The sequence below is a fragment of the Pocillopora damicornis genome, chromosome 5 (assembly GCF_964200805.1).
Source record: "Pocillopora damicornis chromosome 5, jaPocDami1.2, whole genome shotgun sequence".
In the NCBI taxonomy this organism is placed as follows: Eukaryota; Metazoa; Cnidaria; class Anthozoa; order Scleractinia; family Pocilloporidae; genus Pocillopora; species Pocillopora damicornis.
The window spans coordinates 23,346,612-23,487,967 of NC_142674.1; the positions used below are offsets into that span (position 1 = coordinate 23,346,612).

The window sequence follows — 141,356 nt, forward strand, 5'->3', positions numbered from 1 at the left end:
GCATGCGTCCCGCGCGTGTAAAGTACTTCCACCTTCCGCGCGCGTATTTTGGGTCAGTTTGGAGAATTTTGCGTAAAATCACAGAATATCCTGAAGTTAATATTTTTCTTTGGTTTCGTCACCACCCTGTTTGACATTTTATTAATTTCACAGGGAGAAATAACTTATCGGTCACTTTAAGGAGTGGAGGGTTATCTATTTTTTTTTCAATGTTATAAAAAAGTAGTCTTTCCATGAAATCTCAAGTGTAGACAAACTTTGGGGTCCTTGTGCCTTCAAAGATGAACACTCGTTGCCCTGACTTGTTATTTTTAAGAAGGAGAGGGTTCTTAAGTTTTATTTGTTAAAAAACTGTAGTCTCTCCTTGAAATCTCAAAGTGTGGACAGGTTTTGATGTCCCTGTGCCCTCATAGAAGTACACTCGAGTTATGCCCTTCCGCTGACCAAAACAAAAAAGTCTCAGTAGGCTCCGTCTGTAGCGTCTTCTGCAGGCGACGTAGATAAAGGGATTTGCCAAAGTGTTTAAGAACATCAAGGCCATTGTTAGGGTGTGTTCCAAGCCGAGGTCTTCATGAGAAGTCTGTTTAAATAAGTCTACTGCTATTCGTATCTGTGGGAGAAAAGAACGTTCACATCAGTTCCTTATAAGTGTGCCCTTTAAATTATTTAAAGTGAAATTAAATGGCTGTGTAGAATTTGGGAAATCGATGTTGCGATAGTATTGATAAATTTCTGCATGGTCGACCGACGCTCGAAATATTGTCGGCGACTTCTTGATGTGTGATAAGCATCGGATCACTATCGGTCGATTGTCGGTCGACCATTGGCTACCAAATTAATCGGCAATTTCTCCGTCGATGTTTGATAAATCTGGACGTAAGCATCGTACCACTGTCGGTCGATTGTCGGTCGACCATCGACTAACAAATTCATCGGCTATTGTCCGATATCGACTAAGGATACCTACAGAGTGCATTGTGCAGATTTTTTTGATACTTTACTTACCAAAAGGGGGATATTACACAGACAGAACACGAAGGCCACAGCTTTTGTCAATGACACGAAAGTGGCTGTTGTGTCCTCCATTGCGCGCCTAGTGCTCCCATGAAATGGCGTCCTCCTTGTTTTTAACGATTCTACAACGTGTATATTGAAAACAAGGACCGCAGACACGCAAGTAACACCCTGCGTGACGAGTATTCCAAGAAAAATCGTGTCTGATTTTCCAGTTGGTGTCAAACTCAAGCTGCAAAATTGGCCTGTGTCGTAATAGACAAACGCACCTACGCCAAAAAATGGCGGCGTGAAGAAAAAGCAAAGCATAAAGAAAATAAAGACCACAGCAGTTTTAATTTTCTTCATCGTGAAATTGCGTTGATGTTGGAATGGAAATGCAGTCGCAAAAAATCTCTGAAAGCTTAAAAGTGATACGATCCAGGCTGACCATAGAATGAAAATGGCGTTGACGTAACCAAATATGCCGCAAGTAATACGACCTCCCCACCAGCCACAGTTTATGAACGAAGCTACAGGCATCACACATTGCAAACCCAGTGATGCAGTGTCCGAAACAGCGAGACAACAGATGAGCAGGTGAATTTGCTTGGCTGAGGTTGGCGTTGAAATTCTTGGTTTTGCCTTGAACACAGCGATGAGGGCGAGGAAATTGACCACGAAAGCAAACACGAACAAGGGGAAAATGTCCACCTTGAAACACACTTTTTCTTCTTCGAACTGTACAGGTGTTGTGTTGTTCATGTTGTCCACAGAATATTCGTCCATACAATGTTGTGCACGGCAGACTTTTAGGCTTCTGACTTTGTTTCAGAGGAACATCGTCGAACGATTGCAGCCTCAACGAGTTAATTTTGATGCGCGCATGTTTCTTCACATTAATCTGCTTTAGAAGTGGTTTTTTTTTTCACCCGATCTTTTCGATCGTGACATTTGCCGCATTACTAAAAAGCATTCCAGGTACTTTACAGCTCTCGCCCGTGAAGTTTTTAAATTTTCATGATCTGTTCGCTTGCCGCGATAACAAAAAAAAAAATATATTTCGTTTAAAACTGATTTCAATAGAAATCTAAATAACAGATATGAATGGCATTTAACATCAGGATATCAAAAGAAGCCACCTGGATAGACGTCAAAATCAAGCCAAATAGTCCTTTTGTTCAACGTTTCCCATTATCGTTGTGATAATTCACACTATCTCGAGCCTATCTATAGTAATATTTAGTTCTGGAGTCCATTAATCGACGCGATCACTGGCCTTACTGTAGATGTGTAATCTTAGCTATTGTTCGGCCTGTGAGCCAGAGTTTTATTGCTCCTAAAGCGAGCGATAGTTCGCGTATTTGAAAGCAAAACAGTTCAATAAAGCGTTATGATTTCTCTATTAGAGGGACAAACTTTTCTGCTACCCGCCGCCATAAAATGAATTTTGTGACCTTTGAAAGAAGGGCCCTTGTTTCGAAAAAAAAACCCTTTAGAACCACCTTCAATTTAGAACGTGTTTCATGGTTACTAACGATTCATTTTTATGAAAGGAGTCAAGCCGGCTTACAGCTAACAATAAAAAAAACTTTCACGTACTCAACCAGATGTCTCCTGTGAAGAATTCAATTTCCATTTTTTGTCAAAGCTGAGCCCTAAAGTAGACTTCCTACTGAAAGTACTTGGAATAATCCCTTGGGACATATAATGGACGAGAAAAAACCAAAAATTAAGAAATAGATATATGGCCCAGATTTTTTTCATATGGATCAATAAGAATTTTAGGTTTTTTCATTTAATTGTGTCGCTAAAAATCGCAGGAAACCTATCTTCCTCTCGTTACCCTGGACTTTCAGTGAAAATACAAGTTGCTAAAGTAAAATAAAAAATCGAATTGAGAGAAAATGTTTAGGTCGTTAAGTTCAGTAACTTCTGTAGATTTTACCGGATTTACGTGCATTTACAAGACTAATTGGCTTCCAACATTTCCACGTAGCTTTTCTTGTTGCTAATGACATTTTTTAGTCGTTTGAAGGCACTTTTCAGGCCAAAAGTTGACAGAAATGACGCACTCATCTTTAAAATGCATTTCCACGATAATGCACGCGGTAAATAGATTAAACCCTCGGTCAATGGGTTTCTCTCGCTCACACACTATAAAAGGCGACAAAAAAACATGATAGACAAGCTAAGACATTTTTCCTTACTCGGCTTTCAAAAAACTGAGCTGTGTAAATATATGTACTCATGATTCCGCTTAAGTGTATTTCAGAAGGTAATGAATATCTTCAGTGAAAAATGGAAAGGGGAAATGACAAAATTATACTTGTGACGTCAACTGGGTAAAAAAAGAAAATTCCAGAAGATTGAAATGGTTGATTTCGAAGGTCATTTAATGCTTAGAACAAATTATCGATGGAGATAACGAAACAGATAGGATTCTATTCAACTGGGTGCAACGGTAACAACAGAGGGTTAAAAATGGGTCATTTTCGAAAATCAATAATTCTGTGCCTTGTTCGCGTTCTGGAATACAATTGAACAAATAATAGATCAAGAAGATGAAACAGATATGACTGAATTCAGTAAGGCGCTCAGAAATCGCTTATGCCTTGTGAACGATTAGGATCTGTTTTGTGAAAATAGACCCCTTTGAAAACAGTTGAGTATATACTGCGATGATCTTCATTTGCTTAAAATGTATTTTCCGCAGTACAAATATATGACTTTCATGTATTCTTATCACACCTTCTCCATCTACGGGTATATAACGAACTCACAATTGACCAGCTCCCAGTTGGCTTGATAGCTCAGTTGGTTAGAGCGCTGCACCGGTATCGCAGAGGTCATGGGTTCGATTCCCGTTCAGGCCTGAATTTTTTTCAGGCCTTATTTCTCAACTGCTTAAGTTGAGTATATACTGCGATGATCTTCATTTGCTTAAAATGTATTTTCCGCAGTACAAATATATGACTTTCATGTATTCTTATCACACCTTCTCCATCTACGGGTATATAACGAACTCACAATTGACCAGCTCCCAGTTGGCTTGATAGCTCAGTTGGTTAGAGCGCTGCACCGGTATCGCAGAGGTCATGGGTTCGATTCCCGTTCAGGCCTGAATTTTTTTCAGGCCTTATTTCTCAACTGCTTAAGTTGAGTATATACTGCGATGATCTTCATTTGCTTAAAGTGTTTCTAAAACTGCTTACATTCCATTTTCGTGTTGGCGTCCGCCATTTTGAATTTTTATGAGAATTACCGCTGTACTTTCGGCGTTCCGGTTTCCCATTCCATGTCCTTCGTTCTTGGTCTAAGTATATAATTTTTTAGTAGTAGATGACCCACATTGCAAAAAATGAACATTTCATATTAATGCATCTTATCCGTCAGACTTCTACGAATAAGGTGAGGGAGGCAGACTCTTACATGAGGAGGGAGTATGATATACTGCTACTCATGCCACCAACACGGTACTATCATTTTTCTTTCCGAAATTAGAAAAAAAAAACCAGATTTTCTCGGCTGTCATATAACTTTGCAAGATGTTTAAATATAGAGTTTCCTTCCTACTTAAACCGTTAAATTATGCTAAGAAATTAAGAAGAAAAAAAAGACTTAACAGGAGTGGGATTCGAACCCACGCGGACAATTCGTCCATTGGATCTTAAGTCCAACGCCTTAACCACTCGGCCATGATATAAAACGGCACTTTGAAGATACGAATTTTAAGAAATATTATTTTGGAGAACGAGTGCTACCAAGGAGATACCGCGGTGTTAAATTAGTATAAAAAAGGTGAAAAACAAAATAATGAAAAAGGAGGAGTTTTACTACAGCCCGGTGTTGTCCAAGATGCGACTATATCTGTGAAATTACTCAGTTATCACTCACCTTCAGCAACCCATTCATGTAATTACAATTTCTAAAATTGCCTAAAACTACGCGTGTGAAATCAATCCACTGAATAATTTACATGCATTTTGTGCATTTGTTCTCTCCAAGGAGTTCTCCCTCTAAGCGATGGTTAATGTTTTGACACACGCTCACTCGAACTTAACAAGGCTCTCCGATGCAAGCCGACTCGTAGTGGATTACGCAAAGGCAGTTAGGGCTCTTCAAACTCTAAGATCGACAAGCATCTAATTCCTCCTCACCCCCCTGAATCAGGCAAAGTCACATTAAGGTTATCGGACGGAAATTATCGCTAACTCTAGAAGCTCTTGATTGTCAGACAAATTCTCTCTGTCAACACCTCAGGAAATGTATAGTATGGCACTAGTGTCAGAGTTTGAACACAAGTGTTCAATTTTAGACATTATGTCCAATTTTGGACACTAATGTTCGACTTTAAACACTACTGTCCGATTTCAGATTTTAAACACTAAAACCCGATTTCAGACACTAGTGTCCGATTTCAGACATCAGTGTCCGATTTCAGACACTAGTGTCCGATTTCAGATATCAGTGTCCGATTTCAGACACTAGTGTCCGATTTTTTTAGAAGGTAATGTCCCATTTTAGAAAGTAATGTCCGATTTTAAACACTGGTGTCTGATTTTAGACACTGGTGTCCAATTATAGATTATAGGACAGTAGTGTCCATTTGTTCAAATGCGTAAAGAAAAGAACATTATTTGGCACTGCAGCTGACACCCAACCCCCAAGGGTGACAAGCATCTAATTTCTCGCAACAGTATTAGCCTTTAATATAACACTGGGGTCATGAGAATACTGCAAATGATCGTGAAGTCAGGAAGCTCTTGATTGTTAGACAAATTCTCCTTGCAAGTACTTTAGGATATGTGCTCAGAACAGTGTGGAGAATATGCCCTCATATGTTGGGGTGTAATGGGAGAATAACTTTGTGATCACTCTAAGCTGCTGCCCCATTTAAACTGCTAATAATGCGTCGAACTTCTCAGAAATTGTAAGGAATGGAGGCTTCTTGATTTGCCGACTTTTACACTCGAGATCTTACTCAGCGTGTTTAGGTTTACTGTTGCGTGAGTATCTCCAAATATCGCAATTGCAAAAGACCCCATGATGCGGTGTGAAAGGTATTCTAATGAAGAAATGTAAAATGGTTTCCGTGTTTACATAGCCTGATGTAACCATACGGGAGGTTGGGAAAACACGAGATAAGCGTAGGAAATCACGACGCGAAGCCAACTTGATGCACGTGACAGGTTCCACGCTTCTGATTGGTTGGGGAAATGGCGCGAGCGTTTCTGAACCAATTACAACATTTTTCCGACACTTCACTGGAAATTACTCTGGCTAAAACAGACTCAGGCGCATACACATAGTCGTCTTCCATACGTTTATTTAAATTAAGTTCACACTTGATACATAAAAACTCCACCTTTAGAATATTTTTCCTTTAGCTTTACAACTAGATCTCTATAAATACGGCATTTGAAACTAAAATGCCAAAAAATAGATAAAATAATCAAATTACAAATATATATTTGAAAATGTATCAACACGCTACAAACACGCTACCAAACCAAGTTCGTATTATAGGGATGAATTCCCCTTTTCGAACTCATTGTTTTTGAATTGGTTACCGGGTGCTTTTCAGCAAGAATTTGTGTCTGCTTGAAAAACATGACAGTAATCGAATTAAACTCCTTTTAAATAGCTCTAAAGATTTTATTGAGGTCAAGTTGGAAATTCTTAGGTTCCTTGTAACGCCTGCGCTATTATAATAAAATGTTTGAAGAACAAGGCAAGATGAACAGTTAGATACTGCTCGATAACAGTACGCCTTCGGGCAAAATTTCAAACGAGTGTCAAGAAACTAAAACCGAAGTAATCCCAGGGACCAATCAGAACAAAGGATTATGTTATCATTAGCCAATGAGAAATCAAACTGGAAACAAGCAAACAGCTTGAAGCGCGCGAAAACGCACATGACCAAGTCGCGATTGTTTTTTAGTTTTGCATCTAATTGATTGAGAGGAAGGCAAGAAATTTCTGGACCAATCAGAGAGCAAAGTTAAAAATTCAAAGCAATCTGGGGTTACTTCTGACACCCAAATGAAAATTGCTCTAAAATCATGAAATACGAACGTAAGTTAACAATAACTGCCATATTAAATCTACCCTTACTCAACTATAAATGATAATTCCATGAATATAACATCTTAACGTAATCACTAATTCACACGCAAGTCCTAATTGACTCTTAATTACATGACTGCATATTTCACTTATTCCTTAAGATATTTCATCTGCATATTACTGTGAAAACTCTTGGGATTATTTAGGCAATACCAAAGCTTGTTGAATGAAGGTTCATGCGATTTTCGACTTTCGACTTTTTCGACTGCGCTGTATAGTTGGCTTTGAGAATCGGTCTCGACAAAAAACGCCCTAAGTATGTATCAGTTCTGGTCAAAGAGAAACTTGAAATTTCTTTTCTTTGAGAACAACCGCTTTGAATATAATCAACACTCGGGGAAGAGTTGTTTTTCTTTCTCCGTGCAGTGGACTTTAAAAATCTTTCAACTAAAAGGGTACCAAACGAGGCGTTTACTTGCTCTAAGGTTTTCAGGGTTTTTAAACGCAAACACTAGAAAAAATATTCTTAATTAAGCTTACCAACACAACAAACTACACAAAGCTTCTTATGCGAAGGAAATCACGCTAGTGCAAACAGATGATAAACTCGTTCCATAAGTAGCAGTATAGCTGATGTCACGGTTGTCACGTATGTCATTCTCGTCACGCACGTCCGATATATATCAAAAACATTTTTCAAGTTTCATCTTCAGCTATCCGAATTAAGTATCTCCTACCTAAACCCACCGAATCGCTTGTGTTTCTGATTTAAAATCGTTTTTTTTCGTGCTGTGTAAGAAACCTGCCTTCGTTGACAAAGTCTCCTTGGTTTTCTCCCGAACCGTAGTAACAACGACATGACTTCTTTGATATCAGTACACTATTCCGCTGGTCTTATTGTTTTTCAAAACTTATTTGGCAGTCCAACAATCTGCATTACCTAGACCTAACATACTTTTTTAATACAGTTTTTTGACATCAAACCTGACATGACTGATCCTGAAAATTTTCGTGAGGATTTAAAGATCAAATTGAAAAAAAAAGGAAGGAATGTTTTTGAATAAGTTTCAAATTCTGTTTAATTTTCTCGTTCATGTTGCTCAGCGTGCGAAAATTCTACAAAAACAGCTTATTCTTTACTTCTAAAAAGTCTCTACGACTATCTGGACATTTATGCACATTAGTGAAATGCGATTTCGTATTAAATTTTTGCTGTAATCCCGTAGCAATCGAAAAATACATCCGCGTGGAATACTGAAATCGTAGTCAAAGTCTCCTTTCTTTTGATACGTATCAAACACATTGGGTTTAAACAGTTCAAATCTGAAGACTTTCTTCATATTTAACAACAATTTCCATTGATCAAAAGACCTAATTTCAGCGTAAGGCGCCATATTTTATGAACATAACTACGCAATGAAGAAATAAATGTAATATAAAAGATTCGTAAGAACAACCTCGAAGCTCAAAGTTACCGGCGAAATTATGATGGCGCCAATAAGCTGTAAAAAGGTCTGCGAGTTCGGAATTAAATTTACTCAAAGCAACTCACCACATATTGTTAATCAAACTGTGTAAATAGGGATGTATGGACATTTAAATTAGACACTCAAATATAATCTTGCCATTATTCAATTTCGCCTTTGATTTAATTCATTACAATTTAGATCAATTGTTTTCGCTTCATATGACAAACCCGGAAGGTTAGCCTTTTTCTGTCCGGATCAAACCTACACTTGTTGTCATATATCAAATAAAACTTATTAATTCAATTTCTCCTTGAATATTATCAACCCCAAAATAAAAGCGAAATAGTATCAACGATATTAACAATCTCTGGATCAATATCAGTACCTGGGTAACTGCCCACCTACCCCTCCCCTAACTCAACAACAGTCAATTGATTACAAGTTAGGGTTAATGTTGGGTTAGGGAAGGGGTAGGTGGGCAGTTGCCCAGATACTGATATTGATCCCAATCTCTCTTGCGTATGTAACATCTTACTGACAATGGTGAGACTTTTATGGATAAATGGTAATCAAATAAAAGATAGGAATGTTTCATTGGTCTATGGCTGTTCATAGAGGACAAATTCGAACGCAGTATTCTGTTCATAGAGGACAAATTCGAACGCAGTATTCTTAAATCAAGACTCCCATATATGACGATTTTCCTTGCAACTCGTGAATGTAATTTCATGTTTCCTTCCCTATACTTTTAAAGATTATGAGTCTTTTTTTTTGTAAATTTGGGTTCAAACACATTGTTCTTACAAAGACGCCGCATTTCCTGATTTAGTCGGGCTTCGTAAACAGCCAGGATACATTAACTCAGCGATATTTCGATCGATTTTTTAACATTTGAACACCCGATAAAATAAGATTAGTGGACTGGACTGAAAGATTCATTTGAAACTAACAGATTACTCACAAATTACTTATTATGAGTTTTGAGGAGCGCTTCATATTTTCCTCTCGCTTTAACAAATCGTCAATTTTCTTGGTCTGTTCGTTGTTCCGGCAGATAGCAACAAACCTGGATCCATTTAGGGGTGCTCGACCGCGTATCTCCCGGAGGGCTTGGACCGGGCTTGACGGATCCATATGGAACACCCACTGGGGCTCGGGGAGGTCCAGTCCCTCCTCGGCTAAGCTTGTAGTGACGACAATCTGAAATTTTCCCTCGCGTGTTTGTGCGACTGGGTCTATTTCCAAGGGATAAGTCAGTCCTGTACGACAAAACAAGATATACAGTCAAAACATTTTTAAAAAAATTCTAAACAAACTTAACCTCTCATCTTGAAATAGAAATGACACAGACTAGGAAGTTCATGGTGTTTTAAAAGCGTTTAAATTTTTTTCGATAAAGCTCTAAATTCAACGGGATACTCGTAATCAAACAAGCGATAGCAGATGTTTCTAATGTTTCCCTTTGAATTTTTGCGCGTGAAATTGGCGCCAAAGTTGATCTACTTGCACATACCCGACGTTTGACCGCGGAGATCGAAAAAATATGAGAACAAGCCCTCACCTTTATCCACTGATCTGCCAGCATTTATGAATGTGGTCCTTACACCGCGAGAAATAAGCTCGCCTTGATTTGAAAGATACTCCGACAAACATCGTGCAGTGTGTTGTCGTTTGACGAGTACCAGGGCAAGACAACTGCTTCGACCGATAACTCCGGTCCAGTTTATTCTCACTAACTGTTCCATGAGCCGCTCTGCTCCTGAGTTTCTACATTCAATGATCGATGGAAAACCTGCGGAAGACATACATAAAATTAATATTGCATTCCGAATATTTAGATCATTTTGTGTGCATTGAAATATCTAGAACAGGCTATAAAATTTCCTGACTTTTCACGACTCTACTGGGGCCCTTTTAAACGTTTTCCATTACTTGCGATGGAGAACTAACAACCATTATAGCATTATATTTCTTTTCTAGTTGTTATAAATAAAATAATAACATTTCTGTTCATTTTCCAAGACTGATTCCACGCCTCTATGGGAGTGGAGAATGACGCGTCTTTTGTTCATATGTAATAAAAATGAGTCTTAGGCTCACGGTTCATGTCTATATTATAACCAGTACCATTACTATCATAATGCGATTCCTTTTTTCAAGTTTCCATAACGCTTACTGACCCTATTGCAATAGAGAATTTTCAATCGAGTGTCGACCGTAATCAGGATTGCTTTGTTTTTTCCAGGAAACTCGCGCCACTTTCCCAACCAATCAGAATCAAGTTCTCATTCAAGTTCTCATTGGTAATATTTTCCTTCCTATGATTGGCTGTTGTGATTGCTTTGATTTTGGTTTTACGATACTCAATCATAAGGCACTCTAATGGTAACAAAGGCTAGGCTAAGTAAGGCGATAAATAGTGATACCTAGAGTTAACGTTAGCACACTTCACCTTGTCTGAGATAATGCTCCAAATATGCCCTGACTTCGCCGCAGGGAAGACCCATACTTTCTGCCCAATGGAAGCCGTGAGGACACGCCTCTTGTGCAAGCTCTGTCATTTGATACAACGCTATTTGTTCACCACACTCCTGCAAAGTGCATACAGCCTCACAGAGCAGCTGGAAGTGAAGCAAGGCGTTCAACGCGTTGGACTCAGGTTGCGAGAGTAAGATATTGTCAATGACACCAAGAACTGGGTAGATGTCATCGAAGCTGAACGGACCACCAGAGGAAGGTTGAAAAATGTCTTTGAAGTCCTTCATGTCGCTCAAACGAACGGTCAGGTTGAACGCTTTAGTGACATATTTCACGAGAATTTCCAAGAGATTACTCTCTTGAGTGGTGTACGAAGCAGAGATGCAGTCAGGAGTTGCCCTGTTGGTCTTCTCTTCCAGTTCTAGCCCATTCCTCGTCACGACTAACAGCTCCGCCTCTCCGAGGTTTCCCAGTAGCCTTTGTAATCTTCTGGTGGTTTTTTCCAAAGACGTCTCCCCAGCTGGAGATGCTGTCAGTCCAAGGATCTTGGGTCGATGCCCCAGATGGACATCTTCCTGGAGATAAAAGTCCCGAATAATGACGTTGTAGGGATGATCCTTGTTGCAATGGTGTGCTTCATCCAACACAATCAAAGACACGTCGTCAAAGCGAAGGGTGCCATTATTCAGATGATTCCGATAGCAGTCGGCTGTGATGATCAGCACGTCCTGCTCGTAAATGCGTGCGTTTCCCTCCAGTTTCCTCATTTCCCCGCAGACCGCTCCAATGCGGATAGACCTGGTGCTCTCAAAAGACCCTCGCTCGTCTGCTACTCGAATATGTCCCATTTCCTTTCTAAGGTAGTCGCTTTGTTGGAGAACAAGGAGAACTCGATCCACCAAGAACACCACTTGTCGAGATGGGTTTAACTTCAGCATGTGGGCAATGACCTGAGCAGCAACAAGTGTTTTCCCCGTTCCAGTTGGTAAAAAGCAAACTCCATTGGTCAACATAGCTTTGCTATACAACTCTAACTGGTAGTTAAACGGCTGGGTGCTTGTGAACTGCTCCATGAAAAATTCCTTGGGGGCTTTGATCAGTGGCAGATGTTGCTGTGGGGGTGCTTTTTGCGACTTGGCCACAGTCTGTTCGTGTCTAGCGCTGTTGAAGTGCTCGTTGGCTTGCGACTCGGAATTCAGGTTAACGTTGCAGAACTCGCAGTACTTCTTGTAGGAAGTCGGACTAAACTTGGCCACTTTGTTTTGATGCTTCGTAGTGCGAAGGTGCTCCTCATATTGTGATTCCGAGGCAAACGAAAATTTGCACAATCTGCAGTAAGTCCAAAAATTCTTTTCAACTGGTGTTGGACTGTGTCCATTAGAACGCAGCCATACCTTCTGGCCATCGATGGCACGTGGGGCTTTCCTTGGTCTATTATCGTATCCAAGAACAGAAAAATTCCTCCTTGGTAGCCCGTAGAGTTCTTCAAAAGAACCTCGTCCAAAAAACTTCTTGTTTCTTTCGCCACCGATGACCCCTGGACTCGCTCGCCAATCACAGGTAGGTTGCGAAATCAAGGCCCATACTGTCGTCCCATTGGTTTGGAAAGCTTTGACACGTTCCTTGGTATGGAGTGCACAAAGCGCCTGGTGAATCTCGTCCCGTGTCCCACGGCCCAAAGCTTCGACAATCTGCAAGGGTGCCAGCGGTTCATGCATTTGCAACAGTTGAAGAATACTTTCTTGAAGGTCTCCAAGTTTTGGCTGGGATCCCAAAGATCCTTCTGGGACATTTTTGCGTAGAATTTGCTGACGTCCGTTCAGGTTGGAGCCTGATGAAACGACTTCGCTTTCGGAATGACTCCTGACGGACGCCCTTTGAAGGTAGCCTGGAGCTTTGCCATGCAAAGGTGGAGATTTCGAGGAATACCTTTCAAGACTTACATCGGACCATCTTCGAGGAATTGGGTCTGCGATACCCTCCTTGCCACCAAGTCTGAAGGCGAATGATGAATTGAGACCCGAGAGCACTTGCGAGTTGATAACGTCGGCTGTGCCCTGTCTCTCGCTGATCACACCATGTCTTGGAGTTTCAATTTGCTTCAGTTTGTCGCTTGTCTGCAAGAAACACACAAAATCTTAACGTTTGCGGAAGTGTTCTCTGTAATCGTCCAATCTCAGAGGACAAGTACGTCAACAAAAATAAATCGATACTATTCGCACCTATGAACTGTTTGACGAAATTGGGATCAAACGTATATCTATTGTTAGTACAATCTACGCTGCAATCTGATGAGCCAACTACTCACTATCCATTCCACGATGGATAGATGTCAAGTGAAATGAATAACCTAACAGTGTGACGCATTTGTATCATTATTCAATTAAAACACGAGCCTCTCTTATGCTTATGTTTTGAAAGACTAATAGATTAATACGAAGATCATGATAATTGGATTATTCGCTTTTGATTTCTATGCGTGATAGAGGATTTAGGTCTCACCGTCTTCGACTATCACGCAATAGAGAGCTCGACTGAATTCATGATTATCGAGTCAAACATTTGGGACAAGTAGAATTTACATGAGCAGACACAAACATAATCTTGGTCACTTGAACCCTTTAACTCCCATGATTTCATCAGAAATTCTCTTTAATGTCTGCCATGATAGTTCTTGTGATGTTATTTTGGAGAATTTGGTATTGGATCAACTAAGAATCCCCTAATTGATATTTGTTTTTATTCTCATCACTTGTCTACTTGATAGTGTATTGATATTGTAAGGAGAAATTCTATCTTGGTCACTCACTGGAGTTAAACGGTTAAGACATGTTCAGTTTTCATATCTGTACGAGGATGGTTGAATAATCCCGCCTGCAGCACCTTAGGGTCACTTTGAGATAGATTGTAGAGGTTACGTGTTGTGAAGGCCTTTTTAACCTGGAAGGGTGTGGGGTGCGAGGAGGCAAAGAGAACCCACATTTAGGGTTGAACCACAATAGAAATCGTATAGAACAAGTTATGTTTCAAACTGTGGCCAGACAGAGAACTAAGCAAAGAGAGAGAGAGATGTAATGCACACAGCGAGGGCAATAAAGAGAGAACAAAAGAACCGCGCAAATTAAGCTTTAAAAAAAGCATCACAATGGAGATTCCGTGTATCTACCTCTGGAGTAAACGGGAATAAGCCGTAACTCAAATTCTCGCCATTTTCAAAATCTGAGCCGCTTCGCTTCTGTTGCCTCGGCGAAGACTTTGGTCTCCCGTGACCGACCGTCAATTCTGGGCTTGGTTCACGCTTCTCTGTTCCATGAATACCATTGCGAGATATCACTTGGTAATCAACATAACCATTGCTTATGGCTGTTACATCATGGGTCTTTCCGAGGCCATTTGACAGCCCAAAGCTAGGAATCCCATTTGTCGAGGCAAATATACCATTAGTGAAGAGCTCTGAATTGCTTGTTGGAGCAGAACGAGCTGTAGAAGGAGAAAAAAAAGTTGTACACTCATGTTGATCATAGATGTGTTCTCTGACTAAAATACACTCGACGCAATTTAGCTTGAGCCTAAACATTAGATCTTTGTTACCAACATTTTCGACCACTCTAGTCTCGCCATAGAAAGATAGTTCACCTTGGGAAGATTGCGACAATCTTGATTCTTCGTAATCAAGTCGCCTCCAGACTAACGGAGCGCTTTCACTTTCTGGTTCAAGTTCCGGGTTTCAGGAGCTAGAACTTTAAGATGAGATATCTAAACTTGGAACTACTGCAAACACAATGACTCTTTGTATCTTGCTAAGGGAAGATAATTCGCGATGGAGAATTCTGGTTTTGAGAACTGAACTACACAAACCTCCGCAGTTCATGAGCGATAACATTGTCCTCTGACCTCACCATCCCTCCATTACATTTTTGATAATAAATTGTGCCTAGAACTTCCTATCACGTCTCAAAGCTCTTATTCCGAAGAATCACACTTCCTGTTAAGCTGGCTCTTTGCTTACAGATTTCGAAACATAAAAATAGCCTTTTTTAGGCGCGAAATTTCGCTCTTATATTCGTGCGCGGAACTGATCTGTTCTGAGAAGCGAATAGTAAACCACGAGGAATTGATCCATGCCTCCAAAACAATATAAGCGCATAATTCCGCTCCACAGGAAAATTGGTATGTTTACTTTCCATTAGATCATTCATGCAGAGCGCGAGAAGAAGCTTTCGCAAACAGCTTACCGTCAAATATGTTCACAGAGAAAGATGTTGACCCAACGAAATGCTCTGGTGGCGCATTTTGAATAAACGAATAAGCCGCCTCTTCTGTTACAACAACAAAACGCTCTTCCATCTTATATCAACATTAAATCGAATAATTTCATGGTATTAGACGAAAGGCTCAAAAAATCGGGGAATTTAACATAGCTTTTAGAACAATTCCGCCCAAACAGAAGCATTTCATTGATTATGAAAATGAATAGCTCTCTTCAGCAAAGGCGGAAGTTTTACTTTCACTTTAAGTTCTTGTTTTTCCATTCATGAACGATTATCATTTAAAACTCGACTGGATCTCGAACTACTTTCCACGTAATTTAGCAGTAAAAGAGCCAAGCCACGCCAAGCGGCAGTAAACAGGATTGTTTCAATGAATTGAAGTGTTCATGGCTTCATCGAACACGAGGCATCTATTAACTAAAGCGAGCCATATAAAAATACATCTTCATTCATGGCTTGCGAGAAAACAGTAGCAGATAGGATTGTTTCACGCCGGTATATCGAATACTGCTCGAGGGTTTCTCTGAAAGTATGAAAGAAAAGGTACTTCAGAGATCTTCCAATTACCCTCTGGCGAGATCGGTAAATTTTGATGCAAAGAAGCTCATCAAGGGTCTTGGTAGCGAGTGTGAAATTCACGCGACCATGCGATTTCTAATTTTTCTACAAAAGCCCTTAGTTCAAGGAATCCGACGAAACACGTTCATATCTTCATCGCTTCCATCCTATAAAAGATCTACAAAGGAACACGTACGTCGACTGATTTGACTAGCGGTTACAATCTCACACGACAACAACGTTTTCCCACCCGTAGCTTAAAAAGGAAAATAACGAGGACCCTTGAAGAAGTCATCCATGGCAAACCGAGTTACATATATACTTACTAAAAGATTGTTGCTCATCTCTTGAAGAGCAAAAGGAGAGGGTAAACCTTTCCAAGTCCATGCTACCGATGTTTAACCCGGCCGATCGATCTGATTACGAATGTAGTGTTTGCGGAATTACACTCAGACGTTTCTTAGAAGACGCGGTTTCTGGGAAATATTATTCTGTATATTGTTACCAAACAAACATAAAAATTCAGAGAACTATTCAGGTGTGTAAGATTTATATTTCGCTGATTTTGATAACAATCCTTTACAGTAGCAGGAGCTGAGTTAAAAGATCCTAAAGCCGCGAGAGCTTTCCACTGCTAAACCAGTCGCTCACTCACAAATAAATCTTCTGATACAAACAGTACACACGCACCCACCCCCACTGAAGTACAACGATGTTTGTTGGGGAGGGGAGGGCGTATAACATATGGAACATCTAACAGCTTCATCCGAGAACATTTACAAACGTAGGATCAGAGCGAATCGTGCACCACAGCCATCTCTGGGGCCGATTTTTAAAAGACGATCAGGAATAATAAGGCAATTTAAATCTATTTTTGTCGGAGTGGATCAAATTTTCAGCTTGGAAAGATAACCTGTATTGGTAATAAGAGCATCGAAATTTACTCAACGATTTGTTGTCAGTTGTACATGGCTCATTATCATCAGTTCGCTCACCAGAATAAATTTTCAGCTGTTTAGAAGATTTGCGTAGGCCCCATTTCTGCAAGTTTCATGGTTTCAAAGATTTCCTTTTCCTATTGGTCGAGCAACGCAGCCAAACTCAAATGAAAGGAGTGAGATCATTTTCTTAAGAAGAGGAGCAATTTATCATTAGGTGCTAAGAGTGGAATAAGCGAAAGCGCACGGATAATAAAACAGTTTGTTAACTGTTCCATAACGTGATTATCAATTTGCAAGGTACTTGGGCAATAGACGTCAAAGGCACAAAGAGCTAAATGTAAATTCACTACCGATATGATTCAAAAACATACTGATTAGTTCGAAAACTGCGCCTCATAAAAGCTTTTAAACGTCTCCTTAATCCTGTTTGTCTCATTCTATTGTTTCTACATCCGTATGACGCTTTCTTGGTATTTTGTTTTTCCTGTTAGATCAAAAAGATCTGGAACAGGCAAGGGGCGATCCATGAAGCCAAATCTGGCATTTCCAAATGCATTCTTGGCTTGATTCCATTCGCAAAGTATGTACTCGTAGGAAGAGCAACTCAGGAAGGAAAAGCACTTGGAGGCCGGCATGGCTGAGAAGAGTTGAGCATGCGTAAATAACGTGATTCTGTCGCAGGGCCGACCTCTTCTGTCAATCAAATGGCCAAATAAGGAAAAACGTCACGTGAAGAGAAACCAATGAGGGCTGCTGCCCCACCCAGAACACAAAACAGCTTTGGGCGTTTTTATTCATGAAATTTTGCGTTTAAAATTCATGCTAAATTTCTGCCTAGTGAATACCTGGACTGATCCGCATTTGGTTTAATGATAGCATACTTTGGCTCTTGGTAAACATGTAAAAGCTTTGCAGACCGAACAAACGTTGACAATTCAAAGAAAAGAAAAGTGACGCAAATTTGCAGGGAGTCACAGAGAAACTATTAGACATGTTTCACAGCTGAAACTCATAATTAGCATTTTCGTGTTAACTTTAATGAAGTGCATGCTAAGAATTGCCGAAGGCGATGCATTTTGGGAAGGATTAAAGATGGCGTTTGCTCCGAGAATTCATTTAACAAACAAGGCAAAAATTAAAACTATCCTAGATCCTTCTACAGAGTGTACTTGACGCGAAATAAACTGAAACATTTCATTTCACGTGGTAAGAAGGATAATTAATGCTGATTTAATTTTGCATGAGAGAAATTTTCGTATAGGCTCAAAACCGGAATAACTATACGAATATTTACGAAAGCAATCTGCTTTACTTATCGTGCATGACGCACCTTTAGTCTCCAATCGCAATAATCATGAAACTTCCATCTGTGCTACCCGTAACACCTTCAAATCTTTTCTCCAACATTTCTCCCAAATCTTTGATCACCTTTGCAACGTTTTTTCCAAGGAAATTATGCCGGACGATAAACAATAAACTTCTGCACTGTCATTTTGTGCAATACTCTCTTTCAATCCGAGCAAATATCACAAATAACAAGCTGATTACGGTATTGTTAACGCCGTCTTAATTCATATTCGTACAAAAAGTGTTGTTTCCCAATCTCTGATCATTTTATAGAGCACAAACTATCTATGGCCTTATTCTACAACTTCAAATGATAAATCAGAGCTTAAATGAGATTTTAAGATGCGACAGACGGTTTTCGATAATGTTAATCTGTAATCGATAGAATAACTACGTTAACGTCATAACAAACATGAAGGGTTTGAAGTAATATGCAGGGAACTTTTCTGTTCGTGCGCAGCGATCTTATTATGTAAGACAATAGAAATCTTGACACCAATTTCAGTCAGAGAATGTTTTAGATAATTGTTACGTAGCGAACGCATCTTCTGCAGTGGAGGTAACACCGAAAATATCCACAACGTAAACAACACGGGATTTTTCGAGATAAAAACTTCATGAGTGAGCTGAAGTCCTTAAATTCCTTGTCATAATTCAGAGAGAGGAAAAAATTACAAGCTGCCAGGTTCCTCAAAATTATTGGTCGAAAGGTTACTAAACCTAGTTTATGAGCTTATTATGCTGCATCTAAGGAGACCCAGGGACTGTGAGTTGATTTCAAGGCAAGGAGGGAGAGCTCTGAGATTGAGATTATCATTATAATTAATATTGTCTTCGGTAGTACTATCACAAATTTCCATTATTATTAAAATCATTTTCAATATGATGATGTATCCCCATTACTTTTGTTTCAATACGGCTTCATCTCCCTCTGAACTGAAGAAGTCGAGGTACAAAAAGTCTTAGCATGAACTTCTAGAGTTCAGAGCAAATTTGAATTTTCGATACGAAGTTTTGAGACCAGAAACGTTTTGTACGCTTAGGAAAAAAAACCAGCAACTTTGATTCTTATTATAGGCAGACTTTTCATAACGAAGAGATACAAGTTTATAAAAAGATATACTGAAGAAATTGAAATTGAAACTAAAAACAAGATGTGTAAACTTGAAGGTCAAAGACAAAATGCTGATGGTTGCATACGGGATTCCTCGGTTCGTGACTACCCCGTGACAAGCTCAGAGGGCAACCAACAAAGAACTTTGGTATTTTCACGTGAAACACTGATGACAAGTAGCTGGTAATAATGCTGATGCGTCCCAAGTTGTACGTGATGTCGTGATGGCTGTGCTATTTTGGCGGGAAAAAAAAAACTTTGTTTTGGTTTAGCTGGGTTTGTTTCGCCAAGAGGTCACGTGCCCAACCACGGGACTGAGTCATTAAAGGTCATCATTTTTAACATCAATTTTTGCGGAAAAAAAGAGGAAAAAAAGTCTTAATATCAGAATGAATTTGCAATTGCACCCAGAGAATCGAAATTTGTTCTTGTTTCGAACCAAATGCTACATCGTTCACTTTGACAGAACGGCAATATTTGTAAAGGAAGTGGAGATCAGTCTGTCGAGGGGATAACTTGAATAAGCGCTCCAAGTAAATACAAATACGTTTTATCGTTAGAATGACATATAAGAGTATAAAATTGACTCTCTAACAATAACATGGACATTGAAACCATGAGATCTGTCTTTATGGACTAGGGAGAGGTTGCATGCATGCAATATCCTGGAATTTACAAGAGCAACTTGAAAGTATTGCACGCGTAATTCTCGAGGAAATTATTGCCAGTTAAGTCCTAATCACGAGAAGAACTCGAGTCGCTTTTAAACTATTGTTGAGTTTTTCCTGTTCTCAGTGTTTGATTCTTCATTTGATATTTAAAGTTTCTCAAAAACCAACGTAACCCGCTTGCGTGGGGCGATTCTTGAAAACAAACAACTGCAGGGCACATGATCGAAATCGAATGTTTTGAAGCGTACTCGGTGTTCCAAATAGTTTCTATACCCTTAACACTTGCTGAATGAAAACGCTCCGAACTCACTCCAGGCGGAATATATAAGAAAAGAAAACTGAGCATTAACATTTCCGTTTCGAAAGACCTCACAATTATAATAGTTATTTCAAAAATCGATCTTCATTAGATTTTTTTGAGAACTCCTACAGCTTTGCGCCTGTTCTACGCCTCTACAAGTCAGAAGTCAAACATTGAAGCTATTTTCAACTAAAGCTAGTAGCTTTAGAATGAGAACCGATGTTGTCAACGGGTTATTGAATAATCGAAGCCGATGTTGGGAAGGAATGTTTGCATATGATTGTTGTTGGTTTTTTTTTTTAACCAAACAGTCGCAGTGCCTCTGTACTTAATACAAAGTTTCTTCAGAGGTTCTGCCGTAGCCAATTGAAGTCAAACGAAAACGACGTCACAGACTGCTCAAACTAGATGAAACCGGCTTCGAAACAAGATAAATTGCGGTTCAAAATTAAACCAGTTCCAAATTAATTGAAAGGACCGCGATCGACAGAGAGATGTGGCGTTCTCGCAGCCACTGAATAGCACAGACACTTCTGCGCTGAATTTTTAAAGCTTTCACAAATGTTGATTCGATTTAGAACTCTTTGAAATCCTAGTCCGTCAAGGAAAGTTTTCAACTTAAAGCGGCGAACGAATACCGCGCGTCAACTCTGCGAGAACACGGAAGTGGAACTAATTTACCTCGCAAATTAATCTTAGGACGATACGGCACGCAAGCGGTTTAACTTAAACTCTTCGTAACATCAACCGGAGCAGCTCACCTTCTAAAATGTTCGCTCTATCGTCAAATCCAAACGGTTGAGGAAAGCCATTGAAAAACTTCGCCGTTTGTTGACCACAGCTCTTGTCAAAGAACGATGTACTCTCCATAAAATTCAACATCTTCAACTGAGAATTCGTGTTTACATCAAACAGTTGTGGAGAGTAATGCAGCGCCATGACTCTGTATTGAGAAAATAAAAGTGTGAAAACAGTTTCCCGTCCGCGCTGAGAACCGTTACAAAGCTGCTTATCGATTGCGCCGATTAACAAAACCTTCCTACACGAGACAGATTTTCCGCATTAATGTTCAAATTATTGATATCGATCAATTTTAAATTGCAAAACATGTCTGTGACTTGAAATTAGCTGTGTAATCATTGTAGCAGCATTTTGGACTAGCGGTTCTGTGATTCTAAAGTAAATTCTAGTTCGTTGTACGATCATTTAACTAATAGAACCGCACTAATTTAAATGCGAAATTTTGTGCCAAAAAGCTGTGTTCCTAAACATATGCCAAGTCAATTTTGCCTTCTAGTGTAATTATAAACATTGACTGTGAATTCTGCTACGCGGTTGTCACGAATAGTCGGCAAAATATTATTTAAAACCATGGCAATAATTCAGCGATTTTAGAAATTACTCACACAAAATGGCAGACCTTAAACCAACGTGAAAATCTCCTCGATCAAGTTGTTGTGCGTTGGTTTCGTTCTTTAAGAGAAAGGTACATCACATGAAGTACGCGTAGCATTTATAGACAGTCGAAGGGCAACAGAGATCGTCACTTACTAGCGTTACGCTTTCCAAGAATCGAACTCAACTTCCGTTTTTCTCAGAATTTGGATGAAGCAAGCCATGCGTAATGAATTATACCTATTTCACACAATACAATATCAGGCTGTCGAGTACAAAACAAAACCTTCAGAAAGACAGGATGTCTAAATACGTGACTGGAAATTCGTTTTTTTATCGGTAAATTTTACAAAAGTAGCGTTTTGCTCGAATGGTGGCGTTCAAGGGTACGCTAAAGTGACGCAATTCATTTTCATTTCTCAGAATCTTGCCGCTCTTTCAGTGGCAGTCATATTCGAATCACGAGAGTGAAATCGAAAGTCACACGACTCTTAACTGAAATTTTGCGAGGCTAGAAATTTGCCATTTTGTAGCCTTAAAGCAGTGAAAAAAACGTCCTAACCTTTACCGAACGTTGTGCTCTCCTCTGGTTTTGCGAATCTCCCATGTCAACATTGTTTATATCAGCTCCTCTGGTTTCACTTTCACTTCTGTTGCGTTACTCTGGGCATTTCACCCAGATGTCAAAGGAAGGCGTGACAAATATTATGAAGAGCACGAGTGCATGTGATTAGTCGATTTCACACGTGCTTGCGTAGACTTCAATTTACTTTTGAAGATTAAAAAAATTTAAGCACGATCGCATGAAAGCATCATGCCTGATTTTTCTCAGAAAAGCCAAACTGTCTCATTACGTCAATAAAGTTGTTCGGTAACCAGGGAGATCCCCCCCTTACCATAACTTTGCTCAAATGGAAATAATAAGAAAACAAACTAAGCGTTGGAAATTTAATGTCCACTTGATGTCACATTTAACCAGGATAGAAGTAAAAAGAGTTGAACTTCAAAAACTTTAAGAAAAAATTTTTCATATAAAGACACTAGACCTGGCTTTATAATCGTTCAACAGTCGGAATAGGGCAACGAGGGTTTGTAAAACATTAAACATAGGGCTATTAACCAAAAGATTCGTTGGAAATTTTGTTTCGATTTATCGGAGTTTCAAGTAAGTTTTTATAAGAATTTGTACAAATGCAGCCATAAGTATACTTTTGTCTTGCCACCTCTAACGGACGAAAATAACTTGTTTTCATATTTTTAATCTCCGTGACTTTGCGTAAGATTTTGTTGTGCCCAATTTGGGTTTTTCCTCACGCCCTAGCTAATTATCTCTATGTCTCTGGGGAGGATTTTTCGTCTTCAATCAGTGTGGCACTGAAAAATTTATCTCAGCTATTTTCAGCGGAATAAATATATATATATATGTATACACCAACACTGAGGAGCTAGATTACACCTTGTATTACGAACTCACATATATGTATCCTTCGTAGAAAAACAGCTATGAACAAAGAGTCTGAAAATATAGCTTTCGTGCAGACAGTCGTAAATATCCCAGATGATTGGGAAAGAACAGACAGAGCTGTTCAGTTTGAACTTATGTACCCAACATGGGGTGTGAATTGTGGCTCACCTATGAAAAGCCCCTCTCTCTATTCTTGATTTTTGAGGGAGGGCAAAAAAAGATCTTCACAACTTATATGAAAACAATTGATGACTGAAAGAATTTAACTCTTTCTCGGTTAAGGTTAACAGGAGAATCTTCTTTATTTTTGTCGAAAAAACACATGATATTTTATTTTTAGTCGGCTGTGGTGTTTACAAAAATTGATGACACGCGATGACTTCGAATTGAAAACTGAAAAGTTGTGGCAGATTGCTTTTCATATCCACAGATGTGCAAAATGTTGCTTAATTCAAATAACATGGAAGAAAAGAAGAAACCTTTTCTTCTACGCAACAGGTACCTACTTAATATTAGTATATCGAAAGTAAAGCACTGTAGCTGACTTTGGAACCTTTTCGAGGAAATCGAAGGCCAAGTTCCGATTTCGATTTGTGACTTCCGCTAGTGTCCAGGCCCTCATACTAGTATCGCGCCTTCTGACTTTGCCTCTTCGCGCCACAAAGAAATGGCTAGAAAGTTTAAACTTCACGCGTCGTAATTCGAGTCCATTCGCAAGAGTGACGAGAAGTTCTTGGATAGCACCGAAAGCAGTCGCTTAAGTTTCACTTTTCATACGCTGGTCGCAAGAATGATTTAATTCTATTTTCTGTTGTTTCAGGGAAAAAAAAAATTGGCTAAATTGACTGATGCGACAACACGGCAATATAAAAGTTACAATTTGCCATGTGACCGCTGCACACAAGTCTTGGTGTCGGTCCCTGACACCAACAGTCCCACCTTGAGGCAATGTAGTGTTTTAATAAGGTAGAATAATCTCTAAAGGCAGTTTCCTACCCTGATGGCTGTAAAATTAGTTCATGTAATTCACTGAACTTGTTAGAAAGAATATTTTGTCAGTGTATGACAAACTGGGGAGAAGAACATTACTTTCAATCCTTGGTCGTGTACTCAAGACTCACTAAAAATGCAGATAGCTGAAATAATATCTTTGCACGGCCGGTGACAATGTTCAACTATGTCTTTTAAAAACCACCTCATGATTTTCCAATCCCTTAGAATCAAGGGAACTGATAAGTAAAAGTCCACGCAAATTTATGGCCGGCATTGAACTAAAATATGCAATACTTCAGATTTAACTAAGACGTGCGACATAATCACACAGATTACACTGTAGCTTGTGATACGCAAAGATCTGTAAGGAATCACTTACTACTACCACTACCTCTTCCCTTTAACCTTTGACCCCTAGGAGTGACTAACATCTATTTTCTCCCCACAATATCAGCCCTGAGTCACACATTAAGGTCACGAGAATAAAGGAAATGATCACCAACAAAAGAAGCACATGGTTACTAAACAAATTCTCCAGGACAGCACCTAGGGAAATGTCTAGAGAACAGTATGGAGAATATGCATACTGATGTTAGTATGTTAGGGGTTAAGTACAGGTTTTTTTTTCCTCTCAGAAGCTGCCTTTTTTCCACCTTCTCCCTAATTTCTCAGGCATTTCGTTTTTCTTTCCCTTCCATCCGGTTTGCGCTCTGTGTTTGACAACCAGTCTCTCCTCCCATTGCTTTCCATTGAATGTTCTCTAGCTACAAGAGGAATCTTTCTTTTGCAGATCCTACAGGTACAAGAAGAAATCAAATAACGCGTCAACGCAATTCTCTTACCGCCCGGAATTTACACAGCTCTCCAAAGCCTTGCGTTATCTTATCTGAATCAGACTACGCCATCTTATATCGACTCTTTAATCCCGAAGTGACTGGAATCTAATCTCTCCTTACAGTATCATTGCTAAATCAGTCATGATAGTATGAGAATAAAAGAGATGATTACCCACTAAGGAAGCTCTGGTTTGCTTAGCAATTTCTCCAAGTCAGTACCACAAGACATAATGAGAACAGCGATACTATGCTGAAGTCGAGAATCACCTTGTTACGGCGGAATTTTTAAGCCTTCAAGCTAAGAAAAGAATCCAGTGAAGGATCCTGCTCTCGCTGGATACTTAATTGCAAGACATTTAAAATAAAGCATGAACTTTATAAACTTTCTCCGCTAAAACATGTGCAGTCAACAATACAGTTATCGTGTCACGTCAATAGTCACGCAAGCGTGACACATGACGTTACAAGTGAATTTATTACATCCCTGCATCTTGTCAAGTCCTTACACCAGCTGAGGTTTTCCTATTTAAATTTCCTTCTGGAATTCGAATCAACTTTCAAAACTTCCTTTCCGTATTTTTTTTCAATCTCTACACGGTATTTTAACGTTCTGGTAACGTCGAAAAAGAAAACTTGTCCGCGCACCGTCTCTCAAATTTGGTTATTTGATGGTGGTTTTAAGGAGAAAATTGCAGTTCCTCATCGCATCTATCACGGAAGCAACTCGTCAAGTTATTATCATAGTTCGCCAGAACCCGTGTATTCTCCACCCAGGAGAATACACGGTAGGCACTCTAAAGGCAAAGAACCTTACCCCCCCCTCCCCCCACCCCTTACCCGAAAAAAAAAAACCACCATGACCGGGAAATGGTCGAACCCAGACCTCTTGATCCCGAGACTTGCAAGGTGGTCGTAACCTGCGCCATTATTCGCGACACTGAACTCGCCTCTTCAGCCATGACCAGCGTTATGAGAAGAAAAAATTATTTACGACGAAGAATGCTACAATACGGTACAATTATTGAAAGGGGTTTAAAAAAAACCTAAAGAAATACTTTAATGTGGAAGTTAGCAGTTGTAAGCCTGGACATGACTAAACTTTCTCTCCAACTTTCTATCACAAAGGCTGGTCTTCGAATGTTCGGAAAAGAAAAATAAAAGACGATCGAGAATTTCACTCCTTCGCGATCGCTTCAAATTTTGCAAACCGTAATAGAACTTGAAATCGTTACCATTTCTGATAGTTGGAAATGGTAAAAAAAATTGGGTTAATTTGATTTAATTTCTTCGTGTCCAAGACTTTAGCCATGTTCGAATTCAGCATTGCCTCTACATTAAAACAAGAAAACCCTAGAAATGGTTGTTTTTCAGGCCGATAACCCAAAAATCAAACCCGTAAAAACAAATTTAAAGGACCGAGAAAAAAAAAACGGTGACATAAGCGTAGTGTGGATTGCGAAGAACGAAAGTAAAAAACTTAGCGACATTTCTTTCAAGTTGGATACGCAGTAAACCATCCCTAGGAAAGGATTGAGTTACACAAGTGTTACACACTTGGAGATCAGAGAACTTCTACGACGGGTTTTTAAAATTTCTGGTGTTCTCTTCTAATTATAAATATATTGATTTTTCCAATAACTTATGTAACAAAATGCTCACGAGGCAATTTTGCCTTATTCAGGTCCCTTATATCACACCCTCATGATCTGCGCGCGTTTATTTTAGCCGTGTGAACTTCAACTTCCTAGCATTGAACCACATTTCACAAGTCCACGTGTAACAATGAACAACCTTGACCCTGTCAACTACTGCGTCACGAAACACGTGTGACTCCAGCAGCGAATCCTCTGGCTGCGCGTGCGAACAAGATAAGTGTACTATGCCCCTCTCCAGAAGGTCCCCATCTTTCCCGCCAAAAATAAAAAAATCTGATGCAATGTTTTGACGAATACTAGTCCATCAGTCAGTGCTGCTTGAGATGTAAACACGCGAGAATTATAAAGAAGTTTATCGTTCTCCAACACGTGTCAAGCCTCGGATATGTTTAAAATTCCCAATTTATTATATAACTCAGAATGCATGAGAGACAGGCCTATTAACCCATGATTTTCGCGCGCTGATAATAGTGACGTAAGCCGTGAGCATAGCTTAGTAAGGAGCGTGACTTGAAACGTGCGATGGATAAATCACAGCGCGAGAGGTGATCCCTACGTCACGCACATGTGAAATATGTACCGGTATTACTATTCTGGGGAGCACACGCAAATCACGAGACACGTCTTAGCTTCACTTGCGCCTCATTTTTGGCGATCTTCAAAACATGAGGATTTGACCCACGGAGTCTACAATGTTGAAAACGTACTTTAGACTGCCTATGATATCTTCGTCCTTGCAACCCCTACGAACTAAGTTAAAACCTGTGCCCTTAAAAATGTTTGCATTTGGATTTTTTAGATTGAAATTAGGTTTCATCGTTTCAATTACGACTAGGGTTTTCCCAAGTAAGACCTTTAATATGCCCTCCATCAGAGAAGGGAAAGATGCAGGAAGAGAGCCTGCTCAATGCTCATCGTACTGAAAAAATGGTCAAATAGCCGAGGAACCATTATTTATTAAAAATTTAATTTTTAATTCTTGTAACGCCAAATCGAGGTTAAGAAAGTCAGAGATTGTTATTGAGCATATCAATAATAAATAATTCAAAGTATTTACCAAGCCACACGATTCTTTGAAAATTCTATCGCTTCAGTTAAATTATTTCTGTTTATGTTTCTCGTCCCATAAGGTAATGCTACTTTTTCTGTATCTCGAAGACGTCACTCGTATGTTTTTGCATTTCAGTTTCTTGAGGGTCGATAACGTAGCTTGTTAAACGTTTAACCTTGGCATTAACCACTTGCCCGTAGGCACTCTTAAATGAGTTTGGAACTTTCAAAACTTTCTGCTATCTACTTTCCATTTAGGGAGATCGTGCACAAGTTCAACTTAAACTTAAAGTGTCCAAGAAAATTCCAAATTCAGTCCAAATTCAAACAACTGACCAGCAATCAAAATGGATAACATTTTAAGACAGTTGATCCAAATGTGTAAAGGAAACCTCTCATGTAACGACGATACTTGTAAATATGCACTCTTCCAGAAATTTTCAGACTCTATTCAGTAAAGGCAAAGTTTAAGCTTTTTAACAAACAAAGTAATTTACACAAAAGTTCTCCTAAACATCGATTCATTGCTAAAAACGCTAGAGTCGTAGTTTATCAGCAGGGGGCGTTACTTTGGCACTGAAATTCAATTCTCTTAACTAAGTAGGGAATGGATATTAGGCTGTAAACACCACAACTTACCTTGAGTATTTCATCTGGAAATTCTTCTTTGTTCTTCTGAACACACGAAATACAGAATCGCTCAGTGTAGAAAATACTGCATGTCTGATAAGAAATAGAAACAGTTTTCAGTTTTTAAAAATTGTCAGCTTGCAAGCAATTACAAGATACTCCTAAACAGTATTTGGTTACATAAACTCTGAGGGAACCAAACTTGAGTATAAATTCCCAGCGTCTCTTTAAGCAGAGCACAACAAGCCAAGAGCGCTAAAACATGAAGACTGCAAATAAATATAGAGTCCATCTCCTAACTACATGAAACATTCACTGAACTGTGAATCATCAGAGTTCAAAGTCCACCTTCTACAGCAATGCACCAATGTGCATTGCTCTTAACAGCATGCTTATATTGCTTCACTCCATCAATAAGTAAAAAGAATAGTTAGTTAGCTAAGTACAAAAATGCATTCCCTTCAAAGGGATTGAAATTCCCTGCAGGACAAAAGAGAGTGCAGAATAAGCTTATACACAAAGTGGCAGATGCTGCTTAGCATGCTCATTCTACTAATAAATTGTTATCCAGCAGATAAGAATTAACAAAAATTTCTACTCTACCCTTAGGCATTAGCACCTAGGACTGAATCTTTTCCCCTGTATCCCCCCCCCCCCTTACACCCCCTCTCGACTGGGGAACAGGGATACAGGGCTTGAGCTTAAAACTCTCAAGTAAGAGGCCAATATAATGTCCAGCTTACCAGTCGGGGAGGGGGGGGGGGTGTGTTATGGCTAAATCTCCCACTTACCATGACTCCACAACCTTCTACAGTTGACCTTCAATCAACTTTTTCTCATTAGAGAAGGCTGAACTAAAACAATATTGATACAATTTACATTAATGCAAGTTCAAAGAATGGTAGAATTGTACATGTGGAGTAGCTTGAAGCAAACTGCATTTGTAAATACTTTGGCAAATAATTGTTAAAAGTGATGCACAGTTATTTGAGACTGTCCTCTAATATTCACACAAAATTCATCAAATTATACATATTCAGTTTTATTTTGGCTCATTAATAATCATATTTTTTATCAGCCCAGTCCCCACAGTTCCATTTAATTGAGGTTCAACTGTGATCGGGGATGACAATGCAGGGGCCTGGACATAGCTCTATAAATTATGCCCTTCTGAAGCTCTCCACCCTACAAAGCTTTCTTTTATTAACACTTAACCCTTTCACCCCATGATCTCAATAGTAATTCCCATTACTGTCTGCAATACAATTCTTATAATGTTAGTTTGGAGAATTTGGTCTTGGATCAACTAATAATCCCCTGATTGATATTAAACTTTCTTCTCATCACTACTGTGCTTGATTTTGTACTGATGTTGTTAGGAGAAATTCTGTCCTGGTCACTCATGGGAGTGAAAGAGGATGAAGCCCTCCCCCCTTCCCTCCACGTCTGAGGGGATAGGGAAACAGGGACTTGGGACAGGAAAGCCTGCATAGAGAAAAGATGGGAAGGAAAAAAAGGTTGAAATTATGCAGAGTCAAACAATATCATTGAAACATGCGCATATACCTGTGAAATGCAAATGTGTCTTGTACACAAGCAGCACCGTCCACCTAATGTTAAATGCCCAGCATTTGGTGAGAAAGGATCTCGAATAACAAATGCATCTTCAAGAAGTCTATCATAAAACAGAGGTGAAGAAAGTTATTGTTATCAAAGGAAAAGAATGCCACTTTCTATCTGTAGCCTTAATCACTATGTCGGCTGATAGTCATTCAACATGCTGATAGTCAGGAAAATCAGCTTGAAAGCTCTTGGGGTTTCCCTGAGGGGTTTTTGAAGCTTCGAATTGATTGGCGCGTAAGGGAGCGCGCAAATTGCGTCGTGACACGCGGAAATAACGTTCGGCAACAAAAAAATAAAAAACCACGGACCAAAAAATAATATACGTACACCACTGATTTGGAGAAAGGCGGCTTTTTCCCAAAATATTCATAATTACATTCAAAACCACATGATGCGCACGTAAACGTTAGTTTTTCAGCAGTACTTTCACTCGTGTCGGCCGCCATGTTGATGTTCCATTCTGCTCTAAAGTTAAGCCCGCACCTCTTAGAGCCAGCTGCAAAATTGGTTCCTATTGATACTATATGAAAAATACATGAAATGTCTAGTTGGTTCAAAACGTAAAATGGCGGACGATCATCAAAAAGTAACCCAATTTAGACCGTGTATCGATCTACACGATGGAAAAGTTAAACAGGTTTGTTTCCAGGAACAGTGCATTTTGATTTAACTAGAAATAAATTTCTCACCATTCTTGGGTTCTAGTCAGATTGTCGGCGGCACTTTGACAGACAACGAGGGGCATCTCCAAACGAATTTTATTGCCAGGTAAATGTTGTAGAAATCTGAGATAGATAAAATTTTGATTTCAATCCAATTCACGTCTTCTGTCACCTGAAATCTATTAAAATCAAGATCGGGATCATATTTTGGTGAGAATGAGATCTGGTGACCAAGATCCAGTATCTCCCAACCATTTCAAACATGAATACATTAACCTTTCACTTCCAAAAGTGATTAACATGTTACATCTCCTTATTATATCCATACATTACTCAGCAAACAGGTGATGAGAATGTACAAACTTATCTGGTAGAAGTTGTTACCTTGATCTAACACCAAATTATCATAATTTATTTACAAGGAAATGTGTAGTGGCCAAAGAGGAGGTTTAACAGTCAGATCTTGTAATTTTATACACTTCCCAATGCCAGTCTCTTGTTACTTTAAGTAAATTACAATTAAGATTTGGATAAAATCTCAGCAGGGATGAAATCTTTTGACCAAAATCTAGAATCTCCTGCCCAGAGCTAGCCCAACTGTTAGGTAGGGCATTAAGGAGAGTTTATATGTAGGTATATTGCCTTCAATGTGTGGAAAGGCAGACTGTTCTGATGTGGCTGAAAAACCCTTGACATAAGATTTTCATAAGAGACAGTTTGTCAGTAGATTTTTTTAGCTTAGACATTTGCATCTGATATTCTACAGTTATAGGCCAGGTTACTTTGCCTCACTGTACCAAAAAGACAACCTTACTGGAGGTCATGTGATCAAACTGGGTCCTGGTAATGATGCTGCTGCAGAGGAAGCCTTGGCAGCCTGGCCTGATGGTCTTCAGATTGGAGGGGGAATAACCATTGATAATGCAATATCATGGCTTGATAAAGGAGCTTCCAAGGTAATGGAAGATTATAGTGAAATAGACAGGTATTCCTTGTGGTGAGAAGACTCACATGAAATCCAGTGGTAGATCTAGGGGAGGGGCCTGGGCCCCCCCTTATTTTGGGTAAATAAAAGAAAAGAATCGCAGAAGAAGAAAAGCCAGCAGGGCAAGCGACAAAAAACAGGGTCCCCCCCCTTAGCTCTAGGTCTGGATCTGCCACCGAAACCAGCTCAGTGGTGGAACAGTACTACTAATATCACAGTGTGTAAGGAAAGCTACTGTTATCCCTGCTACCACAGTAAACTGTTAGTCATATCAGTAAATAATTACTAAATGACTTTTATGTTAAAATTCCAGGTCATTGTCACATCATGGCTGTTTCCTTCTGGTGAATTTTCTATGGAAAGACTCCATCAGTTAAGCAGTTTAATTGGCAAAGAACAACTGGTCATTGATCTAAGTTGTCGTCGTCAAAAGAATTCTTGGTTTGTTGCCATGAACAATTGGCAAACAGTTACCAGTTTAGAAATATCCAAAGGTGAGCTGGGTATTCTCAGTGTACAGTGAGATCAAGTTCATAACTTGTCTGCACCCTTGTTTCCCAAAGGGTCAAAGTTAACAAACAGACTTTCCAACAGTGAATCAAAAGATGCCATTTCTGATATGTCCATAAACTGATATGCATTGCTCGTACATACTAAGATCCTCTTTATGTTTCAATTGATTATCATTTTTAGAAATATTACACAAGATGTCTCAGTTTGCATCAGAGTTTCTTGTACATGCTGCTGATGTAGAGGTAAGAGTTATGTTTGACAATTTTAGCTATCAGTGATTTACATAAAGAATAAAGGAAAGGTTAACAAAAAACTGCCCCCGTTGACCCCTATGAGTGATTAGTATCTTATTTCTCCTTATTTCTCCTACCAACTTAAGAAGCTCTTGATTCTTAAACAAATCCTCCTTGTCAGCACCTCAGGAAATGTAAAGAGAACAGAATGGAGAACTTAAATTTTAATTTTAGGGTGTAGAGGGTTGATAAATAAATATTAAAAATCAGCCATCATTAGCAATGACACAAGAAGCTAATTTTACTTAAAAGTGGAATTTTTACAATTTAATTCCTTATCTCTCTTGAAGGGCCTTTGTAAAGGAATTGATGAAGATCTTGTAAAAGGTACAAATTTTTTTTTGTGTGTAAAAGATGGGGAACTCAAAGTTCATGAATTGCTTAAAAACCTTTAACTTTTCTGCAGTCTGTCATTCTTGCTCATTTCCTTTACTTTTTTTTCTTACAGCTCTTGGTCAGTGGTCTCCAATACCTTGCACTTATGCTGGAGGTGGGAAAGGTTAGAAATTTGAACCTTTTTGAAGGGATTCTTATTGGCAAGGTAGATGCTTAAAAAAGACCGGGCTGAAAGTTTGCAGCAAGCCTTGATCTTTTAGCCACTGAAAAAAAAGCGTTATCCTGAAAGAAATAAAGGTGTATGGAAAAAGGATGGGAGGGAATACCTTCTTCCTATGACTCCCATGATTGGTTGTAGTCTTAAATTTTTATAGTAAAATTTATTGAAATAAAGAGAAGGTTTTGCTATTTGCCTACAGATATTGAAGATCATTTGCATTGGAATTTGTGCACTTGCAACAAAAATTCAAGAATGATTATTCTGTATTGTCCACCTTAAAACCTCTTTAATTGATTTTACCCGTCTATAGACATCAGTGATTTGGAATTGGTGAACAGGCTATCAGGTGGAAAGGTGGACTTAACTTTTGGAAGGTAAATAAGTCATTTATTTTTGCCTCTTAATGAGACCCAATAGCGTCACAATATGCCCAGATTAGGGAAATAATCTGCGATTCAGCTTTCCCTATGAGATTGAATTGAAAGTTGGCTTGTCTGATACCGAGAGGAGAAAATGTTCATTCACTGCATGGAAAATACTTTCCTTGAAGGAGAAGATAGGATTTTAACATTCAGAACAAGATTCATGTTCTCATTGGACTTTAGCTCTTTAACCCTTAATGGAATAAAGGAGTTAATTGCCAAATGAAGCTCTCCTCAGCATAAAGAGAGTGAAATGATTATTCAATGGGTTTCTTTTTCAAAGTACATAGCTGCTTGATGTTGAATCACTCTGTATTTTTTCCTTAACAGTGCTCTGGATTTGTTTGGTGGAAATGGAGTCAGATATGCAGACTGTGTAGAGTGGAATAGGATGTAATTCAAGATAATATGCACATAATATTAGTGATATACACAGTCACATAAAGAAAAGGCTCATAAATAACATTTTCTGCTGTACTGTTAGCTATTCAATAGCACCAAGAGATATCAGCCATTGTATTTTGATCAGTCAGAGGCTGTAGAAAGATGGGCAAGAGTGATCTCTGTAATAAGGGTTCCACCTATTTCATAACAAGTGATTAACCGATTATCAGGGTTTACCATTAAGATGACGAACAAGTGTTATGCCTTGATGGCAGTCATTGCAGCAACAACCAAATACATATTGCCCCAAAATAAGTTATCTATTTAGTGTTTGAATAAAGAGGGTGAGTTTCTAAAGAAGCTGTGGGTATTTCAAACTAATTAGGTTTTATCAACTGAGTTGATAATGTAAACTGGCCACCATGTTAGCCCTTCATCAGAGCAAAATTATTTATTTATGGTGTTTGGCAATCATAAAAGGAACACCAATAATTGCCTTTGAATTCTAAAATGAGAAATAAAACTTGAACTGATTTTCAGTTTTTGATTATGCCAGTTCAAATTGTCATTGGTAACTTAGACATGAATGTACAGTTTGTTAAACACATTGATGATGGCAGTTGACTGTGTTATCAACCATCTCAAAACCGAATTCAACCATGGCTTTCTTCCTCAAAGTTGTAAGCCAGATAACACACCTGTACTTGTTTAAAAATTATTTGCAACTATAAAGGAAGAGAAGTAATGTGTGTTAAAGTCTGTGCATTATAATTTATCTCAACTCTGTCTTCTTATCTCTTCATCAAATTATGTTCCTTCAGGCCTCATGCAATATTTTTGTTTCAAAATTCAGTATCTTCAACCAATTTGAATTTGAATTTAAAAGATAAAGAAGCCAGGCCATTTTTTATTCTTTACAAGTTGAGCTTCCTAACCATACAAGGTGTTTTAATTGAAGAGTTTCAGACTGGACCTATGTAGTTCCCAAGGAAATCTAAGATATCTATCTGGGATTGATAAGAGACACACACACTTGAGCCAACTGCAAAAAAATTTTTCCAAATTATGACAGAACTCTGAAATAAGTGTTTGTAATATTTCTCATTATAATACTGATCATGGTTAGAAACTTTCACTGTATGACTCTGCACCATCATGTCTTGATTCTCCATCGTTACTTGCACCTTCATCTCCCTAAAAACAAAGACAAAGCACTGTGAGAGTATTTAGAACAAAACACAATAACTTGTCTAAGTCTCCAATCTGGAAATCCTTGACCTGGAGTCCAGTCCAGTCCAGCACACTGAGTACTAGGCCACCATGTCATCTCTAATCAGAACTCCACAAAATTCCATAAATATTTTTGGTGTTTTTGGTTTCCTGAGTGTGACAGTAATTGAATCATGAAAGTGAACTTACATTGTCTTTGTCAGCATCATCATTGTCATCATCATCCTCTTCCATTTCTTCACCTTCCTCCTCATCCTCCTCCTCTTCTGTGGGTTCTTCTCCCACAGACTGCTGCGACATGATCTCTTGCCCATGTATGTCTCTGTTCTTGAGCGTCCCGACCCAGAAAGCCTCATGGCATTTGTTTAGTGTAAGCATTGCCTGCAATCCAAGAAAAACAATGCAGAAGCTAGAGTCAGTCATTCATAGAACTGTGAGTATTTGACTTTATACATTCACCTCTTTACACAATGTTCAACATTCTGTAAATCTCAGACCTAGAGCCCCATTACAGGCAGATTTATAACCCTAATTCTTCCAGAAAAAGCCACGAGTGTTATGCTACAACTCTTGGTAGGAATGCTGCCTTATGCAGGCTACCTCCTGGCATTTCGTTGGGTTTCCCTGACAGATTGCTGGCACCCATTTATACTCCTGGGTGGAGAGACACACTGTGAGAGATAAGTTTCTTACTACAGGAACACATGATCCACTTAGGGTTCAAATGCAGAATGTATTGACTGAAAAAAGGATGCTGAAAATGACTGCCAGAAATGGAAGGTTCCCACCTAATGTTGAAGAGTTAGAACTTTGTAGTTTTAAATCTTAACAAACTTAAATATATGCACCTTGACTCTAAAGACAAATGTCTCCAGACACTTCTTGACTGCTGGGACATGATTCGTGAGGGAGAGATCTTTTGTTACCTGAAATAAAAAGAAACAGTATCATCAGATAAGGTGTCAGAAACTGTATACAATAATTTTGTTGTTATTGCATGACACGAAGAGACTGGAAACACATGAATAAGGTACCAGAAACCTGTGATTATGATCTTTGCTTTATTAGTGAAAACAATGGTCTTACATGCTCAGCTCATTAGTTGACCTGCAGACATAAATGCTGAATTTCTAGATTATTAAGAAGGTGATTTCAAGGGAAACGTGTGGGTCCGTTCTTGACAATGCTGTATCTTGCTCTCCTTTTGAAGACCTCACCAGTTAAATTTATCACCTGTAGTACCTCTTATTACTGCCTAAACTCGCTTGGAAATGTTGAAAATTCAACAGGTAAAAAAAATTGCACTACAGGTTTGAAAAGTTATTTTACTTGTCTGGCTTAAAATATGGGAGAACGCTCCATAAAGCACATGTTTAGGATAAACTGACCTTGCTGTGTCCACAAATGTGTTGAAGAGATCTTGTGCTCTGTTGCAAGTTTTTCAACATTCCATTAATATCATCCTTTTGGGAAGAAATATTTAAGGTAAGAAACTTAAAAGAAATGTCATTTTTGTCACAAAAAACTTAGCAGTAACTTCTCACTATTTTCCAGAAATTTCTTAGCACCTATTGTACTAGGATCTATTCACACTGCTTTTAATTACTGTTTTCTTTCCAGTTTTAATCAAACTTTTGAGGGCACACAACAAAATAAAGTAAATGTTTAAATTGATTTCAGATTAAGACTGTGTTCCACTACTACTTAGTAATACATAAAATGAAAGGGCAGGGTTTTGAGAGGGGGTTCAATTTGTTGATACACACTAACCTTGTGTGTCCTGAACATTAAATCCAGTACTGGCATTCCTAACTTAAGGAATGTATCCAAAAATAAACGTCCAAACTACAAAAGAAGTGAAATGAAGATCAAACTTTTAAGTTATTTTGGATGATGTAGTCCTCAGGTAGTTCGTGCATTGGACTCCAGTTATAAACGTTTGAGCTCAAGCCCTGATCATGTGACTGTGTTGTGTTTTTTTAACACCACACCCTACCCCCACAAAGTAATTTGGTTTTAACAACTGAGTTGATAATATTCTAGTTTAAAAAAACCAAATTGTCTTGTTATACTCACCCACTCATGCAGCACCACCATTTTTTTAAAAGAAACTGATCTCCTCTACCTACACAAAGCCTACCTGCCTACTGTGGCAACCTTTCAAGGAAATGTGATGACTCACTGACTGCTTCCCCCCCCCCCCCCCCCCATGGACAACTGTGCTGTTAAAGTGGAGAGGAAATACTCATACATGTCATGTAGTTGTTCCATGCTCATGTAACAAGTACATGTATGTGCTGTAACAAAAGAGGGCCAAAAAGCCAACGAGGAATTACCTTGAACAGCACATATCTAGTTAGCACCTATCTAGTTAAAGTACAGCAAGTAGAACTCTACATTACAGGTAGCTATATATTTCATAGTGCATAATGATGAGTCCTAAATACTAAACTTCATTTACCCTTTTGAAAGAAGAGGGTGTAAAAACAGTGCAACAAGCTGAGATGTTTAACAAAAATTATTAAAATAACTTCAGGAAAAATTTTAAAACATTGTACCTTCAAAGATGCTCCAATCATAGACCTTTGATCAAAAGCCTGACAAACATCAGGAAAAAAAATTACATCATAACTCAGAATTGCATTCATGGCATCAGAAAGTGTTTCACTAATGTGTTTTAACCCTTTAACTCCCAAAATCTGATTGTTAACTAGGAGAATTAGATGTTAGATCACGATATTACTTTCTACTTGATAAGTTTGATGATTTTTGAGCTCACTACATGTATTTGCTGAATAATGTATGGATATCAAAGGGAGAAGTAACAAGTTTATCACTTCTGGGAGTTTAAGAGTTAAAAGAGTTATTTAAAGCAGCTTTTTGTCGGAAGTGTTTGCCACACTGAGATACTAAGAAGGGATCAATATCAGTATCTGGGCAACTACCCACCTACCCCTCCCCTAACTCAACAGCAGTCAATTGATAACAAGTTAGGGTTAATGTTGGGTTAGGGGAGGGGTAGGCAGGCAGTTGCCCAGATACTGATATTAATCCCTAAGAAGATATTAGGCTCATTTTGGGGGTAGTTGGTTGCTTTTCAACAACTGTAAATTATCCACAGACAGAATCTTGTGGTTTCCAATTCATGTATTTAAATGGCTCTCCTGGTTTTGATTTTCACCTGGTACTGAGAATGTTCCAGTATCTATTTATTTAACTTTCTTACAGCAGCAAAATAATCTGTAATCAATATCTGTAGCTCACCTTCACCAGATTTATAAGAATGTGAAAAAGTCGAACAGAAATGTTCAGTTTCACCAGCCTCTCATTGTGACACTACAGGGACAAAACAGACAAATGTTCCTTTTAAGGCCCACTCATTATTGACAATTAGAGGATGCAGGGCATAACAAATTATCAAAATAATAAAACATGTACCTTAAATGTTACAACCAATAAGATTTAGCCCAATACCTTTTACAAAATAATTTTTACTACAGTAGTCATCCAACCACCTCCATGGACAAACACAGCCTACTTTAGATACACCGGAATCTAGCTCAAAGGCAAAATTAAGAGGTTAAAAAGAGGAAATAAGCAAGCCTCTTCAATTCCACTTTGAATAATTTGTTTGTCACTTGCTTTTTGTAATTAAAGGGGTATTCTGATAAAAAGAGCAGTGAATTGCTCAAATAAAACATGAGAGGAAAAAACAACAACTACAACAACAAAACAATACAACACAAAACAAATGTAGCTGAACACTCACAAATTAACCTTCAAATTTAGAAGAAATTACAGTTACTATATATAGTATATACCTCTGGAGAGTCTGTTTTTTTGAGTGGCACTGAATGAGTTTGCTTGAGGTTTCCTATTAACTCTTCCATCATTGCACGGTAGTAACAAGGCAATGATGATCTGGCCAAGTATAATGGATAGAAAAAAAAGTATGAGCAAGTGAGATCTAGAGTACTCAGTCATTTACAGGTACACATTTCAACTGAGAAGTTCCAAAAACTTTGAACACTGGTAATAAACATACATTTGGAATGCTATCATGTAAAGAAGAACAGACCAATCTGGTACAATCTTAAATGAATGCAACAACATTTACTAGCTTGGGGTTCTGTAGTTTGATTGTATATCCTTATTGCAAAATAGCATTGGTTGTAGCGCAAGTAATATTCTGAACCTACCTCAGGTGTTAATGGTTTTTCCTGAATTTCAAAGTAATAAAAGCTGAGTTTTTTGTTTGTCTCACGATGTAGTCACGTGTGATGTAGATCGCTATGTTTTCAACTGCATACTGCTAGTCTTCTTCAGGCAAGAAAGTAATACTAAGATCAAGTTGCAGAGGAAGTTACAATTTGGACATACTGGTAACCTCTCTGAATATCATATCTGACCAACTGCACACCTACCCCTCCCCTAACCCAAGAACTGTTATCTGAAAACAAGTCAGGGTTAAAGTTGGGTGGAGGGAGGGGGGGGGGATAGGTGTGCAGTTGGTCAGATATTGGTGTTGTGGTTCAATTTTATCCTTAGTTCAAATTCTATAATTATCTTTTGTTTTTGCCTATCATAATGTATGATAATGAATTTGAAACAAAGGATAATAAAATTTGAACCAAGGATAAAATTGAACCACAACATTGACATTGATCCAAGCCTTCAAGCCATTGTTTAGGTTAATCACCTTGTAAGAGTTTGATATGTGGCGGAGGCTGCATTTTTGTCGTCACTCTCAATGAGTTCTGTTACTGCTCCACCTGCAATTTCCTCTAATGTGGCAAGGGTGTCCTCAGCGCAAGATAGATGAAACCTAAAGAGCATTTAACAGTGTTCACCTTTTCAGGCTGTGACCAGTAAAATTTACCACCTGTACTACCCTATATTACTGCCTAAATTCACATGGAATTCTGGAAACAGAGGTGAAAAGGATTGCTCTACTAGCTTGAAATTGTCTTTCAACCTGTCATGTTTAAATAAGGTAGAACATTGCCTTTTATTATACACTGAAAAATTTGTGATCTCATGCAGTTTTAAAATAGTTGGGTCATTACATTGTGTTCTTGGGCAAAACACCATACTTTCACAGCTCCTCCCTTCACCCAGGAATTTAAATGGGTACTGGAAAATTGTCAGTAAGAGCTGACATAATGTTGGGGGGGGGGGAAGAGAAAGAGAAAAATCTGTGATGGGGGGGGGGAGATTAATAATATTCTTCATGCTGCAGAAACTGGCTGGATGGGCCACTTGGCTTGAGTGCAGACCTTACCTACCTACCCTTACATAATATACTTTCTCATAGATATCTCCCTCCCCCCCAGGATATCCTCCCCTTACCTTAGTAAGAACTGCAGGGCCTCATTATATTTTGCACCACTCTCCCTTTCCCCATCAGGTCTAAACCACTCACGCTTGAGGAAATTACCGGTTAATTCAGCTACAGAAGAGAAAAACATGTACTTCAATGTTCACAAGATATTATGGAAATACTGTTGGAACTGAGTTAATTTGTAATTTTTGGCTGTATTAACTAACGCAAAAGGAAAATTGTTATCACGTAGCCAATCAAAAAGAGCTAGGTACTGAGTCTTTGAGAAAGAGAAAAATGAACTGCATCCATCTCTAAGAAATAAACATGTCATGCTTTAACCCTTCAACTTTAACTTTAATTCCAATCAGTGACCAAAACAGAATTTCTCCTTACAATATCAATACAATATCAAGCAGATAAGTGATGGGAATAATGTTTCAATAAGGGGATAACCAGTTGATCCAATACCAAATTCTCCACACTAATATCATAAGAATTGTATGACCAACAGTAAGGAGAATTACTGATCTTGAGAGTGAGAGGGTTAACCTTTTGACCTCTAAGAATGACCAGCATCTAATTTCTCCTTACAATATCACCCCTGAATCAAACATTAAGGTCACAAGAAGAAAGAGAATGATCACCACCTTAACCCTTTCACTCCCAAGATCTAATTAGTAATTCTCCTTACTATCTGCCATACAATTCTTATGATGTTAGTTCAGAGAATTTGGTATTGGATCAACTAATAATCCCATGATTGATATTCTTCTCTATTCTCATCACCTTGATATTGTATTGATATTGTAAGGAGAAATTCTGTCTTGGTCACTTGTGGGAGTGAAAGGGTTAAAAACACTTGATTGTTTAACAAATGACAATAAGTTTACTAAAAAACCTCCAAAAAATTGAATTTGTTTACAATGTACACTTCTCTGCCATTCAAATGTCTCAAAATAAAAGTTTCATTACCTAGAGAAATGCTCATGCCATTGTCACCATCTCTTCCCTTCTCACACAAAACTACTAACAGTTTGGTAAGGCTAACAGCTGTTGCAATGTTTGGAATACTGCTTTGGAACTGCTCAAGATAGTGGAAGCTTTGTCTGCAAGTAAAAATGAAGTAATATGACGCAAACAGAAACAAGAACCAACAAACTTTTCAACTGAAAACCAAAACATGTATTTACAAAGGAGCTTACTCAAGAAGTGCATGAAATCCTGGCTGTGTCTTGCTGGAGAGCTTAGTTCTTGAGGAGAGCACAAAGAGAGCTTTTTTGAAAAGGTTTTGCTGTTCGCTCGTCACAAAACCGCTCCTGAAAAGTATGTTAAAAAACTTTCGAAATTATTTTTTCAGTCTTTACTCTAGTTCTACAGCTGTATACAATGATATTAAAGCCCTAGGACTTGTTTATTCCCAGGCAGACATTGCATTAGTATTAAATAAATAGACTTTATAGACATGTCAACATTGAAGTTCCCAACATTTGTGGACACATAATCCATTAATTATAACATTTAAGTTTTCTAGAGTTAGCAAGACAATCTCATTTTTTTTGTGATACAAACCATGCAAAGAGAGTCTGCAGACAGTTGAAAAGCAAGTGATAACATGAAGCCATCACTTGTGCCTCAGCAGTGTTGTGACCTGGACCATCCACCAGGCCATCATTTTGGGCAACTAAAGCCTGTAATTGAAAGTAACAACAACAAAAAATTAAACAACAAAATAGGGATCTAATGAACATTTGGACCATGAGCTAGATATTTTGTTTCTAGGAATGACAGGCAAATTTTAGACAGAGGTATCAAAAAAACTTTTCTAAACAGCAGAATGCAGGAAATTACATTTCCAAGCTTCTAGATTTCAAATTTTTTTTTTCTGAAGATGGAAAGTTATGAGGTTCAATTCCTTGTGGGGGACACAAATGTTTTCTTTGTTCCACATCCATCCCCAGCATGCTAAAGACAGCTAGTCAGAATGTCAAAACAATTACCTGAAAGAAGCCACTGGTGGCTTCTAAATGCTCGCATAAGACTGGCAGCAGCTCTACAACGTATTTGGCCACTTCTTTTGCAGGATATCTGGACAAGTTAGAGAAACCCACCAGTTTATCTTGACGAACCTTTAAGATATAACAAGATGTCGTTCACCACAGATTAAGGAATGGCTTAAAGCAGATCTCAATTAAGTTAAATTAATGCTTACAGTTCTTCCCTTTTTAAGAATCCCACACAGGTTTTTAAAGAGCACAGTTTACCATATTTACAAAGACTTAAGGCCTGGTTATCATTTACATTGAGAGTAACAGTGAGGGTTAACTTTTTTATCATGGTCAAGGTAGGCTCTCTTTCAAGGCTGGTTTTCATATGTTGCAAAAATCCCAGACAACCAGCTATTTCACTATTTCACAACTGTTCCAGATTTGCCAATTTACCTGAAGTACTAGTCCACCCAATGTTTTTCTTGGTGAATTAGAGACACCATTCTATTTGGGACTTGGAGGTACTGGAACCAAGCAATTAGAGGAATGATTACCACTAAGCAGACTCTTTTATCTCTTACCTTGAGAAAGCTCCTCCTTGAAGAAGCAGAAGCTGAAAGTGAATACTGAAGTTTTCTGGAAAGGTCCTCCAACAGAAACTCAAGCTGGGGAGCCTGAAGTTGCACTATAGTAGTCTCCTGTGCACAAACAACATGTTTTTGACTCAGGTGAATTATACAGATTTAAAAGAACATTTACCAATTGAAAGTGCCTCAAAATATTGTGACAAAAGTACCTAAGCAATAGTTGATTCTGTGCCAATAGACAAAAGACTAACTCTTTGTTTGTCTATCATTTTGGCCTTGTGCAAGGGAAGAAAACTTGTTTAAGGTTTTTACTTAACAAACTCAAAAAATTCCACAACTTAGCATGCCCTTTTCAAGAGTTTTTGATATTTTCCATCATCCATCATTAACCTGTTCATTTCAAAACCATCTGACCCAAAATAATCATTACATCATAGTATTTCTTGCTTTGTTGCTCACAGAAAAAAATCAATTGAAGAGATTTCCGTGACTTTCCATGAAGCACAATTGAAGTGCATGGGTTTCTGGGTCTGGAAAATAATTTTGCTAAATTCCATGTTTTTCTGGATTTCCATGACCAACTAGAACTCTGTTATCAATCAATAAAGATCAGTTTTCAAACATGACTCCAAAGTGACTTTTCAACTTCTTATGACTTGCAATTTACAGCTATCTACAAACCTCTGTATTCATTTCAGAATCCAAAACTGCACGAGAGACCAGTCCACATTTCAAAATACTAAATGTCTTGAGATCTAACTCTCTATGAAAAATAATTTAAAAAAATTAAAGGAGAGATGAGAACCATGGACAAAATCTACTGGTAATGAAAAGTATAATTATTTAGTTACTAAGCTACATCTTGCAAATTGTGCATAGTTTTATTACACTGTGCCACAGTTTTACATAGCCACTTTTCATATGCCCAAGCACTGTAACCAAAAAATGTTTCAGTCATTCATTGAACTAGGAAATGAAAACATAAAAAATGGGTTGGTTCTTTATCATGCTGAGATCTGTTGGTAAAATTAAAGCCTTTAGTCTGCATTCAGCCAATAGATTAAAGTATAAAATACCAGATTTTACCTGAGAAATGCTTGATACTGTGACATAGATATGGTCGCTGGCTTTTCCTTTTCCTTGTCCTTTTCTTTTGCATCTTTGGAGCTTTCTTTTTGTGTTTCACTTTCTTTGTCATTGACATTTTCTTTTTCAAGATCTTTTATCTGCAACCAAAGTCAACCAACATAATATCATGTAAAACTCTAAAAGACCTATAGCAGTTGTATGTTGAACATAAACACAGAAAGACAGAGTATTTTGGAAGATTTTCCAAGGATTTCCTTTACTTTGGAATCAATAAAAATGCTTACAAGGGCGCTTTTCAAGTGAGTGTCAAAACACCAAAACCGACATGCTCACAATGTCCAGTCACAAGAAAGCAAAATACTTAAACAAGCCAATGAGAATCTAAACTAACTAAGTATAGGAAAAATGCTGGTGATCAAGTTGCGATTGGTTTTAGTTTTGCATCTGATTGGTTAACAGAATGGACCAATCACAGAGTGAAGTAAAGCAAAACCAAAGCAATCTCAGATTACAATCAACACTCAATTCAAAATTTCTTTAACCCTTTAACTCCCAGATCAAATTTGTAATTCTCCTTACTGTCAACCATACAATTCTTATAATGTTAGTTCAGAGAATTTAGTTTTGGATCAACTAATTATCCTCAAATTGATATTTTTCTTTATTCTCATCACTTATCTGGTTGATATTGTATTAATATTGTAAGGAGAAATTCTGTCTTGGTCACTTATGGGATTTAAAGGGTTAAGAGATATATTCAAATGCATACATGGGCATTGCTGCTACCATTGATTCCATATGAAATTCTTTACCTTTTCTATAGAATCATCTGGTTTTTCAGTGCTTGATCTGGAAACAAGAAAAAAAACAAATAAACGTGCTAGTTAGCCATGCATGTCATTTATGTTTTGATCCTGTCAATCCATCGGAAAGTATAAATAACAATCATAATAATAACAATTCATTCACTCCTTATCATAGTTGCTGACAGAGAAATAACTGTGAGTTCATGTGCATTTAAAAAGAAAAACTAAATTTTCTGTGGGGAATTAATGTGGATGTCTAGCCTAGCAGCAGAGGAAAGTTTCAATTTTGTTAGCATTAAGGACCTAAAGAAAAATTATGGAATTCAAGAAAGGCAATGACATTATACATGTACAACCTAGCTACTGAACTAAACTGAATCCCAGCCAAACTCTAATGCTGAATTTTCCTGGTTCTTGTAAAAAGGCTGCAATGTCTGGATGCAAAACAAAAAGTAAAGTAGGGTGGTATTGCTTACCTTTTACTAGTCTTCTTCCCTTTCTTAGCCTTGGACTTGTTCCCATTTGAACGAGGACTTGTCACCAATGAGTCTTCAAAGTCAAACGTAGCCAGTGGAGGCTTGAAGGAAGGTGTGGCTGAAAAATTAATTCAACAGATATAAAATCAATAACTTATTCAACCTTTGAGCATAACAAATGACAAGAGAAATTTCAATCAAACCTGCAAGACACTTTTCTAAAACAGCACACAATGCTGTTATGCCTTGAATCCTTGCAATGCTTTTTCCTCTCAATTCAGGGCTTTCCTGAGATGCAAATGCATTCACAACCTACAATGTGAAAGGTTTCAGTGATTATTCATTACCAATCAAATGGCTGTTACAATGACACAAGACTACAACTCATGCTTTAAAAAATGCAGCTAATACAGTACTCTACTCAAAAAAGACTCTTATTGGTCAATCACATCAACCAGATATGAAAGGAAGAAAGAACCTTTGTTATTCAAGTTAAGCAGCAAGTTTCCTTGGGAAAGATTGTGAAAATTACCATTTTAACCTTACTGGAGAAGCAAATAAGTTCTCAGCCATTAGGATATCATACTAAGTAGAGCAATATTGAGGTGCAAAATTATACATTAAGTACCCCACCAGGAAGAGCACTTATTTGAGTAAAAACAGTAATTGTTTAATGGTGAAGATAATAATAATACAATAGGGTTTCTGGAGTACACTTCTCCTTGAACTGACCTAAAAAAAAACCTTTAAAATGACCAGCATCTAATTTCTCCTTACAGTTTTACTACTGTATCATTCATTAAATTCATGAGAATTTAGGAAATAACTACCCACCTTGGAAGCTTTGATTGTTAAACAAATTCTCCTTGTCAGTACCAAAGGAAATGTATAAAGAAGAATGTTGAGAATTTGGATACTGATGTCATGTGGTAAAGGACTACATAGCTATACAAGGTACCACTGGTCAGTCTTTATATGATAGCCAGCTGACAAATGCAGCAACACAACAGTATTAACCCTTTACACCATAACATCAGTATACATATTCTCCATACTGCTCTCTATAAATGTTGCAAGGAGCTGACAAGGAGAATTTGTTCAACAATCAAGAACTTCTTTAGTTGGTGATCATTTCCTTTATTCTCATGACTTAATGTGTGATTCAGGGGTGATATTGTAAGGAGAAATTAGATGCTGATCACTCTGGGAGGTAAAGGCTTAACTCAACTCCCAAGATCTGATTGATACTTCTCCCTTCTAGCTGTTTGACATTTCCTTTCAAATTGGTTAGGAGAATTTGGAGTTACATCAAGATAGCAACTTTTACCTGTCTGATAAGTTTGAGTATTCTCATTACTTGTTTGGTGGATAATGTAAGGATATTATAGAGAGAAGTTACTTGTTAATCACTTTGGGGAGTTGGAGGGTTAAACACATTTTCTGTAGTAAAAGGGTCATTCTTTTATCAAAAACATGCATACCTCTCTGAACCAGTTTACAGTGTGGAACAAAGTTCCACAAATGACTTCTCGATCTGCTTGGTCCAAAGAGGTTATTTCTTTGATCATCTCTTCTTTAAAACTAACAAGTGGACACCCTAAAAATAAAAAAGAGATCAAGCAAACATATTCTAAAACATTTGCCAATTCAATTTTAGCCATCCCCTGATTAAAGAATGCAGCTACACATTTAAACTACTGTCAGTCATAACAACTTTGGCTGATGTTGGTTTTGACTGAATTTTTGTTCTAAGAAGGTAATTGCATCAGATCTTTGAACTCTACTGGAAAAACCATTTCAAACAAGATTCTTGGAACAACTTTCTGAGGATTTTTCCCCAAGTCTTAAGCAAAATTAAAGAAATAATGAATTATTAAGGATTGTTTTAAGATTCTGCCATAGCTGTGAAGATCAAATGAAAAAAATGCATTTGGTTCTGAGTTGTGTGATGTGTTACATTCCAAAATCACACATATTGTAGTTTACCTAAAAGAGCATCAATTCCTTCAAGATCTCCCTTGTGTTGACTTTCTTCACAGACCCGCAGAAGGCGGAAATGGGGTGCAAGGCATATGAGTGAGGCTGGTCCACTATTTAAAAGAGAAAATGTTCAACCTCAACATCAAAAGTGCAAACATCCAAGTTGTTATTAGTTGAAGGTCTTGGTACCTCAGTTAACAAAGTTAATAACAAATTTTGGCATAAATAGAATCCAAGAGATGGTAAGTTTTGAGCTCAGTTTAAAGAAATGGGGAAAGATGTTTTTTGTTTGTTGCGATTGTGTGTGGAACAAAGAAAAAATAATTTGGAGACTCAGAATTTTTCTTTATCCAATGCTCATAATAGATGAAAAACATCTTTATTTCTTTACCGAGCTCAAAACTTACCATTTCTCTTATTCAATTTACAAACATGATGCTATGGACATTGCTGATTCCAGCAGTTTGCAGGACATGTGTCATATGAACTTTGTAATAGACCTTGCTCACCACAGTGTCTCTGTGGTTGAGTGGTAGAGCATCAGAGCACAGAATCCAAAGATATGAGGTTTGATTCCTCTTAGGGACTCAGAATTTTTTCTATGTTCCACACTTGTGACAGACAAAAACATCTTTCTCTAAACTTTAACATACATGTAAGTTCCTTTTCTCTCACCTTCTCCATGATATTTTACAAGTAGTCCTGAGGAAATGGCTGCCCCAAGATAGGGGCTAATAAAATTGGGGAAAGCACCCTACTAAAAACTTAATGACCTAACCAATCCTTTCAATTGTAATCGTATATTTTCTTTCTTTCTTTCCCTCACCTGTCAATTTTGTCCTTGCTTTTTGCACCATTTCTGGAAGCTAAAAGTAATGGCAGCATATTGACAGCAATGCTGCCTTCCTCTGCCTCATCCAAGGCATATGATAATTCCATGGGAACACCAAGACTATAAAAACACACATGAAAAAAAATCTATGTTAATAGTTATAGCTTCATTTATCTAAAGGGGAGGGGGGGGGGTCAGTTTCTAAAGAAGCTGAGGTGGTGCACCATTGGGGGGGGGGGGGGGTGAAGGGGAATTACAAGATAATAAGGTTTATCAACTGAGTTGACAAATACATGACCCCTGTGAATAGTTTAAAAAATGTTTTGAGTACCACCGCTTCATCAAAAGGATGCTCTGATGCAATGCAAACACTAAAAATGTAAGCTTAAGAAAACCTTTTTAATACATCACTGGCAGTGCTCACGGGGAATATGAAGCAAATCCTGTGTTCTGATTGGCTACCTCATTTTGCTTGCTTGAGATTGCCCACTTTGTTCCCGTGCATGAAAAATGTTGCATGGAGCAGACTCACAATGGTTGTAACTTTTGGACAATGTTGGCAATGGAGTTGCAAAAAGCAGCAGAAGACAATCAAAACAAAAACATAAACAACTCGATCTCCTGGTTTTATAGTGTTACAAACACAATTGCCTTTCTTTCGTGGTTCTCCAATTAAACAAGTCATTCTTGATTCTTGATAAAGAGAAATCTTTTTGCTATAAAATTTATCTTTTATTGACCAAGCTTGTTTAGTCATGATTGCTGGATATCAGCCTCATTCTTTTTTGTGTGTTTTTAAAAACCTCAACTTTGTCTCAGTCCATAAAAAGTCACAAAAAAGAATTTGGCCAATATCCAGGCATCTTGACCTCACCTTTGGTTAATAATGCATATCTACCATGGCCAATTAACATTATCAACTGATAAGAAAACCAAATTATCTTTATTTATTTATTTTTTTAGTATTTTCCATAAATCGATGCAGAAACAAATGGTGTGTTACCTTTCTGTGGGTGGTTCTCTATCCACAAGGAAGTCATCTTGAAAATCAGCCACAACTGTTTCACTTATCCAGGCCTGCAATGAAATAACTACACTTTTTAATAACTTGAACAAAATTGAGTTCCAAAAACCCTAATATCTTTTATCAGAAAAAAGAGCAAAACCTTTGTTTTGAAAATGAGTTTTATTTGCAATACTTAAGCTAATGTTTGAATATAACAGGTGTATCTCTTAGATTAATTTTTAAAACAGAGACTTTGGGCATTATGAAAATAGCCCATTTTATTTTTGAACAAACTACTATTAGCTGCAATAATTCTTTTTTTCTTGTTATTGCTTAATGTACTGTAGCATTATACAAAATTCTTGTTCACTCTTTTAACAATCCCTGACAAGTAACAACACCTCAATTTTTGGATCAATGCCTCCAACTTGAATAATTCTTGCCAGCTCGTCATAAAACAATGCTGCTGCTTCTGGATTCTGATTGGTGCTGTTACGTATCATTTCTAGCATGCTACAAATCTGCAGAGAAATTATCACAGCAAAAGTTTAACATCACTCAAAAGAACTTGCCGTCCTGTTTAAAGCTGAATTGGCGACAAGTCACATGAAGCATGGGTCAGTTTCTAAGAAGAACCAGTGTTTGGGAATGACCTGTCACCACTATCTGTTTAGGCTGTAAGCAGGCTTCAGTGTTTGGGTTTTGTCCTATCATTAGCAACCACGAATAGAAAAAGTTGTTGAAACCTCTGAGAGGAAGTGACTGAAATTACAACCACACAAGTAGAGGTCATCAACAGAGTCACAGTACTCTAGTAATGAATTACAATCAGGTGTTCAAACCATCATTCTCCATCTCAGATAAGTCTCATGAACACCATCCCATCCTTCACCTCTCTGGTTAAACTTACCTGTTTGTAAACTTCATTAGAGAGAGTGGTTCTTGGTTGTGACTGAGTGTCCACTGTTTCTTCAGAACCCTCATCCTCAGATCTGTTTTATAAACAAAAGACAAAAGATCACATTCACAGCATTCTTTTTCATCAACTCTCAACATAATTTTCACTGACAAGCATAACTTTCCCGATCATCAAAGCCAAAAAATTCTACCAATAAATCAAATCTTTGACAAAATTTGAGAAAAATTTGAGACGTCAGTAATACATTTTCAAATTATCAGTTAACTCTGCAAAATGCCTGACCACAGCCAGCGCACATGACATGTACTACAGGTACTACAGTAGTACTACTACTGTCCTATTACACTGTCCAATTACAAGCTTGATACATACACTGTCCCATAAGTGCTCAAATCAGGCTGGTGATAACCAATCACATCCCAAAATTTTAGTATAGTTGCGATTAGAACAGTAACAGGACTTTGTGTCATCTGATTCATAATGGTAAGTTTATAATCATAATTGTGATTAAAAAATCAAACTCCCACTTTTATGATCACTCAATTAATTTGAGATGGAGTCAGACTCCACTGGGTCCTAGGTCCAGCTTGGCTTTCCAAGATAGCATAAGCAGAAAAAGTGACCTCCATATGCAACACAATAAATGAAACCGAAGAGATAAAACACAATAAACTAAGTGGAGACCTCTTCTTTGCCATGCTGCGTACAACCATTATAGCTCCAATGATACCAATTCTCTTGTATCTGAAAGAAAACGAAGAACAATTTTGTGAAAAGGAGTGTAACTGTTGTCCAAGTTAGTTATCAATGGTGGAAGTGACATTTCAGTCATACTGAACACCAGTAACTTTTGCTCTTCGTCCATGAGAAAGGTGTGAAGGTTAATTTGCAAAGGTTATTGGATCAGCAAAGTTTACTGGTTTATTCTTTAAACAAAGTGTACAAATCACAAAAATTAAGACATTCTATCTTACTTGGCAGAATTACTTGACAGCTGTTTCCTGATCACAATATGCATGTCATCCTTGAAAAAAAATCAGTAGATATTAATAATTCTACACTCTGAGAAAGTATGTGCACAAACTAATCAGTCAAATATAAGGTACAAAACAGATCAGAGTTAATTAGTTTGCAGAATTTAGTATCACGTCGAATAGTCAAATAACTTTCTTCTTTAGATAAAGATTACTTGTGTAGTAAGTACCTGAATAAGTCCTCCATCTTGTTGGTTGGCAAAAGCCAGGGTACTTAGCATACTGAATAGCTTTCTAATCTGTGTTACAGTGAGATTGTCCAAGTAATCCAACAGACCCTTAAATAAAACATAATTATGTAAATATTGTTATAAAATTCACTAGTGTAGCAAAATCTTTTAGGGTTGAAAACTGGTTTTAATCACTCAAACATAAAGGGAGCACTTACAAGTTGAAACCGCAAAACTAACAACCCCAAAGGAAACAAAAGCCACCAACATATGCACATGCACATGAACTTATCACAATGAACACACTCTGAACAATCTAACAATAATATAGGTTGCATAGTTCCAACAGTATTTAATTACCAAAGAAGGCATAAAACCTTTTCTTCTTTCCAAAGTCAAACCCTTGTTTTCATGCAAACAATTTCCAGTTTTCTGTTAATTTTTTCAATTTAGTCAACATGTTGCTAAGAAAAAGTGTATGTCATCTGCACATATATTTTCTACAGATTTGGAGGAATGAGCTCACTGCTCTCCCAAGTTCATTGAAGTAAAAAAAAAAAAAAGGTTCAGTGTTGTATCAATCACCTCAAAACTGATTACAAGTAAAAGTCCTAAAAGCCTATTGCACTTACCTTAATAAATATAGCAAATGGGGCCATTATATCTGCATGGGATTCAACAAGATCTGAAAGAACATCTAATGATGCATCTGCTTCTGCTGCAAATCCACTGCCTATGTGGGTCACTAATGTCCCTACCACTTCCTACAAGAGGAAACAGAAAGGGAACTATACTGTCAGTAGCAGAAGTATTCTATTCACCAACATTCATAATATATAGATTTAGCCAAGCCTAAAAGCGGAGCTCACATTTTTTTTTCTGTGCATGTCTCAAGGGCAAAACGCATTGCCCTGGCCAGGACTAGAACCCAGGTCATCCAACTCAGAGCCCAGTGCACTGACAACTGGACAAAGCCGTGGCATTGGCATGCCCGCAATACAGTTGACCACGCATGTTAAAAGTAGCACCTTGTACAGTCGTATGGTCGTACAGTTGTACGGTCATACGGTCGTACAACCAAATTTTTTCGGCTTGATGGGTTACTACTATTTTTCATAATTATGGGGCTACGCTCTGCAAGTTCCACTATTAATGCTCAGTTGTAATAGGGTATGGGAAAAATGATTGATCAGCAGGCTAAGCCAAGCTGGGATAGCTTGGCTTAGGAAGTGTTCAAGATACAACCCATGCGATTTTTGGGTGGGAGTGTGGGCAAATTGCAAAAAGAATTTAATTCAGTACCTGCTGACAGTAAAGGTCGAATGAAACAAATGATAATTTGTACATAGAACAGGCATAAGAACAGACAGATGGATCAGGAGACCTCAGTAGAATTTCTGCCAAGGACAACAAGTCAGGGAAATATTCCCTCAGAATCTGAAAAACAAAAAGCAGTCAGAAAAGAGAGTTATTAATTATAGTAATATATCTGAATCATGGTGTAACAAAAGTGCACATACAAAGCCTGGGTTTAGGGAAACTTCTGTTTTCATTGCAAGTTGCCCAATGGGTGAGCAGCTATCTAAGAGGGTATAGGTACCAATCCTCCTCTCAGATTGTACTCTTTGTCTCAGATAAAAAAAAAGGACTCTAACATGCATGATCCCCTATATAAAACATGTGCAAATAACTGCACTTAGCTCACTCTTGGTACAAACAACAATTGCACATCCTCACCTGTGAGTGTGAACTAAATGCTGCACTTAACATTTCTTCAGTAAAATGACCATTCTTAATTTTATTTCTTATCAAGCTTTCCATGGCCTTCTTTCGATTTGCGGTGGAGTGGAGAATAAGCAACACAAACAAGTCCACAACCTGTAAAACAAGAGCGACTAAAACTTATAAATACACAGCTGCACCAGTGCCTGCTAGGGAGGTGTTTGGAAGATACAAAACTGCTGATGATGTAATTAATTGTAGTGGAATCGTGGTTAAACTGAGTGGAGTAGAATATAAAACTCTCTGCAAAATTATACATTTTCATCCATTCAAACGGCTTGCCTGTCTGTTAGAAATTTTTACCCATACGTTCAAATGGCTAAGCAAACTGTTCAAATGGCTAATCAAACCGTTCGAATCATTTATTCACCCATTTGAATGGTTTGCCCATCCGTTCGAAATTTTTACTCATCCATTTGAATGGCTGACCAAACCATTCAAATAATTTATTCATCTGTTCGAACGGTTAGGCAAACCATTCAAACACTTCAAGGACCGTTTGTTAACCGTTCATTAACCCTTCATCATCCGTGTGTTTTTGCCATTTGAATGGTTTTCCATTATTGTCCGTCTAAATTTCTGGAAGGGCTTTTTTTTTCCTTCCTTCCCTTCCTCTTTCTTATCAATGTTATTTCTGATGTTTGCTTCCTTTACAAGCAAATCTTGTTGAGTGAAGAAATGTGGGAACTACAAACTTATCTATGAAGTTGGTGTAGACACTTGCTTTAAATGTGCAAAAGAGACAGATTTTCTGTTCATCTCAACAAGTTTTTCCTGTAATTAGAAATACACAATGTATAATGGGCCACAATTTCTACCCCCATTACTGTTTTTTTTAGTTTAAGCATCAATGGGTACCTAGCTGTATGTAAAGTGCAACTTGGTTTTCTACATTACTAACCTTGTGTTTCACAGGAGAGTTAACAGATTCAATGGCCTGCAATTCAAAACAAGAGGAAAATAATGTAATTACTTATTTCATTGCTACAAAATTACAAAACTAAGTTTCTCATCATGCCACATAAAGATAATTCAAATTTAGTCATCAGCGGTAAATAGTAAAATACACTTGCCTTAATCCAACCCTCTGCAACTGATCTCTGGAAGCGAATTCCTGATCGAATTGCTTCAAGTGTAAAAAGCTCCCCATCACTTGCTGACCTAATTGACAGATATCATTGTTATATATAGTGTAGAAATAAAACATAGGAGCACATAGATATGGAATTTATTTCTCTTTGAGTGTTAAACTCAATATCTCACAAGTGAGCATGGTAAAAAAATAAAATCATTCATCAGTACTGTTTACAGATGTGGTATTCATTGACAAAATACAAATTGTACCCACCCTCCACTTGAAGATAGTCGTTGCTCAGCAGGAGTGGAGCAGGCTGCAGGTTGCAGAGAAGTAGATGTGAAATCCAGGCTTGCACGTAATTCACTAATCACCTATGTGTACAAGACAAAGGCATTGTGGGGACAATCAATGTAAATCATCCAAAGTGGAAAAAGATGAAAAAAAAAAAAAAAAAGAAAGAAAAGGAATCAAGCAAAACTAGAATCTGAGAAAGAACTAAAGGTAGCAACATTTTTTACAGTATTTTTTTAATGCCTCTTTTTTCCCTGTGAGGATTCCTTTAAGCAAAGCATAAAAGTACAAAAACTGCAAAATTTTCAGTCACACTGCAAAATTTTCCCAGTAAATTTACTGCACAACTGTTAGTATACCATACCTCAAACGCATCATTGTCACCAACAGACTGAAGTATAAATTTGACCACAACTGGCAAGTCACTGATTTCTGCAGAGGGTAACATCTGTATCACTGATGCACGCACCTGAAACATCAAGATTATATTACCATAAAAAACAATCAATATGTGAATACCAATAAAAGACTGTTGCATATTTTATGACCAAGCTCAAAGTTCACCACCTTCCTTAGTCATTTATTCACATAGTGCTTTAACAGTGAAATACATGTACACTGTGCAATTTTCTCCAGAAATACAGATGTAAATATATACCTCAGCCAGGAGATCAGAGCGCAGGTTGAGGTTAGACAAAGCATCAAGGATTGGAACTGTAAGTCCTGTGTTCTGACGTAGAAGTTCGCTAAACAAAATAAATACCATACAGTTTACATTTATGTAAAAAATCAAACATTACAAAACAGCTGGTGCACAGTCAATGACAAATAAACAAAACATAAATCAAACCTGATACATTAAACACAGTTTACTGAGATCAAATTTCCATACCAGTTTTGTCATAAACTCTGATTTTGGTAAGTAAAGTTTATTGTTGAGAATTTAATGCTGAATAAGTTCTGTTTTTTTCTAAATAATTTATGAGTGTGAAGTGTTAATCTCTTTGCAAGGCTTCTAGGTGGAGGCTTATTCAGTCTGCGAAACAGGTGTTAATTTCTTATTTATCCATTTTTTTTTTTTTGATTTTCAGGCAAGGAGAGCAAGCACAGCACCAGTGTGAGGTCCATGCAAATGAGAGGTGCAGCCCTATGGCCACCTTGCTCTTGCTTCCAATCACCTGAAATTTATGCCCCCCCCCCCTCTCTACCACAAAAAAGAAAATGAAAAAAAATCATCACCTAAGTTCCCTTGCTACTTCAGTGTGTTCTGCATCATCCAGTACTTCAGGAATACATGTTATAATTTCACGCTGAATTTCCACTGATGTTATTCCTACAATCTCCAGCATCTTCTCAGTCAACTCCTAAATTTCCAACAAAATACATGGAACAGTTAAATTATACCTCAAACTTATGTGGATGTCTGTAACAGGCATATTAACATATTAATTTTGCAAGCACACCAGACTCAAGTGAATTATTTTTAGATCACAGTATAATCAGAGGTACAAGGGACACCTGATGAACAAACAGAAAACAGGGGGGGGGGGGGTTGGGGTGGGGCTGACTAGTGAGGGTGTTACCTTTAATTCAGGCATTCCTTCTAGAGAGAGCGGCAACACTCTTAGAGGCTTTATGTTGAGAAAATCAGGATAATCTCTGACAGAGTGGGCCACTGTGCTAAAAAACCTCATGACTTTTTTGTTTACTGGTAAAGTAAGGAGATCAGTTCCCTAGAATTAACAGTTTTGTACTCTCACCTTACTCTGGATGACACAGTCAAGCCATCTGAACTGGTTAAGTACCAGACGAGGGATGTTGAAATCATCTGTACCATTGCTGTATGAAAAAAAACAAGTGATTAATTAAGGGAGTTCTTGAAAAATAGGTGCAGTGATCTTAACTCCTGAAACTTTTAACCCCTAAACATCTGAGGGTATGCTATGATCTCATTTCTCACTGAGGTATCACCATTGAACCAAACATAAGGCTCACTGATGAGAATTAAAGAAATGATCACAAACTTTAAAGGCCCTCGATCTTTAGTACAATTCTCCTTTTCACTGTCATAGGAAATGTATGAAGAACAGTTTAGGAGAAAATTCATGCTGATATTAGGGTGTAAAGGGTTTATCATATGATTGTTAATCATTAATCATAAAACATTTGATACACAAAAGTTGTGTGTAGCACTGAGAAAATGGTGTTTCATACTTGCAATCATCTTCTGTAAACTCTGGAAGCTTTTCCAGAAGCATACTGGCAATCTTTGGCTACACACAGAAAGAGATGAAAATAACACCGTTTAATGATTGTTAATCACTAGTGCTTTCTCTAAATTTGGCTTACATATTTATAGATAAATTCAGAGCAGTCAGAGAATAAAAATTGTAGTAATTCATACCATTATTTGAATAAGTTCTACCTGCACTGAGGATTACCTGAAGTATATCGATACCCAAGAGCATTCTGATCAAACTCTCCTGGCCCCCAACATGGCTAAAAAAAAGAGAAAAATTGTTTTTTTTGGACTTTTTTCAGTATTCTAGTAGAGGTATTTAAATGATTTTGAGTGTAATTTGGTGTTAATAAGCACAAGTAAATTTTCCAAAGACAACAAAATTGCGCAAGCCCATAGGAAGAGAGCAATTTGTAGTCTTTGAAAAATTTAGAAGTTAGAGCTAATTAGCACCAAACTACACAAGGTATCATGTTGTTACTTGTTAATAATTTACATGAAAAACGCATCACAAAAAGTCACATCAGATGAAATCTAAATGGCAGCAGGTGCATGCTATTTGTAATTTGCACTCAGATTACAACTTTGTATTTGTGTTACAACTTTGCACTTGTGTTACATGAAAAATCCACTCCTTTTTAGCCAGTCACAAGCACATAACTTTTTCATGTATATCACTAATGTTTCATTATTTAGATAACAGCTTGTGGTATACAGTACCACTTAAAATTAAGTTGACAGTCCCTTAAAACTTGATCAGCAAAAGCTTCAAGGATTGAGGATTGAGTTTTGAGTCAACTTACTTTTGAGCTGTACTCCATATTGTGGCATATAAGAATTTCTTGGTTTCAATAAGCAATTTTTTAGCATATCATACCGACCCTTCAACATCCTCTGCCAAAGAAACTGGAAGCAAACTGAGGCGAAATCTGTTAACAAAAAAATAAACAAACAAAGAGGGGGCAATTAAGAATTTTGTGAACAATTGAATAAATTAATATAAAATCTCATCTCCTTGACGATCTAGTACAATTTAAGTACAGTCTTTACCTGTCAGCATCATCCAACCTATTTTGCAATCCTTCAAGGAAGTCATCTATGACCTGAAGGTGCAAGATCAAAAGAGCAAATTGAAGCAACACAATAAAGCATCATATAGAATAGGGAAGGTTATTTTCTATTTCAAAAATAAATTACCTCTGGATAACTTTCATGAGTTTTAAGCACATTTCTGACTTTTTTCTGGAAGATAGCACGATCAACCTCTGAAAGGCAATAAAAGCATAAGTCAAACTGGCGAGTAATGATGTTTTGTCACCACTTCTTAATAGATGGGAGAATTAACAATCAGACTTGAGAGTTTAAGAGTTAATATATAGATTCTTATACCTAAAACATCTTGCACCAGGCCTGAGTTCACTTGAAGACCAGCTTTTTGCACTACTGTATCAAAAAGTGTTTCCTCCACCTTAGCCTTCTTGTTTGTTCGGGGAGTGTCAGCAACATGTCTGGATCGTTTAGCTGGTGACAAAAAAAATTAGAAACAGAACAACAGTAAAGAACAAGGACTTAATTTTTACTCAAGAAAAATTTGGTTCCTATTGTATAATTGAAGAAAAAAAAAAAAAAAAAGATGTGAGCTCTTTGAGTTAGATTATACCCCGGGAATCTCCCCACAATTGTAAAGATCTTTTAACCCTTTGAACACTTTAGAATGACTCGCATCTAATTTCTCCTTACAATATCACCCCCTAATCACACATTAAGGTCATGAGAATAAAGAAGATGACCACCAACTAGAAGCTCTGGATTATGAAACAAATTCTCCTCATCAGCATCTTAGGGAATGTATAGGGAATAGTATTGAGAATATGCATACTGATGTTAGGGTGGAAAGGGTTAAAGTCACGAGGATAAAGGAAATGGTCACAAACTGAACAAGCTCTTCTCATGAGAATTATCAAGTGTAGATACAATTTCCACAGGTATGATTATTGGTGCAGCTGATACAAACATGAAGCATGAGACTTCTAATAAATAGGAATTTCATATCTTCATGTTATTATCAACCGTACATGTTCATGACAATTTATTGGAAAGTGCAATACCATGATATTTTCTTTATTACACATGCAACCTTCAATTTAGAAAAGTAATCTTATAACACTGAAGAGCCTGAAGAATTTTTTCAAGGTATAGAACATTCATGATGTAAGTTTTGCCTCAGTCAACAGGAAACAACCTTCTAGGCTCCAATAAACTTTCTAGCACCTTATCAACTAGGGAAAACTTTCCATTTCACCCTCTCACTCCCAGATTTAATCTGTAATTCTCCTTACTGTCTTGCACACAATTCATCTTATGTCAGTTTGGAGAATTTGGTAATGGATCAACAAACCATCCCTTAATTGATATTTTTCTTTATTCTCATTACTTGTCAGCTTGATGTTGCATTGATATTGTCAGGAGAAATTCTGTCTTAATCATTCATTGGAGTAAAGGGTTATTGATGTTACTTTTAAGAAAATAAACAAATATTTTCCTTTTAAGACAAATTAAGTGCACTTACAGTTTCCACAGGTGTAATTGCTGTCATGGCTAATGCCAACATAAAGCATTAAACTCCCAATAAATAGAAATTTAATGTGTTTATGTTATCATCAACCACACATGTTCAAGTGGTTTACAATTTATTAGAAAGAGCAATACCATGACATATTTTTTTAATTACACATGCAGCCTTTCTTTAAGAAGACTTATTTTATCAATACTGAAGACCCTGAAGAATTGTTTCATCAACCACACATGTCCACATGGTTTACAATTTATTGGAAAATGTAATACCATGACATTTCTTTTTTTTTTTTTGCATTCCCATCCCTCATGATGCACCAACTACTTTCTGTGTTCCCTTTGGGTGTTTCTTAAAGTCAGGATGGAGGATGCTCCTGGAGGATCAATTCTGTCCCTCCACCATCAACCCCTAGGGTACTTCGCAGAGAACTCTCTTCTCTCTGAAATTCAAAACCCCCTTACATCAATCCCTTGAAATCCCGAGATGCAAAAGGTGCCATCTCCCTACAAGCTACACATACGTTCGATCTGTGCTTTGAGAGGGAAAAAAGATTAAAGAAGATATTCCCGTTAAAAATAGGCCGACAACACTAAAGAAGAGTATTTTCTTCGTTATATATGCGTGCAACGTCAAGAAGAGCCTGACAGCAACAAAGTGGGTGATTCCAACCGCACCCCAGCCGGAAGCGAAAAATACTAGCATTCCGCCCGCTGGGAATTCCACCTGCCCCTTCGCCTTCCTTTTGTGTTCGGAAGTATACATTCCTCGCCTTAATCTATAACTCACACAATTCAAACTCAAAAAGAGACAATCAATACAATGCCCAAAATGAGCAAAACAGAGTGCAACTTGATTGTGCGCACCTGAAGGTTCCTCGCCAACTTGCTTTGAAGTCTTACGCTTCGATCGCGCCATTACCAAGACAACATGAATGGTGTTTCACTCTTTCGTGACATACATATCTATTAAATGGAAGAATCAGCTGTTTTCTGGACGAAATCTACGTGAAAATCAGCAAAATATTCGCGCCACGATTCGCGCTCCCAGGACCATCTCGATTCCCGCGTTTCAATCGTGTGAAACGCATGCGCTAAATTTCCGCTGAAACAATGCAGGCGCACGGTCAAAATGGCGTTTGTTTTCTTCTTATCAATGCGAACAATGATTTTTCGTTGGTGATTCTGGAAAGAAAAAGTAAGTTTGGCTTTTAGTTTTACTCTTGTCACATGCTAACTCTTTATTTTCAAAGATTTTGTAAGCGATTCGCCGATCGGTAAGGTTTTAGAGACAGTTTCCATGTTGTTCTCAAGCTTATAATTTTGGCGAGCAAGACCAGACAAAGACTGGTCATAATCGAATTAATGATGCTTTCGATCAGATCGCTTCTTCGTAAGATCCTTCAGAAACTGAGAAAAGCGAAATCTGATTTATTTCCTTGACCCGTGTTAAGAAATAGAGAAAGTAAGCAACAAGGTATCGTTTTCCTGGTATCGTGAGTGCCCATCATCGATTTGCCCTCAGTTGATCGAATTTGTTTGAGTAATCGACTAGTAAATAATTTTCTATCCATTGGGTAGCACAACACCTTTTATTAACGTTTATCCGATGGACAGCGATTTATTCGTTAAATAGCGTTATGCGCTGGATAGCGTTATGCGCTCCTTTAACAACTGGGCTCAGATCTTTAGTAAGTTTCTGCATATGAAGAACTTACTTTTTTAAGGGCTGAAAAAGTAAACAAGTCTCATTGATCTCAGGGAATTAGACTGAAATCGTGTTTTATATCTACGTGTGTCATTTGCAGAAAAAATGCCGCCTTGCTTGTTACTGTGTCCTGCAAAACGATCTGTAGTTCATTTGGAAAGCCAATTTTGTCTTTGTGGCTGGTGATGCCACTCATTGGCAAAGCTCAGTTTTGTAACGTCAGCAATTAATTTTACCAATAGTCTAAGGCCATCCTTGAATTTCAGCACTAAAAACCTTTTTGTGTGCTTTACTGAATTGCTCAAACATGGTGCAAAATCGAAACATTATCCCCTATTCCTAGTATCTTCTTTATACGTGTCCTTGATAGTGTATTGATCTTGTTGCAATAATTTAATGCATGATCACTCCTGGAAGGGAAATGATTACTAGAGTTTGACTTAAATCTATTTTAGGTGGTTGATGAATATAATTATCCATAATGACTTCAAAAACTGATCCTAATAATGCTGAATCAGATGCCCAGAAGGCAGAAGAAAAGGCTAGTAAAGAAGAGTTAGTGGAAGCCAAGATGAGAATAATCCGAAAGAAAAATGAAGATCTCATGAGAAGACAAAAGGAGATCGAAGAAGACCGTAAAAATGCCGATGTGTACAGCAAGTTAGTAGAAATAAAGAAGCAACATGGGAGTGGTACATCAGGAGTGAACAAGGATTCATCACAGCCAGGAGGGGTGGCTGGAAGAGGGAGAGGTAGAGGCAGGGGGCTAATGTTGCAGGAAATGCGGAAAGAAACACTGAAAGCCAAGCAGTGGGAGGCCAAACGGAAAGAAAATGTTGTAAAGGAAGAGGAGGAGAGGAAACAAGGAAGTAGGAATCCCAACTCTGCAAGTAGGTTTCTGATGGATGACAAGCGAGTAGACATGTCCAGAATGACAGGGCGGAATGAGCACTCTTGGGGTGGAGCTAATTTCAACAAAGTTGCCAGTCAAATGCAAAGGGAGAAGGAAGGGTTTCGACCAGGCAGAAATAGAGATAATATGGAAATGACTATGTCAGGGAAAGAGCGGCAACAGTATCGTGAGTGGAAGGATGAGAGAAAGAAGATTGATGAAGAAAGGAAAGCTCGTCAGAAGAAGGCTGGAAACTGGAGTCGTACATGGGATCAGAAAAAGGTCTGGGATGCAAGACAGAAGATGTGGGTATTTGAAGAATCTGGGGACAATGGGAGGAATATGAGACATCATGATGGTCATGGTCGTGCAGAAGACTGGGGCATTGATAGTAGGGGGAACAATTACCTCAGAGAAAACAGAGGTCAAAACAGGGGTCATTATAAAGGAGGAGGATTTAGACAGTATGACAACCATGAAACCCGAGCTTCTGAAATGCAACGAGGTAGCAGTCAAAGTGAAGTTTTGGAAAAAAAGAGTACCACATCAAAAACTGAAACAGAAACTAGAGCAAGACACAACCAGGATGGCACAGCTAATGGTGAGGGCACTGGGGAAGAGAATTGGGATGAAGAACCAACTGTACCTCTGCATCAAAAGAAAGAAGAAGAGAGTTTAGATGCTGTTATGGAAACATCAACTGACAATTCACAAAGAATTGATAAACCCAAACCTCAAAAAGAACGAAAGGAACAAAGACGTAGTGATAAGCATGGTATTAGTGAAGATAGTCAGAAAAATCAGCAATCTGCAGCAGAAGTGACAAGTGACAAACCACATAGTGGAACTTCTCAGCAAGAACTTCAGGAAAGCTTACAAGATGATTTTGCTGTTAATGAAGATTCTCAAGTGCAGCCTGAATCCACAACTACCAAAGATTCATCCCTGTCAGTCATATCAGCTCTGCATGAATTTCCAGGAGATAAGAAGGAGGCAGCAGTTGAATGCAAGGATCAAATCAAAAACTTGCATGAGGAAAGTGAAGGGGCACAAGTCAATCTAGAAGATGTAGAAACTGGTGAAAGAGCTAATGACATAGTTACAACAGACAGTGATAAAGATAAACAAGAATGCTCACCACAAAATCCAGCACATGAAAAACAAGATATTTCTATCGATCATTCAGTACAGCAAGAACACAGAGATGACAGTGCAAACTCTGTTCATAACGATACAATGCTGGCAGAAACGGCAAATTTGCCTAAACTTAAGACAGACAAAAAAGTTTCTGACACCAAAGAAAACAATCAGGAAATGAAATCAGATACAGAAGTTGCCAGTGTGATACAAGCATCTGCATCAGATGCTGACACTCCACCTACACCTGATTTTCTGAAACTGGAGCAGGACCTTGACTGGGGTGAAATTGAGATTGATGAGGAAAAAATTGTTGAGAGATGGTAGCTTTTAAAATCGAACAATTTAAGTCACAGGTAGTGTTTTGCTCTGGACAACCCAGCAATAGGCATACCCTTTGCTCAAATTTCCTAGAATTTCCTTCACATTGTTTAAGGGCACAATCAAATCTCCATTTTTGTAGTGTATCTGGTTTATTTGTAACCATGGGTAAACAAGTATTTGTAATCAGAAAAAGTCTTACAATCTGTTATTACACCAAGTGTAATCCTAACAACAGTTTGTGAGATAATCATGGCAATAAATATTTTGCCAAGTCAGTTTTACATTGCCCTCTCCTGGGTAATTTTTTTTTTATTTTTGTGAGGCTACAGTTCCCTTGTCCTCCCCTCTTCAGGCTCTGAAAATATTCCAGCTTCGATGCCTGTATACCCTTCCAACAAAAATGAGTTTGGATATGAAATTAGAACAGTTTTTAGCCCTGGGGAATGAAGTGGCCACAGCCTTTCTATAAATCATGGTGTGTACATGTATTGAGATGTATATTTCTTATTAGACAATTTGGTTTGCAGTATAGCTGAGTATTTTTACGAGTTCTGCCATATTTTGACAAGCCCTTGTAATGAGTGAAAATGTAATGCACCAAACATCTAATAAGTTATTTATTATTCAATTGCCTTATTTTTGTGCGTTTCGTCAAAGGTGGTAAAAAACAAAGCAGATCGAGAAGCTTTGCACATGCAGTTGACCATCAAATAGGTTTTTTTACAGTTACAAAATAACCAACTGTTCAAATATTGTGTGATATTTTTACTAGATGGGTGCATTATTTCTACTCTACTCAGTGCAGTTGGATAATAGTGCTGGTTAAATAATAATGAGATTTTTATTTCACTTTTAATCACAGTATGTCTTTTCAACACGCGTAAAATATTTGTTACCATTTTAATTAAGAGATGAAAAGTAGTTTGCTAGTCTGCAACAGATCCCAATAGAATTGTCAAAATTGTAAAGTACTTTTCAGCTTAATTTTACACCAATATGATATAAAATAAATTATAGAAATGTCTGGTGAAAAACTTTTGCTCTTCACTGAATTGGGTAGCTTTTAAATACAATATGGCTCAACTTTTGCTCTGTGGATGGGTTAATGCCCAGTCATGAAATAGTGTCTACTTGTGAACCTTTTCCACCTTAACATCAATATGCATATTCTCCATACTGTTCTCTAAACATTTCCCAAGGTGCTGACAAGGAGAATTTGTTTAACAATCAAGAGCTTTTTTATAGGTGATCAGTTCCTTTATACTCCTGACCTTAATGTTTGACTCAGGAGTGATGAGGTAAGGAGAAATTAGATGCCAGTCACTTTTACACCCAAACATCAACAAGCATATTCTCCTTACTACTCCCAGCTCATTTCCTATGGTTTTGATGGGGAGAATTTCTTTAACAATGACAGAAGCTTCTTTAAGAAGCATTAATTTCCCTAATGTTTGCAATTTTTTTGATTCAGCTGTGATAATCTAACAAGAAAATAGATGCTGGTCACTCTTTACTTTAAGAGAAAAGAATGCCATTAGTGGTACAGTTAAAATGCCCTGGAATTTCTGCATGGCAGGCTAAATTGAGACTGAAAATTGAGGCTCCTGAGCTTAGTGTGTACCCTTGACACCCTAACATCAGTATAGATAATCTCTATACTATTCTATAAAGATTTCATAAGGTGCTGACAAGGAGAATTTGTACAAAAATCAAGAGCTTCTGTATTTGGTGATCATTTCCCATATTCTCGTGACCTTAATGTCTGATTCAGGCAGGATATTGTAAGGAGAAATTTAATGCTGGTCACTCTTGGAGGTCAAAGAGCTGATTAAAGAAAATTATTGGTTTGGAATTGCTGCATTTTACTGGGTGCACTAAGAGTTCAATGTGCACATATGATCTTTAATGTTGATCCATAATGTAAAATATCGTTAAATAGACTTGGAGCAATTATGGTCAGTAGCGTTTTGTTCGTGCCTTGGCCAACTGTTAGCTATCATGCAGCATTTGTTACATTCTGTAGCGTTTTGCAGCAGTGCTGTGGTCATTGGAGCCCTAAGGCTGTCCTTGCCAGCGGTATACCTTACCAGTGCATGTGTTGTTGTATTTGTTATTTATGTTTTCCTCCATTCAACCACCTGGCTCTAGTGTGATAGGTGCTCATAGGGGGCATGGCACGGGAAACTCGTGGCTGGATTATGGGTTGGGCAGGTGGACAGGCCAGTCAGATGTTCAAGTGCCTTGGGGTGCAACTGCGGTTGTGGTCCCTGGGCCCCTTGGGCACCTAGCCTCCATATGCAATGTGGCACAATGTTATCCAGTTTATAACACAACCATTTTTAAAACTAACCAAAAATAAACTCCTGATGCAGTTCACTGAGGATGTTAGAAAACATTTTGATCATCAGGTGATAACCCAAAATGCAACATTGTTTTGACCACCAAGCCATAGGTTTCAGAGAATGTATCATTACTTTTCACCTTTTCTTATCATTTCACATTTGATTTGAAACTCAATTCTAACCTTTAAGGAAATTTATGTACCCCTTAAACCCAGAAGTGATTAACATGTGACTTCTCCCTATTAAATTATCCAGCCAACAGGTTATGAGAATATTCAAACTGATCAGGTATAAGTTTTCATCTTAATCTGACACCAAAATCTGTAGCAGCTAGAGGAGAAAGTTAACAATCAGATCTTAAGGGTTAAGGGGCCATTCTAAAACAAGAAATCATTTTGAACAATGTTTAACACAAACAGATAAAGACTACATAAAAATATGGGACTTGATGTGTCCCAAAAGTTGCTCTCAATGGCTACAGATAGAAAGTGAAAATCAAACATAAAATAAAGTTGCAAAGAAATTTTTGTTGCAAATTCTTTATTACTGACTTGAATCTGCACATAATCAGGCTGTTACAACACATCAAAAAGACTTGTGACTGGTGAAACTTCTACTAGTAGTACTGTTTCTTGAAAATAAACAACATTCTACGCAACTGTTACATTCCGTTGAAACATCATTTGTTTACAACTGAATTTGATTATTACAAAGCTCCTGCCTTCTCTAACTTTGGCTTCAGTTCTCCTCTGTTTTGAAGCATCTGAACATCGTCTCCTCCACCAACAAAAGTACCTCCAATGAACACTCGTGGAACCTGAAAAATACAGAAAAAGTTATGAAGTAGGGCCAGAGAAAATCTTGCTTCACTCAAAGCTTTTTTTTTTCAAAATAAACAAAAATAAGAAAGCCTCCTGATCTTCACACGTCTTACTAAAATGAGATCTTCGCCCTTCATAGAATACAAGACTTGTGACCGCTAAGAATTGTAAAACGTCAGTACTAAAAATACCATTCCTGAAGAGAACACACAAACATCTTACAGAGTTTGAAAGACCGAAAAAGAAATACCCAACCTTTTTTAAAGACGTTTTGGTGATCAATTTACCTTACTGACGGAATAAGTATATTTCAGAGGCTTTCGCGCGTTTAATTATGCATAATTCATTCGACGATCGACTAGACGATTAGTTTGCAATTTCGGTCGATGCATCAAACAGTCTTTAATTCTGAAGAGAGGTGATTCCTATCAGATTTTCACTATGTATTTCTTAAGCTCGTAAAAACGCAATGAAACGAATGTTTTGAAGCTTACCGATCTGCCTTTAGTAATTTTTAGAAGGGCGTCTTGAAATTCATCCCCGTCATCGCGTTCGTCCAACTCAACCAGGAGGTAGTCTTTCAATCCAGCAGCCTTCAGCGCGTCTTTCGCCTTTTTACAAAAAGGGCAGTAGGTCTTGGAGTAAACAACGACCTTGTTATCCTTCACTTGCGCCTTAATGAACTCTACTTTATCCGACATGATGTACTTCAATAAAGCAACGAGTTGCTTTTCTTCTTGACACCAGATAAGTTGATGGGATGGAACCTAGGCGGCTTGAATAGAAGTAGCCCAGAGCCCGCGTTACCTTTGTACAGATGACCGCAAATAAGAAAACTGATGTGTCATGTTTGCTTGTCATTTGTGATTATGCATGCAAGTCACGCAACCTCTTAGTGTTTTGAGTGGGTTTTCATCTCAAAATTGCGGACGTCATGATTAGAAGGGAAAATCTACATGTGATAAACACGGCTATTATCCTGTGAGTTTCAATGAGCAAAACAGCAAGAGGCCTCAATCTTTAGAAGTCGATCAAGTAAAAATATGTTATTTCAGAGACATGGTAGAGTAAAGTATCTTAGTCCCAATCACTTAGTGGTTAAACTTAAAAAGTGAAGATCATTAAATTGAACTCACATCAAAAGGTACGACCTATCTTACCATGACAACAAGAAACAAGAATTTTTTTTTAAAGAAAATTCTAGCAAAAAGGTGGTTGATGAAATATTTGAACACGGGAAAACGTTAAGCTTTGCGGTCACCTGCACGCAAATCCCGTGCAACCAGACTTGTTGCTAGGGCTTTCCCTTGTAAATAGGGAAAAGCCCTGAGAGTGAGATTGCCGTGAAACTTGAGCTTAATTTTCGAAAGGTCCATGATGATGAGCTTTCGAATTTTTGTAAAAGAAAAAGAACATGGGAAGTTAAGTGATAATCCTTGGACTGATCTAGGGGAACAAAGTTTATTCTTATAAAGGAAAGAGTGAGATGGATCCTATTTTTTAACGACAAATATTAACTACAAAACTAAGAGGAGTGTAGCTCAAGGAGTGGTCTTGCGGATAATTACAAATGAGCTTATTTTGAAATTAGGAGCATGATTATGCCAGAATTCCACTGGCAAGTACCTAAGGGATATATAGAGAACAGTATGAAGAACACGTATACTAATTGCGTTCGACGAAGGAAGAACGCTTCCTAATCTCCTGGGCTACCTGTGATCGCGTAGGTATCCTGTGCACGCAAGCGAAAGCTGACCCGTGTTTTTTCGTTCGATCGGCCGGCTGTTCATCTTTTCAGCGCCATTTTGAATGACGTCATAATTTCGTTGCGCAAAGGATGCTGCCTCGTGCATCGCAACCATACGATATAACTAGCCTTTAAAACCTTTTCGTACACAGAGTAAATACAGGTTTCACAATACGCCATAACCCTTTATTTGACAACATACCATAGGCATATTCATCTATCCCAATAACCAAAAAACAATATTTCCCCTTTGAAATGCCGAACGCACTTCCCTAATCTCCGATTACTACTAGTATTAAGGTTTAAAGAGTACGTTAAGACCAATTACAATAATTCAGGTAAGTATTATCAGCAAAGTTATGTTAAAAATTTTGGTATCAAAAGCAGTACTAAGGTCCAAAAGTACGAGAAGTGTCACTGCTTTATTATCCATGCTCATTAAGATGTCGTTTTGAACCTTTACTAGAGCAGTTTCTGTCGAGTGATACCGTTACGGAAGCCGGACTGGAATTTAGGGAGAGGGGCATTTTTATCCCAGTGGAGAAGTTGTTAAAGTGTAGCCTTTTCCACTACCTTGGAAATGAATGGAAGATTACAGACTGATTAATAATTATAATAATAATAGTAATAATAATAAACATAATGATCTTAATTAATTTATAGGATAAAAATATATCTTATTTACAAAACTTTAAATTTAGACCTAAATTACATTGTACGCGCCAATTACAAAGCTAATCATTTTTTAAATACTTACAAAATACCAGTCATAAAGCTAGGTCATGGGACGTACTGTAATCAGCATCAGTAAACTGCTAAATCGGAATCATCCTCTATTATGAAAGCTGGGCGCTTTGAGTGGCCAACAATGAAAGGAACTTGAAAGTTGATAAACGTGTGTATCATGGCCTGTTCTTGAGACCTCGCCAAGGTTGCTTTGGGTGGACACTTCAAACCCTAATGTGAAGGCGGGAATTGGTTTTCCTTCGACGCTACCATCGATAAGCGGTCACAATGAGAAGCAGACTGCAGTCCGTGCAGACTGTACAAACCGCGCTTTGTTCGCTTGAGAATTTCGACTGTTTCAGCTCGCGAGACACTGACAAATTCATTCATAACCTATCACGCAATCAACTTCGATAGGTACCAATTTCACCAATATTATACGGTTTTTTTTCAGCCTGAGAAAAAAATAAGTTTTCTTGCTTATGAAATTTTACTTTAACGCCTAGGTGGACGTTCAATGGAAGTAAAAAATCTCTTCTGGGAACTGGTTTTTGACTGAGTGATAAGCAGTGATAAACAACAAACGATTGCCTTTTTGAATGCCGCAACGTTTTTGGTGCGTGATACATAGCATGCATTCTTTAAACGTTTCTCCAGAACTGCGATTCAACTAGAACAACTCAATTCTGAGCCAGATCAATGCACTTTTTTTTTTCGAATCCGAACTTTAAATACTGTAGACAACCTTAAAATAGAAACAACATTTTACCTCGTTTCTTGATTAAATAATACACTTACAAACTAAAGAGAAACCAAAGAGGGATGCACTTAAAATATTTATCGTTAATTTTTTATCTGATGGGAATTTATCGTAGCCGACGTCCACCTTTCAACTGTAACAAATTATTCCGTCAGACCGTCTAAGCTCTAAACAGCTATAAACGCAAACCAAAAGTGACACATTTTGTTCTGTGTTTTCGATTTTTTGTAAAATAAAAAACTACTGATGAAACCTCGAGTCCCGTCTGCTGGTCACTTGGAAATTGTCCTATTAATTTTAATTTCAGTCACACTGAAATTAAATTAATAAAATTTCGTGGTGTCCAAAAGAGTAATTGTAAGTAAAATCATAGTTTAAAAAAAGCAACAACAAAAAAATTACACAGTCTGCACGGTCTGCGCGGTCTACAGTCTGTAATCTTCTTTTTATCATGATCACAATTCAACCCACCTTCCCCTCCCCTTGACTTATACGATGATGAAGATGTTTAAGAAGATCTGGAACAAAATGCACACTGTGTAAGGTTCCCACTGTGACATTAATTTTCAGTTATAATATCGCAAAACGTTAAGTTTTCAATGCAAGGCTTGTGTTTTAACATTAGTTTATTGTTCTTGCACACTAAAGACTCTGGTTATAAAGACAGTCCATTACTAAACACACTAATTATCCATGGTATGATTGGAACTTTTACAGCTATGCTAACCAAGCGAGAGGGAAAATTACATTTTTAAACTATCAATTTCGTTTTGTCTTTCATCGTGTCGGTTTCCGACTCCATCATAATGCAAATAACAATGAAATATTTTAAGCTGCCAAAACGGTGGGATTTTTTATTTTTGTTTTGGCCTATGTTTAATGATTCATTAAGTTTGCCTACCTTTTTAATCAATTAGGAGAAGTACTAAGTACATAAATCATCTCAATGTTGAGACGAAATAATTACAAAAACAACTGCGATCTCCATTAATCCCACTAATCTGATGAACAACGATCAATCACAGGTCGACAAGCATTGGTTGATGCAAGTGACCTGTGACGTCATAAGCTTCATCTTTTTTCATTCCTATCGCTTGGCCACAGAGTGGTACCAGAGCTATGTACAATCATTGACGACCTAGATACCTAAATTGTTGATATGTTTGGATTTGCCGATCGCTGACACTGTTACCGCATATTCTGCTGCATAATGGGCGAAAACTTGCTTCGATCTCACGTAGAAATGATCTAAGAAACAATGATCTTACAACTACAACCATTGGCAACCAAAAATGGAATCCACACACGCCCTCTCCAATCTAAGGTACTTCGACTTTAAATTTAATGAAATCCGAAAAAAAACGACACCTCTTAAAAAACACCGGGAGATACTAACTCATTAGAGCACTTTTCGATTGAGTGTCGTAGAAAACCAAAACAACTGAATATTTATAAAAGCTATTCAGAAGGTGTAAAAATACCCTGAAGAGTCAATGAACTAAGAGTAAAAACAAGCAACCAACCTAAAGTGCGACTAAGTCGTGATTAATGTAAATTATGCATCTGATTGGTTGAGGGAGTGGCACAGCATTCTGGACCAATCACAGAGCAGAGTAAAGCAAAACAATGCATTCTCGGATTATTTTCGACACTCAGTAGAAAATTTCTCTAAAAACTTAGCAGTTCACAACACTCGGACCGCCTTGGGAAGTGTTTTCAGTAACATTCATATCTTATGTTTTGCCTCAAGCTGTAGACAGGCCTTCGTGTAGAACTGAACAAGATGTGTCGAGTACTCCAATCGTAATTAATCGATAACCAGCGGATCTTCCATGATTTCCATTGATAGAAGACACCGGCTTCCAGTTCAAGGAGCCGTAAGTCAACTGAAACATCCACGCAGGCATCCCTGTTGGAAGGACGATTTTCATCATACGACACGCTGATTGGGAGACTTCCGCGTATTAAGCCTTCGTCCCCGTACACACCAGCCCTTATAGGCCATACGGATACAGATCCTTGCAAAGAAGTTGTTACTGATGCAGAGGGTGTGACCTGAAATGACAATTAATAAACTTGAAAGAGCTAATTTTTTTCTATTTCTTTGATCTATTTGCATTATTTCATGAACTCTTTCATCCTTAACTCGTCTCGTTCATCATCGAGGTCATTGCTGGTAGAGACAGCGGTTTATTATTCCACCAGTGGGCCAACTTACCTAGTGACTTGTTAGGATAATAAAAGACAGATAATTAACTGGAACTAACGTTTTAAGGGTGTCCATGTAACAGAGACAAAGAAAAACTGCTTTCTCATATTTGCTTAAAAGTCATTTTGATAAATAGAAAAAGCTGGATACATTCAAATACGCTGACCACAAAATTAAGGCTAAAAAAACAAAATCGTTCGATATTCGAACGGTAAATTTCTTATTCGATGGTTAAACACACAATACACCTTGATATTTCAATCATTGCTTAAATTACATGTGTCACTAAAGACGAGGACAGTGCTAGAGACAGTGACAGTCAGTGACACTCACCGGGACATTCAGAATAAAGTGAAAAGTAATACTGACAATGACAGTGAAAATGGCAGTCAGTGACAAAGTCCAGTGACAGTTGCGGACGAGCGAGTTCAACAGTGATAGAAACAGAGACAGATGGTTGCAATGAAGTGACAGTAACAGAGACAGTAGAAGGGACAGAATGAGATATATCTACTCACCGTTACGCTTAACCGAGATGGTGATGGTGTGCCTGTGTTCACCGCGATACTAGCTTGTATCCTTAGAAGAAATTCCAGATCTAGGTTGACCACCCAAAATATCGGAATACTATAGCCCTGTAGAAAAGGAAACAAAACAGTAAATTAAGTTAAATTAATTTTCACAAACGATGAGATTTCCTGAAAATGAAGACAAATCTTTAACCTATGGATTGGTATACTTAACAGATAGATTCCATATGTTGTGCGTCTGTTTTGTAATAGATTAGAGATGACGTCAAAATGTGGTTAGGACCTAAAAGTGGCGCAGCCGAGTATTTCACCGATGATCTTACCACATTTTGACGGCCCCTGTGGTCTGTTACCGGGCGTGAGTACCCAAAGCAACATGGAATGTGTGTTGTTTTACATTATAAGGAAGTGACTTATTGTTATTCGGTGATTGCGTCTGTCCTACAAAGATCATAAGAAAGAACGAATCAAAACTCAGTTATACGTCAGCTTATAATGGATTTTGGTTGGTCTGTTATTTATGATCTTTCAGATGACAGACGCATAAATGCTGTCATTGATGACAATATTTTGCCGCAATCTTATATGAGGCAAAAGGGTTTTTTTGGTCGTAGACTTCATTAAAAGTCATCGTTAGAGCCTACAATGAAATAAGTTAAACTTATGAATCAACTAACTAACCACACAATTGGGTGGGATAAATCTAAAATTATCACCATTAATCGACGTTACCACCAACGCCTTTGTCTGGAAGCAAAGCAGATCAACTCTGCCCATGCTCCCCGGCTTAAATCATGATGCTGGCGGCTTGCCTCCTGACGCCTATTTAAACCTCGTCAGAAAAAAAGGGCAGCTAATTAGTAAGCATATAAAAGGACCTCTTGTTGCAGCGATTAGATCACCTCTGATGAGGCACTAGACAGGAGTGTCGAAACGTTGGGTCTATGAATTGTAACTTCTCGGTTACATTCATTAAATCTTTAAACCAGAGTAGAAACAAACCATGTCTGATTGTTCACCTGGTTACCTAGTGAACTTTAAAATATCCTAAACTTATTTATAAAACACGTTAAAAAGGCACACGAGCCACTGGTACAATTTACTTTCTTCCATACTAGTGGTTTTATCGACCTTGTTTTTCGCAAACCGTGAGTTAGCTCCCTAAAAAAATTTGCCGAAATGGAGGCCCGAACTAATCTCAATATGTTTAATTCAAGCACTTACATCTTTGATGTTCATTTCGTATATCATCTTTGTTTCCATCTTAGTGGTATCAATGGAGTATCGGAAAAGTTTCATTTTTGAACTGGATCCCAACTGCAGAGTTAACTCCAACACAATCTCGTCAAGCTTCACAATGTGGAACTTTTCAATTGAAGCGATGTGAATTGTAGTTTCCACCTTCATGATTGTACCAAAAACTTTTTTCTCAAAAACTTTAAACTTTATCTCTCGAGGAGCCTTGAGAATTTGTGGAAAAGAGCTTTGTCTGTGAATTCGGTGTCTTGAGGCGTGCAATGCTGTTGCCAAGTTTGTCTCTCGCTCATCTTCGCAAGCAGAAGTGGTATTCAATAAGTTTGAATCAAAGGAAGGCTCGTTCAGAACCTCCCTTTCAGAGATTTTTTCCGTAAATATTTGGTCCGATTTTTGCGTAAAGAGTTTTGCGAAATCGCGAACATCAACATCTGCTAGTTCCTCGTCTTCAAGATAGCTTCTCCGAGATTTCTCATCAATAAGAAGAGTAACCTTACTTGTGAAAGAAGCGCTCATCATGTTGGCTGTGGATCCTTTCTTAAACCGAACTGGCTCTCTGAAATCTAATTGTAGAGTTAAGTGGACCTCACCTTTTGTTACCACGCCGTTGCTCTTATTAAGAACGGAATAATCAGCATATGAGATGTCCAAGTCAATGTCAGATGTCATATTGGTGACATCCGACCGATTGAATTTGTTTATAATAAATATTTCATCATTTTCCAATGTGTTTGCTTCTCTGTGCATCTTCACTATTCCGGGAAATAAGGAAGATTTTTCAGGTTTTGGCTCAGAATTTGGGTCTGGTTTCTCTCCGTCTACACGTTCGTAAAGGTTGCGCTCAACAGTTGGGAGAAGCTGGGTAAGTATGGCACGAGCATAACGAGCTGACTCTGCGTCGGACTGTTGGTTTCCGTATAATTCAAAGAACTCGTCTGCATTGGTGTATTTTGACGTTTTCTTTACCTCAGACCTGTTGAAAAACAGACAGACCCAGGGAAAACTTTCCAATAAGCAATTAGCATTATACCGTGTTCAAGAAATTCCATTTCAGGTTCCTAATCGATTTTCGGAAGAGTTAAAACGATCAAATATAAATATGACAAACAAAAATAGTAAAAGGAAGGGATGGGAATTGGGGAACTCTATGTTTTAAAAGAATATAGCTACTTATCCTGCTAACTCCAGAGGACTCAAAAGCCAACTGTTGATAGAAATTAGAAACAAAGACCGCAGCATTGTTCTCTAATTGAACAAAAAATTACCTGAGATCTCGTGCGTGAAAATTAATAACTGATATCCGAATATAAAAAGATGTGGTTTACGATGTAGAAAAGGTTTAAAAAAAAGGAATTAGAAAAAGAATGATTATTTTAGACAAAGCCTTTGATATTGCTAAGTAGTTATAAAAAACGGGTTCTGGCGCATTTCGTGAAACTTTTGATGAAGTTCTACTCCTTCGGGGCCTGACCGAAGGCTTGCCTCTATGTCAGCAAAATAGAATGTTAGACAGTCTCAATGACTGCGCAGATTGCTGCGCAGTCATTGAGACTGCTGCTAACTAATTGCTGCTAACTTAGTTGCATTCATTGTGAATCGGCGGAATATTTTTAAGAAGTCATAGGTTCCTTGATAACCTTCTATGCAACCCATCCAATTTTAGTAGCCAGTCCGGTCAATGTAGCTGAATCGGTCAATGTTACAGTATCACATGCTTATTATCAGACATTTTATTTTGACAAACAAAAACATCAATCCATTGGCTTTACTCTCACACTCATCTCAGCTGATTAATTCAAAGGTTAAAATTGGTTTATTTTTTTTGGCCATAATTAAACCACTTGGTCTAAAAGTTGGCTAATTGTTTGGTTTTGATTTTGTTTTTTACACAACGAAAGATTGCTGCTCCGCGGCCGATCCCTTTGGGGCTTGCCATTCTCAGAGAAACTTACGATGAGATTTCAATCAGTCTGTGAAAAAATTTAAGACTCAATCGAAGTCATTGAATCACACATGGGAGAGCGAAAAGGCTTTCAAATTGACATGAATCAAGCAATATATAACCATTAGAGTATGGATATCAGTCAGACGGCGAGAGAGTGGGATAATTTATTATGAAGAGTACAATAAAATTTGAGAATGGAGAGAAACCGAAGGAGATTAGAAATGGAGATAAGGAGAAGTGATGAAACTAGGAATTTGAAAGAAGAATTAAAGAAGAAGCGTCAACAAAGGAGGACAGCAAGCAACCCTTATTCAAAGAAGGAAGAAAATAAAGAAACTGAACAGTAACGGCTCGCGCAAGGAGATATGACATTCTGAATACGATTGATTATGCAGGTTAACGAAAAATAGGCGAAGTTAGCCTCAGATGAATCTTGTAAAATCTAAAACGTATGACATGTTATGCGAGAAAACAAATTTTAAAATCACCTGCTGACGTCTTCACATGGGCTTTTGTATAAAAAATAGTGCTATCAAAAATAAGCGTGCGCCTGTGAATAATCCGTTAACTTCAATAATTGTGACACATTTTTTCCTGAAATTTCTTTCCGCCTTTTTTAAACTTGCCGCCGTCGGTCAGAATGTGAAGTTGATTCCTTTCTAAGACAATTGTGGTAAATGTTTTTACAAATGTAAATTCTTCATCTGATGACAAATCATGTTTCTCTCTATAGGATTGTCTTCTTTTTATTTTATGTTCTCCAGGGTCACCAAGCTTACCTGCCCCGAGCAAGTCAAGTGATTTAGCCCAAGAACAGTTGCATATGACAAAGAGAAACCAAATTAAATGAAAGTGAAAGTCGACTATGATATTTATGCAAAGAACACTATCAGGCGGACTGATCATGCCTAATCACTCTCTGGTGATCCCCACGAGACGTGTAAGATACAAATCGAGTCAAGGTCAAGTTTTCAGGACTATGGTTTTACTTACCTTGAGGTGCGCTCAACCCTGACCAGAAAATATGACGAACTTCCTCGGGTCACGTTACCGATCTTTTCCAAGTTTTCTCCTTCAGCATTAATGCTGACGATCTTAAAAACGAACCAGTACTCGTCCGAAGTCTTGTTTTTTACTTGAAGTGCCACGATGGCACCTAGTGTTCCTAAAAAAAAGATTAAATTTGTTATTATAAAACCTGGAAATAAACCACACTAAATTTAATTGTACAAAAAGTTCCCCACAAAACTATCTTCGTTAGGCAAACAACCGCATGAAAAAGGCGGATTTAAAACTGTCAATGTTAAAGTTTTGATAGTGAGTGCTTTTGCTTGCACTTTTTGAAGTGCATCTAAGAATCCAGTAACTATTTAAATTATTGCCGGAGGATTTTTGGAGGGCTGGAGGATTGGGGGGTGGATCAGTCGTCAACAGAGTAGAAAAAGGGAGGGGGGCTATAAAAAATTGACTACCAATTATCTGTCAACAAGGGAGGGAATCGTAAAAATATTAGTTAGAGAGCCTGTGGGGGGCAGGGAGGGGAGAGGGGTTCAGGTAAAAGTTATCTTCGCACGACTTAAAAATTACTAAAATCCCCCTGAAATTTCAAGATAAGCAGCAAAATGCCGCTCTGAATTCAGATCTAGACCACTTTTAAAGGTATACTGGGTGTGGCGTTCTAACGATTAATTGAATTTTAAAAAATCACGAACTCCAAACATTTGAATGATGTAAGCGCCTAAACACCGATATATTCACTGAACTATTCATATGCAAATCAGGACTGAAAATATCTCAAGCTAATTCTAATGGCATGATTAACCGCGCCATAACAAAGACAAAACAAATCATGCGTAAGAAAGGTTGTAACAGAAGGCCTGGGGCGATCGCGTTCAATTTTTGCATGGCCTGATATGTTGATGTTTGCATGTGTAGTTTCCAATTCTATTCTTTCCCTGGGATTTAAGGTATGATTTGATTCATTTTCGTGTAGCTTTGATATTTGTCAAATGATGTCCATTTCAATCGCCTGCCTACTATGTTTCTAGCTGAAAACTTTCCACCGTTCTCATCTTGTAAATTTTAAATTTTGTGTGGAACCGAACAAAATGCATTCTTACTCTGAATGTATGAAAATTATCTATTCTTTTGAGGCCCTATTTTCACTACTGTTTAACCAGTGTTCGTTACTGCCTACATCGCTTTCATCATAGTTATTTTTTAAAATGCAGGTAAAATTTCCGCACAGACCCATACTACATTATGTATTCAGTTCTTGCATAGAGAAAACAATGACAAAAACAATACATTGCCATCCGGAAAACAAAATTGTTTTACAACAGTATGGGGCTGTGCGAAAATTTTACCGGTAATTTTTAAGCAGTAAATCGTCAGCATGTACTAAGCACCCGAAACAGCGAAACGAAACGACCGAAACTAAAAACAACCGAAACGACTCAAACAAGTGAAACGAAATCATTGCAACGCGCGACCAAAACGAAGCGATCGAGACGAAACAACCGAAACGACCAAAACGAAATGATCGAAACGAAACGAAACGAAACGACCGTAATGACCAAAACAAACCACCACAACAACCGAGAAGAGAGGACGATGACATGCCGATGAAAATGTAGATTTCATTTCAGATATTCTCTCGCATTTAAGGCCTTTTAATATTAAGGCCGTATCACGAATCTGAATTTTTTTTCGCTCGCCACGCGAGCAGCTGGAATTATAATTTGACACTAACATATAGTTTACAGGACGGAGCGCCTTATCGAATACCAAAGCATGTGCGAAAAGGAGAGGAAGAAACAGAGAGTGGGATAATTAATTATGAAAAGTACAATAAAATTTGAGAATGGAGAGAAACCGAAGGAGATTGGAAATGGAGATAAGGAGAAGTGATGAAATTAGGAATTTGAAAGAAGAATTAAAGAAGCGTCAACAAAGGAAGACAGCAAGCAACCCTTATTCAAAGAAGGAAGAAAATAAAGAAACTGAACAGTAACGGCTCGCGCAAGGAGATAGGACATTCTGAATACGATTGATTATGCAGGTTAACGAAAAATAGGCGAAATTAGCCTCAGATGAATCTTGTAAAATCTAAAACGTATGATATGTTATACGAGAAAATAAATATTAAAATCATCTGCTGACGTCTTCATTGACAAGTCCGTGACTTTCTTATCGATAATCTTTGATAATCTATAGCTATTTCATTAATTTGCTGAAGCTCAAGAACAAAGTACTTAATAGTATGTATATGGTCAACGTGAACGCACATAACGTAGGTACGATGACGTCGCTTTGTTTCGCTGTTTCGAGTTTTGGGTTTTAGTACCTGTCATCGTCCGTCGGCAGGTATTAAAACCCGAAACTCGAAACAGCGAAACGAAATGACCATAACGAAACAAGTGAAACGACCGAAACGAAACCACCGTAACGATCAAAACGAAACGATCAAAACGAAACCACCGTAACGACCAAAACGAAACGATCGAAACGAAACAACCAAAACGACCAAAACGAAACGATCGAAACTAAACCACCGTCACGACCAAAACGAAACAACCCAAACGAAACGATCGAAACGCTCAAGAACAAAGTACTTAATAGTATGTATATGGTCAACGTGAACGCACATAACGTAGGTACGATGACGTCGCTTCGTTTCGCTGTTTCGAGTTTTGGGTTTTAGTCCCTGTCATCGTCCGTCGGCAGGTATTAAAACCCGAAACTCGAAACAGCGAAACGAAATGACCATAACGAAACAAGTGAAACGACCGAAACGAAACCACCGTAACGATCAAAACGAAACGATCGAAACGAAACCACCGTAACGACCAAAACGAAATGATCGAAACGAAACAACCAAAACGACCAAAACGAAACGATCGAAACTAAACCACCGTCACGACCAAAACGAAACAACCCAAACGAAACGATCGAAACGATCGAAACGATCGAAACGAAACCACAGTAACGACCAAAACAAACTACTATAACAATTAAGTAGAGTGGGCGATGAAATGCCAAGGAAGATGTAGATTTCACTTCAGATATTCTCTCGCAGTTAAGGCCTTTAAATATTAAGACCGTCTCACGAAATTTTTTTTCGCCCAGCTGAAATTATTAGTTTCCAGGACGACGCGCCATAGAAAAAGATAGGATATTTATTGAAAGTCCGTGACTTTTTAACTGATTTCTTTAATCAAGGTTTCCTCTACGCCTTATGATCAGTCGTTTCGTTTCGTTTTGGTCGTTACGGTGGTTTCGTTTCGGTCGTTACGGTGGTTTCGTTTCGGTCGTTACGGTGGTTTCGTTTCGGTCGTTTCGTTTAGTACATCTCGTATAGTTTCGATTACTTAGCAATGGAGCGCCATTCTAAAAGCGCAAATCATGTTTAATTAGTAACAAGATCAAATACCTCTTTGAAGCTCTCCACTCCTTACTTCAAGGACTTGCTCAGCTTGATACAACAGAGCTTCACCTGGTTCTAAGTTGACTTTCACCAAGCGCTCAGTTAGTCGCTCTTTCCATGTGAGCGACGCTGTAAACACGAGTAATGTTACAGCACAACCAAAGAGGATGGTGGTCTGCATAATGGTTCGTTTTCTTGCAGCAGGCTTTTGTTGAAGGCCAAAATGTATCAACTTTCTCAAATGTAATCAAGTCCTAAATGTAATCAAGTCCTAAATGTAATAGAATTTAGTCCGAGGTATGAAAAGCATGGTTATTCGGTTAGTTTCTAGTCATAGCGTGCAAAATGAGTGCGCATGCTTAAAACGCGCGAAAAGGAATGGGAATGACAGTACTTCCAAAACAACACTACAGCGGCGATATGACTGCATTTTAAAACTCATATTGATTGCTTTTCTTTCGCTAAGCCTTAGCTTTAACAGATAAGGTTTCTATTTTCAAAAAAGTTTCTTTCAAACTTGCTATGCAAAAAAAATATTTTGGCCATAGGTGTGAATTATAATAAATAAGCTAAGTTTTTCGTTTGTCTCACGATGTAGTCACGTGTGATGTAGATCGCGACGTTTCGACTGCATACTGCTAGTCTTCTTCAGGCGATGGATCGACTGGTCATGCGTGATCTTATAAAGCATGATGCTCTGCTGTGATTGGTTGTTTTTCAACAGCTCTGATTGGTGCATTTCGATCCTCGCTGCTCCCTCGGTGGTCCGCTGTCGCACGGCTCTCCTGTTGTTGTGTTTCTTGATCGTGGGCATCCACGCTTCTGGAATTTCTATTCCTCTATCCCTGTTGATGTTGTTAGGGTGAAGTCTTATATGAATAGCCTCTTTGACCCTGCGCGCGTAGTAATAAGGGTCACGATCAATAAACTTTACTTCGTTCCAGAGTGGCTTGAGTCAGGTGTTGTGGGCATATTCTGAAACGGCGGAGGTCTCCGTACGGGCGAGTCGAATGTCATGATCGTGCTCCTTTCACCACGATGAATAACCACAACCTTTTCCACGTGTGAATTATAGTATTGAAGTGGAGCGTTCATAGCGGAGCTCGTAGCGCGCGCAGCGTAGCCCCATAATTATTCAAAATAGTAGTAACCCATCAAGCCGAAAAAATTTGGACTTATGACTGTACGGGCGGTCGTATAAGGTGCTACTATTACCATGCGTGGCCAAATGTACCATGGACACTATCTTAGCCATTACGTAATGGAAGGGCGAAGGAAAAGGTGATGCACAGGCGCAATTGCTTGCGTAATTTGGATACCCCATTCGTGTGCGCCAGGAGACACCAGCAGATAACAATGAAGTGCGCATACTCGAGTGCCGAGCTTTAGTGCAGCGTACCGCGGGCACACTGTTAGATCTTACACGAGGGCTTCACGTGGGCTAGTAGATGTGAAGCCGCGTGAGCAAATAATTTGCCACCCCTGTTTTGAGCGTGAAATCAAACTGGTCAGGATGTAGTTGAGCAGTAATTCTCAGCATTTTACAATTTCTAAACAACTCGTAAGGCAACAATACCGGCAGAGTTTAAGCTTTGTCAACCGGAGAAAATTGTTATAATTCAAGCTCGTGATGAGAGGGTTTTAAGTGAAAATAGGCTGGATATAAAGAGACAGAGCGACCAAAGAAAGCAACAAGTAAACAGCGTAAAGCGGGTCCAGAAAATCGCGCAAGAAAGTTAGAAAGAACGACAAAATAGGCAGAATACGGCGAGAGGAACGCGAAAGAGAACAATAAAGGGCATATGTAAAAAGGCGAATATCTAGCGAAGAGCAACGCGAGAAGGGAATACAAAGTCGCTCTTGAAAACAGACTGAAAAGAGGTCATCAACAAAGAGAAGCGAACAACAAAGGATCGCGAAAGAAGAGGAAGTAAGTCGTATCTTATCTGGGTTTTCTCTTGCGCTAAGGCCCAGAAAAAATTTAAACTGTTTTTTTTTTTTTTACCAATTATCGTTTTATACTAGCTTCAGTTCTTAATTCAACTGATCACGTCTCGGTAAACATTGACTCTGGCATTCATCGCTCGAATAATATTTCATAGTGTTCGCATTCTTCAAGTCATTTCTCGTCCTATCGTTTGGAATGTTTAATACAGTCGTGGTGTTATGGGAAAAGAAGTTATCTCGAGGTGTTATGATGCACATGCTTGCGATACGATAATTTTTTTCCTTATGCTGGAAACTGAAGAATTAATCTCTGAAATTGGTAGTCATCACATTTTACAAGAAGCGTCCGAGCTGTGATCGTGCAATTATAAAGGGGTTTTGGCAGTTTGACCTCACAAGCACGCTGGTAAGCACGTGGTTAGCGTAAATAATTGTTGTTTACAGTTTTTTAATTCGAGAGCCGTTGTTGCGAGTCCGTTTCAGTAATCTTCTGGGATATTTTCTGTTAAATTCATTGAAATTTCATAAGTGATTATGAACGATAAATTCGTATCGGCACCATAACTTAGGAAGGTTTTGTTGACGTATCAGTTCACAATTCGTGAACCATCTCTGTAACCTACTTGGATATTTTCTTTTGAATTAATTGAGTTACACTCTCGGAATTTCATCAGTTATTGAGAACGATAAATCCGTATATGTAACACAAGGGAAGAACATTTTAAACTTTTCATACGATCGTCGGAAACTACATTTAATTGACTCTCGATTAATTGTCTCGCCATATCGCGTTGATTAATTTATTATTTTGTAGCCCCAAAAACCCGGCTTAAGACTCTGGAGGTATTGAACTTGATATATTTGATACACAAGGCACCCTTCAAGGAGGAAGATTAGAATAAAATGATTGCTTTTATGATCGTATATTGCACCCGATTTACATAATTATGTAGACAATTGCTTAAAAATACCTATTATAGTTTTCTTCAGAAGCAAAGACACGTAAGTAAAATGCTTCTGCTTTATTTTCATTGTGGGGGGTTTTTTTTTATGTAACATGTAACATGTAACTTTAAATTTCCTCCTTAACCTATCAGCAAATAATTAAATTTTATGTTTTAATTCAAGATAAAACAGAAGTCTTGCAGAGTTCTCAATCCAGATTGAATTCAGGTGAGAACATCAGTAAACAAGTTAAAATCATATGCTCCTCCTGAATCTTTAATTTTAGTGCCCTGATTTTTTTTCACAAACCCTATTTTATATCTCTGTTTGACTGCTAATGATTAAAACCCCTGTGAATAGGTATGCCATATTAAAGTAGTTTTTTAAATTCCATCTTTTTGTTTTTGGCATTTACTATTTTAAAATTCCTAACTGGCACTCTCTTTTAATCCTTGTAAAGAGATATTCCTCATTTCTTTAACTAAAATATGAATTATGGAGTCAACTTAATTTCAATGAGTTTGGAACTTCATTTTACATAAGAACACTTTACTGGGGTATAATATTATATTTATTTGCTGTCTTTCTGGTACACATGATTACCATAAGTGTCTCAACCCTTTAACTCCTAAAATTTCATGTGTATAATCCTCCTTACTGTCTGCCATACAATTTATTTGATGTTAGTTTGGAGAATTTGGAATTGAATCAACCAATAATCCTCTAATTTATAATTGTCTTAATTCTCATTACTTGTCTGCTTTATATCATACTAATAAATTCTCCTTACTATCTCCCACACAGTTCTTATGATGTTAGTTTGGAGGATTTAGTATTAGATCATCTTCTAATCCCCCAACTGATATTTTTCTTCATTCTCATAACTTGTCTGCTTGATATTTTTTTGATATTGTAAGGAGAAATTCTGTCTTGGTCACTCATGGGAGTTAAGGGGTTAAAGGGTCAAAATGGGGGGATTCATCATATTGTAATGATTAAAATATTCTCATGCTTTCAAATGTAACAAAAAAATGTGATGAGAATCCGATGTTATGAAACACTTGCGATGGAAAAACCTGTTGCTGGTAGCTTATGTCTTTTAATGCTTAAATTTTCATGGGAAATGCTTTTCTTTGAAAGTGGGGATACAGAAGTTCTTAAAGCTGATAGAAATAAGCTGTTTGCAAGTAATAAAAGGCAAATTGATAATCATACCTTAATGCTTGACATGCTTCACACATACATGTAGTTGTGTGTACCAACCATTGTAGAGGTGTTTAAAAAGATTTTTTTTACACAAGGCAACCGCCAGGGTGGAAGAGTAGAAGACCATAGAATGATGGTTACTTGGTACTTGTACTTACTGCAATCATATATTCAAGCAGTACTCTACATACATGATGTCTTTAACCCTTTACATCCTAATATCAGAATGCATACTCTCCATTCTGTTCTCTATACATTTCCTAATGTGCTGGCAAGGAGAATTTGTTTAACAATCAAGAGGATCTTTAGTTGATTATCATTTCCTTTATTTTCATGACCTTAATGTGTGACTCAGGGGTGATATTGAATGGAGAAATTAGATGCTAGTTATACTCTCAGGGATTAAGTGTTATTAATTGTACTCATTTTCATGTATAATTGCTCCTCGTATTTGTTGGCAACAAGAGCTAAGATTGTTACAAAAGCAAACAAACAAGTGAATAGAAGACAGTGAAATGAGGGAAACCGTAAACTTTACCATTTGATAGAAAAAACATCACAGAATACTTAAGAAGGGAAACTTGAATTGTGCCAGCTAATTTCCTCTATTGCCATTCATGTTTTTGATCAAATAAAATTTCATCAGTTTTAGGGTTTGCCTGCAATGCGTCAAATTGCCAGTGTGGACTTCATTCTTCTCAGATGTCAGCTAGTTAACAAATAGATTCCAAGTTGCTGTGCGTCTGTTCAGTAGTAGATCACAGATGACGTCAAAATGTGGTAAGAACAAAAAAGTGGCACACGATCAAGGTAAAGCAGTGTGTGTCACTGATGTTCTTACCACATTTTGATGTCCTCTGTGATCTATTACTAAACAGAGCACAGCAACTTGGAATCTATTTGTTTTATATAATAAAGAATTAAAATATGCGGAAGAAAGTTTTAATGATGATGTCATCTATATGTCTATATTTGCTGAGGTAATTGAAATGTTAGTCCCCATGCAGGAACCTTCCATGTGACATGTACAGTCATGTGCTATGAGATAACTTTAGAAAAATGCATTTGTGTCAGTAGAACTATTGTAAATACAGTACCACCTAGTGACAAAAATAAATGATTTCCTGTAAGCTTGAACATTTGGGAGATGTTATGGTGGTAATTAATTGACCCTTTTTTTGCTAGGATGCATAGGGTCTGTCATGATTGTAATGTATATCTTTAAGCTTTCAAACTTTCAACTTCGTATTAATTGTAACTGTTTACCATATCTATTCTCTGTACCTTAAGCCCTCAAAAGTCGAAGCGGGTGAGTCAATAACCTGACTTACTTTGTTTGGAATTGTGTAATTATATAATTTTGCTGTGTAAGTTACCATACTGTAACATGTAATACTATTATTTAGATTGCTTTAAATACACTAGCTCAAGCTTTTATTAATGCATGGTGTTTCTTACCATTTGGTCCTACCCAAACTAAACATTAAAATGAGGAATTGGTCACAACATATGTGAGTTTAAAAGAGTGGGAATCTGGAAAAACATGGATCCTCCTTTAATTAGGAATGAAATCAATGGGGGCCCTCTTATTTTAATTCATGTTTTTAATTTGACCTGCCTCCTCCCCTGTAATGTTTAAGGCACATAGATGAAGAGAATATTTTTTTGTATTTTAATTGATGCATGAAAGTTAAGTTACCAGTAATTGGCATCCACATAACGCACAAAGCAAGAATATAAAGCTTTAGCTTAATAGGTTAAAAAGTTAAAATAAGAGAGTTTTGCAGACTGTGTCTGACTTTTTATCCTGGTTCTGGATATTTATTCAAATAACATAGTCACTATCAGTCTCATTCACTCTCACTTTCCACTGAGCTTGTGGAAAGATGATAACTTCATTATTAGTTTCCTTTGCCCTGACAGCCCAACCTCATCAAAACATTGCAAACAGGAGTGATTAGCAAATTATTGATACAGACAATTAAGAGAGCCTATTCCCACATACATCCTCCTTAATCCTTTTAGTTTTCTATGGACATGGCATTTCAAACATGGTGTATATGCCACAAGTTTTCCATTTCCCTGACTTATTAAGACTAACTAAGAACATTCAAAAGATTGTAATTTTTTTTTGAAAAATTAGAATTCAGCATAGGCCAAATAAACGAGATTCTTAGAAAAAGAAATGGGTATTAATGAAAAAAGCTAAGCAACCTTTTTCACTGGTTTTATGTGTTGAAAACACACACACACATGCAGATTTCTTATAAACCTGTAGTTCAAGCCTGCCATGACTTAAAAATTTTTAATTTGATGCACACCTCAAAAGGAGAAGAAATAAATTTCAAGTTTCTATTTATACAGTTTAGGTTTGTCAGGTAAAATTGAGTCAAACAAAGAAATTTTCACAACTAATTTGATAGGTTAGCCTACCTAGAACAATCAACTTCATGTACAAATAAGACTAGGTATGTACCAATGATGTACAAAAGAACTCTCTGTGGTAAGAGGGCAGGCTTTCCTTTTTCATTTAAAAAAATACTGAGGTTATCATCTTTCCACAAGCTCAGTGGAAAGTGAGAGTGACAGAGACTGATAGTGACTATGTTATTTGAGTAAATATTCAGAGGAGGATAAAAGGCAAGATATGGTCAGCAAAACTTTCTTATTTCAATTTTATAACCTATTGAGCTAAGTCATTTATATTCTTGCTTTGTGCATTATGCAGATGTCAATTAATTTAACTTTCATGCAGGTCAAAGTAAAAACATGAATTAAAATAGCAGAGCCCACTTTAATTTCAGTCCTAATTGAAGGGGAATCTTTGTTTTTCCAGTTTCCCACCCTTTAAAACTCACATATCTTGTGATCAATTCCTTATATCAGTGTTAAGTTTGGGTATGAGTATTGGTAAGAAATGCCATGCATTAATGAAAACTTGAGCGAGAGTAATTAACACAATTCAAATAAATATTTAACATGTTACAATGTGGCAACTTACACAGCAAAATTATATAATCTCACAATTCCAAACTAAGAAAGTCAGATAACCTGCTTCAACTTTTGAGGGCTTGAGGTAGAAATAAATAAATATGGTAAACAGTTACAATTAATACAAAGTTGAAAGTTTAAAAGCTAAGAGATATACATTGCAATCATCAAATCCTATGCATTTTAACAAAAAAGGGTCAGTTACCACTATAACTGTTTCGTTCTAGCACGAAATTAATGCGTGACATTTTCTATGCAACATTATGTAGCAATGCCTTATGTAATTAATTGATAAGATCGTTGAAGCCAATACTACTAGTCGCAGATTTGAGAGATACCAATGGGTATGTAAATATTGTTCCATGTTGATGTATATTACTCCTGGCCTTTGTCAACTATAATTCTAATCCGTTAATAGATTTTGAATACTTTCCTGTAAAAAGATGACTGAATAAACTGTGAAATATTTGGAACCTTGGCAATTGTTGCAACTAGCAGTACAATAACCTCTCCCAAACATTCATACTTACAGGAAATTATTAATTTTTGTTGCTAGGTGGTACTGTACGTACAATAGTTCCACTGACTCAAATGCATTTTTCTAAAGTTATCTCATAGCTTATGACTGTATAGATCATGTGGGTGGTTCCTGCTTGGGGACTGACATTTAAATTACCTAAGCAAACTGTAATCATCAGAATTGCTAGCCAAGGTGTATTTATCAAGTGCTTAAGTTTCAAAAGTAGTGACCTATTTGTTACAGTCAAGTTCACTCCTTTTTGAGGCCATCTTCAGCTTGATCATCCTGTTACATGTGAAAACATCACATGTAATCATATTCAAATACTTGCTTGAATCAAAATTATAATTTTTTTAATAACCTGCTTCCTTTAACACTTTAATTCCTGATAGTGACTAGCATCTAATTTCCCCTTTCAATATCACCCCTGAGTCAAACATTAATTTATGAGAATAAATGCAATAATAATGAACTAAAGAAGCTCTTGATTGTTAAACAAATTCTCCCTGCCAGCACATAATGAAATGTATTGAGAACAGAATGGAAAATATGTATACTGATGTTAGGGTGTAAAGGGTTAATAATGCTCCAAAAACAATAAATAGTGCAGAGATTCCAACCCTCCCGATTTGATCAGGAGTCTCCCGATTTGATGTCTTGCCTCCCGCTCTCCCGATTTTTACCAAATTCTCCCGATTTATCATAAAATTCTGAAAACTAGGGGAAAATTGCTAATCTTTAGAATTTTTGGCGATCTGTCACTGTGAAACACTCATATTATACTTACTTTCTTTGCGAAGAGCATTATGGTATGTTATAACTCAGGCCGGAATGATGTCAAAATTCAGGAAATGGCACTTGAGAGAACCTCAGTTTGCAAAATTTCCCGGGGGCATGCCCCCTGACCCCCCTAGAAGCTCGTGCCTTTGGCACTAATAATTACTCCCTATTTTCCATCACATGGGGTTGGAATCTCTGATAGTGTTGGAGAGAACAAAAGAAAGTTCTTGAAACATTCTACATGTTAAATGAAACTTTGTTATGAATGTTAGTTGCAACAGTACTGAAAACATCTGTGAAGCTACAATAACAATTACCTTTCCATGTAAACAAACCATGATGAAGCATGATATGGATAAATTTAATCTCACACAGTTTGAATGTAGAATCTGAAATCTAATAAACTTACTAGTAAATAGGAAAAAGCTCAAAATGTTTTTCCTGCTTCTGTCATTCTAAATATCACAAATAAATCATGCCACCACTTTAGTGTGATTTTTTTTAAGATGTATACTTTTTCTTATGGCCATCTATTTTTAGTATCCATCTTTTACCAGTTGACATCTGAGAAGAATCAAGTCCACACCAGAGAGTGACTATAAGTATCTAATTTTTGCTTTCAATATCATCCCTAAATCAAGCATTAGGGTCATGAGAATAAAGGAAAAGATAATAAACTGAAGAACCTCTTGATTGTTAAACAAATTTTCCTTCCCAGCACATCAGGAAATGTATAGAGAACAGTATGGAGAATATGCATACTGATGTTTGGGTGTAAAGGGTTAAAGACATTATGTAATCAGTTTTATATTTGTAGAGTGTTGCTTGAACATATAATTGTGGTGAGTGTAACTGCCTGGTAAAGGATGAGTGGATAATCAAACAAATAAATATGGCGTTTTCTGTTAAGGAGGTTGCCTACGTCTTGATGGCATGTTTTTAAACATCCCAAGTATCTGAGTGATTATTATCTTTCTACCCTAGTTGAGATATATCATCATCCTTTTATTTCTTTGACAGGTGGTCCTACGGCATCATCCTGTATGAAATCTTCACTGTCGGTACTTAACTTATTTGTTACTTTACATTCAGGAAAATAGACCTGCCAAGATTTCACGCACAATTACTAATTGATGGGTGATACCGAGCAAACAAAAGAGCATTGTGCGATAGAGAAGTTGAAGCAATACTCAATGTCGCTGATAAATAGCCACGCCAAAAAAATTTTTTCATGAAAGACACCTCTACAATCATTATGGCAGGTACACACAACTGACATGTTTGAGTGAAGCATGTCAAGCATTAAGGTATAATTGTCAGTTTGCTTTTCATTTCTTGCAAACAGCTTATTTCTACCGGCTTTGAAAAACTTCTGTATCCTTGCTTTCAAAGAAAAGCATTTCCCATGAACATTTAAACATTAAAGACATAAGCTACCAGCAACAGGTTTTCTATTGTTTCATAACATCAGATTCTCATCACATTTTTTTTGTTACATTTGAAAGCATAAGAAAATTGTAATCATCACAATGTAATGAAATCCCACAATTTAACTGTTTTATATAGTCCCACTGGTGACCTAGACAGAATTTCTCCTTACACTATCAGTACAATCTGTACAACATCAAGCAGACAAGTGATGAGAATAAAGAAAAATATCAATTGGAGGATAATTGGTTGATCCAATTCCAAATTCTCCAACCTAACATCACATAAATTGTATGGCAGACAGTAAAGAGAATTAATAATGAAATCAAAGTTAAAGGGTTATGTAATCACATGTACCAGAAAGACAGCAAATAAATGTAACATACTCCAGTAAAGTGTTCTTATGTACAATGAAGTTTCAAACCCACTGAAGTTAAGTTGACTTCATGATTCAGATTTTAGTTTAAGAAATGTGTAATATCTCTCTACATGGATGAAAAGAGAATACCATTTATAAATTTTAAAGTAGTAAATGCAAAAAAACCTTAAAGATGGAATTTAAAAAGACTGATAAAATAAGGCATTTCATTGAGTGAAAAAAACCAGGGCAATAAAATTAAAGATTCAGGAGGAGCATATGACATCCACTAGTTTACTGATGTTCTCACCTGAATTCAGCCTGTAAAGAGAACTCTGCAACACTTCTGTTTTATCTTATCACTATTGAATTAAACCATAAAACTTAATTATTTGCGGGCAGGTTAAGGAGGATATTAAAGGAATGGATATATGTTACATAAAAAGAAACCCCTTACAATCAAAATAAAGCAGAAGCATATTACCTACGTGTCTTTGCTTCTGACGAAAGCTATGATACGTATTTTTTAAAGCAATTATCGACACAATTATGTAAACTGGGTGCAATATACAGTCGTAAAAGCAATCATTTTATTCTAACCTTCCTCCTTCAAGGGTGCCTTGTTTATCAAATATATCAAATTTAATACCTCCAGAGTCATAAGCCGGGCTTTTGGGGCTACAAAATAATAAAATAATCAACGCGTTATGGCAGGTCAATTTATTGAGGGTCGATTATTATAGTTTCCTAAAATCGTATGGAAAGTTTAAAGTGTGCTTCATTTGTGCTACATATACGGATTTATCGTTGTAAATTACTCATGAAATTCCGAGTGTGTGACTAATTTTCAAAAGAAAATATCCAAGTAGGTTACAGAAATGGTTCACGAATTGTAAACTGAATTGTAGCGCCGATACGAATTTATCGTTCATAATAACTTATGAAATTCCGAGATTGTACCTCAATGAATTCAACAGAAAAGATCCAAGGTTACAGAAACGGACTCTCAATAACGGCTCTCGAATTAAAAAACTGTAAACAACTATTATTTACGCTAACCATGTGCTTACCAGTGTGGTTATAAGCTCAAATCGCCAAGACCCCGTTTAATTACACGATTACACCTCAGACGCTTCTTCCATTATTGATTATGCATGCAAGTCACGCAACCTCTTAGTGTTTTCATTGGGTTTTCACCTCAAAATTGCGGACGTCATGATTAGAAAGGAAAATCTACATCTGGTAAACGCGGCTGTTATCTTGTGAGCTTCATCCTGAACAAAACAGCGAGAGGCCTCAATCTTTAGAAGTAGATCAAGTAAAAATATGTTATTTCAGAAACATGGTAGAGGAAAGTATCTTAGTGACCTAACTCCTAATCACTCAGTGGTTAAGCTTAGAAAGTGAAGATCTTTAAATTAAACTCACATCAAAAGGAACGACCCATTTTACCATGACAACAAGAAGCAAGAGTTTTTTAAAGAAAATTCTAGCAAAAAGGTGGTTGATGAAATATTTGAACACGGAATAACATTAAGCTTTGCGGTCACCTGCACGCAAATCACGTGCAACCAGACTCGTTGCCGTGCCGTGAAACTTGAGCTAAATTTTTGAAAGGTCTATGGCGATGAGCTTTCGTATTTTTGTGCGAAGATTCGTGGTTAAAAAAGTTGTTATCTTATTACTTATTATTAACCCTTTAACTCCCAGAAGTGATTATCCATGCATTATCTAGCAAACAGGTAATCAGAATACTCAAACTCATCAGGTACAAGAATTTATCTTGATTGAACACCAAATTCTTGTAACCAATTTACAAGGAAATGTGTAGCAGCCATAAGGGAGAATTAACAATCAGATCTTGGGAGTTAAAGGGTTAAAAGTTACTCAGATGTGATCTATGATTGGCCAAAGAATAGACAATAAAGGGGTCGGAGCTCCGGGAGGCCAGAGGCTAGAGGCCCATACCCGGCGAAAATTTACCCAAGTATCCCCCCTCCCTCCCTGGGTTGCCACTCAGATCAGAAACTGGAAGAAGAGATCACGCTTTTGCGGAGGGACTGGAAGACCTCAATACAATAAGTTGACCTCTCAGATGGATCTGAGCAGGCGCACATCGCGCAGATTGAGGCTCTCGCAGTCATGGTCTGGGGAACTGGCTTTTGACTGAACGAAAAGCAGTAATAAACAACAAACGAATGTCTTTTTGAATGCCGCTACATTTTTAGTGATGCATTTTTTAGTGATGTCTTACACGTTTCTCCAGAACTGTGATTCAACTCAATTCTGAGCCAGATTAAAGCACTTCATTTCGCTTCTACAGTATAAAACAAAACTAAACCCTTCCATTGCGGATCGAAATAAACGAAAAAATACTGATGAAACCTCGAGTCCCGTCTGCTGGTCACTTGGAAATTTTCATTTCACACACACTGTGCATCAGGCATTGCGATTGAATAGGAGATTAGGTTGCTCCAAATAACCTCGTAAAATTTCGTCATGTGGTGTCCAAAAATTTTGAACAGTTCCAACGTTACCAAAAGAGTAATCACATGTAAAATCACGGTTTAGAAATAAGAAAACAAAAAATTGCACGGTCTGCGGGGTCTGCGGGGTCTGCACGGTCTGCATGGTCTGTAGTGTCTGCAGTCTTCGTTTTATCATGACAGCAATTAAACCTACTTCCCCCTCCCCCCTCTTCCCAATTGTACCATGATGGAGATGATCAAGAAGATCTCGAACAAAATGCACACTGTGTAAGGTTCCCACTGTGACATTAATTTTCAGTTACAACATCGAAAAACATTAAGTTTGCGTTTTAACAGTAGTTTATTATTCTTGCACACTAAATACTCTGGTTATATAGACAGTCCATGACAAATACGCACTAGATTTACATGGTATGATGAAAAATTTTATAGCTATCCTAACCAAGCGAGAGGGAACATTACATTTCTAAACTGACAGTTTCGTTTTGTCGTTCATCGTGTCGGTTTCCAACTCCATCATAACGCAAATGACGATGAAAAATTTTAAGCTGCCAAACGGTGGGATTTTTCTTTTCTTGCCCAAGTTTAATGATTTATCTAGTTTGCCCAACTTTTTAATCAATTTGGAGAAGTACTGACTTCATAAATCATCTCAGTGCTGAGACGAATAGATACGAGAACAAATGGAATCTCCGTTAATCTAGCTAAGCTGATAAAGAGCCATCAATCACCGGTCGACAAGCATTGCTTGATGCAAGTGACTTGTGACGTCATAAGCTTCATCTTCTCCGTTTCTGCCGCTTGGCAACAGAATGGTACCAGAACTTTGTACAGTCATTGACGACCTAGATACCCTAATTAACGAATATGTGTTCGCTCACACTATTACTGCATACTCTGCTGTATAACTAAAATCTTGGACTGAAAACCATAAATAAAATCCACACATGCCCTCGCCAATCTAAGACACTTTGACTTTAAGTTTAATCAAATCCGAAAAATCGACACCTCCAAAAACACATCGGGAAATACAATTTCTTATTAGAGCACTTTTCGACTGAGTGTTGTAAAAACAAAAACAACTGCATAATTAGAAAAGCCAATGAGAAGAAATGAAAACACCCTGAAGAGCCAATGAAACTCGTAGTAAATTAATCAAGCAACCCGCCTAAAGCGCGGGAAAACGCGGGTGACCGAGTCGTGATAGGTGTCAGTTATGCATAAGATCGCCAGTGAGGGAGTGGCGGACTTCTTTAGACTAATCATAAAGCAAAGTAAAGCAAACCAATGCATTCTCGGATTATTTTCGACACTCAATTGAAAGTTCTCTGAAAACTAAATAGTTCACAACACTAAGATCGCCCTGCAAAGTATTATCAGAAACACTCACTAATCATATTTTGCCTCAAACTGTAGGCAGACCATCGGCCAAAACTGTGCAAGGTGCGTCGCGTACCCCAAGCGCATTTAAGCCGCCACCAGCGCCACCAACATGATCTCCTTTGGTAGAAGACACCGGCTTCCAGTTCAAGGAGCCTTAAGTCAGCTGAAACATCCACGCAGGTATCCCTGTAGGAAGGACGGTTTTCATCATACGACACGCTGATTGGGAGACTTCCGCTTATCAAGTGTCCGTCGCCGTACACACCAGCCCTTATAAGCCATACGGATACAGATCCTTGCAAAGTGGCTGTTACTGATGCAGAGGGCGTCACCTGAAATGACAATTTATAAACTTGTAAGAGCTTATATTTTATTAATTCATTTATCTATTTGTATGCTTTCGTGAATTCTTTTATTCTTTACTCGTCTCTTACATCATCGAAGTTATTGCTTACAGAGAGAGCGGTTTTTTGATTTATCTAGTAAGCAATTTTACCTTATTAGGACAACGGAACGGGAGAATTATGCCACATTATTACACATGTAGGACATGTCAAAAAATAGGATGGACAGCAGAGCAAAAATCATAGCCGCAATGAACGATCCACACTTTGATTTTTCCGTTGTTTTTAGGTTTGACTTTTTAAGCATTGATCTTTAAGCGCGTAGATTTTTTTATTGGTCATGAGTCCTTTGTTTCATGGGTTAACACATAATATGAAAGAATATTTTGCTCATCACTCGTAGTACTCCTCACTTCAGCGGCGCTCAGAAATTATCCGTGCAATTCGCAAAATATCCGCACGTATTATATTTTGAAACCTTCGCCTAAGGTGTATTTATTGAAATAAGGTGTGGAGAAGTTAAAAACACCAACACTTTCGCTCTCAGCAAATGCGCGTCATACATTTTGGCGTCCTGGTTTGAACGACAAAATTAAGGCTAAAACAAAAAAATCGTTGCATAGTGGATTAAAAAATTAAATTTATTCGATGGTTAAACACAACACTCCCAGATATTTCAATTATAGTTTACATCACATGTTAACCATCGATTGAAATATATCTACTCACCGTTACGCTTAACTGGGATGTTGAGAGTGAGCCTGGGTCCACTGAGATACTCATAGGTGTTCTAAGAAGAAAATCTACATCGAGAGTGACGACCCACAAGATCGGAATACTGTAGCTCTGTAGCAAAAGAAAAAAAAAAGCAAAATAGCATTACATGCACATAAACTTTTTCAAACAGTAAGGTCATTACTTAGGCTTCCTGCCGGCCCAAAAAGCCTAAGTGGATAATTCGGTCGCGGTCGTAGTCTACCTCACTAAAAGGCAATTTTTTACCGCTAAATTATGAGGCAAAAGGTTTTCATATTGTCCAGTTATCGTAGAATTGTTTAAAAACAGTCAACCTATAATGAAATGAATAAAATTCAAAACCTTATACATGTTAATGAAGGCACATGAGCCACTGGTGCAATTTACTTTCCTCCTTTCTAGTGGTTTTATCGACCTTGTTTTTCGCACTCCTTGAGTTAGCTCCGCAAAAAAAACTTGCCGAAATGGAAGCCCGATCTAACATCGACATTTTAAATTTAAGCCCTTACAACTCCGACGTTCAGTCCATTTATCCTCTTTGTTTCCTTCTTGGTGGTGTCAATGGATTCTCGGAAAAGTGACGCTGTTATACTGTTTCCCAACTCCAGAGTTATATACAACTTGGTCCTCTCAAGCTTCAGGTTGACTAACTTTTTAATTGATTCAATTCGAACAGTGGTTTTCACTTTCATATCTATGCCTATAATTTTTTTCTTGAAGAGTGTGAACGTTATCTGTCGAGGAGCATCAAGAGATTTTTGAACAAAGTTTTGTCTGTGACTTCGCCGGTGTCTTGAATCGTGGGCTGCTGTTGTCAAGTTTGCCTCTTGTTCATCTTCGTCAGCGGACTTGCTGTTCATTTCATTTGAATCAGCCGAAGGCCCGTTCAGAGCCTCTCTCTCAGAGGTTTTCACCCTGAATGTTTGGTCAGATTTTGGTGCAATGAGTTTGACGAAATCACGAACATCAACATCTGCTAGTTCCTTGTCTTTAAGATAGCTTTTCAGGTACTTCTCATCATCGAGAAGAGTAACCTTACTCGTAAAAGAAACGTTCATCATGTTGACTGTGGATCCTTTCTTAAACTGAACTGGCTCTCCGAAATTTAGTTGTTCAGTTAAGTGGACCTCACCTTTTGTTACCACGCCATTGCTCTTATTAAGAACCGACAAATCAGCATATGACATGTCCAAGTCAATGTCAGATGTCATATTGATGATATCCGACCGATTGAATTTGTTCTTAACAAAAAGTTCGTCGTTTTCTGATGTGTTTGCTTCTCTGTGCATCTTCACAATACCGGGAAACATGGAAGATTTTTCAAGTTTTGGCTCGGAATTTGGATCTGGTTTCTCTCCGTCTACACGTTCGTAAAGGTTGCGCTCAACAGTTGGGAGAAGCTGTGTAAGTATGGCTCGGGCATAACGAGTTAACTCTACGTCGTACTCTTGGTTTCCGAATAATTCAAAGGACTCGTCTGCTTTGGTGAATTTCGACGTTTTCTTTTCCTCAGACCTGTTGAAAAAACAGCCATGCAGACCCAGTGAAAACATCTTAATTGGCAACAAGCATGATACCGTGTTCAAGAAGTGACATTTCAGGCTTCTAATCAATCTTCAGACGAGTTAAAACTATGGGATATAAATATGACCAACGAAAAAGTAAAATGAAGGGATGGGGAATGGGGAACTTCATGTTATATAAAGTTATAGCTACTTATCCTGCTAGCTCCAGAGGACTCAAAAGCCAACTGTTGATAGAAACTAAAAACAAAGTTTGCAGCATTGGAAGGGGTTCTTGAGAAAATGTCGTCCACTGTTCTCTAATTGAGTTGAAACTTACCTGAGATCCGAAAGTGAAAATTAAGAACTAATATTCGAATCTTAAATGATGTTGATTACGACGTATAGAAGGCTTTAAAAAAGGGAATCAGAAAAAGAATATTTAGTTTAGTGAAGGCGTTTGATATTGCAATTCGACCCTCCGTCGGTCAGAATGTGAAGTTGATTCCTTTCTAAAATAATTGTGGTGAATGTTTTTATGAACACAGGTTCTTCATCTGAAGACATATCATGTTGCTCTCAATATGATTGTCTTCTTTTTATTTTATGCTCTCCAGGGTCACCCAGCTTACTTGCCCAGAGCAAGTCAAGTGATTTAGCCCAATAACAGTTGCATATGACAAAGAGAAACGAAGTTAAACAAAAGTGAAAGTCGACTATGATATTTATGCAAAAGACACTATCAGGCGGACTTATCATGCCCAATTACTCTTTGGTAATCTCGACGTGACGTAGAAGATAAATTGTGCCAAGTCAAGGTCAAGTTTTCAGGACTTTGTTATTACTTACCTTGAGGTGCGCTCAACCCTAACCAGAAAATGTAACGATCTTCCTCGGGTCACGTTACCGATTTTTTCCAAGTTTTCTCCTTCAGCATTGATGCTGATGATCTTAAAGACGAACCAATACTCTTTTGAAGTCTTGTTTATTACTTGAAGTGCAACGATGGTACTTAGTGTCCCTGAAAAATGATTAAATGTGCCATTATAAAATCTTGAAATAAACCAGACTAAATTGAAGTGCAAAAAAATTGGCCAGAAAACAATCTTCGTCAAGTTTAATTCGAAAATGATTGACTGCTTGCCTAGCATATTGAAGGAGATAAGATAATGAATGATTAAGCTTGATGAATATATAACAACTTCACTATTATAACAATCGATCTTCTAATTCTTTGAAGAATTTCGATCTCAGGTAAAAGTTATCATCACACAACCAAAATCCCCCTAAAATTTGAAGATGAGCTGCAAAACGCCTCTATGAATTCAGATCCAGGCTGACTGTTTAAGGTATACCGAGTGTAGCGTTCTAAGGATGAATTGAATTTTAAAAAATTCATTAATTCCAAACATTTGAATGATGGAAGCGCCTATACAACGATTCCTATGCATTTAAATGAAAATATATCAAGCAAATTCTAATGACGTGATTGACCGCGCAATGCCAAATTCGCTGCTTCAACGATAAAATAAACCAGTCATAACAAAGAGATTGTAGCGGAAGACCTGAAGTGATCGCGGTCTATTTTTGCACGGCTTGATATGATGATATTTGCATGTGCAGTGTCGAATTCCATTCTTTCCCTCGGATTTGATTTATCTACGACTCGGTTTCATTCATTTTCGTGAAGCTTCGACATTTTTCAAATGATTTCCAATTTAATCGCCTGCCAGTAATGTGTCTTAACTGAAAAATTTCCATTTTTCCTATCTCGTAAAATTTAAAATTTGTCTGGAACCGAACAAAATGCATTCCATGACTCTCATGATACATAACAATCATCTATCATCAATCATCAGGACCTATTTTCAGTACTGTTTAACTAGTGTTCGTTACTGCGAAGATCGCTCATTCTGGCCTTATGTATTCTTAAACAGATAATTTTTACTCGAAAAAAATGGCCCTCAAGACCAAACAGGTAAATTTAAAGTAGCATGTTGTCTCGTTCACTTAGCAATGAAGCGGGCCATCATAAGAGCGCACCTTATGTTTAATTAGTAGCGAGATCAAAGACATCAAATACCTCTCTGAAGCTCTCCGCTCCGTACTTCAAGGACTTGCTCGACTTGATACAACAGAGTTTCACCTGGTTCCAAGTCGACTTCCACTAAGCGCTCAGTAAATTGCTTTTTCCGAGTCAACAACGTTGCTGTGAGTATAGCTCCACAAACCATGAGTGACATAACCGCAAAGATAGCGGTGGTCCACATGATCGTTCGTTTTCGTGAAGCAGGTTTCCCTCCTTCAGAATCATCTTTAACATAATCGTTCACTAGAGTTATCTTGTCCTTGTGGGGTTCCTTTTTCTCTGGAAAACCATCCATGATGGAGATTGAAGCTGTACGACCACTCCGTCCGTTCTGAAGGTTCAGTGTATTGCATGACCCTTTTTGAAGTATTCTTGTTCATCCGCTATGGCTCAATCTTTGGTTTTCCGCCGTGACTGACGGTACGATATTTTTAGGTTTAGTTTTGCTCCAAAATAAAGCTCAAGCAAAGAGAGCAAACACAACGTTGAACAGCGAGCGCGGAAGCAAATGCACATGAACGGTTACATACCGGGATAAATTAGTCTGTAGTGAACAGGATATCGTTCGCAAGCTTTTATAACAAGTAGATTTCTTTTTCAAATACAACAAGAGAATCGTGGAGCTTTTCCTTTACGATTGTCATCGCAGAAAATTGTAAGGTAGTCTTACAATTAATCAGTTTATCACCCTAAATCAAAGTTAAAAGCGCTTGAAGTGCGGTAAATTGGCGGCATGTAGATCAGTGAGCAAGGATTCAAGGCAAATGTACTTGATCACAGAGTTGCAACTGAAATTAAGTTTTGATGTCAAATTTAGTCTACGCGACTTCGTGTTCAAGATTGTCTTTCTGGCTTCAGCAAAGTGTGGTGTTTACTCTCACCCGTAAACTGCTGAAAGTTGCTGAGGAGGGTTTGCGGAGTGTTGGAGGAACTCGTAGAATGTTCCCGTATTCTGTCGAACTGTCTGAAGTCACGTAACCTGTCCGGCTAAACTTTCTGGTACGTTTGACGGTCATGCTAAAACGTAGATTGAAGACCGTGCAGACCACGCTTGTTTGTGAGAGAATTTTGACCGTTTCAGCTCGCGAGACAAATTCATTCATGACCTATCACGCAATCGACTTCGATAGGTATCCAATTTCAGTACTATGCGGTTTTTTTCATCCTGACAAAAAAGTTACGTTTTTTCTCTTATAAAATTTTGTTCCACGCCTCAATGGACGTTAAACGAAAGTCAAAACTGTTTTGCGGGGAACTGGTTTTTGAGTGAATAATAAGCAGTAACAACCAACAAACGAATACCTTTGTGATTTTTGCTCCCGCTTCCCGCCCTAGAATGGATCCCACTTCTCGCCCTCTCCAGCCCCATTTCTCCTGGCTTCCCGCCTGCCTGTACTGTACCCTCTAGAGAGTAATAATTAAATATCATCAAGAAGCATCAATTGGAAATCATTTTCGGGGAACCTAATAAGAAATTATATTGCCACAAATTATTTGTTTGTTTTTCGGTCGATACAAAGAATGAAACGGGTCATTTGATGACGATGACGTTTCTTTCTGGGTTCTAACAAACGGAAGTAACGTACATAAAGATCATGAAGTATTGAGTGGCTCCGCTTACCAGTTCGTTTTTTGTTCTTAGCGTGCTTCCCTTCCTGTGCAAGACTCGAACACTACAAAACTAACTCATTCAAGTTCTATGCCTGAGATTCCTGCTCTTGCTAATAATGACAATACATTGTTGTCTCTACCAGACTCTTCATGTGAAGTTCAGCCTACTCCCACTTATACTGGGAAACGGTTATTCTATGAGTACAACTCGTTGTCCTCCTAGCTGCTGGAAAGATTATGATCTAAATTGATTCGGACACTGAGCTACTTTTGATATTTAGACACTGTTAGTTGCCATCAGAGATCTCCTCTTTAAAAAGGGGAGATGTTGTACAATGAGGTTTGGTTAAGTCATTGAATTGATACGCGCATGTACAATTAGAGGGCGGAAATAAACCAAGTTGTATTTCGCTGTTCGTGCATTTGTCATCATCACTCAGACGCATCAATGTTCAGTGTACATGATAAATGTACCCGTACATGGATTTTTGTTGCCTTGTTTGCTTGTAGGCAATACATATATCGAGATAAATCAGTAAAAATCATTTCCTTGACAGGTAATCCTTCAACCCATTCGGATTGAAAACTACCATATTTCGTCTTATAGTATCACCCCTGAAACAAGTGTAAAGGGACATGACTGTCAACTAACGAAGCTCTTGATGGTTGAAAAAATTCTTCTGATCAGTAACAGCGGAAAGTACAGATGAAAATGTGGAGAATTTTCATACTGATGTAAAGGTAAAAACAGCGGCCTGTATCAATAGGAATTTACATAATGACTCGTAAAGTGCCTATGACACGAATTTCTTTTTTGCATTATCTGGTTGATAGCTGTAGAAATAATCGACCTTAGCGCCTAACGAGTTCTCCTTAATCATTTTTTGTGTATTGAAAAGTACGATTTAGGGGCCAAAAGATGTCCCCATTTAGCGCGCGGTTAAAACGATCACGTTACACCGTTGTGAGGTAGAAAACTGTGAAGACACGTCGGCAACGATGTCGGAGAAAGCAAGCATTCGAGAAGAAAGGACGAACGTATTGCGTGGCCAGAGCGCCAAATGATGTTAGCCACAATAATAATACATTTATACCGGGTGTTTCTATACACTTCTTCCCAAAGGATGTAGCTGTATGGTCAAAATGAACGCGTTTCGACATCGAGGAGATTTTACTCATCAATGTCGTCGGCGTTATGCTCCGCGCCGGCTTCGAAAACGGCTGTTACGAACACATACCATAAGACAAATCAGGGGAAGATAACCAATTAATTCTGCTGAAAAGAATGCTGAGTAAGGAGTCTGTTCCCACACGGTAAACGATTGTTCGACATTCTTTTCGATTGACATGTCGCAAGCGAAGGATGGTGAGCTCCTTAATGTTGTTTATTTTACGCACTTGAGATGTATACATACTCCTCGTATTTCCACGTGACTACATTTGCGCTTTTCTTATCGTATGAAAATCATACCAGTTGTAGTTTCCATCGTATTTTGTTACCAGAAATACATGATTTGTAATAAAGCCCCTCCCTGAACTTATGCCAGTACCTCTGGGTACGAGCGTAAACACAAGCTCGAAGGGGCCGTGTAGTCTTCTAACCTAATTTCTTAAAATCCATCCTGAGAGCCATCAATTCCCTCCTGCCATCAAGAAACTAAAAGAAGCAACAGTAGAAATTTCAATGCGATGACAGCACTGGAACGAGATAAATAACGAAACTAAAATTTTATTGAATTAGATGGTAGCGAATCCAAGTGCTATGTGAAAGTGGATGCATATGAAATATTAATTTACACTACTGACGTCAGTTATTTGCCATTGAGCGAAATGAGTCATATGGCAATGCTGCACTTAAACTAAAGAAGCTTTTCTCGATGACAATCCCTATTTAAGATTATTTAATTTATTTAACTTGAATCAGATGACTATAAACTCACTCGTTTTCCGTTCGACCGGCTCGACGACGATAGCCTCTGTCCTCAGTGTACTCTCTGAGGAAAGGAGCAACTTGCAGTAAAACTGCCCGATGACTTCCCGGCGAAAAATCATCATGATTCAGCTGACTCTTTCGTCAAACGTTAGCATTTAGTTTGCTAAGTGAATTACTCTACGGCAGCGAAACTCTGGAGCACTGACCAAGGGGAATCTTCACCGAACTTAGTGCGAAGGAATAAAATGTTATGTCGACAGAAACGAACACAGCGATCCATTCTTCAATAACATATATTTCGCCATAGAAAACAAAACACAATCACAACAAACTAAACATTCGGTAACGGGAATTTTTTGTTCTAATCTTGACCTGAACACCGCAGGCGAGAAACCGTCTTAGTCAGTCCATGTTGAAATCTTCGTTTGAAGCTCGCGGTTCTCCTTCGTAGGGGGCTGAATCGTACCCGCAACTTCCATTTCCTCTTTACTACTTGAGTACGATGTATCAAAACTCTCGGTAGAGCTTGCTGAAGGTAGGTATACATCGCTATCGGACATTATTTCAAGAGTATTTCAACGCTGACTGATAAAAAATTACAAGAGATGTGAGGGCTTTGTATTTGTCAACGGAGGACTTACGCAGTTTTCTACGTCATCACCAGCTAATTCGTTACCAGTCCACGGGACACTTTTAAGACAAAGTAAGAGCACTTTTGGGCCCGAAAAAACCGAGTTTAAAGTTTTTTGAAATTTTTTTACTATCGGAATTGGTTTGCACATGTGATAAGCTAAGTATTTACGCAAAAACAAATACTTCGTGTCAGAAGCACTTCAAAGCAAAGTTTATCACAAATAAGATGATCAAGACTTCCCAAGAAAAAAATAAAAAACAAAATATTTATTCACAGGACTCTATTAAAACATAAATAACAATACTCTCATGACTCAGACAGTCCTTTAATAAATAAACAATTTTGTTACCACCACAAAAGCAATTTTATGATCACCTTAATTTTTGATGCCTGTACACTGCCAAATTCTATCCCCTTTTGATATGATATAAAAATCTTTGAGCCAATGGAAGAGGTAAAAAAATATATCAAATAAGAGTACCTATTGCAGTCAACAGCATTATATCAAAATATTTGCAAAAGACATTGTTGTAGGTTTAAGTATGTTTCTTAAAATAAATCTACCTCAATAGTTCATCAGAGACTTCCATGAAAAAATTGGGTCACGCGAAAAATAGGCACGAAAACTCAGAGTCGTCACTACAGTAAAGGGGGTGTGGCTGGATGGGGTCGCATTTTCACGACTAGATGGACTATTATGGGGTTGGATTTTCGATATTTACAAGAATGGGGTCGCACATTTAGGATATTTTGGAGGTGAGAAAATTCTGGCGAGTGGAGATTTAAAATGGGAAGGTTCGTGGTTAAAAGAGTTATCTTATTATTAAAAGTTACTCAGATGGGGGTCTATGATTGGCCAAAGAATAGATTATAAAGAGGTCGGGGTTCTAGGAGGCCAGTGGCCCATACCCGGCAAAAATTTACTTAAGTATCTCCCCTACCTCCCTGGGTTGTCAGTCAGATCAGAAACTGAAACAAGAGATCAAGCTTTTGCAGAGGGATTGGAAGACCTCAATACAATAAGTTGACCTCTCAGATGGATTATACGTTGCCTAGCACGTGACTAAAATCTACCCAGGCGGAGATCCAAAATGACGGTGGCAGTCTTGGCTTAGTTATATCACTCAAAACTCGTTCTCGTTTGTCTCATTTGATAAAGAGGGAATCGTTAATGTTTTCATCAAGAAGTTATTGCCTGATTTTCTAATTTTTACAACGATAGACAGTAAATTTCACTTTTCACCCACATTTACTTTCAACCTTTTCTTTTGAACCAGAAACAAAAATGATATACGTTTAAAACACATGACATCATCTACCCTTGTCAAATGTAATAGCATGATCATTTCAATTTCAATTACTTTGTTTCTTTGCTACATTAGCGAACACTGAACTACTGCTTGTACTCTAGATACGACAATCAACCAAAAAATTCCCTAAACCAGTTAACATTAAACATAATCCAAAATATCATGTGTCAATTCACGAGTTTGCTTATAGAGCACTTTGATTTACAGCAGTTTGCATCCTCAAAGAGATTGAAGATCAGTTCCATAATTTTTTTGACCCCGGAAAAGTTCATTTACTAACCTAAACTTCAAGGTAAAGTTGTAAAACAAACCTTAATTAAAACTTGTCATTTCAACTGTCTACTAAACCTAAAAATATCGCGCTGTCAGTCACGGCGAAAAAACAAAAGATTAAGCCATCGCGAATGAACAAAAATACTTCAAATCAAAGTGCTCTGTGAGCAAATTCGTGAATTGACACATGATTTTTTGGACTATGTTTAATGTTATCTGGTTTAGGGAATTTTGTGGCTGATTGTCATATCTAGAGTACGAGCAGTAGTTCAGTGTTCGCTAATGTAGCAAAGAAACAAAGTAACGTTGGGATAAGAAGGCATTACAATTGAAATGATCATGCTAGTACATTTGACAAGGTGGATGATGTCATGTGTTTTAAACGTCTATCATTTTTGTTTCTGGTTCAAAAGAAAAGGTTGGAAGTAAATGTGGGTGAAAAGTGAAATTTACTGTTTTTTTAATTGTTCTTTAAAAATTCAAATTGAAAATCGGTAGCTAAAATTGTTTGTTTAGGTGTTATTTGATTTTCGTGTTAACTTGTTATTTCGTCAGTCGCCAGCACTTTTGTTGCTTCACACAGGAAAAACACACGCGACGAAACGTAATGATCAATTTTGTCCTCAATCTCACGCCATAACAGAAAAAGCTTTTGAACATCTGTAAACTCCGAGCGCTTCGCAGTAAGTGATATTTTCAATGAATCTTCGGATTGTTTTCAAGTTCAAGGACTGTAAATTACAATTTTATGAAAAACGAAGGTTGTTCTGTTATTTCAATGTGAATCCTTGCATGCCTGCCAGTCGCTGGCGTCGCTTGCTGAAACTAAAACGAAAAAAAAAAACTCTTTTAAGATTATCATTGGCTTCTTTTTCACCCCACCACTATTCTTAGCAACAAAGGTCGCCATTTCGTCTGTTTATTGCTCGCCAAAAACTATCAAATGCACTCAAAAGCCTAAAATCTAAAAAAAGTTTACAGGAATCGACCAATCGAGCGAGCGAGCGAATGGCATTCCCCACATCGTATCTATAACTCGCTCTTGCGCATGCGCGCAATTCACGAGTTAAAAAGGTCACTCATTACACTGAACCTTCAGAAAGGACGGAGCTTCATCCTCAATCATGGATGGTTTTCCAGAGAAAAAGGAACACCACAAGGAAAAGGGAACTCAAGTGAACGATTATGTTGAAGATGATTCTGAAGGAGGGAAGCCTGCTTCAAGAAAACGAACCATTTTGCGGACCATCACCATCTTTGCCGTTATATCACTCGTGGTTTGTGGAGCCATACTCACAGCAACGTTGTCGACTCGGAAAGAGCAAGTTACTGAGCGCCTAGTGAAACTCAACTTGGAACCAGGTGAAACTCTGTTGTATCAAGTTGAGCAAGTCCTTGAAGTACGAAGTGGAGAGCTTCAGAAAGGTATTTGATCTCGCTACTGATTAAACATTAGTTGCATTCCTACGTTTTTCCGCTTCATCGCTAAGTGAAAGAGACGATTTACTGCTTTAAAATTACCTTTTTGATCTTGAAGGTCATTTTTTGGAGTAAAAATTATCTATTTGAGATGATATTAAGCCAGAAAGCATTTTAAAAAATGACTATGAAAGCGATCTTGGCGTTAACGAACACTAGTTAAACAGTAGTGAAAATAGGGCCTGAAAAGAATAGATGATTTTCATATAATCAGAGTCAGAGAATGCATTTTGTTCCGCAGTTCCAGACAGATTTGACAATTTACAAGATAGGATCAGTGGAAAGTTTTTAGTTAAGAAACATTACAGGTAGGCGATTGAAATGGGGATCATTGAAAAAATGTCAAAGCTGCACGAAAATGAAAAAACCGAGTCGTAAATAAATAAAATCTTAGGGAAAGAATGGAATTGGCCATTGCATACGCAAAACATACCAGGCCGTGCAAAAACAGAACGCGATCGCCCGGTCAGGTGTCCCGTTACAATCTCTTTATTTTGCATGGTTTGTTTCATCTTTTAAGAGGCGAATTTGTTATTGCGCGGTTAATCACAACATCAGAATTTGCCTGATATATTCTCAGTGATTAGCATATGAATGGTTCAGTGAATTATGTCAGTGTTTAGGCGCCTACATCATCCAAATGTTTGGCCTTATGATTTTTTAAAATTCAATTAATCGTTAGAACGTTACACCCAGTATATCTTTAACAATTAGCCTGGATCTGAATCCATAGCGACATTTTGCTGCTCATCTTCAAATTGTAGGGGGATTATGGTCGTGTGACGTTAACTTTTACCTGAACCCTTCCCCCCCCGAGAGGCTCTCAAATATTCTTATGATTCCCTCCCCCGTTGGTAGTCAATTTTCAATCCCCTCCCCCCCATTTTTATTCCGTTGACGACTTATCCCCGCTTATTTTAATGGTCACTGAACCCTTCGATATATTTCAAAAAAGTGTTGGCAAAGACACTCACTATCAAAATGTTAACACTGACGGTTTTGAATCCGCCTTTTTTCATACTGTTTTCTACCATGCAAGATCGAAGTCCTTCAAAGTATAATAACATTTGGTGTTATGATATTGAAGTTGTATATTCACTAGACTTGATTATTATTTCATTTCCTTCTGTATGCCAAGCAAGCAGTAAACCATCGTCGAATTAAACTTAACGAAGATTGTTTCCTGGCCAATTTTTTTTCATGATAGCAGATTTTATCATTTTTTCAGGAACACTGAATACCATAGCTGCACTTCAAGTAATAAACAAGACTTCAGAAGAGTATTGGTTCATTTTTAAGATCATCAGCATTAATGCTGAAGGAGAAAACTTGGAAAAAATCAGTAACGTGACCCGAGGAAGATCGTTATATTTTCTGGTTAGGGTCGAGCGAACTTCAAGGTAAGTAAAACCATAGTCCTGAAACTTGACATTGACTTGGCAGAATTTATCTTGTCCGTCACGTCGGGATTACCATAGAGTAATTAGGCATAATAAGTCCGCCTGATAGTGTTTTTTTCATAAATGTTATAGTCGACTTTCACTTTTGTTTAACTTCGTTTCTCTTTGTCATATGCAACTGTTATTACGCTAAAACGCTTGACTTGCTCGGGGCAAGTAAGCTAGGTGACCCTGGAGAGCATGAAATAAAAAGAAGACAATCATATTGAGAGCAACGTGATTTGTCATCAGATGAAGAAGTTATATTCAGAAAAACATTCACCATTATTGTTTTAGAGAGGAATTGACTTCACATTCTGACGGACGGCGGGTCGTGTTGCAATGTTAAATGCTTTGTCTAAATAATCATTTTTTTTCTGATTCCCTAATTTTTAAGCCTTTTCTACATCGTAAACCACATCCCCTTAGATTCGGATATTAGTAATTAATTTTCAGGCAGAGATCTCGGGTAAGTTTCAGCTCAATTAGAGAACAGTAGACGAAATTTCTCAAGAACTCCTTCCAATGCTGCAATCTTTGTTTCTAATTTCCATCAGCAGTTGGCTTTTGAGTCCTCTGGAGCTAGCAGGATAAGTAGCTATACTCTTATATAACATGAAGTTCCCAATTCCCCATCCCTCCCTTTACTTTTTTTGCTGGCCATATTTATATTCCATAATTTTAACTCGCACAGGACGAAATTGCAAGAATCCGTAAACGGAAACGTGGCAGAAACATGTTAAACCGTTCCGGAAACACGACGGATAACCTGTGTTTCCGTTACCGGTTTTGTGACGTTTCCTCGCGTTTCCGTTGCTGCGTATACAACGGAACCGGACCACTTTTACGTAAACATAACGGAAACATGGAGTTGCATGTTTCCGCCACGTTTCAGAAATTCGGAAACATGTGATTTCGTCCTGTGTCGTCTGAAAATTGATTAGATCCCTGAAATGTCACTTGTTGTATCATGCCAGTTGCTTATTGGGATGTTTTCCTTAGGTCTGACTGTTTTTTCAACAGGTCTGAGGTAAAGAAAACGTCAAAATCCACCAAAGAAGATGAGTCCCTTGAATTATACGGAAACCCAGAGTCCGACGAGGGGTTAACACGCTATGCCCGAGCCATACTTACCCAGCTTCTCCCAACCGTTGAGCGCAACCTTTACGAATTTGTAGACGGACAGAAACCAGACCCAAATTCCGAGCCAAAGCCTGAAAAATCTTCCATGTTTCCCGGAATTGTGAAGATGCACAGAGCAGCAAACACATCGCAAAATGACAAACTTTTTATTAAAAACAAATTCAATCGGTCGGATGTCACTAATATGACATCTGACATCGACTTGGACTTGTCATATGCTGATTCATCTGTTCTTAATAAGAGCAATGGCGTGTTAACTAAAGGTGAGGTCCATTTAACTGAACAATTAAATTTCGGAGAGCCAGTTCAGTTTAAGAAAGGATCCACAGCCAACATGCTGAACGTTTCTTTTACGAGCAAGGTTACTCTTCTTGATGATGAGAAGTATCGGAAAAGCTATCTTGAAGACGAGGAACTAGCAGAGGTTGATGTTCGTGACTTCGTCAAACTCATTGCACCAAAATCTGACCAAAAATTCAGAGTGAAAACCTCTGAGAGAGAGGCTCTGAACGAGACTTCGGTTGATTCAAACGAAATGAACAGCACGTACGCTGACGAAGATGAGCGAGAGACAAACTACACAACAGCAGCGCACGACTCAAGACACCAGCGAAGTCGCAGACAAAACTTTGTTCAAAAATTCCTTAATGCTCCTCGAAAGATTCCGTTCACACTCTTTGAGAAAAAAATTATAGGCATAGATATGAAAGTGAAAACCACTGTTCGAATTGAATCAATTAAAAAGCTAGTCAACCTGAAGCTTGAAAAGACCGAGGTGTATTTAACTCTGCAGTTTGGAGCCAGTGTAACAGTGCCACTTCTCCGAAAACCCATTGACACCACCAAGAAAGAAACAAAGAAGATAAATGGACTAAACGTCGAAGTTGTAAGTGCTTGAATTTAAAATGTCAATTTTAGATCGTGCCTCTGTTTCGGCAGGTTTTTTCGGGGAGCAAACTCACGGTTTGCGAAAAACAAGGTTGATAAAACCACTGGCATGGAAGAAAGTAAATTGCACCATTGGCTCGTGTGCCTTCATTTACGTGTATTAGATTTTGAGTTTTACTTATTTCAATATAATGCTGTAATGACTGCTTTTAAACAGTTCTACGATAACAGGATGATATTGAAACCTTTAGCCTCACATAATTTGGCGGTAAAAATTGCTTGTTAGGGAGGCAGACGACGACCGCGACCGAATTATAAACTTAGGCTTTCTGCGCAGGAGGCCCAAGTAATGACCGCACTGTTTGAAAAAGTTTACGTACATGTAATGCAATTTACTCTTGTTTTTTTCACTTTTCTACAGACCTACAGTATTCCGATATTTTGGGTCGTCAGTCTTGATGTGGATTTTATTATTAAGACACCTTTTAGTATCTCAGTGGACCCAGGCTCACTCTCACCATCCCGGTTAAGCGTAACGGTGAGTAGATATAACTGAATTGATGGTTAACATGTAATGTAAACAATGATTAACATATCTGGGTGTATTGTGTATTGTAATAAGGAATTTTTCTGTGACTCTAATATGCAACGATGTTGTTGTTTTAGCATTAACTTTGTCGTAAGAGTATTTACATATATTTCCCGTTCAAACTGGAACGCCATGATGTATGACGCAGAGTCAAATAGGCAATGGTTCTTTTAACCTCATTTGGCAAGAAAAAAAATATGTGGAATGGTAAAAGAGTCTAGTTCTTGTTGTAAGGATTAGCTTCCGAGGATAAGTTACGGCTTTTGGTCACCATTATGGAGAAGTACATCCTGATTTTCGTGCATGTTTGGGCTGAGAGCAGAAGTGTTGATATTCTTAACTTCTCCACATCTTATTTCAATAAATACATCTTAGGCGAAGGTTTCAAAATAATACGTGCGGATATTTTGCGAATTGTACGGCGAATTTCCAAGTGCCATTGGGGTGAAGAGTAATACGAGTGATGAGCAAAATATCCGTTCATATCATATGCTAACCCAAAGAACAAGGAATTCGTTATTCCATTGTTATTTCATTGTCTAGTATTTTGGGTTTTGATTTCTTAAATGCATCAGCACTATATCGATTCAATAAGGCGTATAAGAAAGACGGAAACAACACAAACGAAAGCGCTCTTCATGACCAATAAAAAAATCTACGCACTTTAAAGATCAATTCTCAAAAGGTCAAGCCTCAAAAAAAAGAAAAAACCCAAAAAAATCTGAGTGTGAATCGTTCATTGCGGCCATGTTTTTTGGTTCGCTTTCCATCCTATTTTTTGACATGTTCTACAGTATAATAATGTGGCATAATTTTCGGGTTCCGTTGTCCTTATAACGGGTAAAATGGCTCACTTGATGAATAATAAACCGCTCTCTCTGTCAGCAATAGCTTCGATGATGTAAGAGACGGGTAAAGACTGATGGATTTCATGAAATCATACAAATATGTAAATGAATTAATAAAATATAAGCTCTTACATGTCATTTCAGGTAACACCCTATGCATCAGTAACAGCCACTTTGCAAGGATCTGTATCCGTATGGCTTATAAGGGCTGGGGTGTACGGCGACGGACACTTGATAAGAGGAGGTCTTCCAATCAGCGTGTCGTATGATGAAAATCGCCCTTCCTACAGGGATGTCTGCGTGGATGTTTCAGCTGACTTACGGATCCTTGAACTGGAAGCCGGTGTCTTCTACCAATGGAAGTCATGTTGGTGGGACTGGTGGAGGCTTAGATGCAAGTGGGGTACTCGACGCACCTTGCACAGTTTTGGCCGATGGTCTGCCTTCAGTTTGAGGCAAAATATGATTAATGAATGTTTCTGATAACACTTTCCGAGGCGGTCCGATTGTTGTTAACTGTTTAGTTTTTAAAGAACTTTTTAACTGAGTGTCGAAAATAATCCGAGAATGCATTGGTTTTGCCTTACTGTGCTCTATGATTCGTCTAAAAAACTCCGCCACTCTCTCACTGGCGATCTGATGCATAACTTACACCTATCACGATCCGCGGTCACCCACGTTTTCCCGCGCTGTGGGCGAGTTGTTTGTTTTTACTTTGATTTCATTGGCTCTTCAGGGTATTTTTATTTCTTGTCATTGGCTTTTGTAATTATTACGTAATTTTGGTTTTACGACACTCAGTCGAAAAGTACTTAGTAAGATTTAGTATTTCCCGGTGTGTTTTTAGAGGTGTCGTTTATTTTTCGGATTTGATTTAACTTAAAGTCGAAGCACCTTAGATTAGAGAGAGCATGTGTGGATTCTATTTATGGTTTCCAGTCCAACATTGTGGTTGTATGATCATTATTTCCTAGATCATTTCTACGCGAGTTCGACTTTTTTTTTTTCACCCATCTGCATTAACAGTGTCAGCGATCGGCAAATCCAAACATATCAGCAATTAAGGTATCAAGGTCGTCAATGATTGTACAAAGCTCTGGTACCATTCTGTTATCAAAGGGCAGGAACGGAGAAGATGAAGCTTATGACGTCACAAGTCACTTGCATCAACCAATGCTTGTCGACCGGTGATTGATGGCTCTTCATCAGATAAGTTAGATTAATCCTTTACACCATAACATCAGTATGCATATTCTCCATACTCTTCTCTATAGATTCACTAAGGTGCTGACAAGGAGAATATTTTTTTACATTTAAGAGATTCTTTAGTTGGTGATCATTTCCTTTATCCTTTTGACCTTAATGAGTGATCCAGGAGTGATGTTGAAAGAAGAAACTAGCCGCTGGTCACTCTTAGACTTTAAAGAGTTAAAGAAGATCCCATGTAGTTTCGTAACTATTCGTCTCAGCATTGAGATAATTTATGTACCCAGTACTTTTCCAAATTGATTAAAAAGCTAAGCAAGTTAGATAAATCATTTAATTTGGGCAAAAAAGAAAAAAATCTTACTGTTTTGACAGCTTAAAATCTTTCCTCGTTATTTTGTGCGCTATGACGGAGTCGGAAACCGACACGATGAACGACAAAACGAATTGCCCGTCTAAAAAATGTAATGCTCCTTCTCGTTTTGTTAGGATAGCTGTAAAAGTTCTAATCATACCATGGATAACTAGTCTGTATAGTAATGGACCGTCTATATAACCAGAGTGTTTCGTGTGCAAGAACAATAAACTACTGTTAAACGCAAGCCTTGCATTGATAACTTAACGTTGCTCGATGTTGTAGCAAAAAATTAATGTCACAGTGGGAACCTTACACATTGTGTAATTTGCTCGAGATCTTCTTGATCATCTCCATCATGGCACAATTAGGGGTGGCGGGGAGCGGGTTAAATTGAGTGCCTAAAGATTTTCGTTTTGGATAAATTTGTCGTAAATAATATGGCCTAAATTACAAAAAACATTCAAAACTTGGATAACTACCTCCCTCTTGCTTGACAAGGCTGAACTCGATTTAATTCTGCAGCTGGGATCCAGTTCAACAGTGAAACTTCTCCGACACTCCATTGACACCACTAAGAAAGCAACAAAGAAGAAAAAAGGATTGGGCATTATAGTTGTAAGTGCTTAGAAAAAGAATGCTGAGGTTGAATCGGTCCTCCATTTCGACGAAATTTTTTTAATAGGGGAGCTAATCTGCGGTTTGTGGAAAAACAGGGTTAATATTAAAGTAAATATTGTGGGAGGTAAATGATAACTGCAAGATGACCCTGACAGACTCATGCCCAGTGCATGAAAAAGAAAATTGCCAACGATGACGGCATACATGCATCCATCTTCTGATAGGTCAAAGGTTGAATCCTGTTAAAATCAATTTAAATCCATATTTGAATTCAACATTTACTTAACCTTGTAATTTATAGGGAGAGGGGTGGGGATGGGTTAGTCAATATTTGTATATATTTCGCCTTTCTGCACCCCTCCTGCTGCCGCTGCCTCTATCTCCAAATCAAACAGGGCCGGTTGAATAAACGATTGCGAGATTCGTAACGTTAACTCTCCCTAATAAAACGCCTGCACTATGCAGGCTACGTGACTTCAGGCATTTTGGCAGAATGTGGGAACATTTTGTGAGTTCTTCCAACAATCCGCACGCGTCCTCAGCTACTTTCAGTAGGTTATAGGTGACAGTAAACTCCACACTTTGCTGAAGCCAAAAGAAAATCTTGAACACCTAGTCACGTTGACTGAATCTGGCATCAAGACTAAATTTCAGTTGCAACTCTATGATCAAGTATATTTGCTTTGAATCCGTGCTCGCTGATCTACATGCCGCCAATTTACCGCCACAAAGTTGCCATGTGGGACTTCCTATATCTGTATCCATATCTGCTCTCGTTTGACAAAGAACTAGTTTGGTTCTGTTTAATAAGGTTCTCTTCGGGCAAGCAGCAGCAATGAAAGGAACGATTACTGTTTTAAAAAGGTTTCCCTACAAACTAAGCATAGTGCAGTGATAAGAAATCGTATATTAGACAAAAACAGGAGCCCATAAGTGATGAGCTCCTGACAACAATGGTCAAATAATAAACAGAAAGATTAACAGCATCGTCAAAAACACAAAATGACGGTTGGCAACTGATTTAGCGGTAAATCAACATCATCCCATGAACTTTTTTATAGCGGTTTGCATCATGATAAATCACAGTTGTATCGAAAGAAAAGAGATTGAAGATCAGTTCCATGATTTTTTTGACCCCGAAAAGTTCGTTTACTAACCTAAACTTCAATGCAAAGTTAAAAAAACAAACCTTAATTAAAACTTGTCATTTCAACTGTCTACTAAACCCTAAAAATATCGCGCTGTCAGTCACGGCGAAAAAACAAAAGATTAAGCCATCGCGAATGAACAGAAATACTTCAGAAAGGGTCACTCATTACACTGAACCTTCAGAAAGGACGGAGCTTCATCCTCGATCATGGATGGTTTTCCAGAGAAAAAGGAACACCACAAGGAAAAAGGAACTTAAGTGAACGATTATGTTGAAGATGATTCTGAAGGAGGGAAGCCTGCTTCAAGAAAACGAACCATTTTGCGGACCATCGCCATCTTGGCGGTTATATCACTTGTGGTTTGGGGAGCCATACTCACAGCAACGTTGTCGACTCGGAAAGAGCAAGTTACTGAGCGCCTAGTGGAAGTCAACTTGGAACCAGGTGAAACTCTATTATATCAAGTTGAGCAAGTTCTTGAAGTACGGAGTGGAGAGCTTCAGAAAGGTATTTGATCTCGCTACTGATTAAACATTAGTTGCATTCTTACGTTTCCCCGCTTCATTGCTAAGTGAAAGAGACGATTTACTGCTTTAAAATTACCTTTTTGGTCTTGAAGGTCATTTTTTGGATTAAAATTATCTGTTTGAGATGACATTAAGCCAGAAAGCATTTTAAAAAATGACTATGAAAGCGATCTTGGCGTTAACGAACGCTAGTTAAACAGTAGTGAAAATAGGGCCTGAAAAGAATTGATGATTTTCATATAATCAGAGTCAGAGCTTCAGAAAGGTATTTGCTCTCGCTACTAATTAAACATTAGTTGCATTCATATGTTGCCACGCTTCATCGCTAAGTGAGCGAGACGATTTACTGCTTTAAAATTACCTTTTTGGTGTTGAAGGCCACTTTTTCGAGTAAAAATGATCTATTTAAGATTAAATTAAGCCAGAGTGCATTTAAAAAAAAAATGATTATGAAAGCGATCTTGGCAGTAATAAACACTAAATAAACAGCAGTCAAAATAGGGCCTGAAAAGAATAGATGATTTTCATATATTCAGAGTTATAGAATGCATTTCGTTCCGCGGTTCCAGGCAAATTTTACAATTTACAAGATAGGATCAGTGGAAAGTTTTCAGTTAAGAAACATTACAGGTAGGCGATTGAAATGGGGATCATTGAAAAAATGTCAAAGCTGCACGAAAATGAAAAAACCGAGTCGTAAATAAATCAAATCTTAGGGAAAGAATGGAATTGAACATTGCATATGCAAAACATACCAGGCCGTGCAAAAACAGAACGCGATCGCCCGCTCAGGTGTCCCGTTACAATCTCTTTGTTTTACATGGTTTGTTTCATCTTTTAAGAGGCGAATTTGTTATTGCGCGGTTAATCTCGACATTAGAATTTGCCTGATATATTCTCAGTGACTAGCATCTGAATGGTTCAGTGAATTATATCAGTGTTTAGGCGCTTACATTATCCAAATGTTTGGCCTTATGATTTTTTAAAATTCAATTAATCGTTAGAACGTTACACCCAGTATATCTTTAACAATTAGCTTGGATCTGAATCCATAGCGGCATTTTGCTGCTCATCTTCAAATTGTAGGGGGGATTTTGGTCGTGTGACGTTAACTTTTACCTGAACCCTTTCCCCCCCTCCCCCGAGAGGCTCTCAAATATTCTTATGATTCCCTCTCCCGTTGGCAGTCAATTTTAAACCCCCCCCCCCCCATTTCTATTCCGTTGACAACTTATCCCCGCTTATTTTAATAGTCACTGAACCCTTCGATATATTTCAAAAAAGTGTTGGCAAAAACACTCGCTATCAAAATGTTAACATTGATGGTTTTGAATCCGCCTATTTTCATACGGTTTTCTACCATGCAAGATCGAAGTCCTTGAAAGAATAATAATATTTGGTGTTATGATATTGAAGTTGTATATTCACTAAACTTGATTATCTTATGTCCTTTTATACGCTATGCAAGCAGTGAACCATCGTCGAATTAAACTTAACGAAGATTGTTTCCTGGCCAATTTTTTTTTCATGATAGCAGATTTTATCATCTTTTAGGAACACTAAATACCATCGTTACACTTCAAGTAATAAACAAGACTTCAGAAGAGTATTGGTTCGTTTTTAAGATCATCAGTATTGATGCTGAAGGAGAAAACTTGGAAAAAATCGGTAACGTGACCCGAGGAAGATCGTTATATTTTCTGGTTAAGGTTGAGCGCACTTCAAGGTAAGTAAAACCATAGTCCTTGACATTGACTTGGCAGAATTCATCTTGACATGAACTTTCCAATTCCCCATCCCTTCCTTTCACTTTTTCGCTGGCCATATTTATATTCCATAATTTTAACTCGTCTGAAAATTGATTAGATCCCCGAAATGTCACTTCTTTTGTCATGCCAGTTGCTTATTGGGATATTTTCCCTGGATCTGACTGTTTTTTCAATAGGTGTGAAGTTAAGAAAACTTCAAAATCCACCAAAGCAGATGAGTCCTTTGAATTATACGGAAACCAAGAGTCCGACGCAGACTTACTTTACGAACGTGTAGACGGACAGAAACCAGACCCAAATTCCGAGCCAAAGCCTGAAAAATGTTCCATGCTTCCCGGTATTGTGAAGATGCACAGAGAAGCAAACACATCGGAACATGACGCACTTTTTATTAAAAACAAATTCAATCGGTCGGATGTCACCAATATGACATCTGAAATTGACTTGGACATGTCATATGGTGATTCGTCAGTTCTTAATAAGAGCAACGGCGTGGTAACAAAAGGTGAGGTCCACTTAACTGAACAACTAAATTTCGGAGAGCCAGTTCAGTTTAAGAAAGGATCCACAGCCAACATGATGAACATTTCTTTCACGAGTAAGGTTACTCTTCTTGATGATGAGAAGTACCGGAAAAGCTATCTTGAAGACGAGGAACTAGCAGATGTTGATGTTCGTGACTTCGTCAAACTCATTGCACCAAAATCTGACCAAAAATTCAGAGTGAAAACCTCTGAGAGAGAGGCTCTGAACGAGACTTCGGTTGATTCAAACGAAATGAACAGCACGTACGCTGACGAAGATGAGCGAGAGACAAACTACACAACAGCAGCGCACGACTCAAGACACCAGCGAAGTCGCAGACAAAACTTTGTTAAAAAATTCCTTAATGTTCCTCGACAGATAACGTTTAAACTCTTTGAGAAAAAATTATAGGCATAGATATGAAAGTGAAAACCACTGTTAGAATTGAATCAATTAAAAAGTTAGTCAACCTTACGCTTGACAAGACCGAGTTGTATTTAACTCTGCAGTTGGGAGGCAGGGTAACAGCGCCACTTCTCCGAGAATCTATTAACGCCACCAAGAAAGAAACAAAGAAGATAAATGGAAAGAACATCGAAGTTGTAAGTGCTTGAATAAAAAATTTTGAGGTTAGATCGGGCCTCAATTCGGCAATTTTTTTTGGGGAGCTGACTCACGGTTTGCGAAAAACAAGGTCGATAAAAGCACTAGCATGGAAGGAAGTAAATTGCACCAGTGGCTCGTGTACCTTCATTTACGTGTATTAGATTTTGAGTTTTACTTATTTCAATATAATGCTTTAATGAATGCCTTTAAACAATTTTACGATAACAGGACAAAATGGAAAACTTTTGCCTCATAATTTAGCGGTAAAAAATTGCCTTGTAGGGAGGTAGATGACGATCGCGACCGAATTATAAACTTAGGCTTTTTGCGCAGGAAGCCCAAGTAATGACCTCACTTTTTGAAAAAGTTTATGTGCATGTAATGCTATTTACTGTTTTTTTCCTGTTCTAAAGAGCTACAGTATTCCGATCTTGTGGGTCGTCAGTCTCGAGGTGGATTTTCTTCTTAAGACACCTTTTAGTATCTCAGTGGACCCAGGCTCACTTTCAACATCCCGGTTAAGCGTAACGGTGAGTAGATATATCTCAATCGATGGTTAAAATGTGATGTAAACAATAATTGACATATCTAAGCGCATTGTTTTAGCCTTAATTTTGTCGTAAGAGTATTTACATGTATTTGCCGTTCAAACTGGAACACCATGATACAGGACACACGGTCAAATAGGCAGTGGTTCTTTTGACCGCAAAAAAAAAAATGTGGAATGGTAAGAGTCTAGTTCTTGTTTTAAGGATTAGCTTCCGAGGATAAGTTACGGCTTTTGGTCACCATTATGGAGAAGCACATCCTGATCCTCGCGTATGTTTTAGCTGAGAGCTAAGGTGTTGATATTCTTGACTTCTCCATACCTTATTTCAATAAATGCATCTAGGCGAAGGTTTTAAAATATGATACGTGCGGATATTTTGCGAATTGTACGGAGAATTTCCGAGCGCGCTAGAGTGAGGAAAATGTCCGAGCGATGGGCCAAATAACCATTCATATTATATGCTAAGCCGTAATAAATAGGATTCATTATTCTATTATTATTTCATTTTGTAATATTTTGGGTTGTGATTTCTGAAATGCATCCTTCGACCGGAGCACTGTATCGATTGAATTAGGCGTGCGCGAGAGATGAAAACAACACAGACGTAAAGCCCTCTTCATGACCAGTAAAAAAATCTACGCGCTTTTAAGATCAATGCTCAAAATGCCAAGGCTAAAAAAAAAAAAAAAAAGGAAAATCAGAGGGTGGATCGTTCATTGCGGCCATGTTTTCTGCTCAGTTTTCCTTTCTATTTTTTGACATGTGCTACAGTGTACATGTAGTAATGTAGTATCATTATCTCGTTGTGTTGTCTCAACAAGGTAGAATAGCTCAGTAGATGAACAGTAAACCGCTCTCTCTGTCAGCAATAACTTCGATGGTGTAAGAGACGAGTAAAGAATAAAAGAATTCATGAAATCATACAAAAACAGATAAATTAATGAATTAAAAAATAAAGTTCCACAAGTTTATAAATTGTTATTTCAGGTAACACCTTATGCATCAGTAACAGCCACTTTGCAAGGATCTGTATCCGTATGGCTTATAAGGGCTGGTGTTTACGGTGACGGACACTTAATAAGCGGAAGTCTTCCAATCAGCGTGTCGTATGATGAAAATCGCCCTTCCTACAGGGATATCTGTGTGGATGTTTCAGCTGACTTAAGGCTTCTTGAACTGGATGCCGGCGTCTTCTACCAATGGAAGTCATGTTGGTGGGACTGGTGGATTAAATGTGATTGGGGTGCTCGACGCACCTTGTACACTTTTGGCCGATGGTCCGCCTACAGTTTGAGGCGAAATATGATTAATGAATGTTTCTGATAAAAATTTTCAAGACGGTCCGAGTGCCGTGAACTGCTTAGTTTTTCAAGAACTTTTAAATTGAGTGTCGAAAATAATCCGATAATGTATTGGTTTTGCCTTAATTTGCTCTATGATTGGTCTAAAAAACTCCGCTACTCACTCACTGGCAATCAGATGCATAACTTACACCTATCACGACTCAGTCACCCGCGCTTTCCCGCGCTTTTGGCGGGTTGCTTATTTTTACTTTGAGTTTCATTGGCTCTTCAGGGTGTTTTCATTTCTTCTGATTGGCTTTTCTTATATTGAGTTGTTTTTGGTTTTACGACACTCGGTCGAAAAGTGCTCTATTAAGAGTTAGTATTTCCCGGAGTTTTTTTCGAGATGTCGCCTTTTTTTCGGATTTGATTAAACTTAAAGTCGCAGTACCTTAGATTAGAGAGGGCATGTGTGGATTCTACTCATGCAGGAGCCCATGGGCTCCTGACTTATGGTTTCCAGTCCAAGATTGTAGATGTAAGATCTTTATTTCCTAGATCATTTCAGTAACAGTGTCATCGATCCGCAAATCCAAACATATCAACAATTAAGGTATCTAGGTCTTCAATGATTGTCCAAGTTCTGGTACCACTCTGTTGCCAAGCAGCAGAAATGAAAAAATTGAAGCTTATGACGTTGCAAGTCACTTGCATCAACCAATGCATGTCGACCGGTGATTGATGGCTCTTCATCAGATACTCAGTACTTCTCCTAATGAATTAAAAAGTTAAGCAAATTAGATAAATCATTTAACTTGGGCAAAAAAAGAAAAAATCTTACTGTTTTAACAGCTTAAAATCTTTCATCGCCATTTTGTGCGTTATGACGAAGTCGGAAACCGACACGATGAACCACAAAACCAAATTGCTGTCTAAAAAATGTAATGCTCCCTCTCGTTTGGTTAGGATAGCTGTGAAAGTTCCAATTATATCATGGATAACTAGAGTGTATAGTTATGGACTGTCTATATAACCAGAGTGTTTCGTGTGCAAGAACAATAAACTACTGTTAACACGCAAACCTTGCATTAATAACTTCACGTTTTTCGATGTTGTAACTAAAAATTAATGTCACAGTGGGAAACTTACACAGTGTGCATTTTGTTCGAGATCTTCTTGGTGGTCTCCATCGTGGTACACTTAGGGATGGGGGAGCGGGTTGAATTCAATGCGTAATGGTTTCCGTTGTGAATAAATTTGCCAAAATAATATGGCCTAAGTTACAAAAAAACTTTCAAACCTTGGATAACTACCTCCCTCTTGTAAACTGGAAGGTTTAACAACAAATGGCCCTTGTGCGATTTCTCTTTACGTTCCCGAATCAAATTATATGCTCTTTTCCAATCTTGAAGGAAAACATGGACTCCTGATTGCATGCATTTGGCTCATCAAAATGTTTTTCATCGGCTAAACTAAATTGAATTGAAATTGTAGATCAAATGAACCCCAAATGAAACGATAAAGTTGATCTTGAAAAGCTTGATTCATTTCCGAGCAATAAGAATAGCAATCAATTCCATTTCCTGTTATTTTTCTTTCTTGGCGGACGGCGGCGCTTCCAGGTTTTCAGCTTTCATCCCGGTATGTTCTTACGATATATCTGTGCGAAAGAAAAAAATTATTTTCAGTGATATTAGTAGTTCATATTGAATCATCTAAATAAAAAACGGCCATTGGCAAGAAGAAGGACGAAATCGTAGCGCATTTCCGGTGCGAATCCGTGTAAATGGCAAGTGACTTTGAATAAAAGCTTATCGAAAAATGCAAGAAGTTATAAAATCCATACTGCTTCGCAATTGACGTACCTGACCAGTGGAAGCCTATTCTCCTTTTCTCCGAGGTATTCCTCACTGCAATCAAACGCCAAGCTTCAAGGCAGATTACGAAAGTGGCAAATTGAAACCTATTCAATTTTTTTTAAAGAAACATTACAGGCAGGCTATTAAAATGGAAATCATTTAACAAATGTCAAAGCCGCACGAAAATGAACCAAACAGAGTCGTAGGTACATCAAATCCTTGGGAAGAGTAGAGTTCGACGCTGCCCATGCAAATATCTACGGTGCCATAGATACGGCGTCCCGTAGAGGACACGCTATTCACTTTTTAAATTCAATTTTATCGCGCGATAAATGAAAAATTATCGCGCATCTAAATTAAAGTCTATATTTTTAAAAAGATTTTATAATAGCACATTTAATCATTTTCCAGGGACATAAAGTACAATAATTGCCCTTCAAGTAATAAAAAAGACATCAGAAGGGTGTTGGTTCGTTTTTAAGATCATCAGCATTAATGCTGAAGGAGAAAACTAGGAGAAACTCGGCAACGTGACCCGAGGAAGACTGTTATATTTTCTGGTTAAGGTTGAGCGCACTTTAAGGTAATTAATAACATATAGTCCTGAAAACCTGACTTTGACATAGCAGAATGTCTCTTCCACGTTAGGTCGAGATTGCCAGAGAGTAACTTGGCGTGATAAGTCCGCCTGATAGCGTTTTGTCCATTTGGTTTCTCTTTGTCAAATGTAACTCTTATTACCCTAAATCACTTGACTTGCTCGAGGAAGGTAAGCTTGGTGACCCTGGAGAGCATAAAATAAAAAGAAGACAATTATACAGAGAGCAACGTGATTTGTCATCAGATGAAAAAGTTATATTCAGAGAGGAATCAACTTCATATTCTGACCGACGATGGGTCGTATTGCAATATCAAACGCTCTCTCTAAAATAATCATTCTTTTTCTGATCCCCTTTTTTTAAAGCCCTTTATACATCGTAACCAACATCTCTTTAGATTCGGATATCAGTAATTATTTTTCACGCAGTGATCTCAGGTAAATTTAAGCTCAGTTAGAGAATAGTGGACGAAATTTTCTCGAAAAATTCTTCTAATGCTGCAATCTTTGTTTCTAATTTCTATCAACAGTTGGCTTTTGAGTCCTCTAGAGTTAGCAGGATAAGTAGCTATACTCTTATATAACATGAAGTTACCCATTCCCCATCCTCTCATTTTATTTTGTTTGTTATCCGTGTTTATATTCCATAAATTTAACTCGTCTGAAATTGATTAGGAACCTGAAATGGACCTTCTTGAACACGGTTTAATGCTAATTGCTCATTGGAATATTTTTCCTGGGTCTGACTGTTTTTTCAACAGGTCTGATGTAAAGAAAAAGGCAAAATTCACCGATGCAGACGAGTCCTTTGAATTATATGGAAACCGAGAGTCCGACGTAGGGTTAACTCGTTATGCCCAAGCCATACTTACACAGCTTCTCCCAACTGTTGAGCGGAATTGTTACAAACGTGTAGACGGAGAGAAATCAGATCTAGATTCCGAGCAAAACCTGAAAAATCTTCCATGTTTCCCGGTATTGTGAAGATGCGGAGGGAAGCAAACACATCGAAAAATGACGAACTTTTTATTAAAAACAAATTCAATCGGTCAGATGTCACCAATATGACATCTGACATTGACTCGAACTTTTGCTATCGCAACTGGTTTTTTACATATGATAAGCTAGATATTTACGCAAAAAATATTTCGTGTCGTAGGCACTTCAGCAAAATTTATCACAAGTAAGATGGCCAAGACTTCACAGAAAAAAAATGAAGTCAGCAAATGGTGATATCTTTACAAAAACAGAATACTCATCCACAGGGCTCTATTAAAACATAAATAAAAATAATTTCTTAACTCAGATGGTCCTGTAATAAAACAAACAATTTTGTTACCACCACAAAAGCAATTTTATTATCACATTAATTTTTGATGGATGTACACTGCCAAATTCTATCCCCTTGTAAAATAATATTAAATCTTTAAGCTAATGGAAGAGGTAAAACAAATGTATAAAATAATGGTAGCTATTGCAATCAACAGCATTATATCAAAACATTTGCAAAGGGCATTGTTGTAGGTTTAAGTACGTTTCTTTGAATAGATCTACCTCAATAGCTCATCAAAGACTTCCTTGAAAATATTAGGTGACACGAAAAATAGGCACGAAAAATCAGTCGTCACTACATTAAAGGGGATGTGGCTGGATGGGGTCGCATTTTCACGACTGGATGGACTATTATGGGGTTGCATTTTCGATATTTACTACAATGGGGTCGGACATTTGAGGTGTTTTGGGAGTTAGAAAATTCTGGTGAGTGGCATACCAACAGTGACACAATTCGTTATATATTTTCGATTTTTGGTAAAAGAAACAAATACTGATGAAACCTTGAGTCCCGTTTGCTGGTCACTTGGAAATTGTCCTATTAATTTTCTTTTCACACACACTGTGCATCAGGCATTGCGATTGAATTGGAGATTAGGTTGCGGACCTAAAATTGTAAACAGTTCCAACGTTACCAAAAAGTAATCATAAGTAAAATCACAGTTGTAAGAAAAGGAAACAAAAAAAAGTTGCTCAGTCTGCGGGGTCTGCCCAGCCTGCATGGTCTGTAGTCTGCGTTTTATCATGACCGCAATTTAACCCCCTCCCCCCCCTTATTGCAACACGATGGAAATGATCAAGATCTCCAACAAAATGCACGCTATGTAAGGTTCCCACTTTGACAGTAATCTTTCGTTAAAATATCCCAAACGGTAAGATATCAATGCAAGGCTTACTTTTTAACAGTAGTTTATTGTTCTTGCACACTAAATACTCTGGTTATATAGACAGTCCATGACAAATACGCTCTAGTTTTACATGGTACGATTAAAATTTTAATAGCTATCCTAACCAAGCGAGAGGGGTCATTACATTATTTCAAACGGACAATTTCGTTTTGTCGTTCATCGAGTCGGTTTCAGACTCCATCATAATGCAAATGACAATGAAATATTTTAAGCTGCCAAAACGGTGGAATTTTTTCGTTTTTTCTGCCTAAGTTTGCCTAGATTTTTAATCAATTTGGAGAACTACTGAGTACATAAATCATCTCAATACTGAGACGAATAGTTACGAAAACAAATGGGATCTCCTATAATCTAGCTAATCCTATAAAGAGCCATCAATCACCGGTCGACAAGCATTGGTTGATGCAAGTGACCTGTGACGTTATAAGCTTCATATTTTTCATTCCTACCGCTTGGCAATAGAGTGGTACAAGAACTATGTACAATCATTGACGACCTAGGTACATTAACTAAAGGATCTGGATTGCCGATCGCTGACACTATTACTGCATATTCTGCTGCATAACTACAATCTTGGACTGAAAACTATAAATAAAATCCACACATGCCGTTTACAATCTAAGATACTTCGACTTTAAGTTTAATCAAATCCGAGAAAACGATACCTCTAAAAAAATATCGGGAATCATTAACTCTCATTAGAGCACTTTTCGATTGAGTGTAGTAAAACCGAAACAACTCATAATTACAAAAGCCAATCAGAACAAATAAAAATACCCTGAAGAGCCAATGAGACTCAAAGTAAAAACAAGCAACCGTCTAAAGCGCAGGAAAGCGCGGGTGACCGAGTCGTGATAGGTGTAAGTTATGCATCAGATCGCCAGTGGGGGAGAGGCGGAGTTTTTTAGACCAATCATAGGGCAAAGTAAAGCAAAACCAATGCATTCTCGGATTATTTTTGACACTCAATTGAAAGTTCTCTAAAAACTAAACAGTTCACAACACTAAGATTGCCCTGCAAATGATTATCAGTAACATTCACTAATCATATTTCGCCTCAAACTGTAGGCAGACCAACGGCCAAAACTGTGCAAGGTGCGTCGCTTACCCCACTTGCATTTAAACCACTTGCATTTTCTCTTCTGGTAGAAGACACCGGCCTCTAGTTCAAGAAGCCTTAGGTCAGCTGAAACATCCAAGCAGGTATCCCTGTAGGAAGGACGAATTTCATTATGCGACACGCTGATTGGAAGACTTCCGCTTATCAAGTGTCCGTCGCCGTACACCCCGGCCCTTATGATCGCAACTGATATAGATCCTTGCAAAGTGGCTGTTACTGATGCTGAGGGCGTTACCTGAAATGATAATTTATAAACTTGTAAGAGCTAATACTTTAGAAATTCATTTATCTATTTGTATGATTTCATGAACTCTGTTATTCTTTACTCGTCTCTAACATCATCGAGGTTATTGCTTACAGAGAAAGCGGTTCATTATCAGTAAGCCATTTTACCTTATCAGGACAACAGAACGTGAAAATCATGCCACACTGCTATACAGTAGAACATGTCAAAAAATAGGACAGAAAGCAGAGCAAAAAAAAGGCCGCAATCAACGATCCACACTTTAATTTTTTTTCCTCTTTTTGTTCAGGCTTGACTTTTTGAGCATTGATCTTTAAAGCGCGTAGATTTTTCTTTTAGTCACGAATCCCTTGTTCCATGGGTTAAAATATAACATGAACGGATATTTTGCTCATCACTCGTATTACTCCTCATACCTGCGGCGCCCGGAAATTCTCCTTGCGAATCGCAAGATGTCCGCACGTATTATATTTCGAAACCTTCGCCTAAGGTGTATTTATTGAAATAAGGTGTGGATAAGTTAAGAACACCAACACTTTTGCGTTCAGCAAAAGTGCGTCAAACATTTTGGTGTTTCACCTTGAACGACAAAATTGAGGCTAAAAACAACAAAATCGTTGCATATTGGAGTAAAAATTTTAATTTATTCGATGGTTAAACACACACAATACGCTTAGATATTTCAATCATTGTTTACATCACATGTTAACCATCGATTGACATACATCTACTCACCGTTACGCTTAACTGGGATGTTGAGGTTGAGCTTTGGTCCACTGAGACACTAAAAGATGTCCTAAGAAAAAAATCCACATCGAGAGTGACGATCCCCGGGATCGGAATACTGTGGCTCTGTGGAAAAAGAAAAAAGAACACTAAATAGCATTACATGTACATAGACTTTTTCAAACAGTAAGGTCATTACTTGCAAAAGGCCCAAGTTTATAATCCGGTCGCGGTCGTCGTGTACCTCCCTAAAAGGCAATCTTTTTACAGCTAAATTATGTGAGGCAAAAGGTTTTCATCTTGTCCTGTTATCGCAGAATTGTTTAAAAACAGTCAGCCAACAATAAAATAAGTAAAACTCAAATCTAATGCACGTAAATTAAGGCACACGAGCTACTGGTACGAGTTACTTTCTTCCATGCTAGTAGTTTTATCGACCTTGTGTTTCGCAAACCGTGAGTTATCTTCCCAAAAAAACTTTCCGAAATGGGGGCCCGATGTAACCTCAATTTTTTCAATTCAAGCACTTACAACTTCGATCTTAGGTCCGTCTATCTTCCATGTTTTTTTCGTAGTGGTATCAATGAATTCTCGGAGAAGTGACGCTTTTGTAGATCCCACCTTCAGAGCTAAAGACAACTCGGTCTTGTCAAGCTTCAGGTTGAATACCTTTTTAATTGATTCAATTCGAACAGTACCTTCCACTTTCATATTTATGCCAATAATTTTTTTCTCAAAGAGTGTGAACGTTTTTTGTCGGGGAGCAGAAAGGAACTTTTGAACAACGTTTTGTCTGCGATTTCGATGTCTCGAGTCGTGCGATGCTGTTGTCAAGTTTGTCTCTCGCTCATTTTCGTCAGCGGACGTGCTGTTCATTTCGTTTGAATCAGCCGAAGGCTCGTTCAGAGCCTCTCTCTCAGAGGTTTTCACCCTGAATGTTTGGTCAGATTTTGGCTCAATGAGTTTGACGAAATCACGAACATCAACATCTGCTAATTCCTTATCTTCAAGATAGCTATTCCGAGATTCCTCATCATCAAGAAGAGTAACCTTACTCGTGAAAAAAACGTTCATCATGTTGGCTGTGGATCCTTTCTTAAACAGAACTGGCTCTCCGAAATTTAGTTGTTCAGTTAAGTGGACTTCACCTTTTGTTACCACGCCGTTGCTCTTATTAAGAACGGATGAATCAGCATATGACATGTCCAAGTCGATGTCAGATGTCATATTGGTGACATCCGAGCGTTTGAATTTGTTTTTAATAAAAACTTTGTCATTTTCCGATGTGTTTGCTTCTCTGTGCATCTTCACAATTCCGGGAAACATGGAAGATTTTTCAGGTTTTGGCTCGGAATTTGGGTCTGGTTTCTGTCCGTCAACACGTTCGTAAAGGTTGCGCTCAACAGTCGGGAGAAGCTGTGAAAGTATGGCTCGGGCATAACGAGTTAACTCTACGTCGTACTCTGGGTTTCCGTATAATTCAAAGGACTCGTCTGCTTTGGTGAATTTTGACGTTTTCTTTTCCTCAGACCTGTTGAAAAAACAGACAGACTCAGTGAAAACATCCCAATTTGCAACTAGCATGATACCGAAGAAGTGACATTTCAGGCTTCTAATAAATTTTCAGACGAGTTAAAATTATGGGATATAAATATGACCAACGAAAAAGTAAAATGAAGGGATAGGGAATGGGTAACTTCATGTTATATAAGAGCATGGCTACTTATCCTGCTAATTCCAGAGGACTCAAAAGCCAATTGTTGATAGAAATTGAAAACAAAGTTTGTAGCATTGGAAGGAGTTCTTGAGAAAATTTCGTCCACCGTTATCTAATTGAGCTGAAACTTACCTGAGATCTCTAGGTGAAAATCAAGAACTGATATCCGAATCTTAAATGATATTGGTTACGATTTATAAAAGGCTTAGAAAAAAGGGAATCAGAAAAGAATGCTTATTTTAGACAAAGTGTTCGATATTGCAATACGACGCGCCGTCGGTCAGAATGTGAAGTTGATTTCTTTCTAAAACAATTGTGGAGAATGTTTTTATGAATATAACTTCTTCATCTAATGAGAAATCATGCTGCTTTCTATATGATTGTCTTCTTTTTATTTTTATGCTCTCCAGGGTCACCTAGCTTACCTGCCCCGAGCAAGTCAAGTGATTTAGTCCAGAAACGAAATTAAACAAAACTGAAAGTCAAATATGATATTTATGCAAAAAGCATTATCCAGTGGACTTATCATGCCTAATTACTCTTTTGGTAAGATAAACTTTTTCCGAGTCAAGGTCAAGTTTTCGGGACTATATGTTATTACTTACCTTGAAGTGCGCTCAACCCTAACTAGAAAATATAACGATCTTCCTTGGATCACGTTACCGATTTTTTCCAAGTTTTCTCCTTCAGCATTAATGCTGATAATCTTAAAAACGAACCAATACTCTTCTGAAGTCTTGTTTATGACTTGAAGGGCAACAATGGTATTTAGTGTCCCTGAAAAATGATTAAATGTGCTATTATAAAATCTTGAAATAAATCAGACTAAATTGAAGTATAAAAAGAATTGGCCAGAACGCAATATTCGTTAAGTTTAAATCGACAATGATTGACTGCTTCTCAGACAAATTGAAGGAAATAAGATAATGTTCAGCTCGATGAATATTCAACTTCAATATCATAACTCCAAATCTTTTTATTCTTTAAAGGATTTCGATCTTGCATGGTGGGCAAGCGCATGAAAAAAGGTGGATTTAAACCTTCAATGTTAACATCTTGATAGTGAGTGTTTTTTGCTAGCACTTTTTGAAGTGTAACTTTTTGAAGTGTAACTTTTTGAAGTGTATCTTAGGATCTAGTCACTGGTTAAATTATTGCCCGAGGACGTTTGGAGAGCTGGAAGATCGGGGGTGGATCGCCAACAGGGTAGAAAGGGGAGGGAGGGGGGGGGGGAAGCTGTAGAAAATTGACTGCCAATTAACTATCAACGAGGGAGGGAATCATAAGAATATTGGAGAGCCTGTGGGAAGGGGGGGAGGGGGAGGGGTTCAGGTGAACGTTATCGTCAGACAACCAAAATATCCCTAAAATTTGAAGATGAGCGCGAAAATGCCGTTATGAATTCAGAACCAGGCTAATTGTTTAAGGTATACTGGATGTAGCGTTCTAACGATTAAATGAATGTCAAAAAAATAATGAAGTCCAAACATTTGCACGAAGTAGGCACCTAAACACCATTATTATTCACTGAACCATTCATATGCAAAACAATTGAAAATATATCCACGGGCGGCCCAAGCTCCAGCTGTGAGATTTGCATACTAAGCGGTCTGATAACAAGCGATGCACTGTGGAAGTAAGGTGAGGTATTTTCATTGAGAATTTGACTTATTTTTTATTCCTTAGAGCGGTTGTAAATATTCCCATACAGACTCTTACAATTTCGCCATAACTCTTGTTTCGCAAGATGATCATCTCTTGGGCCGTAACCCTAACCCTAACCCGTCTATGGTGTAACTGGCGTTCGTTACTGCAAAGATCGCTTTAGATAGCCATTTTTAAAATGCGTTCTGGTCCAATATCATCTTAAACAGATAATTTTAACTCAAGAAAATGGGTTTCAAGACCAAAAAGGTTATTTTAAAGCAGTAAATCGTCTTGATCACTTAGCGATGAAGCGGAGCAACATAATGTTTAATTAATAGCGACATTAAATACCTCTCTGAAGCTCTCCGCTCCGTACTTCAAGGACTTGCTCAACTTGATACAACAGAGTTTCACCTGGTTCCAAGTTGACTTCCACTAAGCGCTCAGTAAATTGCTCCTTCCGAGTCAACAACGTTGCTGCGAGTATAGCTCCACCAACCACAAGTGTTATAACCGCAAAGATGGCGGTAGTCCGCATAATGGTTCGTTTTCTTGAGGCAGGCTTCCCTCCTTCAGCATTATCGTTCACTTGAGTTACCTTGTCCTTGTGTTGTTCCTTTTTCTCTGGAAAACCATCCATGATCGAGCTTGAAGCTTCGTCCTTTCTGGAGGTTCAGTGTGTTGCATGACTCCTTTTGAAGTATTCTTGTTCGTCCGCTATGGCTCAATCTTTTGTTTTTTCGCTGAGACTGACAGGGCGATATTTTTAGGTTTAGTGCGGGAAATTTCTTCTCTTCCTCTTCCTCATAAATAGAGCTGAAGCAAAGAGAGTAAACGTGACGCTGAGAAGCGAGCACGGAAACAAATACACGTGAACGGTTACATTCCGGGAGAATCAGTCTGTAGTGAACTGGATATTGTTCGCAAGCTTTTGTAACAACCAGGTTTCTTCTAAACACTATATGACGAGAATTGTGGAGCTTTTCTTTTACAATCGTCATTGAATAATTTACGATGAATCAGTTTATCATTCCTAAATCAAATTTAAAAGCGTCTGCACGGTCTGCACTTTGCGTTTTAGCAAGTTACTTCTTTATTTTTCGGTTGGTTGACTTCAAGCAGTTTGACAGAATGCGGAAACATTTCATGAGTTCCTCCAGCACTCCGCAAGCTTCCTCAGCTACTTTCAGCAGGTTATAGATGAGAGTAAACTGCACCATTTGCTGAAGCCAACAAAAAAACTTGAACACGTAGTCGCGTAGACTAAAATTTCGACACCAAATTTCAGTTGTAACTCAATGATCAAGTATAGTTGCTTTGTTTCCGTGCTTGCTGATCTACACGCCGCCAATTTACCGCCATTTCAGAGGCTTTCAACTTTGATTTATGAATGATAAACTGACTACCTTATAAAGTTTTGCAATGACAATCATAGAAGAAAAGGTCCACGATTCTGGTTGTTGTAAAAGCTTGTGAACGATATCAAGTTCACAACAAACTAATTTTCCCGGTATGTAAACACTCTGTGCATTTACTTCTGTACTCGCTGAACAACGTCGCGTTGGCTCTCTTTGCTTCGGCTCCATTTAGGAGCAAGGGGAAGTAAAGAGATTTCCTGCACTAAACAAAGTGACGCACAGTTAAAAGAAGACGGGGACATTTTACAAAGACGTTTTAATCCCCTTTTAAGAAAAGGAAAGATATAATCATTCTCAGTCTCAATAATTTTCATTCCTATTATATTGAAGGAGTGTACACTGACTTAACCTGAACTTCATGATCATGATCTTCCACAGTAAAAGTTTCAGTTCAGTTTCCATCTCCTCTTTGAGTTCTGTTTGTCCTCCTCCTGAATTTCATCTTGCTCAGTTATATACAAAGGTGTTACTTGAACTTCAGGTCTTGGATTTCCTTCCAAAAATTGTTTTCGTCTGTTTCCTTCAGTACAAAAGGAATTTGTCCTGCGTGAACTATGCGACTGAGGGAAAGTTTCTATTTGGGGCTTCCTGTGAAATATCTGTGAAGAGATATTTGGGATTTATAAAAACAAACAATAAAAAATCTAGACAATCCAAAACAGTAACAAAGTATGATATGATATTATTACACATCATGTTAGATATGTGACATTTTCAGTTAACTTTGAGATACAAGTATATACAACATGGTTGGTAGATGCATAGGTTTATGAAATTCACTGACAAATGTAAAATTTCCCTGACCAATTTTATAAATTCACAAACTAGCTCTAATGATGACCTCCAACCAACAACCATCCTTTCCACCAAATACTTTATTAATATTAAGTTACATGCAGATAGGGAAATAAATTGATAGTTCCTTGACACAACATGGAAATGGGATTGATTTTGTTGGAAACTTAACGCTTCCATGTCGTTAATTTTCACGAAACATTATTTGGAAATCATTCAAAACATGTCAAAGCCGCACGAAAATAAATGAAACCGACCCGGAGATAAATCAAATCCTAGGGAAAGAATAGAATTGGACACTGCACATGCAAATATCAACTTATCAGGCCGTGCAAAAATAGAACGCGATCGCCCCAGGTCATCGGTTTTGTCTTTGAAGCGGCGGACTTGTTATTGCGCGGTTAATCACGACAATAGAATTAGCTTGATATAATTATTTTCAGACCTGATTTGCAAATGAATAGTTCAGTGAGTTACATCGGTGTTTAGGCGCTTACATCATTCAAATGTTTGCAGTTCGTAATTTTTTTAATTAGTTAGAACGCCACACTCAGTAAACCTTCAACTATTAGCCTGGTTCTGAATTCATAGTGGTATTTTCCATAGCAACCCTTCCTTCCCTTTCTACATTGTTGGCGACTTATCTCCCCTCCTCCTCCCCCTCCCCCCCACCATTCAACCCTGAATAATGTTTAATAATGTTTTAGTTGTAACTCAAAAAGGGTCATACAATACACTGAACCTTCAGAAAGGACGAAGCTTCAACCTCGATGGTTTTCTAGAGAAAAAGTCGCAACATAAGTTGCGCTACTATGATACCCCTCTTCATCGCTAAGTGATGGAGACGATATACTGCTTTAAAAAACTATGAAAGCGATCTTGGCAGAAAAATTATCGCGCATTTAAATTATAGTTTAATTTATTTCAAGATTTTATTGTAGCACATTTAATCATTTTTCAGGGACACTAGGTGCCATCGTTGCACTTCAAGTAATAAACAAGACTTCAGAAGAGTATCGCTTCGTTTTCAAGATCCTCAGCATTAATGCTGAAGGAGAAAACTTGGAGAAACTCGGTAACGTGACCCGAGGAAGATCGTTAGATTTTCTCGTCAGGGTTAAGCGCTCTTCAAGGTAAGTAATAACATAGTCCTAAAAACTTGACGTTGCCTCGGCAGAATTTCTCTTGAACGTCAGGTCGGAATTATCAAAGAGTAGTTAGGCATGATAAGTCCGCCTGATAGTGTTTTTTCCATAAATATCATAGTCGACTTTCACTTTGTTTAATTTGGTTTTTCTTTGTTGTATGCAACTTTTGTTGGGCTAAATTACTTGACTTGCTCGGGACAGGTAAGCTGGGTGACCCTAGAGAGCATAAAATAAAAAGAAGACAATCGTATAGAGAGCAACTTGATTTGTCATCAGATGAAGAAGTTATATTCAGAAAAAAAACATTCGCTACAATTAATTTAGAAAGGAATCAACTTCACACTCTGACCGAAGGTGGGTCGTATCAATATCAAATGCTTTGCCTAAAATAAGCAGTCTCTTTTTCTGATTCCTTTTTTTGTAAAAGCCTTCTATACATCGTAACCAACATCATTTTAGATTTGGATATCAGTTCTTAATTTTCACGTAGAGATCTCGGGTAAGTTTCAGCTCAATTAGAGAACAGTAGACGAAATTTCTCAAGAACTCCTTCCAATGCTGCAATCTTTGTTTCTAATTTCCATCAGCAGTTGGCTTTTGAGTCCTCTGGAGTTAGCTGGAAAAGTAGCTATACTCTTATATAATATGAACTTCCCAATTTCCTATCTCTTCCCTTTACTTTTTTTGTTGGCCATATTTATATTCCATAATTTTTAACTCGTCTGAAAATTGATTAGGAACCTGAAATGGACAAGAAGGTCAGGTGAAGGTGTTCAAGAAGGAACACGTTTTAATGCTAATTGCTCATTGGAATGTTTTTCCTGGGTCTGACTGTTTTTTCAACAGGTCTGATGTAAAGAAAACGGTAAAATTTACCAATGCAGACGAGTCCTTTGAATTATACGGAAACCGAGAGTCCGACGAGGAGTTGACTCGTTATGCCCGAGCCATACTTACACAGCTTCTCCAAACTGTTGAGCGCAACCTTTACGAACGTGTAGATGGAGCGAAACCAGACCCAAATTCCGAGCCAAAACCTGAAAAATCTTCCACGTTTCCTGGTATTGTGAAAATGCACGGAGTAGCAAACAGCGGAAAATGACAAACTTTTGATCAGAAACAGATTCAATCGGTCGGATATCAGCAATATGACATCCGACTTGGACATGTCATATGCTGATTCGTCGGTTCTTAATAAGAGCAACGGCGTGGTAACAAAAGGTGAAGTCCACTTAACTAAACAACTAAATTTCGGAGAACCAGTTCAGTTTAAGAGAGGATTCACAGCCAACATGATGAACGTTTCTTTCACGAGTAAGGTTACTCTTCTTGATGATGAGAAGTCTCGGAAAAGCTATCTTGAAGACAATGAACTGCAGATGTTGATGTTCGTGATTTCGTAAACTCTTTGAGCCAAAATCTGACCAAACATTCTGGGTAAAACTCCCTGAGAGGGAGGGTCTGGCGTTTTCCGCCACAGAGGACGTCAAAATGTGGTAACATCATCAATGACACACTCGGCTGCGCCACTTTTAGGTTCTTACCACATTTTGACATCATCTCTAATCTATTACAGAACAGACACAGAGCATATGGAATCGATCTGTTAAGTATACCACAGCATAGATTAAAAATTTGTACTCATATTCAGGTAACCCCATTGTTTGTAAAAGTTAATTTAACGCAATTTACTGTTTTGTTTCCTTTTCTACAGGGCTGTAGTATTCCGATACTTTGGATGGTCACCTCAGATCTGGTATTTCTTCTTAGGACACTAGTTAGTATCGCGGTGAATCTAGGCACAACATCACCATCCCGGTTAAGCGTAACGATGAGAAGATATATCTCATTCTGTCACTTTTAGTGTCACTTCATTGCAACCATCTGTCTCTGATTCTATCACTGTTGAACTCGCTTGTCCGCAACTGTCAGTGTCCCTGACTCTGTCTATGACTGCCATTTTTACTGTCATTGTCAGTAATATATAGATTACTTTTCACTGTATTCTGAATGTCCCTGTGAGTGTCACTGACTGTTACTGTCTCTATCACTGTCCTTGTCTCTACTAACACATCTAATGTAAGCAATGATTGAAATATCTAGGCGTACTGTGTATGTAACCATCGAATAAGAAATTTAATATTCGAATATCGAACGATTTTGTTGTTTTAGCCTCAATTTTGTGGTCAGGGTATTCAAATTTATCCTGCATTTCTATTTATCAGTATCTGACGTAAACAAATGACTTTTAATGAAATATAAGAAAGCAGTTTTTCTTTGTCTCTGTAATATGGACACTCTCAAAAAGTTAGTTCCTGTCGTTTATTATCCTAACAAGTCACTATTTTAAGAAAGGGCCTACTGATTTTTGCATAGTTTTGAGCTGAGATCGAAGGTGTTGGTGTTCTGAGATTTTCCGCACGTTATAATTGTAAAAAATACACCTTAATCGAAGGTTTAAAATATAAAATAGGTACGGATATTTTTCGATTTGCATAGTATTTTCCGAGTGCCGTTGGGGCGTGGAAAAATACGAGCAATGAACAAAATTTCTGCTCATATTTTATGCCGAGTAATCGAATAAGGGACTTATTATTCCGCTATCATTTCATTTTCTAGTATTTTGGTTCCTACTTTTCGTAGGGTATCCCACAGGCTTGTCTGAGCACTGACCACATCGATCGCATGAGACGTGCACTAAAGACGGAAAAAACAAGAAAAGTGCGCTTCATGACCACCGAAAAAATCTGCGCGCTTTAAAGTTCGTTGCTTAGGAAGTAAAGCCAAAACCAAAAAAAAAAAAATCAAAGTTCCAAATGTTCATCGCAGCCATTTTGTTCCTCCGTTTTTCTTCGTATTTTTGAAATTTTCTACAGTGGAATAATACGGCGTTTTTACTCGTTTCGTTGGCTTTAGAAGGTAAAACGGCCTATTAGTAGTACAATAAACCGCTGTCTTTGTCAGTAATGACCTCGATGATGAACGAGACGAGTTAAGAATAAATAGTTCATAAAAGAAATAGAAAAAAATAAGCTCTTACAAGTTTATTAATTGTCATTTCAGGTCACACCCTCTGCATCAGTAACAGCCGCTTTGCAAGGATCTGTATCCGTAGTGCTTATAAAGGCTGGTGTGTACGGCGACGGACACTTGATACGCGGGAGTCTTCCAGTCAGCGTGTAGTATGATGAAAATTGTCCTTCCTACAGGGATACCTGCGTGGATGTTTCACCTGACTTAAGGCTTCTTGACCTGGAGGCCGGTGTCTTCTACCAATGGAGATCATGTTGGTGGGACTGGTGGAGGCTTAGATGCAAGTGGGGTACTCGACACACCTTGCACAGTTTTGGCCGATGGTCTGCCTTCAGTTTGCGACGAAATATGAGAAATGAATGTTACTGATGATTCTTCCAAGGCTGTCCGAGTGTTGTGAACTGCTAAGTTTTTAAAGAACTTTTCAACTGCGTCAGGAAAATAATCCGAAAATGCATTGTTTTGCTTTACTCTGCTCTGTGATTGGCCCAGAATGCTGTGCCACTCCCTCAACCAATCAGATGCATAATTTACACTAATCACGACTTAGCCGCACTTAAGGCTGGTTGCTTGTTTTTACTCTGAGTTTCATTGACTCTTCAGGGTGTTTTCATTCTTACGATTGGCTTTTGTAATTATTCACTTGTTTTTGGTTTTACGAAACTCAATCGAAAAGTGGTCTATTAAAAGTTAGTATCTCCCGGCGTTTTTTTGGAAGTATCGTTTTTCAGATTTGATCAAACTTAAAGTCGCAGTACCTAAGAAGATTGGAGAGGGTATGTGTGGATTCTATTTATGGTTTCTAGTCCAAGATTGTAGTTGTAAGATTATTATTTCCTTGATCATTTCTACGCGTGATCGAAGTAAATTTTTTTATCACCCAATCCAAACACATCAACTATTAAGGTATCTAGGTCGTCAATGATTGTACCACTTTACTCTGTTGTCAAGCGGCAGGAATGAAATAGGTGGAGGATATAAGGTCTCAGGATTACTTGCATCAACTAATATCCCACTTGCCTTCGTAACTATTCGTCTCAGTATTAAGATTATGTGCTCAGTACGGCTCCAAATTGATTCAAAAGCTAAGCAAACTAGATTAATCATTGAACTTGGGCAAAGAAAGGAAAAGTCCTACCGTTTTGGCAGCTTAAAATATTTCATCGTCATCTGCGTTATGATGGAGTCAGAAACCGACACGATGAACGACAAAACGAAATTGTCCGTCTTACAGAATGAGGTGTTCCCTCTCGCTTGGTTAGGATAGCTGTAAAAGTTCCAATCATACCATGGATAACTAGTGTGTATAGTCATTGTTATGGACTGTCTTTATAACCAGAGTATGTAGTGTGCAAGAACAATAAAACTACTGTTAGAACTCAAGCCTTGCATTAATAACTTACCGTTTTGGGATGTTTTAACTTTAAATTACTATCACAGTGAGAACCTTACACATGGTAAAAAGGGGAGGGGGGGAAGAGGACTGAGGTGGGCTGGAATTCAGTCCCTATTGATTTTTGTTGTTTATAGTGTTCTCTTAGGTACAAAGTTGAGATAAAGATCATGCAGGTTTTTGGTCTATAAAAAGAACCTTTTCAGCTTTCCAAACCCTTGTTAAACAGTTACTTCCTTACATTTGCCATAAATGACATGGCCAAAATTTGTGAAAAATTCAAAACTTGTATTACTCCCTCCATCTTGTAAACTGGTGGATTAATTTACAATTACCTTTGTTTTACTTTTCTTTACATTCCAAAATCAAATTATATGCTTCTTCCCATCTTGAAGGAAACTATGGACTCAAGATTGCATGCATTTGGCTAATCGAATTTTTTTTTGTAGGCTGAACTAAATTAAATTGAAATTGATTATGCAAATGAACATCAATTAAAACAATGAAGCTGATCTTGAAAACTAAGCTTGAATCATTTCAATGTAACAAGCATAGCAATCAATTCCATTTCTTTTTTGCAGTCACTGCAAAAGTAAGCCAGCAAGGCAAGTAAAATAAAAATGGAAAAGAGAGTCATTTTGTTTTAAGACCTTGTGTGATTCCCATCTGGCTACTGTGTATGGCTAAACCAAATGGATAAAAGACAGAAAATATGTTAAGCAGCCAATGGGAGCCCAGAGTAGTTGAATGTGGAGTGTGTATGCCTATGGCAAAAATAACATGAATGACCTACTCACCATTGTTTTTTTTCTTTCATATCTCATCAGTTTATAAACTGGCATTTAAGTTTTCTAGACCAAGCACAGTGCAATGACAGGTAAAACCAGTGCAATCCTGCATTACTTGTGACTTTCATTTGAAAGTTACTGAAGGCAAGATAACTTTAAAGCAATGTAAATCTCCAATTAACCTTTCAGTATTCATGATTTTTATTTTCATAGACACTGAACATGTTACTTTTTGGGTCTAGGATTTTACAAGTTTACCACCCAGTAAGAAAAAAGTCTAAACAATCACAATTGATGTCAAAGATTCCATGCAGTTTTTGTCTTGTAGATTGCTGAAAGTAAAAAAGCAGAGTAAAAGCAGCAATAATTAAAGTGATGAAATAACTTCTGCAAAATTACTGTTCATAATAATTTTGTTTCAAAGTTATGAGAGCCTACATCAAAAAGTATGGAGATACTACCCTTCTTTGATTTAAAATACACTAAATGATAAAAGGGATGAATAGTGTCAGTTGAAATAATTCAGTCTTTGATAGAGAATACAATACAGCCATTAATTCAAAGGGTGAAAAATACATACTACTGGTAATAGTACTTGTTGAATGGGCAATGTCATGATAATGGACAGTGTCTATGAGCTATTCAACAATATTGACTAAGGGGACAAAAGTGTAGAAAATTTAGAAGAGGGGCGTATTCCTCCTTACTCTCGATCCATGTATAAAGAAACTAAGAATGTATTTCATTTCAAGTACCCAACTTCTTTTTGATAAAGTTCCTAACCAATCCATGTATAAAGAAACTAAGATTGTATATCATTTCAAGTACACAACTTCTCTTTGATAAAGTTCCTAACCAAAAATACATTAACATTTTGAAGGAGCTGTGCTAGGGATATCTAAAGTTGTTTTAAAGATTGATACTGTGAAGTTCATATCAAGATCTATCTTGCTATTGTTAGTGGATGCCAATGATGTTTGAATACATGAGAAGATAGCAGTGATGGCTGAAGACTGGAAAGATACAGTAACCATGGTTTGAAACTCATGAAAAGCTACAGAAATTTATGCTTCATTTTACAAGATGTACAAACGGCTGGGCTGTTCCTGTAAGACAAGTATGATGACAACCTGTTCACAATCATTCTCCCCCCTTCCCCAGTTGAAGAAAAAGAGCAACATATTACAACTATATTCAACCAAACTGATAAATTACATCAGACATTCAGGCAGTCATATGTTTGAATGGCTATGAAAAAAAGTGAAAACACAGTAAAATTAAAACTACCATGCTCCTCTTTTTCCATCATAACTAAATGAAGCAGTTCTGTGAAGTTCCACAGATTTGATACATATGTTTGATCAATTATAGTAATAAGAACATTCATTGGTGGTTGGAGAAAAGTAATTATGTAAATTGAATGTTTTAATTTACATTCTTTCTTAGTTAAACAATTTTCAACCTTTTCTTTTTTCATTTTCCTTTGTTTCATATTAAGATATAGAATTTAAAGCAAAGGAAAACAAAATTAAATTGACGCAAAACCTAGATGAAATGGAACCACAGAACACTGGTACACATTGGGGAAATCACCAATTAGTGGAGGGCAATATCACATGAAACTCTATTTGCTCATTACAAAATATCAATGAAACTACAACTAAGATTTACTGCAATTCATTGACAGCACATATCTCCCAAGAAATAACATTAAGCCATCCATGTACCCAATAAATTAATTTTTTAAAGTAGTTATTTGCTATTTATAAGCATATAATTACATCAGTGTCAGCAACATTCAGTGTACATAATACCCATACATGGATCTTTGTTGCCTAGTGTTTGCTTGTAGGTAATACAAATATGACAATATAAATTGCAAATCATTTCCATAACTGTTAACCCTTTAACCCATTAGGATTGACAAGTACCATATTTCTTGTAGCAGTATCACCCCTGAGGCAAATGTAAAGGGACTTCACTGTCAACTAACAAAGCTCTTGGTGGTTGAAAAAATTCTTCTTATTAGTAACAGAGGAAATGTATAGAGAACAGTGTGGAGAATTTTCATACTGATATAGGGGTAAAAACAGTGAGCTGTATCGATTGGAATTTACATAACGACTCTTAACCCTTTAACTCCCAGAAGTGATTAACACAAACCTCCCTATAATATCCATACATTAATCAGAAAACAGGTAATGAGAATATTCAAACTCATCAGGTAGAAGCTGCTATCTTGATCTAGCACCAAGTTCTCATACCTAAATTTGCAAGGAAATGTTAAGCAGCTAGAGGGGAGAATTAACCATCAGATCTTGGGAGTTACAGGGTTAAAGCAAAATTTATCACAAATAAGATGACCAAGACTTCACAGAAAAAAATCAAGTTGACCAGCAAATAGTGATATCTTTACAAAAACAAAATATTCATCTACAGGACTCTATTAAAACATAAATAACAATACTTTCATGACTCAGACAGTCCTGTAATAAAATAAACAATTTTGTTACCACCAAAAAAGCAATTTTATGATCACCTTAATTTTTGATGCATGTACACTGCCAAATTCTATCCCCTTTTGATATGATATAAAAATCTTTGAGCCAATGGAAGAGGTAAAACAAATATATCAAAGAATGGCACCTATCGCAGTCAACAGCACTATATCAAAATATTTGCAAAAGGCATTGTTGTCGGTTTAGGTATGTTTCTTCAAATAAATCTACCTCAATAGTTAATCAAATACTTCCTTGAAGAATTGGGTTACACGAAAAAGAGGCACGATTTTACGGATCACCATTAACAGTCACAGATAACCGAACGACAATATACTATCAACATTGAACATCGAAGCAAGCAGTTATACAGACATATTTAGTTCTCTCGAACGGGAGAAGTCAGACATACTTTTCACTCGCCTTGGTTCAGGACGTTCTTGAAGTTCAAGGTCGTCTGTAGCTGGGTACACTTTCCCTGATGTGTGGTTCGATAAAGTTCTTAACTGCGACATGCTACGCGTTAACCATCGAAATGTCGACTCCTCGCTATGTTGCGATCTCTCTAACAAATGCTTATCGATTATACACCGCATAACTTGGGGTATCTCTTTAACGTCTCGCGGTATACCTTCAACAATACCTCTGAACTCGGAAATTACGTTCCCACTGTCCTCGGGTCGAACTTTTGAGGCTAAATCCTCAAGAGCAAGGCGCTCCATCTGAGGAATTTCAAACGATTTTTGAGGCGTCGATATGAG

General features: G+C 37.8%; 12 protein-coding genes, 1 long non-coding RNA gene and 2 pseudogenes across 20 annotated transcripts in view; 5 read left to right on the plus strand and 10 right to left on the minus strand.

The window, feature by feature from the left end:
* Positions 1-210: 210 nt before the first annotated feature.
* Positions 211-2,374, minus strand: LOC113687002 (G protein-coupled receptor 52). The gene is made up of 2 exons (XM_027204696.2): positions 1,006-2,374; positions 211-610 (listed from the first exon to the last, which is right to left on the minus strand). The coding sequence occupies exons 1-2, from the start codon at positions 1,780-1,782 to the stop codon at positions 344-346; spliced, it is 1,044 nt and encodes a 347-aa protein (XP_027060497.2). The 5' UTR covers positions 1,783-2,374; the 3' UTR covers positions 211-343.
* Positions 2,375-6,305: 3,931 nt separating this feature from the next.
* LOC113687008 (uncharacterized) lies at positions 6,306-22,015 on the minus strand. 3 transcript variants are annotated; one of them, XM_027204705.2, is made up of 6 exons: positions 21,619-22,015; positions 20,974-21,155; positions 14,176-14,489; positions 10,984-13,126; positions 10,093-10,323; positions 6,306-9,790 (listed from the first exon to the last, which is right to left on the minus strand). In XM_027204705.2, the coding sequence occupies exons 2-6, from the start codon at positions 21,149-21,151 to the stop codon at positions 9,489-9,491; spliced, it is 3,168 nt and encodes a 1,055-aa protein (XP_027060506.2). In that variant the 5' UTR covers positions 21,152-21,155; positions 21,619-22,015; the 3' UTR covers positions 6,306-9,488. The 3 variants fall into 3 exon arrangements, with proteins under 3 accessions (XP_027060506.2, XP_027060507.2, XP_027060508.2); XM_027204706.2 differs by having other exon boundaries at positions 21,633-21,770; XM_027204707.2 differs by lacking the exons at positions 20,974-21,155; positions 21,619-22,015 and adding an exon at positions 16,165-16,303.
* A 1,334-nt stretch (positions 22,016-23,349) lies between these two features.
* On the minus strand, positions 23,350-30,342 carry LOC113686997 (cysteine-rich DPF motif domain-containing protein 1). The gene is made up of 4 exons (XM_089206391.1): positions 30,187-30,342; positions 29,803-29,911; positions 28,246-28,329; positions 23,350-24,858 (listed from the first exon to the last, which is right to left on the minus strand). Exons 1-4 carry the CDS (start codon positions 30,303-30,305, stop codon positions 24,826-24,828), a joined length of 345 nt encoding a protein of 114 aa, XP_089062517.1. The 5' UTR covers positions 30,306-30,342; the 3' UTR covers positions 23,350-24,825.
* A 37-nt stretch (positions 30,343-30,379) lies between these two features.
* Positions 30,380-34,422, plus strand: LOC113687022 (uncharacterized). 2 transcript variants are annotated; one of them, XM_027204722.2, is made up of 9 exons: positions 30,380-30,496; positions 30,569-30,627; positions 31,288-31,477; positions 31,820-32,000; positions 32,200-32,261; positions 32,603-32,639; positions 32,761-32,811; positions 33,179-33,242; positions 33,621-34,422. In XM_027204722.2, the coding sequence occupies exons 1-9, from the start codon at positions 30,395-30,397 to the stop codon at positions 33,685-33,687; spliced, it is 813 nt and encodes a 270-aa protein (XP_027060523.2). In that variant the 5' UTR covers positions 30,380-30,394; the 3' UTR covers positions 33,688-34,422. The 2 variants fall into 2 exon arrangements, with proteins under 2 accessions (XP_027060523.2, XP_089062516.1); XM_089206390.1 differs by having other exon boundaries at positions 30,406-30,496; positions 30,565-30,627.
* On the minus strand, positions 33,668-60,161 carry LOC113687020 (Fanconi anemia group D2 protein). Its single transcript, XM_089206389.1, has 46 exons — positions 59,940-60,161; positions 57,891-58,022; positions 57,699-57,766; positions 57,552-57,604; positions 57,383-57,430; positions 56,704-56,761; positions 56,477-56,535; positions 56,023-56,101; positions 55,502-55,626; positions 54,921-55,008; positions 54,627-54,731; positions 54,242-54,342; positions 53,967-54,054; positions 53,795-53,830; positions 52,849-52,989; positions 52,414-52,548; positions 51,744-51,875; positions 51,112-51,219; positions 50,882-50,931; positions 50,592-50,651; positions 49,899-49,980; positions 49,390-49,509; positions 48,986-49,059; positions 47,977-48,102; positions 47,157-47,260; positions 46,652-46,767; positions 45,374-45,482; positions 45,171-45,288; positions 44,701-44,737; positions 43,886-44,025; positions 43,481-43,562; positions 42,794-42,910; positions 42,225-42,353; positions 41,797-41,915; positions 41,430-41,543; positions 41,200-41,333; positions 40,254-40,353; positions 39,604-39,729; positions 38,726-38,825; positions 38,169-38,240; positions 37,463-37,501; positions 36,675-36,749; positions 36,293-36,367; positions 35,753-35,830; positions 35,094-35,285; positions 33,668-34,868 (listed from the first exon to the last, which is right to left on the minus strand). The coding sequence occupies exons 1-46, from the start codon at positions 59,989-59,991 to the stop codon at positions 34,797-34,799; spliced, it is 4,368 nt and encodes a 1,455-aa protein (XP_089062515.1). The 5' UTR covers positions 59,992-60,161; the 3' UTR covers positions 33,668-34,796.
* A 15-nt stretch (positions 60,162-60,176) lies between these two features.
* Positions 60,177-64,167, plus strand: LOC113687013 (uncharacterized). Its single transcript, XM_027204713.2, has 2 exons — positions 60,177-60,270; positions 61,236-64,167. Exon 2 carries the CDS (start codon positions 61,262-61,264, stop codon positions 63,134-63,136), a length of 1,875 nt encoding a protein of 624 aa, XP_027060514.2. The 5' UTR covers positions 60,177-60,270; positions 61,236-61,261; the 3' UTR covers positions 63,137-64,167.
* Positions 64,168-65,998: 1,831 nt separating this feature from the next.
* On the minus strand, positions 65,999-67,171 carry LOC113687014 (uncharacterized). Its single transcript, XM_027204714.2, has 2 exons — positions 66,791-67,171; positions 65,999-66,292 (listed from the first exon to the last, which is right to left on the minus strand). The coding sequence occupies exons 1-2, from the start codon at positions 66,995-66,997 to the stop codon at positions 66,182-66,184; spliced, it is 318 nt and encodes a 105-aa protein (XP_027060515.2). The 5' UTR covers positions 66,998-67,171; the 3' UTR covers positions 65,999-66,181.
* Positions 67,172-70,137: 2,966 nt separating this feature from the next.
* Positions 70,138-80,988, minus strand: LOC149046049 (uncharacterized). The gene is made up of 6 exons (XM_089205996.1): positions 80,828-80,988; positions 79,900-80,129; positions 76,461-76,632; positions 73,493-74,495; positions 72,257-72,373; positions 70,138-71,584 (listed from the first exon to the last, which is right to left on the minus strand). The coding sequence occupies exons 1-6, from the start codon at positions 80,986-80,988 to the stop codon at positions 71,246-71,248; spliced, it is 2,022 nt and encodes a 673-aa protein (XP_089062122.1). The 3' UTR covers positions 70,138-71,245.
* A 3,897-nt stretch (positions 80,989-84,885) lies between these two features.
* LOC149046050 (uncharacterized) lies at positions 84,886-91,561 on the minus strand. Of its 2 annotated transcripts, none has more exons than XR_016186598.1 (4): positions 91,139-91,561; positions 90,669-90,746; positions 90,379-90,430; positions 84,886-88,678 (listed from the first exon to the last, which is right to left on the minus strand). It is a non-coding gene; the product is annotated as an uncharacterized LOC149046050 (long non-coding RNA). The 2 variants fall into 2 exon arrangements; XR_016186599.1 differs by having other exon boundaries at positions 84,886-87,787; positions 91,139-91,559.
* A 1,317-nt stretch (positions 91,562-92,878) lies between these two features.
* Positions 92,879-99,739, minus strand: LOC149046051 (uncharacterized). Its single transcript, XM_089206392.1, has 5 exons — positions 98,626-99,739; positions 97,392-97,563; positions 95,550-96,555; positions 95,014-95,130; positions 92,879-94,272 (listed from the first exon to the last, which is right to left on the minus strand). Exons 1-5 carry the CDS (start codon positions 98,924-98,926, stop codon positions 93,934-93,936), a joined length of 1,935 nt encoding a protein of 644 aa, XP_089062518.1. The 5' UTR covers positions 98,927-99,739; the 3' UTR covers positions 92,879-93,933.
* Positions 99,740-104,924: 5,185 nt separating this feature from the next.
* LOC149046052 (uncharacterized) lies at positions 104,925-112,586 on the plus strand. 2 transcript variants are annotated; one of them, XM_089206394.1, is made up of 6 exons: positions 104,925-105,075; positions 105,492-105,817; positions 107,100-107,271; positions 108,334-109,339; positions 109,763-109,879; positions 110,923-112,586. In XM_089206394.1, the coding sequence occupies exons 2-6, from the start codon at positions 105,517-105,519 to the stop codon at positions 111,259-111,261; spliced, it is 1,935 nt and encodes a 644-aa protein (XP_089062520.1). In that variant the 5' UTR covers positions 104,925-105,075; positions 105,492-105,516; the 3' UTR covers positions 111,262-112,586. The 2 variants fall into 2 exon arrangements, with proteins under 2 accessions (XP_089062520.1, XP_089062519.1); XM_089206393.1 differs by lacking the exon at positions 104,925-105,075 and having other exon boundaries at positions 105,437-105,817.
* A 583-nt stretch (positions 112,587-113,169) lies between these two features.
* On the plus strand, positions 113,170-120,452 carry LOC149046053 (uncharacterized; annotated as a pseudogene). The gene is made up of 5 exons (XR_016186600.1): positions 113,170-114,618; positions 116,193-116,364; positions 116,584-117,534; positions 117,952-118,068; positions 119,076-120,452. The product of XR_016186600.1 is annotated as an uncharacterized LOC149046053 (transcript).
* A 3,600-nt stretch (positions 120,453-124,052) lies between these two features.
* On the minus strand, positions 124,053-130,340 carry LOC113686995 (uncharacterized). The gene is made up of 5 exons (XM_089206395.1): positions 129,874-130,340; positions 128,481-128,652; positions 126,690-127,689; positions 126,168-126,284; positions 124,053-125,423 (listed from the first exon to the last, which is right to left on the minus strand). Exons 1-5 carry the CDS (start codon positions 130,160-130,162, stop codon positions 125,097-125,099), a joined length of 1,905 nt encoding a protein of 634 aa, XP_089062521.1. The 5' UTR covers positions 130,163-130,340; the 3' UTR covers positions 124,053-125,096.
* A 1,346-nt stretch (positions 130,341-131,686) lies between these two features.
* On the plus strand, positions 131,687-134,531 carry LOC149046054 (uncharacterized; annotated as a pseudogene). The gene is made up of 3 exons (XR_016186493.1): positions 131,687-131,693; positions 132,697-132,868; positions 133,730-134,531. The product of XR_016186493.1 is annotated as an uncharacterized LOC149046054 (transcript).
* A 3,843-nt stretch (positions 134,532-138,374) lies between these two features.
* Positions 138,375-141,356, minus strand: part of LOC113687023 (protein RD3) — a 3,303-nt gene continuing 321 nt past the window's right edge. Inside the window, exons 1-2 of the mRNA XM_027204723.2 lie at positions 141,019-141,356; positions 138,375-138,429 (exon numbers count right to left, since the gene is read on the minus strand). The exon at positions 141,019-141,356 is cut by the window's right edge and continues 321 nt beyond it. Coding sequence (XP_027060524.2) covers positions 138,375-138,429; positions 141,019-141,356 — 393 coding nt within the window. The remainder of the gene's footprint in view (positions 138,430-141,018) is intronic.

Bases quoted from the DNA above. Each gene is read 5' to 3' on its own strand.
- LOC113686997 (XM_089206391.1), bottom strand. From the start codon at position 30,305: ATGGCGGCCGACACGAGTGAAAGTACTGCTGAAAAACTAACGTTTACG. The intron at 29,912-30,186 runs GTACGTATATTA...GTTTTATGATAG, and splicing joins CCTTTCTCCAAATCAGTGGT to ACTTCTTGAAGATGCATTTG. The intron at 28,330-29,802 runs GTATATGCGCAT...ATTTCTTATCAG, and splicing joins GACACATTTGCATTTCACAG to ACATGCAGTATTTTCTACAC.
- LOC149046049 (XM_089205996.1), bottom strand. From the start codon at position 80,988: ATGAACGCTCCACTTCAATACTATAATTCACACGTGGAAAAGGTTGTG. The intron at 80,130-80,827 runs GTAAAGTTTATT...ATTACATTTGAG, and splicing joins TCAAGCCACTCTGGAACGAA to AAAGTTGATACATTTTGGCC. The intron at 71,585-72,256 runs GTGAGTAGATAT...TTGTCATTTCAG, and splicing joins CATCTCGGTTAAGCGTAACG to GTCACACCCTCTGCATCAGT.
- LOC113686995 (XM_089206395.1), bottom strand. From the start codon at position 130,162: ATGGATGGTTTTCCAGAGAAAAAGGAACAACACAAGGACAAGGTAACT. The intron at 126,285-126,689 runs GTAAGTGCTTGA...CTTTTTCCACAG, and splicing joins ACGGACCTAAGATCGAAGTT to AGCCACAGTATTCCGATCCC. The intron at 125,424-126,167 runs GTGAGTAGATGT...TTATCATTTCAG, and splicing joins CATCCCAGTTAAGCGTAACG to GTAACGCCCTCAGCATCAGT.
- LOC149046052 (XM_089206394.1), top strand. From the start codon at position 105,517: ATGGATGGTTTTCCAGAGAAAAAGGAACACCACAAGGAAAAGGGAACT. The intron at 109,340-109,762 runs GTAAGTGCTTGA...ACTTTTCTACAG, and splicing joins ATGGACTAAACGTCGAAGTT to ACCTACAGTATTCCGATATT. The intron at 109,880-110,922 runs GTGAGTAGATAT...ATGTCATTTCAG, and splicing joins CATCCCGGTTAAGCGTAACG to GTAACACCCTATGCATCAGT.
- LOC113687013 (XM_027204713.2), top strand. From the start codon at position 61,262: ATGACTTCAAAAACTGATCCTAATAATGCTGAATCAGATGCCCAGAAG.
- LOC113687020 (XM_089206389.1), bottom strand. From the start codon at position 59,991: ATGGCGCGATCGAAGCGTAAGACTTCAAAGCAAGTTGGCGAGGAACCT. The intron at 48,103-48,985 runs GTAACACACCAT...GTGTTTTTATAG, and splicing joins AGAGAACCACCCACAGAAAG to TCTTGGTGTTCCCATGGAAT. The intron at 35,286-35,752 runs GTGCATATATTT...CTTGGATTGCAG, and splicing joins CATTTGTCTTTAGAGTCAAG to GCAATGCTTACACTAAACAA.
- LOC149046051 (XM_089206392.1), bottom strand. From the start codon at position 98,926: ATGGATGGTTTTCCAGAGAAAAAGGAACCCCACAAGGACAAGATAACT. The intron at 95,131-95,549 runs GTAAGGGCTTAA...CTTTTGCTACAG, and splicing joins ATGGACTGAACGTCGGAGTT to AGCTACAGTATTCCGATCTT. The intron at 94,273-95,013 runs GTGAGTAGATAT...TTGTCATTTCAG, and splicing joins CATCCCAGTTAAGCGTAACG to GTGACGCCCTCTGCATCAGT.
- LOC113687014 (XM_027204714.2), bottom strand. From the start codon at position 66,997: ATGTCGGATAAAGTAGAGTTCATTAAGGCGCAAGTGAAGGATAACAAG. The intron at 66,293-66,790 runs GTAAGCTTCAAA...TGTATTTTTCAG, and splicing joins AAATTACTAAAGGCAGATCG to GTTCCACGAGTGTTCATTGG.
- LOC113687008 (XM_027204705.2), bottom strand. From the start codon at position 21,151: ATGGCGCTGCATTACTCTCCACAACTGTTTGATGTAAACACGAATTCT. The intron at 14,490-20,973 runs GTGAGCTGCTCC...CTCCTTCTACAG, and splicing joins TAGAGCGAACATTTTAGAAG to CTCGTTCTGCTCCAACAAGC. The intron at 10,324-10,983 runs GTGAAGTGTGCT...TGTCTTCCGCAG, and splicing joins GGAGCATTATCTCAGACAAG to GTTTTCCATCGATCATTGAA.
- LOC113687002 (XM_027204696.2), bottom strand. From the start codon at position 1,782: ATGGACGAATATTCTGTGGACAACATGAACAACACAACACCTGTACAG. The intron at 611-1,005 runs GTAAGTAAAGTA...TTTCTCCCACAG, and splicing joins TGTGTAATATCCCCCTTTTG to ATACGAATAGCAGTAGACTT.
- LOC113687022 (XM_027204722.2), top strand. From the start codon at position 30,395: ATGAAATGTCTAGTTGGTTCAAAACGTAAAATGGCGGACGATCATCAA. The intron at 31,478-31,819 runs GTAATGGAAGAT...TTAAAATTCCAG, and splicing joins TTGATAAAGGAGCTTCCAAG to GTCATTGTCACATCATGGCT. The intron at 32,812-33,178 runs GTTAGAAATTTG...ACCCGTCTATAG, and splicing joins TTATGCTGGAGGTGGGAAAG to ACATCAGTGATTTGGAATTG.